Raw genomic sequence first — 121,896 nt, 5'->3', positions numbered from 1 at the left:
CACGAGACATGAAGGTGGAATGATGGGAGTTGGCTCAACGGACCGCTCCTCGGTATCATAGAGGCGGGACAGCGAGTTGGCTTTGGTGTTTTGGGAGACTGGCAGGTATGAGATGGTAAACCGAAACCGGGTGAAAAACATGGCCCATCTAGCTTGACGCGGATTTAGTCTCCTCGCTGCCCGGATATACTCGAGATTACGATGGTCAGTCCCGATGAGAAAATGGTGTTTCGCCCCCTCAAGCCAATGTCTCCACATCTTCAGAGCCATGACTACAGCTAACAACTCCCGGTCTTCCTCGACAAGAAGGCACAAGGGCGGAGCTTGGGTGGCACGCCGGAGCGCTGGGACAGCATGGCCCCGACCCCCGTCTTGGACGTGTCCACCTCCACTATGAACACTAAAGAGGGGTCCGGATGCGCCAACACGGGCGCATTGGTGAACAGCTCCTTCAAACGACTGTAAGTTCTGCCTGCCTCTGCTGACCAACGCAAGCGCACCGGTCCTCCCTTCAGCAGTGAGGTAATGGGAGCAGTCACCTGACCAAAACCCCGGATAAACCCCCGGTAATAATTGGCAATCCCTAAAAACCGCTGCACCTCTTTCACCGTGGTCGGAGTCGGCCAATTACGCACGGCTGTAACCGGTCATCCTCCATCACCACCCGGGAGGTGGAAATACGATAACCCAGGAAGGAAACGGCCTGTTTGAAGAACACACATTTCTCCACCTTGCAATTTTTATTTTATTTTATTTCACCTTTATTTAACCAGGTAGGCTAGTTGAGAACAAGTTCTCATTTGCAACTGCGACCTGGCCAAGATAAAGCATAGCAGTGTGAACAGACAACACAGAGTTACACATGGAGTAAACAATTAACAAGTCAATAACACAGTAGAAAAAAATGGGCAGTCTATATACAATGTGTGCAAAAGGCATGAGGAGGTAGGCGAATAATACAATTTTGCAGATTAACACTGGAGTGATAAATGATCAGATGGTCATGTACAGGTAGAGATATTGGTGTGCAAAAGAGCAGAAAAGTAAATAAATAAAAAACAGTATAAAAACAGTATGGGAATGAGGTAGGTGAAAATGGGTGGGCTATTTACCAATAGACTATGTACAGCTGCAGCGATCGGTTAGCTGCTCGGATAGCTGATGTTTGAAGTTGGTGAGGGAGATAAAAGTCTCCAACTTCAGCGATTTTTGCAGTTCGTTCCAGTCACAGGCAGCAGAGTACTGGAACGAAAGGCGGCCAAATGAGGTGTTGGCTTTAGGGATGATCAGTGAGATACACCTGCTGGAGCGCGTGCTACGGATGGGTGTTGCCATCGTGACCAGTGCACTGAGATAAGGCGGAGCTTTACCTAGCATGGACTTGTAGATGACCTGGAGCCAGTGGGTCTGGCGACGAATATGTAGCGAGGGCCAGCCGACTAGAGCATACAAGTCGCAGTGGTGGGTGGTATAAGGTGCTTTGGTGACAAAATGGATGGCACTGTGATAGACTGCATCCAGTTTGCTGAGTAGAGTGTTGGAAGCCATTTTGTAGATGACATCGCCGAAGTCGAGGATCGGTAGGATAGTCAGTTTTACTAGGGTAAGCTTGGCGGCGTGAGTGAAGGAGGCTTTGTTGCGGAATAGAAAGCTGACTCTTGATTTGATTTTCGATTGGAGATGTTTGATGTGAGTCTGGAAGGAGAGTTTGCAGTCTAGCCAGACACCTAGGTACTTATAGATGTCCACATATTCAAGGTCGGAACCATCCAGGGTGGTGATGCTAGTCGGGCATGCGGGTGCAGGCAGCGATCGGTTGAAAAGCATGCATTTGGTTTTACTCGCGTTTAAGAGCAGTTGGAGGCCACGGAAGGAGTGCTGTATGGCATTGAAGCTCGTTTGGAGGTTAGATAGCACAGTGTCCAATGACGGGCCGAAAGTATATAGGATGGTGTCGTCTGCGTAGAGGTGGATCAGGGAATCGCCCGCAGCAAGAGCAACATCATTGATATATACAGAGAAAAGAGTCGGCCCGAGAATTGAACCCTGTGGCACCCCCATAGAGACTGCCAGAGGACCGGACAGCATGCCCTCCGATTTGACACACTGAACTCTGAACCAGGCAAGGCAGTCATCCGAAAAGCTATTGAGTCTGCCGATAAGAATATGGTGATTGACAGAGTCGAAAGCCTTGGCGAGGTCGATGAAGACGGCTGCACAGTACTGTCTTTTATCGATGGCGGTTATGATATCGTTTAGTACCTTGAGTGTGGCTGAGGTGCACCCGTGACCGGCTCGGAAACCAGATTGCACAGCGGAGAAGGTACGGTGGGATTCGAGATGGTCAGTGACCTGTTTGTTGACTTGGCTTTCGAAGACCTTAGATAGGCAGGGCAGGATGGATATAGGTCTATAGCAGTTTGTGTCCAGGGTGTCTCCCCCTTTGAAGAGGGGGATGACTGCGGCAGCTTTCCAATCCTTGGGGATCTCAGACGATATGAAAGAGAGGTTGAACAGGCTGGTAATAGGGGTTGTGACAATGGCGGCAGATAGTTTCAGAAATAGAGGGTCCAGATTGTCAATACAGGTCATGCTCCAGCAGTCGCGTGTTGCAGAATAGATCAAGATGTCATCGATGTACACTACCACTCCCTGCCCGAGCAGGTCTCGAAGAATCTCATCTACGAAGGATTGGAAGACGGCTGGAGCATTCTTCAACCCATATGGCATGACGCGGTACTCATAATGACCAGATGTAATACTAAATGCGGTTTTCCACTCATCTCCTCCCCGGACACGCACCAGATTATACACACTCTTCAGGTCCAGTTTTGTGAAGAAGCGCGCCCCGTGAATTGATTCCACCGCCGTAGCGATGAGAGGTAGTGGGTAACTAAACCCCACTGTGATGGAATTTAGACCTCGATAATCAATGCACGGACGCAGACCTCCATCCTTCGTCTTCACAAAAAAGAAGCTCGAGGAGACGGGTGATGCGGAGGGCCGAATGTACCCTGTCCCAGCGATTCAGGAACATATGTTTCCATCACTACTGTCTCCTCCTGGGACAATGGATACACGTGATTCCTAGGAAGTGCAGCGTTCTCCAGGAGGTTTATCGCGCAGTCCCCTCGACGTTGGGGTGGTAATTGGGTCGCCCTCTTTTTACTGAAGGCGATAGCCAAATCGTCATATTCAGAGGGAATGCGCACGGTGGAAACCTGGTCTGGACTCTCCACCGTAGTTGCACCAACGGCAACTCCTATACACCTGCCTGAACAATCCTCTGACCACCCTTTAAGAGCCCCCTGTCGCCAGGAAATCACCGGGTTGTGCTGAGCTAGCCAGGGAATTCCCAACACCACTGGAAATGCAGGGGAATCGATAAGGAACAGACTAATCTGCTCCTTATGACTCCCCTGCGTTACCATGTCCAGCGGCACCATGGCCTCCCTAACTACTCCTGACCCTAATGGTCGGCTATCTAAGGAGTGCACGGGGAAAGGTAGGTCTAACACCACAAGGGGAATCCCTAGCCTTAACGCGAGCCACCGATCCATGAAATTCCCAGCTGCGCCTGAATCGACTAGCGCCTTATGCTGTAGAGAGGGAAAAAACCCAGGGAAAGAAGTTAACATATACATATGACCGACAGGAAGATCTGGGTGAGTCTGGTGCTTACTCACCTGGGATGATCGAGTAGTGCTCCGCCTGCCCTCCCGACTCCCAGACGAGTTCCTCCAGCACCGGTCGGCTGTGTGTCCTCGCCGACCACAACTGGTGCAGGAGGACACTCCTCCTCCGGACCCCTCGAAGCCACCCCTCCTAACTCCATAGGGATAGGGGCAGGAGGGCTGGGAAGTGGAAACGACAGGACCTGATCCGAACGCCTGCAGGCAGCCAGCAGGTTGTCGAGACGGATAGCCATGTCAATGAGTTCATCCAGTGTGAGGGTGGTGTCCCGACACGCTAGCTCCCTGCGGACGTCCTCCCTGAGACTGCAATGGAAATGATATATCAGGGCCCTGTCGTTCCACCCTGCTCCTGCGGCCAAGGTCCTGAACTCCAGGGCAAAGTCCTGCGCGCTCCTCGTCTCCTGACGCAGGTGGAACAGCCGTTCACCCGCCGCACGACGCTCTGGTGGATGGTCAAACACAGCTCGGAATTGGCGGGTGAACTCGGGGTAATGATCCCTCGCCGAGTCCGGACCATTCCACACTGCGTTGCCCACTCGAGAGCTCGCCCAGTCAAATAGGAGACGAGGGTGCTCACGCTCTCCTCTCCGGAGGGAGTAGGACGCACGGTAGCCAGGTACAGTTCCAGTTGTAGAAGGAAACCCTGGCACCCCGCCGCCGTTCCATCATACTCCCGTGGGAGCGTCAGCCAAAGAGCCTCGGAGCCAGATGCGGTAGCAGGAACAGGAGGTAATGGAGGAGGGGGTGCTGGAGATGAGGTGGGAAGGCCACTCCTCTCCCATCGATCCATCCTCTCCATCATTTGGTCCATGGACGAACCAATCCTATGGAGAACGCTGGTATGATGGAGGACCCTTTCCTCCATCGATGGGAGAGGAGATGCGGCTGCTCCTGCCGATTCCATCAGTGGTGCGGGATTCTGTCACGCGGGACTAGGTGGGTGCAGGAATCAGACGCAGAGAGTGAGAGTAACTGAGTAAAGTGCTTTACTCTTGCACTCCAAAATAATAAGCCCAACTCAATACAGGGTGCAGGACACTAATACAAGACAACCCAAAAACCACAGGGTGTCAAGTAAAGAAAAGAAAATACACCACTACCTAACATGCACACACATAACATTAAGACAATCCCGCACAAAACAAGGGCGGGTCAAACTACTACATATAGGGAAGCTAATTAAACCAGGTGAAACTAATAAGACAAAACCAACAGACAAACAAAAAGGGATTGGTAGCGGCTAGTAGAACGGCGATGACGGCCGCCGAGCACTGCCTGAACAGGCAGGGGAGCCAACTTCGGCGGAAGTCGTGACAGCCATGACTACAAGATCCGATAGGAATTCAGGGAACTCTGTGAGGAATGCTGTATATGGCCCAGGAGGCCTGTAAACAGTAGCTATAAAAAGGGATTGAGTAGGCTGCATAGATTTCATGACTAGAAGCTCAAAAGACAAAAACGTTGGGGTTTTTTTGTAAATGGAAATTTGCTATCGTAAATGTTAGCAATGCGCGGGGATGCGCAGGGGATATGGTCACTAGTGTAACCAGGAGATGAGGCCTCATTTAATACAGTAGATTCATCAGGCTTAAGCCATGTTTCAGTCAGGCCAATCACACCAAGATTATGATCAGTGATTAGTTCATTGACTATAACTGCCTTGGAAGTGAGGGATTTAACATTAAGTAGCCCTATTTTGAGATGTGAGGTATCACAATCTCTTTCAATAATGGCAGGAATGGAGGAGGTCTTTATTCCAGTGAGATTGCTAAGGCGAACACCGCCATGTTTAATTTTGCCCAACCTAGGACGAGGCACAGACACGGTCTCAATGGGGATAGCTGAGCTGACTTCACTGACTGTGCTAGTGGCAGACTCCGCTAAACTGGCAGGCTGGCTAACAGCCTGCTGCCTGGCCTGTACCCTATCTCATTGTGGAGCTAGGGGAGTTAGAGCCCTGTGTATGCTCGTAGATAAGATGAGAGCACCCCTCCAGCTAGGATGGAGTCAGTCACTCCTCAACAGGCCAGGCTTGGTCCCAGAAAGAGGGCCAATTATCTACAAATTCTATATTTTGGGAGGGGCAGAAAACAGTTTTCAACCAGCGATTGAGTTGTGAGACTCTGCTGTAGAGCTCATCACTCCCACTAACTGAGAGGAGGGCAGAGACAATTACTCAATGCCGACACATCTTTCTAGCTGGTTTAAACACTGAAGCTATGTTGCGCTTGGTGACCTCTGACTGTTTCATCCTAACATCGTTTGTGACGACTCGGATAACAATATCCCTATACTCTCTACACTTGCCAGTTTTAGCTTTAGCCAGCACCATCTTCAGATTAGCCTTAATGTCGGTAGCCCTGCCCCCTGGTAAGCCGTGTATGATCGCTGGATGATTCGTTTTAAGTCTAATACTGCGGATAATGGAGTCGCCAATGACTAGGGCTTTCAATTTGTCAGAGCTAATGGTGGGAGGCTTCGGCGTCTCAGACCCCGTAACGGGTGGAGGAGAGACCATTATCTTGTTACAATATCCCTGTTACACCTAGAGAGTTTGTCATAGTCTTTGATGCTATTTCATCTGGAACTCTCATGTTGTTTAGAGGTGTAACCAGACTTCACCTTCTTGACCTTCCCTCGCTTAGTCCAGTTGACTCTCCAAATGTGTTTCTCCTTGCTCCCTCAGAACAACAGATCTATACATACTTTATTTCAAGGGGACATTGTTTCCATTCCTCATTTCACAACTTACTGGAATACATTCATCAATGATATTTGTTGGAAAATGTCTGGTTATTACCACAAAAATACCTGTTTGTTAACAAGGTCAAATAGGTCTCTTTCAGAATGATCCATAAGTATTACCCTGTGAATCTGAAGAAACTCAAAAAAGACAACATTAACTGTACTTTTTGTGTTGAGCGTCCAGCAACGGTTTTGGAATTGTTTTGGCATTGTCTACATGTAAAGAAAATATGGCAAGATATTCATATTCTTGATTACTTTTCTTTTTTATGGGAGGATGTGCTGCTCGGTTTCCTTAACTATAATAAGGATAAATAAAACATATTTTACATCATAAATCTAATTGTGCTAATGGAAAAATGTAATAGTCATAAATGTGAATCCACTAATTAAAAACCACTCTTCCATGTTTTCTATAAGGAATTTGAGCAATACATTAAGACCATTCTACATTATACTAAAAAGAAAGCTGTTAAAACAATCAATGCGTGTGTATCTTTTAAGGTCTTTGTATAATCTGGAATTAGTTGTACCCCCTAGCATATGTTATCATTGTCTGTTTGTATACTTCTTGTATGTATAGAGATTTAACTGCAAAAATAAAGAAAAATACATTTTTAAAAAAGAACAGGTGTTTACTGCCATCTAATGTTTGATATCAATACAACACTCTTTTATCAGGGTGGGGTGGGAAGACAGCTGAGCTTAAACCGAAAGTACGTTTTGATCTTATTCAGGTTCCATTTTGAGAGGATAGAGAAAAAATCATCTTGAGAGAAGAAAATAATAAAGTAAGTAAATCTCCTTCAAATGTTGATATTTGGTTCCGTTGATAACCAAACACAATTTAACATCACTAAATATCATTATATTTGTATGGTCTATTTTTTTGTTTAATTCTGTGTTTAAGCAATTTAAGCTATTGATGACAATAGCTGCAAATGCTATCTAGGCATAAATAGCATGATTGATGATATACAGCATGAGTGATAAAGTATGGTCACATTAAATTTGCTTTGCTAAACCTACTCTTTGTGGAGTGACTTTGATAGCTACAGTAAATCTTTTCCGTTATTAAATGGAGATCTCTCAACAATCATTCTCACGATATCACATTGGTAATAGTCAGTGACAAGTATCACGGTTAAGCAGGGTTAAAGCTGGATGGGAGACCAAAGGGTAGCTGATGTGGATATAACATTGAAGATCTAACGTTGTTATAAAGTTACAAATTGAACATATTTTATACAAGGTTTGTCTGTGTTGTTAATACCCTCAATATGCCTTAGCTAGTCCTTTTGTTCCACCCCCCACACATGCAGTGACCTCACCTGGCTTAAATGGTGCCTCTAGAGACAAAACCTCTCTCATCGCCACTCAATGCCTAGGTTTTCCTCCACTGTACTCACATCCTACCATACCCTTGTCTGTACATTATGCCTTGAATCTATTCTTTCCACACCCAGAAATCTGCTCCTTTACTCTCTGTTCCGAATGCACTAGATGACCAGTTCTTATAGCCTTTAGCTGTACCCTTATCCTACTCCAACTCTGTTCCTCTGGTGATGTAGAGGTTAACCCAGGCCTTTCCAGAAACAAGTCTCTCACAGTTGCCGCTTGTTATAGACCCCCCTCAGCCCCCAGCTGTGCCCTGGACACCATATGTGAATTAATCGCCCCCACATCTACCTTCAGAGTTCGTACTGTTAGGTGACCTAAACTGGGACATGCTTAACACCCCAGCCGTCCTACAATCTAAGCTTGATGCCCTCAATCTCACACAAATTATCAAGGAACCTACCAGGTACAACCCTAAATCCGTAACCATGGGCACCCTTTTAGATATCATCCTGACCAACTTGCCCTCTAAATACACCTCTGCTGTCTTAAACCAGGATCTCAGCGATCACTGCCTCATTGCCTGCGAGCGTAATGGGTCTGCGGTCAAATGACCACCCCTCATCACTGTCAAACGCTCCCTAAAACACTTCAGTGAGCAGGCCTTTCAAATCGACTTGGCCCGGGTAACCTGGAAGAATATTGACCTCATCCCGTCAGTAGAAGATGCCTGGTTACTCTTCAAAAGGGCTTACCTTTTATATCTCTCGGCAGGAAGCCTAGTGGTAAGAGTGTTAGGCTGTTTATCAAATCCCTGAGCTGACAAGGTAAACATCTGCTGTTCTGCTCCGGAACAATGCAGTTAACCCACCGTTCCTAGGCTGTCATTGTAAATAAGAATTTGTTCTTAACCGACTTGCCTAGCTAAATAAAGGTTAAATCAATAAATGGAGGTTGTTTTGCAAGCCAATGCTAACTAGCATTAGCACAATGACTGGAAGTCTGTGTATCTACTAGCAGAGAGAGAGAATACATGGATGTTGATGTAAGTGCTGCTACTTCAGTTTAGTTACTCAGTCTAACATTTTTTCAAAAAGGAAGTGAATCAGTTGTTCTTGGTTATCAGTAAAATGGCTGATAGTTGAAGAGCGAAAACAAAACAGGATTTCTGTCCATGTTTGTTTTTATTTGATGGGTATTTGTTTGCTCAAGGTAATATGTGTCATTATTTTCTGTTTGGTTCTGATCCAGACATTGTGTCTCTGTAGTCTTTACAGTACGAGTTTTGATCCAGGAAGTGTGTATCACTCTCCATTGTGTGTTTTCTACTGTAGGTCTGATGAGAGATGAGGGGAGTGGGGCACTGACTTTAAAATGAGTCTCTCTGTTGACCGAGAGGAGGGGGGCACTGCCTCTAACATGAATCTCTCTGGGGTACATGACACTAAAGCTACGAGGTAGGATGTGTGTGTGTTTGTGTGTGTGCATGCGTGTGCAATTGAAAGAGTGACAAAACTGTTTCACATTTTCGTTAGGCAAAATATATTAGAGACTGAAAGTATGTCTCTGTTGTGTTAAAGCCTAATCCATCAGGAGAGACCCAACTCCCCTGTATGCAGCTGTGTGTCCATGAAATGTGACCAATCTATGGATCTACCTCTCACGTTTAAAGAGGGAAACCTTTCTACTGAAAAAAGGCTAGAAGCCATTGGACTTGGTCAATGTCAATTTGGCCGAAATGTCAACTTGGTTCATTTGTCTACAACTCTTTAACCCAGAACTCAAGTCTTGTGTAATTAGTCAGATGCTGGATTAAGTTTGGGGTCCATACGTGTTAAGAGAACAGAGAGAACTATAAAAGTGAACTGGAACGAAGAGAGAGAAAATGCAACAAAATACCTCTGTGTTTTTTATATTTATGTTCCATGTTATACATCTGATTGAAGAATGAGGAGTTTTGTGCTTTTGTCAGGATCGAACATCAGAGACCTGCCTCCCCTGTACCCAGCTGTGTGTCCATGAAGAGTGACAAATCTATGAATCCACCTATCATGTTCAGAGAAGTTGACGTTTCCATTGAACAAAGGTGTGTTTAATTAATAGAACATAGAGTAGATAATGAACATGATATTTTCTATTTCATACTGATTGTCCTTTTTCTTGATGTTTCCTGCCAACCAGATGAGTCTCAGTGAGTATACCAAATTGACTGCTTTCTTTGTGCTTTTTGTCAGGATCGAACATCAGAGACCTGCCTCCCCTGTACCCAGCTGTGTGTCCATGAAGAGTGACAAATCTATGGATCCACCTATCATGTTCAGAGAAGGAGAAGTTTCCATTGAACAAATGTGTGTTTTATTAACAGAACATAGAGTAGATAATGAACATGATATTTTCCATGTCATACTGATTGTCCTTTTTCTTGATGTTTCCTGCCAACCAGGTGAGTGTCAGTGAGTACAACAAACTGACTGGTTTTCTTTGTGCTGGTTTTCTTTGTGCTTTTGACAGGATAAAGCAGCAGAGACTAGACTCACCTGTACCCAGCTGCGTGTCCATGAAGAATGACCTGTCTATGGAACCACCTCTCACATTTAAAGAGGAAAACATTTCTACTGTAGAAAGGTAAGAACCAGTATGACTTGGTTGATGTTATTAATTTGGTCAAAATGTCAACTTTGTCACTGTGTTAAAAACACTACTGATGTATTGTTGCTCATTGGAGTATTTTGCTACAGCTACTACTACCAAAGGTGTACTGTATTAAAGTTGCTCTGGTCTCTTAGTATTTTTGTCAGGGTCCAGCAGGAGAGACCAGCCATCACGGCACGCAGCTGTGTGTCTATGAAGAGTGACCAGTCTATGGATCCACCTTTAAGGTTCAGAGATGGAGTTGTTTCCGAACAAATGTGAGATATCATTGTTTTACAGATTCATGTAATGATATGCTGACAGTCCGAGGCTTGGCCACATCACACCGTTGCAATTCATTCATGCATACCCTCTTATGTGTTATTGCTTCTGTGTGCATGCTGAATGTACAGATGTAAGCTCACGTTTTGTCCACAGAGCCCAACAGGAGTTATCAAGACCGTTCAAGACAGTGCTGAGTTCAGATCTCCCTGAAGGCTTTGAGATGAACCAGAAGGAGCTTGCTGACACACTGGAGAAAAGTAAGAGCTGTCTGCCTTCACTGTTGATTGCTCCATTATGGGGGATGTAGAAAAGCTGTACATAGCATTATAACTCAAGTATGTGTTGTGTGCATTTAATTGAACTTGTAAAGAAAACATTCATGCATTTATACAGGCAGTTAAGAAGGGATATGATTACATTTGACTCATTCATAACACAATCCTATGTGGACCTGTCACCTCGATAAGTTGACGTTGGCAGGTGAAAGAGGAGACTCGAGGCCATGCTGGGCCAAAGTAACACATTTCATCCTGGAATTTTTCTGGATGCATGCATTTACATTCGATATGCAAGATACAAGAGCAAGTTACATTTTAGATGCAAGGGCGTAGTAGCAAATGCATAGTACAAAAGGACTATGGACTGTGTTTTACTGACACAGAAAGTTACAGAGTGGGATCTCTGGGATCTGTTTTGTTTTGACCAAAGATATGTATGTTTAACTCCATTCTTCCAATTCTGAATATCCTCTGTGCTTCTTGTTTATTCAGGTGAGCTTGCTTTGATTTGCCAACGGGAACTCAAATCTAATCTAAAGACGAAATATCAAAGTGCATTTGAGGGTATTGCTAAGCAAGGGAACCCAACACTTCTCAATAAGATCTACACAGAACTCTACATCACAAAGGGTGGAAATGGAGAGGTCAATAATGAACATGAGGTAAGACAAATGGAGACAACAACCAGGAAACAAGCAAGACCAGAGACGGCAATCAAATGTAATGACATCTTCAAACCTTTACCTGGACAAGACAGACCTATCAGAACTGTGCTGACAAAGGGAGTCGCCGGCATTGGAAAAACAGTCTCTGTGCAGAAGTTCATTCTGGACTGGGCTGAAGGAAAAGCAAATCAGGATGTCCAATTTGTATTTTCACTTCCTTTTCGGGAGCTAAATTTGATGAAAGGGGAAAAACACAATTTGTTTGAACTTCTCGATCACTTCTCAATGGAAACAAAAAAATCAAGAATCTCCAACTTTGACAAGTACAAAGTTCTGTTCATCTTTGATGGTCTGGATGAGTGCCGACTGCCCCTAGACTTCAAGAGGAACAAGAGCTGTTGTGATGTCACAGAGTCGACCTCAGTGGATATGCTGCTGACAAACCTCATTGAGGGAAATCTGCTGCCCTCTGCTCTTCTCTGGATAACTACTCGACCTGCAGCAGCCAATCAGATCCCTTCAGGATGTGTTGACCAGGTTACAGAGGTGCGAGGGTTTAATGATCCACAAAAAGAGGAATACTTTAGAAAGAGATTTAGTGATAAGAACTTGGCCAGTAGAATCATCTCACACATGAAGTCATCAAGGAGCCTCCACATCATGTGCCACATACCAGTCTTCTGTTGGATCTCTGCCACAGTTTTGGAGAAAATGGGTGAAGAAGGGAGAGAGTTTCCCCAGACTCTAACTGAGATGTGCACACACTTCCTGGTATTTCAGACCAAACAGGCGAATGAAAAGTATCTTGCGAAAGAAGAGACAGGTCCACACTGGAATAAAACAAGCATTCTGTCACTGGGAAAACTGGCTTTTCAACAGCTTGTGAAAGGCAATCTAATTTTCTATGAAGAAGACCTGAAAGAGTGTGGCATTGATGTCAGGGAAGCCTCAGTGTACTCAGGAGTGTGCACACAGATCTTCAGAGAGGAGTGTGGGCTGTACCAGGTCAAGGTGTTCTGCTTTGTGCATCTGAGCATTCAGGAGTTTCTGGCTGCTGTATATGTGTTTCTCAGATTCAGCAATGACAATGAGAATCTAATAGCCAAACCACAGTTAATCTTCAAAACATTTTGGTTCAGAAAAATACCTGCAATTGACTTCCACAAGAGTGCTGTGGATAAAGCCTTGGAGAGTGCGGGTGGACACCTTGATCTTTTCCTCCGCTTCCTTCTGGGCCTCTCACTGGAGTCAAATCATAAGCACTTACGAGGTCTACTGACAACGACAAGAAGCAGCCCACAGAGCCATGAGGAAACAGTCATGTACATCAAGGAGAAGATCAGGGAGAATCCCTCTCCAGAGAGGTGCATCAATCTGTTCCACTGTCTGAACGAACTGAATGACCATTCTCTAGTGAAGGAGATCCAAAGTTACCTGAGCTCGGGAAATGTCTCCAGTGAAAAACTCTCACCGGCACTGTGGTCAGCTCTGGCCTTTGTGTTGCTGACTTCAGAAGAGGACCTGGAGGTGTTTGACCTGAAGAAATACTCCAAATCAGAGGAAGGTCTTCTGAGGCTGCTGCCAGTTGTCAAAGCATCCAGAACTGTTCTGTGAGTACATATTGTAGAATGACATTTAAGTATTAATCATTAGATATTCCATTTAGAAAAAAATATGCACTATTGATCAACATATGGAATAATACATTGATGTTTGCATCAGTATAACAAGATGACCATACAATTCTAGGAGACGGAAGATGAATCTATATGTCGAGAGAATAAACCAAATACCATTCTACTTCTACACTACTGGTGTTAAGTGAACACTGTCTTTGTGAAATCATGATGATCTCTCTGTCAGGCTGTCAGACTGTGGAGTCACAGAGGAAGGTTGTGCTTCTTTGGCCTCAGCTCTGAAGACAAACCCCTCACACCTGAGAGAGCTGGATCTGAGTAACAATGACCTGAAGGATTCAGGAGTGAAGATGCTCTCTGCTGGGCTGCAGGATCCACAATGTAAACTGGAGACTCTGAGGTCCGTATTCCTATTTTTAGTCAACTTGTGATAACTGTTGACTGGATCCACATGTGTTTATCAGGCTTAAATTGTTTAATTTGTCTCTATGCTCCAGCATTTTGGATTTAAGATATTAGGCAACAGTACAGAATAACACTTTTAGGGGAATTTCAAACATATCTATCTTACCATTTAGACATAAAATATCTTTATTATGTATCTCCCCCCCATTAGAAGATGTCATAAGTATTTGGACAAATTCACTTTTGGTATATTAAAGTAGTTCAAAGTGTAGTATTTCATCCCATATTCCTTGCGCTCTGTGATTACATCAAGCTTGTGACTCTGCAAACTTGTTGGATGCATTTGCAGTTTGTTTTGGTTGGGTTTTGGATTATGTTTTGCCGAATAGAAACCGAATGGTGAATAATGTCTGGTGTCACTTTTATTGTGATTAAGAATGTAAGATGTTCTGAACACTTCTACATTCATGTGGATGCTACCATGATTATGGATAAACATGAATGAATAATGATTAATGATGTATGACAAAGTTACAGAGGCACAAATGTCTGAGGTTAGCATGTTTTGTTTTAGCCTCTAACTTCTCACTCATTATTATTCATGATTCCTTCATGATTTTTCTAAATCATGGCATTATTTGAATTCATTTAGTAGTGTTAAGAAACAAATTTACTCCATTCATCATTCAGTTAGGTTAAACATATCCCAAAACACAACCAAAACAAACTGCAAATGCATCCAATGAGTTTGTATAGTCACAAGCTAAACTTGACTACTTTAATACTACATACTACAAGTTAATTTGTCCAATACTTAGTGGCTTGTTTTTCCTATTTTGTTGCCTTACAACCTGGAATTAAAATGGATTTTTGGGGGGTTTGTATCGTTTGATTTACACAACATGCCTACCACTTTGAAGATGATAAACATTTTTTTTATCGTGAAACAGACAAGAAATAATACAAGAAAAACAGAACTTGAATGTGCAGAACCCCCCCCAAAAAAGTCAATACTTTCTAGAGCTACATACCCCAAGTCTCTTGGGGTCTCTATAGGATATATGTCTCTATATAAGCTTGGCACAGCTAGCCACTAGGATTCTTCAAACCAAAACTGCTCCAGCTCCTTCAAGTTGGATGGGTTCCTGCTGGTGTACAGCAATCTTTAAGTCATACCACAGATTCTCAATTGGATTGAGGTCTGGGCTTTGACTAGGCCATTCCAATACATTTAAATGTTTCCCCTTAAACCGCTTGGACTGTTTACTCCAGGGCTGCCCAACCCTCTTCCCGGAGATCTACATTCCTGTGGGTTTTCAGTCCAACCCTAATTTAACACACCTGATTCTACTTATTAGCTGCTCAACAAGACCTTCACTAGCTGAATCAGATACACTAAATTAGGGTTGGACTGACAACTTACAGGACAGTAGATCTCCAGGAATGGGGTTGGGCAGCCCTGGTTTACTCAATACAATCTCAATCTGATACCTCACCTTCTTTCTTTTTGACTGATACTGCTTTTTAAACTAGTCTGGTCAGTCTACTCAAATATTGGTAATATACTTTTTTCTCTCTACAGCAATACTTGAATAATTGTACATTTTTAATAATGATACATCCATATTAATAGATATGGAAGGTTTAGGGACAGTGATACATCTGAAAAGGTTGAAAACAATATAATGCCACTTCACCACCAAAAAATACCAAAGTGATTTTGAAATGATTTAAAACTATTTGCAGCCTGTCAGGCTGTCTGGTCACGGAGGAAGGCTGTGCTTCTCTGGTCTCAGCTCTGAGGTTAAACCCCTCACACCTGAGAGAGCTTGACCTGAGCTACAATCACCCAGGATACTCAGGAGTCAGACTGCTCTCTGCTCGACTGGAGGATCCACACTGCAGACTGGAGAGACTCAAGTATGTAGAGGATTTATGTCAATCCATGTTCATATCAGACATGTTTGAGTTATCAAGCTAGTTATCATCATTTACTGTAAGCCAAAGATTCTTACCACCACTTCGAAGCAGTTGTGTGTGTGTGTGTGTGTGTGTATATGTATGTGCGTGTGCGTGCTTACACATGTATCACTCAATGACTGTCTGTTCTGCTCACCCCTACAGTGTGGATCATGGTGGAGAACACACAATGAAACCTGGGCTTAGAAAATGTGAGTGTTGACCGTTGTGAAGAATATGCCTATAAATAAGTATATATATGTTTTTATCACTTTGGTGCAATTTTCACAAGTATGTGGTACATTTCCACAACTCTCAAACTCTACAAGACTCAAAACAGGTCATCAAGAAGGAAGGTGTTTCAAAACTCTAAGCACTTCAACTGACAACCCAAAATCACATTCCCTTTTACACCAAACGCAATCAGTGTTTCACCTCGAAATACATGTTTCACATTGCAACACACATGTTCATATAAAGTAATTGCCTTTCACAATTAAATGTGCACATTACCTTTAATATGATTCTCTTCTCTTTTGTTCAAATACATTTGACTATTACTTAAACCAACTGCACTTAATTGATGATCACTTAAACGTTTGGTAAACCTATAGATTTGACATGGGCTGTGCAAAGTGTATTGCCTCATGTGAAAACAGTGTAATGTGATGATATGTACAGTACTGAAGCATACGACATTCAAAGGGCAATTTTTAAACATGTATCTTACAGTTTGTTCTATTGGATTAACTGGTTGTTAAAATAGCTCAATTGAGAGGATATCATTATGTTTTGGTGATTAAACCAATGTACTCGTTATATTTCACGGTACATTTATATTTTGGATCAATTGTTGTGTGGTGAAAGATGTCTACAACAAAATGAATGCACATTGAAAGGTGTTGAATGTAAGACTGGCTTTGTTACAAGTGTTACTAGTTTAGTCATTGAGAGTACGTCATTGAGAGTGAGAAAAATGTGTTTGTGTAACGTGTGTGTGTGTTCATGTGTGCAACCATGTTTGAGTGTGTGTAATTACTGGGAATAAGTGTGTTTGACATTACCATATATAACATATGATCATTCAACACGTCTCAAGTTACCTTGACTGTGCCTTTTTTAATACCTAGAAACATCGACTTTAAATGTATGAATAAGTGAAAAGTGAATTAACATTCTAATTGTGAATGATGATCATTTGAAAATATTGTGTCTTGTTCCCATCCCTCAGATGCGTTTGAGCTCAAACTGGACCCAAACACATTACACAGAAACCTCTCTTGGTCTGAGGTGAATAGAAAGCTGACATGTGGGAATGGGAGTCAGTCGTATCCTGATCACCCAGAGAGATTTCAGGACTGTCCACAGGTGCTGTGTAGAGAGGGTCTGTCTGGGCGCTGTTACTGGGAGGTAGAGTGGAGTGGGAAATGGGTTATGATAGGAGTTTCATATAAAGGAATCAGCAGGAGAGGACAACATAATGACTGTGTGCTTGGAGCCAATGACATGTCCTGGTGTCTGTTCTGCTCTGCTAAACATTACAATGCCAGGCACAATAATGAGAGAACTGTCACCTCCTCCGGCTCCCACAGAGTAGGAGTATATCTGGACTGGGTGGCCGGCACGCTGTCCTTCTACATGTATGGTCTCTCCACTGATACACTGATCCACCTGCACACATTCCACACCACATTCACTGAGCCCCTATATCCTGGGTTTGGGGTCAGTTGGTCCAAATCCTCAGTTTCTCTGTGCCAGATAGCCTCCTGAAGTCACACTCCTATTGAAGTCACACTCCTATTGAAACACAACTGGGTGACATGATGGGTTATTCTTCACTCAAAAAAATAAAAAAATAAAGCCTTTTTGTGCAGAAAAAAAGTCATTCTGATTAGCTGGGCCTTGCTCCCCAGTGGGTGGGCCTATGCCCTCCCTCCAGGCCCACTGTTAGCTGTGCCCCTGCCCAGTCATGTGAAATCCATAGATTAGGGTTTATGAATTTATTTCAATTGGCTGATTTCCTTATATCATTGAAATTGTTGCATGTTGTGTTTTGTTTTGCTTTATATATATATAGTATATGTTTTTTGGAATTCGTATGATATGTTATGAATCTAATTCGTACAATATTATGCGAATTTGTGGTGCTTACGATTCCGGACTGCATCTTTAACAGATGATAATTAGATATGTAAATAGATGACAGAATTGTTCTGTTGACCGTAGCATGTTTGTAAAATTGTTGACGCAACAATCCTGCTTCTGTGAACTCAATTGCACTGAATGTAATTGTCACAGTCTAATGAGGTTAATAAAAAAGTGGAAAGAAGAGATGTTTAAAATGTTTCATTTATTTGATAAGAATATGCATTTAAATGAATGGAGTTGTGTAACTACAGTACCAATCAAAAGTTTGGACACACCTACTCATTCAAGGACATTTATTTTTTACTATTTTCTACATTGCAAAATAATAGTGAAGCCATCAAAACTATGAAATAGCATATATGGAATCATGTATTAGCCAAAAAGGTGTTAAACAAATCCAAATATATTTTAGATTCTTCAAAGTAGCCACTCTTTGACTTGATGACAGCTTTGCACAGTCTTGGCATTCTCTCAACCAGCTTCACGAGGAATGCTTTTCCAACTGTCTTGAAGGAGTTCCCACATATGCTGCACACTTGTTAACTGCTTTATCTTCACTCTGCCATCCAACTCATCCCAAACCATCTCAAATGAGTTGATGTCAGGTGACTGTGGAGGCCAAGTCATCTGATGCAGCAGTCCATCACTCCTTGGTCAAATAGCTCTTACACAGCCTGGTGGTGTGTTTTGGGTCATTGTCCAGTTGAAAAACAAATGATAGGACCACTAAGCGCAAACCAGATGGGATGGCATAGCGCTGCAGAATGCTGTGGTAGCCATGTTGGTTAAGTGTGCCTTGAATTCTAAATAAAAAACAGTGTCACCAGAAAAGCACCCCTACACCATCACACCTCCTCCTCCATGCTACACGGTAGGAACTACCCATGCGAAGATCATCCATTCACCTACTCTGTGTCTCACAAGACACGGCGGTTGGGAAAAAAATCTCATATTTGGACTCATCAGACCAAAGGACAGATTTCCACCGGTCAAATGTCATTTGGTCATGTTTCTTGGCTCAAGCAAGTCTTTTCTCCATATTGGTGTCCTTTGGTAGTGGTTTCTTTGCAGCAATTTGACCATGAAGGGTGGATTCACACAGTCTCCTCTGAACAGTTGATGTTGAAATGTGCCTGTTACTTGAACTCTGTGAAGCATTTAACTTTAATTAACTTTCCCTCTGCAACGGAGGTAACTCTGGTCTTCCTTTCTTGTTGTGATCATCATGAGAGCCAGTTTCGTCATGGCTCTTGATGGATTTTGCGATGCACTTGAAGAAACTTTCAAAGTCCTTGAAATGTTCCACTTTGACTGACCTTCATGTCTTTAAGTAATGATGGACTTTCATTTCTCTTTGCTTATTTGAGCTGTTCTTGCCATAATATGGACTTGGTCTTTTACCAAATAGGGCTATCTTCTGTATTCCACCCCTACCTTGTCACAACACAACTGATTGGCTCAAACGCATGAAGAATAAGAGAAATTCCACAACTGAACTTTTAACAGGGCACACCTGTTAATTGAAATGCATTCCAGGTGACTACCTCATGAAGCTGGTTGAGAGAATGCCAAAGTGTGCAAAGCTGTCAAGGCAAAGGGTGGCTATTTTGAAGAATCTCAAAAACAACAAATGTTTTAAATTGTTTAACACTTTATTGGTTACTACATGATTGCATATGTGTTATTTCATAGTTTCGATGTCTTCACTATTATTCTACAATGTAGAAATAGTCAAATTATAGAAAATCCCTGGAATGAGTAGGTTTGCCCAAACCTTTGACTGGTACTGTAGGTGCTGAGGAGTATTTCTGTCTGTAATAAAGCACTTTTTGGGGGGGGAAATTCATTCTGATTGGCTGGGCCTGGCTCTCCAGTAGGTGGGCCTGGCTCCCTATGCTCTCCCAGGCCCACCCATGGCTGCACCCCTGCCCAGTCATGTGAAATCCATAGATTACGGGCCTAATTTATTTATTTCAATTGGTTGGTTTTCTTATATGAACTGTAACTCAGTAAAATCTTAGAATCTGTTGCATGTTGCGTTTATATTTTTGTTCTTACATGTATGTAACATGTGTATCCCAAAATACAGTACCAGTCAAAAGTTTGGACACACCTACTCATTCAAGACATCAAAACTATGAAATAACGCATTTGTAACCAAAAAGTGTTCTACAAATCAAAATATATTTTATATTTGAGATTCTTCAAAGTAGTCACCCTTTGCCTTGATGACAGGTTTGCACACTCTTGGCATTCTCCAGTGTAGAATTGGCCTTGTGTTTAAGGTTCTTGTCCTGCTGAAAGGTGAATTAATCTCCCAGTGTCTGAAAAGCAGATTGGGATTTCCTCTAGGATTTTGACTGTTCGTAAGCGCCATTCAGTTGACTTTTTATCCTGAAAAACATGTCGCAGCCCCCACTATGTTTGAAAATATGGAGAGTGGTATTCAGTAATGTGTTGTATTTGATTTACCCCCAAAAGAACACTTTGTATTCATGACAAAAAAGTGAATTGCTTTGGCACATTTTTTGCAGTATTACTTTAGTGCCCTGTTGCAAACAGGATGCATGTTTTGGAATATTTTTTATTCTGTACAGGGTTCCTTCTTTTCACTCTATCAGTTAGGTTAGTAATTGTGGAGGAACTACAATGTTGTTGAGCCATCCTCAGTTTTCTCCTATCACAGGCATTCAACTATGTAACTGTTTTAAAGTCATCATTGGCCTCATGGTGAAATCCATGAGCGGTTTCCTTCCTCTCCGGCAACTGAGTTAGGAAGGATTCCTGTATCTTTGTAGTGACTGGGTGTATTGATTCAGTGTAATTAATATATTCACCATGCTCAAAGGGATATTCAATGTCTGCTTTTTATATTTTCCCCCCATCTACCAATACTGTAGGTGCCCTTCTTTGCAAGGCATTGAAAAACCTCCCTGATCTTTGTGGTTGAATCTGTTTGAAATTCACTGCTCAACTGAGAGATCTTACAGGTAATTATATGCGTGTGGTACAGAGATGAGACAGTCATAAAAAAATCATGTTAAACACTATTATTGCACTCAAAGTGAGTCCATGCAACACATTAAGTGACTTGTTAAGCAAATGTTTACTCCTGAACTTATTTAGGCTTGTCATAACAAAGGTGTTGAAAACTTGTTGACTCAAGACATTTCAGCTTTTCATTTTTAATTAATTTGTAAAAATGCATAAAAACTTAATATCACTTTGACGTTATGGGAGCCAGTGTTTATGTTTAGGCCAGTGACAAAAATAATATCTATTTAATAAATGTTATATTCAAGCTGTAACACAACAAAATGAGGAAACAGTCAAGGGGTGAGAATAATTTCTGGAGGGCCTGTATGTGTTTGGACATTTAGATCAGATGAGGTTCTTGTGTAATTGTGTTTTTAATTCCAGGAAAGACCTGTGATATAGAGATGCTACAGTCCATGGACGTCCTGACAGACGACGAGAAGGCTTGGGGCCTGGACTTCTTCAAGGAAAGTGCATTTCATCACTCCAAAGACCAATTATGGAACATTTCATCAACCAATTATGACTCTTATTTAGGTTTCACAGTTTGCATTTGGTTGGGATGGTTCTATAGGGGAGGATTAGTGTCACGCTGTACCTCGAAGAGGGTGATACATTTTTCTCATGCTGGAATAGATAAAACATATTTTTAATAAACTCATATCCTTTACTCATTAGTCAACTTTAAAAGTCACACGTTTCCAGACTGAATTAATATAACCGATCCAGGATTTCGTTTTTGATTAGGGGAAAAAGTAATTGTAAAAACTGTTTAGAAATATGTTTACCTGAATGGATCAGTAGTACAATATACTGTAATAAAGATTGAGTAGACATTTTATATTGCAGTAGTTCATGAATAATGAACAGGGACACTAAGACTGCTGGTTCCGAAGATTTCCTTCTGGAAAAATCATGTTTCAATACAGGTGTAGAGGAACATTCATTTTAATTTAAATATATTTCTCCACTCTTGTATTCATCATGTATACAGCTACTCCTGTCTTATGTCAATAGTACTATCATCCAGCTTCACACATGCAATATTTGATGAGACACTATGAATGAATAAATAATATTGTATGGCTTAATGGAATCTGGATGACTCATTCTTTGTTTGTGGCTGCCTGCAGTATGTGTTTGTGTAGTGTAGCTTATCAGCAGTAAAGTTTCCGTTCAATTCGGTAGAGTGATTGGGTCAGGAATTCCATCCATGTGTTATTCTCTTGATGTCTGATTGGGTGGAAGGTATTATAGAATGGAAGCTCGGGCTGATAGTGAGGACTCTTGGAGAATGGGAGTAAGGAGAGGGAGATCAGTACCCCGTGCACAAGTAAATACATTATTGTCTACTACTGAATCTCCCAAGTAGTTTTTAAGGGATTACAGACTGTGATTTTAAAATATGTGAAATTACGGAGATGGCTTTCGCTTCGTTTTTCAGTGGTACAACATTGCTCTTTGTTCGTAAATTCACTCTGGGATTCCAGAGTGCGGTCAGAGTGCGCTCTAGGCGTTTGTAAATTAAGAGCATTGTCATATTGTCCGTTTGTAAATGGTTAGTGTTTAAATATTGGAGAGTTGAGACCAAATCATGGACGCTGGACAGAGTGGAATCAGGTGTATCAAGAAGGCCGTTTATTGGTCAAAGATATCTTGTTCTACATCGTGCACGGATCTAGTTCATATAACCCGATGAGGGGTCAGGTGAAAAAGAGGCCTTTATCCAAAGGTTACATTCATTTTTATACAATAATAAAGTAGGTGGAGTCTTGTCGTTTTGGTCTTCTGACTGGTCACAAAGAGGCGGGCCTTGCTCTAGCCAGAGCGGGCCCCATTGGTGCATAGCAGAGTCTTGTTCTCTGAGCTCCCTTTGACCTGGACTGAGATGTGTGTGTGTTCATGCAAGAAGGTATTTGTGTGTCAGGAAATCTGATACAGGAGAGCAGAGGGGGTCAGTTTTATGGCTGGGTGTATGTGTTCTTGCGATGGAATGTCTTTGTTTCCTGGGGTGGTAAGACAACAGAGCTGAGGGGATAGTGTTAGGGGGTTAGTTTTATTGCAGGGAGAGTGACCTGGTTCCTATTTTAGCAGGGGTACGTGAAATGACTTGAGTCAGGTGGTTTGGCTTGGCGCTGTATAATATATGAACTATGTGTATGAATATTTATATAACAAAATTCAGAGCGTTTCACTCTGAGCGTTCAGAGCGTACACTGGACGCTGTGGCGGAGGAGTAGGGGTTGATCCAAGCGTTCTGACCTGACAACGGCAGTCAAACACCCAAGCTAACTGGTAAAGCTGGCTAGCTACTTCTAAACACAAATGAGAGAACACCTCACTCTGACCACTTTACTCACCATAGAAGAACTGGTTAGGCTGATTTCATGCTTTCTAGAGCATTGATGACTGTCACTGTCCTGCTGGCAATCATGTAATTATGTTTTTTTTTTGCCGACGTTTAATGACACCGATCATATTCAACTGGCGTTGTCCGTTCATAAATTCATCAGTTATTCTGCGCTCTGGCACACTCAGACGAGAGTGCTCTGAAATCGGAGTAGATAGCCAGAGTGAATTTTACGAACGCATCTCTAATAGTGTTGGAGAGCTTATTGACAAGGTTCTGTGTGGACAGAAGGGAGTTTGTTTTTTCTTCCCTCTGTGGGAAAGCTGTTGATATGAAATGGTAGGTGGGTGAAATTCAACAAGAAAATATAAATAAATAATAATATTTTTGCTCTATTTTTGTATTTGGCAAGCATTTGCACATGACTGAATTATCTTCTCCTACCTGTTGATACATATGCTTGCAGACATGGGACACCCAGTTGTTGGATATAGCTTAGATGAAGATCAGAAGTTGACCTACAGTGAAGAAGTGGTCCCAGCTATACCTACTGCCAAGGTTTACAAGGTATGAGGAAGATGATGCTCTTCAGTTGACATTCTAGGGACCAATCTATTTTGATTGTCCCTCTACGTAATCACTTCAAATTGATTATGCCTTCACTGAAAATGTGCCTTTCCTTCACAGAGCTCAGATGGAAAGATATCCTTGTACCAGTGCGACCTATACAAATTCTCCAGCTAAAGATAATTTGAACAGTAACCCATTTCCTAAAAAAAATGTATACCTTTATTTAACTAAGCAAGGCAGTTAAGACCAAATTCTTATTTTCAATGACAGCCTAGGAAGAGTGGGTTAACTGCCTTGTTCAGGGGCAGTATGACAGATTTTTACCTTGTCAGCTCAGGGATTCGATCTTGCAACCTTTTGGTTACTCTAGTCCAACGCTCTAATCACTAGGCTACCTGTTAAAAGAGTAACATTCAAGTTTTCAAAAAAAAAAAATGAATGTTTGCTTTTTAACAGTGTCATTGAGGGTCAGTTTGGAGGGATTTTGGACAGAGGCTCCTTGGTGGCCATCAACCCACGGGACAGAGAAAAGTATAACCACATGAACTGGTCTTCCCTCTGTGATTCAACAAGAAAGCCCAGATTGCTTTGACACATAATAAGTCCTGTCTGTTGTTTCACTGTATGGTACAGGTGTGCAGCACTGATCATGTCGTTAATGGACAAGGACTGCCGATACCACCTGGACACTTTTTTTATACAATCCTGTATTGTTCAAAGGTACGATATTTTCTGAAATAACAGCGGAAATTCTATTTGTCTTCCATTCATTCTAGATTCATGCAAGTGTAACACATTGATTCAAACATACAGTACAGTATGCATGTAATTAATTAACCTTCCATGACCATTCTTTAACACCTCTCTATAGGTTCTCCATTTGATGTGCCCGATGAGGAAGTTAACAGACTTTTCAGAGTTTTATTAACACAATTACATTTGTCATTGATAATACCTTTATTACTCTTACTGCCTTTAGAAAAAGATCTATCATTGAACTGAAATGGATATTTAACACAGAAACCAATTGAATGGAATATAAGAAGATGTTGTACGAGAGAATTGTGGTAAGGTAGTTTAATTGTATTTTCTTTTAATTGTATTCCAGGGAGGAGTTGTGGTACTAAGTTTATACCGTCTTCAAATGCTCTCCCAGAGGTTAAGGATAAGGAATGGGGCTTGGATGTCTTCATAGAGAGAGTTCATCGCCTCACACCAAAGGCCTCATAAACATGATTTAATGGGCTTCTCTGAGACTACAGGGAGAGATAATCTGAGAGAGATAGTGCATTGAAAATGATTGTCAGGATATTTGGTGTTCTGTTATTATATTTGATGTATTGTTATTTGCTTTGTTGACAGTTTGGAAATTACCTAATGTCGAAATAGGCCAAGTCAATTCTTTCATATGGATAATGAACTGAATTTCCAGTGTTTTTGAAACGTCTGCCATTTTAATATAAAATTGCAGATATATTGTCTTTCCTTTTTATTGTTAGTTGGTATCATAGATGTTTTGTCTTATTGAAAACATTTCTCTATAGTGAAGGCAAGGAACTTTTAGATACTCTAGATACATTAGATACTCCATAGTAATTGTTATGATGATTCTGAACTGTCTTGAAATGCATAGGCCACCTCATTGCAAACACCCGATTAGCCACACCAAGGTACTGCATTGGATTCTGCGCTTCTCTCTTTTCAAGTGCTGCCACATAGACCCGATTGGCTGTTGCCTAGATACTAGACCTACATTTTTAGTAAACACATCGAGGGTAGCAGGGAGGAAGATGAGCTTTATCTTATAAAGGAGAAATGCCGAAACCACAAAAGGAAACGGTACGTTTGTTAAATGTGACAAGGTTGGCCCAATGTGGCGGTTGAGTTTTAGCGCATGTCACAATGTAGCAGTTGTACGGTGTGCTACAAGTAGAACGACAAAAAAAGATGCAGGTGTAGCAGCTGCCTGAGAGAGATCGAGGTCAAATTTTTAACAAGTGTACACCTGTTGCTGCAATAGTGACGCTCGATCGTGAACGTGTCAATGATTCATTTTTGAAGTAATGACAATGGTTACTTCATATGACAGATCAGCATACCTCCACCTGGGCGATGGAACTGGAATGATGAAACCCAAGCCCTCGAGTTCACCAGGTAACGTTAATGGGCAGCTATAGCAGTAGCAAATGTTACAATACTTTCTGGACCTATTTCTGTGCAAACGTTTTCTCACTATTATTTGCGGGTGTATATGGATGTATTTGATTATCTAATGAACTTATCGTTGAGTATGCACCTGTTGATAAGTATTGAACTATTTTCTCATCCTTTTATTTTCAGTTTTAGTACATCTGTGGAGGTAAAAGAAAAGAGAAAAAAGACTAAACCTGTCCATTTTCAAGATCTTGCCAGCAAGCGTCCAGAGAGGTAGCTAGCCAACAGCACTTTTCCTATCCATACTGTTCAACTAGCAATGATATTAATAGATAGAGCATTCATTATATTACAAGTGATATGTATCCTTGATTGACACATAATTAAGGGCACTACTGTGTCCTGAACTCTTTCAACAAATACTTTTCTGTCTATTATTTGTAGGCAAACGCAGTCATCGGCCAAGAGGGGGGGACAAATCAGCAGGAAGATTGTGGGTCCTGCTCAACTCAATGCCTACAAGTCCTCAGTAAAACGGGGTCAGAGGGACTATGTGACCATCGAGGATGTGAAACGTAGGTGTTGGTCGGTCATACACATAATACACACATCATTTCTGACTGCTGCATCAGACGGATCTATGTTATGGAACACATCCTTTACAGCAGATTAGTTGAATATATGGTCTTTCTCTGTCTGTCTGTTTGTATGTACAGTATGTACAGTGCCTTCAGAAAGTATTCATAGTCCTTGACTTCACATTTTGTTGTGTTACAGCCTGAATTCAAAATGGATTAAATCCGTTTTTTCTCCCACCCATCTACACACAATACTCTACAATGACAAGGTGAAAACATGTTTTTATAAATGTTTGCACATTTATTGAAAATGAAATACAGAAATATCTCATTTACATTCACACCCCTGATTCAATATATGTTAGCATCACCTTTGGCAGTGATTACATCTGTGAGTCTTTCTGAGTAAGTCTCTAAGAGCTTTGCACACCTGAATTGTACACTATTTGCACATTATTCTTTTTTAAATTCTTCAAGGTCTGCCAAGTTGGTTGTTGATCAATGCTAGACAACCATTTTTTAAGTCGTAACTGTAACTAGGCCACTCAGAAACATTCAACGTCGTCTTGGTTAGCAACTCCAGTGTATATTTGGCCTTGTGTTTTTGTTATTGTCCTGCTGAAAGGTGAATTTGTCCCCCAGTATCTGAACCAGGTTATCCTCTAGGATTTTGCCATCAAAGTATTCACACCTCTTGACTTTTTCCACATTTTTTTGTCACTGGTTTACACAAATACCCCATAATATCAAAGTAGAAATATGTTTTTCTAATTTTTTTAAAAAGAAGGAAGCCTGTACAGAATAAAAATATTTCATAACATGCATCTTCTTTTGCAACAAGGCACTAAAGTAATACTGCAAAAAATGTGACAAAGCAATTCACTTTTTGTCCTGAATAGAAAGTGGTATGTTTGGGGCAAATCCATTACAACACATTACTACTACTACTTTCCATATTTTCTAGCATAGTGTTGGCTGCATCATGTTATGGGTATACTTATAATCGTTAATAAGGACTGGGATGTTTTTTAGGATAAGAATGGTGCTAAGCACCGGCAAAATCCTAGACAAAAACCTGGTTCAGTTTGCTTTCCACCAGACACTGGGAGATTAATTCACCTTTCAGCAAGACAATAACCTAAAACATAAGGCCATATCTACAGCTGTAATCGCGGCCAAAGGCGATTCTATAAAGTATTGACTCGGGGGTGTAAATACTGTGAAATAGGTATTTCTGTATTTCATTTTCAATAAATTTGCAGACATTTCTAAAATTATGTTTTCACTTTGTCATTATGGAATAAGTCAAGGGTTCTGAATAGTTTCTGAAGGCACTGTATGTATGTCTGTCTGTGTTGCAGAGGTGGCACTCAGTTTGCTGCAGGAGAATGATGGACTCCCCATTCCACTTTGCTTCCTGTCTGTGTTGAAGTAAGGAAGCACCCACTGCACAGTATATCTGCCTTCTCTCTCCCTCTTTTGTCTGTCCATCTGTCTTGTCTCTCTCTCTCAATCCCTCTCACACACAAACCTTTCTTTATGGCTATGTTTTCAATCCATGCTACATCCATTTACGTACACTACCATTCAAAAGTTTGGGGTCACTTAGAAATGTCCTTGTTTTTGAAAGAAAAGCACTTTTTTTTTTGTCTATTAAAACAACATCAAATTGATCAGAAATACAGTGTGTAGACATGGTTAATGTTGTAAATGACTATTGTAGCTGGAAACGGCAGATTTTTTAAATGGAATATCTACATAGGCGTACAGAGGCCCATTATCAGCAACCATCACTCCTGTGTTCCAATGGCACGTTGTGTTAGCTTATCCAAGTTTATCATTTTAAAAGACTAATTGATCATTAGAAAATCATTTTGAGACTGTTGTATTGCGGGTACTATTTAATGAAGCTGGCAGTTGAGGACTTGTGAGGCATCTGTTTCTCAAACTAGACACTAATGTACTTGTTCTCTTGCTCAGTTGTGCACCGGGGCCTCCCAGCCAGTTTGCGCTGTTCTGTGAAGGGAGTAATACACAGCGTTGTACGAGATCTTCAGTTTCTTGGCAATTTCTTGCATGGAATAGCCTTCATTTCTCAGAACAAGAATAGACCGAGGAGTTTCAGAAGAAAATAATTTGTTTCTGGCCATTTTGAGCCTGTAATCGAACCCACAAATGATGATGTTCCAGATTCTCAACTAGTCTAAAGAAGGCCAGTTTTATTGCTTCTTTAATCAGGACAACAGTTTTCAGCTGTGCTAACATAATTGAAAAAGGGGTTTCTAATGATCAATTAGCCTTTTAAAATGATAAACTTGGATTAGCGAACACAACGTGCCATTTGAACACAGTGATGGTTGCTGATAATGGGCCTCTGCGACTATGTAGATATTTCATTAAAAAATCCAGCTACAAAAATCCTGTTTCCAGCTACAATAGTAATTTACAACATTAACAAACAATGTCTGCACTGTATTTCTGATCAATTTGATGTTATTTTAATGGATAATTGTTTTGCTTTTCTTTCCAAAACAAGGATATTTCTAAGTGACCCCAAACTTTTGAACGGTAGTGTATATTGCTTAGGCTTTATGATTGCTCTTAGACATTGCCCTGTGTGTGTGTGTTTAGGAGCAGAGAGCTGGATGAGTTCCTGGCTGCCCTCCTGCTCTACCTGTCCTGTTACTTTGAGAGGAAGTCTCTGGAGAAGAAGCCCAAGCCTCTCATGGCGTCAGTACCATACTCATTGTGCCGTGTGTGTTTGTGTGTACGTATGTGTGTGTTTACATTAATTACCATTTTATATAGACTTGAGACTCTTCATTCGCTTGTATTGATGTTTCTCATGACTTTGCCTCTCTATAATGTATTGATTTGTGTCAGTGAGCAGAGTATCACAGAGAAGCAGGTGATGGCGGAGACCCTTGCTAAGGTGGAGCTGGCCCAGAAGCAGCTGGCCTTCTGCTACTCCAGCCTGGTCCTGGGCCTGGGCCTATCCCAGCAGCACCACATGGCCTGTGGCAGGTCAGTCACCTCGCCGCCATTTTGGCTCTGCAGGGGCAAGGGGGGGAAGTGACGAGTCAAGGGAATAGATACTCATTTGGTTATTAAGCAGATACCTTAGATCCAACGCGATTGACAGTTAAAGCCTATATTCAGAATAATCTACGTAGATTATACACAACATCTAATACATCCAGAAATTGTTAGTAGCGGCCTAACCTCCATGCACAAAACATTTCACTTGCTGCGTTAAACTATCACTTTAAGTGCTTTGTTTCTACAGGAGCCGTGTGTCATTGACCTACAAAGACAGGCAGTTGTATGAGGTTAGTACCAAACCCCACAGAACTGTGATTTGACCTTTGCGACTGTGTATTCCAGAGGAGATGTTGACTCAGTACTGTTTAACCAGAGGTGGTGGTATAGTGTAACAGAGTTATTTTAGGGTAACTCAGCACCCTGTGTGTCTGCATCTAGTGCCAGAATAGCTTTTTTGACATTTGTAAATGTATTTTGGAAAAAAAGAATGATGATGTGACACAGACCCAGATGCAGCTTTAGCACCTTGAATTAATTACTGGCTGGCTGACTGGCTGGATGAATGATTAAATGAATGAACAGGCCTAAACATTATTATTATTATTATTATTATCTCCAGAGGATGGAGCCATCAGCATTAGATATTAACAAAGGACGTATATCAAATGCAACTGTAGCATCTCATCTCTGTAATCTGTCCTATCTACACCAGTGTCTGTACAGCTTCTTCTGCTACGTGGCGTGGGTGACGTTCAGTAGGAAGGACCTGAGGGGCATCCAGGAGGAGGTGGGGCGCCTGCTGCGTTCTGACACCTTCAACCCCGCCCTCAGGACCAGGATAGATGCCACAGAGGACAGCCTGGCCCAGGACTCCTCCACCAAAGAGGGACAGACTGAGCCCAAAGTGCACACACAGAGCCACAATGCCCCAGAGCAAAGGTGTGTGGGGAGTGGTGGAAGGCTGGGGTGGTGTACGCGTGGCTATCTTCTCAGCTCCCATTTTGAGTCATTTTTTACTATGTTTTTCCAGACAATAGTTTCTACTAGCCTAAGTGACTGACTGACATGATATGTTGCAGTAAAGAACACAATGGTTTAGGCTGCAAAGCCATCTCTGCTTGAATGCTGTCTATCTACCTCCCAGACCATAGGATTGACTGAGACAGATTCATGACTTGTCAGATAAAATGGCCTGTCACTCTTATGTCAGCTCCCAACATCTGACAGATGACTGACAGTTCTGTAAGCGGTTTCAGGTCTCTTGCTCTTATGCTGTCAAGTCCAGGCCAAGTTGGTCTTGAAGTCTGTACTCCATAAGTAGAACCAAATTAATCAAATGTGGAGAATTTATTTTGTTGATATCTTCACAGCTGTTGTCTACATATTTGATGATTAATAGTACAGCTGTATATATTTTAGAATATTTGGTATTAGAATGACATCCGCTGGCATTTTAATTTCATGAATTTTTTTCCCTGCTTAAGGAAATTCTACAGTTTGACTTGTGAGATTTTGTCCTCCCGCTGTAGGATTTCCCCAAATGACTCTTCACTCTAATGCCCACATCTAAATCAATTAATATCTAGTGCCTAGGCCCTAGGGAATAGGCGCCAGTTTGGAATTGGTTCTCAGTCTTCTGCTTCTCGTCCTTTGAACTTTAACCCCAGGAAGTCCCAGCGTCGTCCGGCCTTGAGTAAGATGGTGACCCAGCGCTCCCCGGTCATGGTGTCCCTGCTGCCATATCCGCGGGAGGAGGCTCCTCATCTGTTCTGCCGCTACAGACCCAGGAAGCAGAGCCAGGCCAAGCTGTGTAACCCAGAGACCCTGATGGAGGAGCTCAAAGAGCAGCTGGCCTCTGTCAGGTAGCTAACCGTCACAGCACAGGGAGGGAATAGCCCCATCCCAGATCTGTATGTGCTGTCTTGCCAACTCCTATGGTCATTGTCACACCAACTGTTGGCAAGGTCTGGGACCAGGCTCGGGAAGGAATCTGTTTGCTATATAAATTTTTAGTCATTTAGCAGACGCTCTTATCCAGAGCGACTTACAGTTAGTGCATTCTTAAGAGAGCGAGGTGGGACAACCACATATCACAGGCATAGTAAGTACACTCTGCTGTCCTAGCTTTAGGGGAAGGTGCCAGGATAGAGAATGACTTGGACTGGGCTGAGCGGGAGCTGCCCTCCCGGAGGGTGGGTGAACCAAGAGACCAGAGGTGGCAGAACGGAGTGCCCAGGTTGGGGTGTAGGGTTTGAGCCTAGCCTGATGGTGTGTGTGTGGGAGGGGGGGGGGGGGGGGGCAGTTCCTCTTGCTGCTCTGTAGGCAAGTAGCATGGTCTTGAAGTGGATGCGAGTTTCAACTGGAAGCCAGTGGAGTGTGCAGAGGAGCGGGGGGACGTGGACGAACTTGGGAAGGTTGAAAACCAGGCGGGCTGCAGTGTTCTGGATAAATTGCAGGGATTTGATGGCACAAGCGGGGAGCCCAGCCAACAGCGTGTTGCAGTATTCCAGACGGGAGATGACAAGTGCCTGGATTAGAACCTGCACCGATTCCTGTGTGAGGTAGGGTCGTTCTCTACAGATGTTTCAGAGCATGAACCTGCATCACTGCTTTGATGTTTGCAGAGAACAACAGGATGTTGTCCCGGGTCACGCCAAGGTTCTTTGCACTCTGGGAGGGCGACACTGTGGAGTTGTCAACCGTGATGAGAGGTCTTTGAGCAGGCAGGCCTTTCCCGGGAGGAAGAGCAGCTCCGTCTTGTCAAGGTTGAGCTTGAGGTGGTGCGCCGACATCCAAGCTGAGATATCTGCCAGGCACGCAGAGATGCGTGTCACCACCTGAATGTCGAAGGGGGGGAGGCGAAAAGTAGTTTTGTGTCATCTGCATAGCAATGATAGGAGAGTACACGTGAGGCTATGACGGAGCCGAGTGACTTGGTGTTTAGAGGGAAGAGAAGAGGGCCAAGAACCGAAGAGGATTAAGGAGGGAGGAGAAGGTGGAAAAGAGCTTCATAGGGTTAGAGGCAGAAGCATGACATTTTGAGTGATAGAAAGTATGTCAGAAGGTTGAATGAAAATAACAAACTATATGTGTAAGAGATTGATAATATAACACTACAAACATTCTATTGAACTTTAATTGTCCCTCAAAAATGGATGAATATCTCTTGTACATGAAGTTAACATTCCACAGCACTGTATTTCCACACCCCTGAACTTATGTCTGCAACACTCTTAGAAATAATGGCTGTCACCATAACTCTTTTGGGTTCCATGTAGAACCCTGTGTGTAAAGGCTTCTACATGGAACCAAAAAGGGTTCTTCAACGGGTTCTCCTTTTAGATTCTAGATAGCACCTTTTTTTTCTAAGAGTGTATGTTTGAACTTTGAAATATGTTTTTCTAGCTTTGGGATTCTGGGGAAGCCTCTGAGCCAGTTCAGCTGCACCACCCTTATGCCCCAGGGAGCCAACAACGAAGACGAGGAGGAGGAGGAAGATGACGAGGAGGATGACGATGATGAAGACTCCGGCGTCCATGTTCGAAGCAGTAAGAACACCTTTGTGGCTCAGAGACCTGTCGCATCAGCAGTGGACCAACGCGGCAGCCTCAGCCGCGCCAATACAGTCATCTCACGGGCCACCACAGAGGGAGTGTCCTCAGACACAGAGTGAGAGTATGTGCGCGTCCCCCCAAAATTTGACCAATAAAAAAAAGAACAAAAACATATAAAATGATGTATTTTTAGTCACCGTGTTTCATAATTGGCCTTCAATTCGCATGTGGCTGAATGTATCTCACCAGAGAAAGCATCCGATCGAGCGAAACGGCACCCCTCTGTCTCAGTATATGTAGCCCATCTATCTGATGCTGTCTGACCAAAAAGAGTATGCCATTGTTGCTGCCCGTAGCATTGAATTTAATAGCAAGGGAAGCTAGCAATAATTTTTCCTCCCTTGATAATGTTTAAATAAAAAAATAACCAATCAGCATTGAGCTAAACTGTGTGAGCTCAATTGTGAATGGTCCTGGTGCACCAAAAAAAGTGTCAATGGAAGCTAGTTTGGATGTGACTTCACACCAATCACATTGCATCAAAACCATTGACGAAAAAAGGTGCATTTTTGCATCTCGTTGTGTCGTTGTCCTCCGGTGGCTAAAATCGACCCGTTTATAAATGAGCTTGGATGAAGAAAAGGAAAAATTAGATGGAGATAAGGATTTGGACTTGTGGACTTACTGTACCGGCCAGCGATTATAACGGTGATTCAGAGCCAACCATAAATTCATACATTGTGCTCCTGGCCTGAGAGGGTGGAAGTTCAATATGTAGCTAGATGTTGTAGGCTAACGTTAACTAGCTGGCTCATCATTGCCCTTTAAATTAAGTTAGGCTAGCTGGCAAGCCTTTTAGCCATGTAGCCTAATCGAGGACAACAAAAACTAAAAGTGTGTAGGCTACTGTATGACAGAGAGGAGGATTGCATTGGCGTTCCTCTACAAGTAAGGTAAATCATTGTTTTTCTACTTGCGCACACACACACCACACACAATCAGGACCATGGACAGCCACATGTTATTTAGCTTATGTTGATTGGACTAAATTGTTTTTGGTCCTGATCTTTAAGTTGTTACTCTGTTAGACTAAGCATTGGTGATTTGATGATTTGGAAGTTGAAATGATGGTGGATTTACTTTAGCAGAGGACTCTCCTGTTTTTTTTGCCACTTGTGATAACTCTGTGGTTCTCAATCAATAATTGTTTAGTAGTCAGACATTTTGCAAGCAAAACATCAAGTTTTACATTTCATTTCCTGCAGTTGTACAAATTTGACCATGGGGCGTAGAATTTTAAAAAACATTTTTAAAGCAAGTTTGCTCCAATTATACACATTTTGCTATGGGCCAAAGAGAAGATTTACCAATTTCAGGCAATTCTTCACATTTTCCCATGGGGTGTAGAGAAGATTTTGCAGTTTTACATCACATTTTCTGCAATTCTACACATTTTGCCATAGGTTGGAGAGTAATGTTTGCAGTTAATATTGAATATTTTTTTTGTGTGAGAGTGACTAATTAAATCAATGGGGGCACCCCAGTTGGTAATTCGACCATGATTACTACAAGTTTAGAAAGCTGGACATTAGACTAACAAAAAATGTTAGCTGACATGGACTTATTGAGTGACTGTCAGTGACTGACATAATAAGAGAGAAACTGCTGAGGCACAACTACATTTTCAAAATGGCACCCTGTATATTCTACTATTCTAACCTCAATTGACTTCTTAATGATTTATTTGTATTGATCCACGGGCCGCCAGTTGCACATCCCTGCTGTAGGTCATCTACCTGTTTGTTACATGCAATATGCTTTGTGGACTTCACCAGACAAATACGGCTCTCTGGTTTTGTGATGAAACAAATGTGTGGTTGAATTGATTCTGCCCAGTGGTGTAAGGTACTTTAGTAAAACTACTTTAATGTACTACTTAGTTGTTTATTGGTGTATCTGTACTGCACTTTACCATTTATATTTTTGACAACTTTTACTTTACTACATTCCTAAAGAAAATAATGTACTTTTTACTCCATGTATTTTCCCTGACACACAAAAGCACTCGTTACATTTTGAATGTTTACCAGGACAGGAAAATGGTCCAATTCACACACTTATCAAGAGAGCAACCCTGCTCACCCCTACTGTCTCTGATCTGGCAGACTTGGTTTGCTTAGTTTGTACATTATGTCTAAGTATTGGCGTGTTGGAGTGTGCCCCTGGCTAGCAATAAAACAAACAAGACAATTGTGCTGTCTGGTTTGCCTAATATAAGGAATTAGACATTATTTATACTTTTCCTTTTAATACTTAAGTATATTTTTGCAATTACATTTACTTTTGATACGTATATTTAAAACCAAATACTTTTAGAGTTTTACTCAAATAGATTTGACTGGGTGACTTTCACTTTTACTTGAGTCATTTTCTATTAAGCTATCTGCTTTTACTCAAGTATGACAATTGGGTACTTTTTTCCACCACTGATTCTGCCCACTGTGTGACTATTGTCTTCTTGTTGTCTCTGCCTTTTACACTGAGTGTACATAACATTCACCCCTCATTCACAGCCTCAATGCATGGACTCTACAAGCTGTTGAAAGCATTCCACAGGGATGCTGGCCCATGTTGACTACAATTGAATGGCACACATACACAATCCATGTCTCTATGATCTCAAGGCTTAAAAAAATGTTTCTTAAACCTGTCTCCTCCGCTTCATCTACACTGAAGTGGATTTAACAGGTGACATCAATAAGGGATCATAGACTGACCAGGTGAGTCCAGGTGAAAGCTATGTCATGGAAATAGAATGGAAGAAGGTGTTCCTAATGTTTTGTTCACAATGTATATCACGGTGGGGTTTGAACTAAAATGATTTATAGAGAAAAAAACGCAATTATCACAACACAGGTTGTAATATGACTTTTTTCCTGAATTGGCTTCCCCAGTGATTTTACCCACACACATCATCTGTCTGTCTGTCTGTCTGTCTGACATCTCTGGGATATAATTTGAAACATCATTTTGATATCCTGTGTTTTCAGTGTCCCCCAGTAGACTGTCTAAAAATGTGTTTGGAACTATTATTATGTGTCACCAGGTGGCGCTGTTGTCTGAGATATAATGAAATTGGATTTCCTCATACAGACGGTACAATCAATCCATTATTGTATACAGTTCAGATTCAACTCAATGCTTGGGAAAATATACAAGGATCACAAAATACCATTGTATGTATTCAATGCATCACTATCGTTCACGACATTTGCAACTACTAAGTAAATATGCTTCGTCATCTGTCACATTGACATAGACAGTACATCCTCTTTGACGTAAGACCCCTTCCAGCACTCTTCCCCCAGGGTGACTTGCAAGCCTTCCAGTCAATGCTGCCTGCATCCTAACCTCCCATAGCAAAGGGCCATAGCTACTAAGCATGCTGCAGCAGCACCAGCCGCTGTGGCAGAAGGGGCTTTACCTTCACCCTAATTGGCTGGGTAATCTGGGATGCCAGAGCGAGAGCTAAGCCTGCTCAGGAGACTGGGGGATGGGGCACAGGGGACAGGGATAGAGGGGGACGCTGGAGAGAGGCTGGAGCGTGATTCCTCCATGGCTCCTCCTTTATAAGGGCTGGATCTGACCAGAAAGGCAGGATGGCAGGAGTCAAATCCCCCTACAGATTTCATTCCACCAGCCTTGGCAGGGGCCAGGTTACGCCGAGCACCAGACTCCGAAGTCAGAAGATCCCCTTAATAAGAAGTAAGCATGGGAAAGGAGATTGGCACAGTTGGCAAAGTGACAGAGGGTCACACTTTATATTAAGTTACACAGATACTGTGGGAACGGGGACCTTTTATTTTTTACAATTCAGTCATTGTTTCAAGCCCTTCTGCAGATACCACGTGTAGCTAAGTGATGACATAGTGGTTATCAAAGATTCCGAGTTTTATTGAGATAATAGTAAAGAGAAAATGACACACGGTATAGGTAATAAGTATAGAGAGTAGCTCTTCAATATGTAGGCCAAAAAGTTGCATTGCTGTATGCAAAGCTATCAAAAAAAAAGAGAAACCTAAGTTGGTAAATTCTGGTAAACATGAGTTCAGTATACTAACTCAGAGTTGTTGCTGCTGCTATGGGTTAACATTTCATCTTAGAAAATCTTTGTCCTGAACCAATACATCATCTTAGTTTTGCTAGAGAAAAAAGCAAAATCACATTCAAGAACAGCACCACCAACTTGATCTATTCTCATTAAATGTTTCTGACTCATAGTTCAATAAATTCCCTCAAAGCCTCAAGTCTCCTCTATTCTCCATGCATTAGGGCCCCTGCCCTGCTCTTTAGAATGTTGCGGTCATAACGTCTATGCCCTCTGAAATAGTTTGCAGTTGAAGCATGTCACCTCTTGTAAAGGACTAGCCATGCCTGTAATTACAATCCATATTTAACAATGACAGGCGATGTCAAGGGATTTCTATTTGAGGCAGACAACCAATAGCAGAGCACCCTGCTTGTGATGATAGGAAAGAGGCTAGGCAAACTGTGTTTCATAAAGCTAAAGGTTATACAGTGCTGCCTGTTGAAGGGTATAGAACTATCGCACTCCTAATGTAAAGAGTGTTATGTAAAACTCAGAAGTTTTACCAGAGTCCTTTCTCAGCTGATAGTGAGACCGAGGTAAGAGAAAATTCTGAAAGCAAGGTGACAAGGCGTCTGTTGTCCCAGTCGTTAATCCCAACATGTTTCAAGCTGACCACCATGGTCACTGTTCCCAAGAGCTCCAAGGTAACCTGACTAAATGACTATCGCCCTGTAGCACTCACATCTGTATTTATTAAAGTGCTTTGAAAGGCTGGTCATGACACACATTAACACCATCATCCCAGACACCCTGGACTCACTCCAATTTGCATCCCGCCCCAACAGATCCACAGATGACGCAATCTCAATTCATCTTCACACTGCCCTCTCCCACCTGGACATTAGGGGAAATAACTACGTGCAGTTGAAGTCAGAAGTTTACATACATCTTAGCCAAATACATTTAAACTCAGTTTTTCATTATTCCTGACATTTAATCCGAGTAAAAATTCCCCATTTTAGGTCAGTTAGGATCACCACTTTATTTTAAGAATGTGAAATTGCAGAATAAAAGTAGAGAGAATGATTTATTTCAGCTTTTATTTCTTTCATCACATTCCCAGTGGGTCAGATGTTTACATACACTCAATTAGTATTTGGTAGTGTTGCCTTTAAAATGTTTAACTTGGGTCAAACATTTCGAGTAGCCTTCCACAAGCTTCCCACAATAAGTGGGGTGAATTTTGGCCAATTCCTCCTGACAGAGCTGGTGTAACTGAGTTAGGTTTGTAGGTCTCCTTGCTCTCGCACGCTTTCTTTTTCAGTTCTGCCCACAAATGTTCTGTAGGATTGAGGTCAGGGCTTTGTGATGTCTACTCCAATACCTTGACTTTGTTGTCCTTAAGCCATTTTGCCACAATGTTGGAAGTATGCTTGGGGTCATTGTCCATTTGGAAGACACATTTGCGACCAAGCTGTAACTGATGTCTTGAGATGTTCCTTCAATATATCCACAATTTTCTTTCTTTGTGACGCCATCTATTTTGTGAAGTGCACCCGTCCCTCCTGCAGCAAAGCACCCCCAAAACATAATGCTGCCACCCCCGTGCTTCACGGTTGGAATTGTGTTCTTTGGCTTGCAAGCCTCTCCCTTTTTCCTCCAAACATAACGATGGTCATTATGACCCCCCAAAAATAGTTTAATCAGAACAGAGGACATTCCTCCAAAAAGTACGATCTTTACCCCCATGTGCAGTTGCAAATCGTAGTCTGCCTTTTTATGCCGGCTTTGGAGCAGTGAATTCTTCTTTGCTGAGCGGCCATTCAGGTTATGTCGATATAGGACTCATTTTATTGTGGATATAGATACTTTTGTGCCTGTTTCCTCCAGCATCTTCACAAGGTCCTTTGCCGTTGTTCTGGGATAGATTTTCACTTTTCACACCAAAGTACGTTCATCTCTAGGAGACAGAACGGGTCTCATTCCTGAGCCGCATGACAGCTGCGTGGTCCAATGGTGTTTATACTTGCATACTATTGTTTGTACAGATGAACATGGTACCTTCAGGTGTTTGGAAATTGCTCCCAATGATGAACCAGACTTGTGGAGGTCTACAATGTTCTTTTGAGGTCTTGGCTGATTTCTTTTGATTTCCCCATGATGTCAAGCAAAGAGGCACTGAGTTTGAAGGTAGGCCTTGAAATACATCCACAGGTACACCTCCAATTGACTCAAATTATGTCAATTAGCCTATCAGAAGCTTCTAAAGCCATGACATCATTTTCTGGAATTTTAAAGGCACAGTCAACTTAGTGTATGTAAACTTCTGACTCACTGGAATTGTGATACAGTGAATTATAAGTGAAATAATCTGTCTGTAAACAATTGTTGGAAAAATTACTTGTGTCATGCTCAAAGTAGAAGTCCTAACCAACTTGCCAAAACTATAGTTTGTTAACAAGAAATTTGTGGTTGAGTGGTTGCAAATTAGTTTTAATGACTCCAACCTAAGTGTATGTAAACTTCCGACTTCAACTGTATGTGAGAAGGCTGTTCATAGACTACAGCTCAGCGTTCCGGTGTATGTGACAATATTTATTTTTCTTCAAGCTCATCACCGAGCTCGGGACCCTGGGACTGAACACCTCCCTCTGCAATTGGATCCTGGCCGGCCCCAGCTGGTGAGGGTAAGCAACAACACCTCTGTCACACTGACCCCTCTACATGGGGTCCCCTCGGGATGTGTGCTTAGTCACCTCCCTGTTCAACCACGACTGAGTGGCCACGCACGATTCCAACACCATCATCAGGTTTGCTGACAACATGACGGTGGTAGGCCTGACTACCGATGGCGATTAGACAGCCTACAGAGAGGAGGTCAGAAATGTCCACATCAGTAAGGACTTAACATATTCCACAGACAGACACACGTTCGTGAACAGGGCATGACAGTGCCGCTTCACCTCAGGAGGCTGCAAAGAGATCTTGACTGGCTGCATCACCACTTGGTATGGCGATGCATCATTCTCGACCGCAAAGCACTACAGCGGGTGGTTCGGACAGCCCAGTAAATCACCAAGGCCCAGCTCCCTGCCATCCAGGACATCTATATCAGGCAGCAAGGAAGGCCTGAAAAATTGCCAAAGACTTCAGCCACCCAAGCCACAGACTGTTCACTCTGCTACGGTCCGGGCAAACGGTACCGGAGCATTGGCTCTCGGACCAACAGACTCCGAGATAGCTTCTACCCCCAAGCCATAAGACTGCTAAATAGCCATAAAACTGCTAAGTAGTTCATTAATTAGTCAAACAGACTATCTGCATTGATCCTGTCTTGCACTGGCTCTATGCACACTAACAATACTTTATACAGTGCTTTCTGAAAGAATTCACACCGTTTTTCCACGTTTTGTTGTGTTACAAAGTGCGATTAAAATGTAATTAAATGTCATTTTTTATGTTAAAGATCTACACAAAGTACTTGAATGTCAAAGTGAAAGATCAAGATGAGAAATAAAACACTTATCTTGATTCGATAAGTGTTTAACCCGTTGACTGAATACATGTTAGAATCACCTTTGGCAGTGATTCCAACTGTGAGTGTTTCTGGGTAAGTCTCTAAGAGCTTTGCACACCTGGATTGTACAATATTGGTCTATTCTTCTTTTGACAATTCCTCAAGCTCTGATAAATTGGTTGTTGATCATTACTAGACAACCACTGGGTGTATTGATACACCATCCAAAGTGTAATTAATAACTTCACCATGCTCAAAGGGATATTCAATGTCTGCTTTTTGATTTGTACCCATCCACCAATAGGTGCCCTACTCTGCCAGGCATTGGAAAACCTTTGTGTCTTTGTGGTTGAATCTGTGTTTGAAATTCACTGCTCGACTGAGGGACCTTACAGATAATTGTATGTGTGGGGAACAGAGATGAGGTAGTCATTCAAAAAATAATGTTAAACATTATTGCACACATACATAGTGAGTCCATTATACATTACATTTACATTTTACATTTAAGTCATTTAGCAGACGCTCTTATCCAGAGCGACTTACAAATTGGTGCTTTCACCTTATGACATCCAGTGGAACAGCCACTTTACAATAGTGCATCTAGGTCTTTTAAGGGGGGAGGGGAGAAGGATTACTTTATCCTATCCTAGGTATTCCTTAAAGAGGTGGGGTTTCAGGTGTCTCCGGAAGGTGGTGATTGACTCCGCTGTCCTGGAGTCAATCACCACCTTCCGGAGACACCTGAAACCCCACCTCTTTAAGGAATACCTAGGATAGGATAAAGTAATCCTTCTCACCCTCCCCCTTAAAAGACCTAGACTGTAACACAACAAAATGTGGAAAAAGGGGGTGTGAATAATTCCAGAAGGCATCTCAAATACCTCTTACCCCTGCACATTGATCTGGTGCTTGTACTCCCTGTATAAACCTGAATTGTTTTGTATTTTATTCATTTTGTGTTGCTGTTTTTATACATTTTTGGAAAACTGCATTGTTGCGAAGGGCTCGTAACAACCGTTTCACGGTAGTCTACACCCATTGTATTTGGCGGCTGGTGAGAAATGAAATGTAATTTGATTTGAGCGAGGATGGCAAATATACAGGCATATAACCTGATACAAAGATTGAATGCATGGTTACTTGTACGGTATAAACAATGTCTGCCATTCACAGCATGAGAATGTAACACAATTTAAACATAGTGCTCATTTATTAAGATTCAAACGGTAATTTACTGACATTCTATGCGTGATGTGATTCTAGGATTCATAAAGTAGGCCTACTAACACTGGACCCCATATAATATCACTCTACCGTTTAGGAGTGAATTATACCAGTAGGGGGAGACTTTGCATCGAAATGAACCATAGAAATGGACTGACCAGAAAATTCCTTGAAATGATCCTCTGCTATAGGGTTTCCCAAACTCGGTCCATGCCCTAGCACGACACAGCTGATTCAAATAACCAACTCATCATCAAGCTTTAATTATTTGAATCAGCTGTGTGGGGCTCGGGCAACAAAAAAAATATCTGTGCACCCAGGTGCCCCAGGACCGAGTTCAAGAAGACCTGCTTTATTGGACTATAGGGGCCCTCAGGAAAAACAGTTGGTAGCACAATTACAATGTCAAGCTGTCACAGTCATTTCAGTAAAGTAATACTTTGTTACAGGGAAATAATAGCTGATGATATGTCTGCAGTGATTTAATGGTTGTTTTTGCCTCTCCATTGGACAGAAGATGCAGATATTTGTAACCCACAAATTAAGATGATACATGTTATCGTTGACTAATGGCAACTGGACTTTTCTGGAAGATTTATGTAGGCTATTAAAAGGTATATCACGTCAAAGTGTATTACTTCAAATAAATGTAGATGCAAGCAACAGGACAGTTGATTTGATGGCAGTCCGTTGATACTGTATGATGTACAGAGAGGCGAAGCTCTTGGCTTGAACAATGCTCCCATATGGTCGGAGTTACTGTCAATCATTGGACGAGCTCTCCCTCATATGACCTGTCTTTTCTTGCCGACTCTCTCTGCATACAGCAATGCGGTTGAGTTTGTGTAACGTGTGACATGGCCGAATCTTAGCGCGTTATAGCGGAACATCTGACTTGCGTTTCTACTATACTCAAGTGAATACGGGGTATAATTAAGTCCGGATTCAACTGTGAAACATCCAAGTCAAGTGTCCTACGCAGCAATTTGACTCGAACTACATTTTTTTTGTACGAAAAAGTGCGTGGAGGAATAACAAAACGCAACACGTATCCGGTGGGATTCCATTCTAGAGTAGAGAAACGCGAGGGTGCAAAGGGGAGAGGGGGTTAGTCACAAACAGAAAAGGAAAGGGAGAGAAGGAGAAAGATTTTGTATGTTTTTGCCGTATCGACACATTTTATTGAAGGAATAATGAGGAACATTTGGATAATTTTGACCCTCGGCATAACAGCCTTTCTCTCGGGGGAAAAGGTAAGTTTTAAAAGCGAACCATGTCGATTTGTTTGAGGGGGTAGCTGGGAAAGCGAACAACTTCGAATCTTTGACGACTCTTTCTTGATTGTTGCATTGTAACGTTAGAGTACTCGGAGCAATTGTAAATGTAGCCTATTCTTGTCCTGAATTTGACACGTTGTAGCCTATCATATTATAACTTAAGAGCAATGTCAATTCAGTTTCGGCCAGAGGTATTTTTTTTAAACTATAGTCAATATTATTTTTAATTTGTTTTTTTGGTCTGGGAACCATAACGTTACTGTACTTTCACGTCAAGTTTGTCGATGTTGACAATGTTTCAGCGTTCAGAGTTTGCTTTGAACAGATACACATTGTTTTTAGAGTTTTAGATTAATGTCAGTACTTAGTATTTTATCTCCTAAACTATCATTTCGATGTACGTGGCAGGTTGCTGGTCAAAAATAGAGGAACCCTTTCTGTATGGAAATGTCAACTAGCATAGTTTTACAAATCAGTGCTTATAAGCTATCTGTTATCATTTGGTCTTTGGTGGGTAATAAAACCCACACTGGTTCCATTTATGCGGCTTTTGTCGTTAACCTACGAATTGGCCATTAATTGTATCTTATTGTGAAATGCAAATAAACACTTTTGCTGCATGTAGCCTATCCAAATTGCCTAGCCTATTCATAGCCATGGGAAGTAGGGGTGCGGATGGTTCTGCAGCACCCCCTGAAAATAAGATGTGTGTGTGTGTGTGTGTATATATATATATATATATATATACAGTACCATTCAAAAGTTTGGATACAACAACTCCTTGCAAGGTTCTTCTTTATTTGTACTATTTTCTACAGAATAATAACACATGGAATCATTTAGTAACCAGAAAAGTGTTAAAAAAATCCAAATACATTGTTTGAGATTCTTCAAAGTACCCTCCCTTTGCCTTGACAGCTTTGCACTCTTGGCATTCTCTCAACCAGCTTCATGAGGTAGTCAATTAATAGGTGTTAAAAGTTAATTTGTGGAATTTGTGTTGTGACAAGGTAGGGGTGGTATACAGAAGATAGCCCTATTTGGTAAAAGACAAAGTCCATATTATGAACAGAACAGCTCAAATAAGCAAAGAGAAACAACAGTCCATCGTTACTTTAAGACATGGTCAGTCAACACAGAACATTTCAAGAACATGGAAAATTTCTTCAAGTGCAGTTGCAAAATCCATCAAGCACTATGATGAAACTGGCTCTCATGAGGACCTCCACTGGAAAGGAAGACTCAGTTACCTCTGCTGCAGAGGATAAGTTCCTTAGAGTTACCAGCCTCAGAAATCGCAGCCCAAATAAATGCTTCACAGAATTCAAGTAACCGACACATTTCAACATCAACTGTTCAGAGGAGACTGTGAATCAAGCCTTCATGGTGAAATTGCTGCAAAGAAACCACTACTAAAGGACACCAATAAAAAAGAAGAGACTTGCTTGGGTCAAGAAACACAAGCAATGGACATTAGACTGGTGAAAATCTGTCCTTTGGTCTGATGAATTTGAGATATTTGGTTCCAACCGCCATGTCTTTGTGAGATGCAGAGTAGGTGAACGGATGATCTCTGCATGTGTGGTTCCCACCATGAAGCATGGAGGAGGAGGTGTGATGGGGGGGGTGCTTTGCTGGTGACAATGTCAATGATTTATTTAGAATTCAAGGCACACAAGCATGGCTACCACAGCATTCTACAGCGATACACCATCACATCTGGTTTGCGCTTAGTGGGACTATCATTTGTTTTTCAACAGGGCAATGACCCAACACACCTCCAGGCTTTGTAAGGGCTATTTGACCAATAAGGAGAGTGTTGGAGTGCCGCATCAGATGACTTTGCTTCCACAATCACACAATCTCAACCCAATTGAAATGGTTTGGGGTGAGCTGGACCGTAGAGTGAAGGAAAAGCAGCCAAAAAGTGCTCAGCATATGTGGGAACTCCTTCAAGACTGTTGGAAAAGAATTCCATGTGAAGCTGGTTGAGAGAATGCCAAGAGTGTGCAAAGCTGTCATCAAGGCAAAGGGTGGTTACATTGAAGAATCTTTAAATATGTAGATTTCATAGATTGGAGTTCTTCACTCTTTTTCTGCAATTTAGAAAATAGTGAAAGTAAAGAAAAACCTTTGAATCAGTAGGTGTGTCCAAACTTTTGACTGGTACTATATATATATATACATACAAATGGGGGGGGGTAATTTTTTCATGAAAGTATTGGAAAGTAGTGCACCTTTTCTGTCACTTTTAGAAAGCAGAGGGCAGAGAGAGTGACATTTGCTTTGCCTGTCAGCTGTTTAGGCATTGCACTGATTGCTTTGAATTTGGTTTTGGCATTTGAACTTGGCCTTGTAAGCCCTGTTGTAATCTTATAGCCAGGGGTTGATTTACTTGGGAGGTGGGGAGCCCTCCTTTTTGGTGACCATTCGAAAGCAAAAGCTGTTTTATTTCTATTACAATACAGGATGTGATAGCTGTAAGCCTAATTGTTATTTTTTATTTAGTCTCCCAGTAGACTAGTGCAATTTTGGTTTAGTGTAGGTCTATTGGTATGAAAATAAACAACTGAACAATTTTCTATTTAGAGCATTTCCCCAAAATACATGTCATGTTTTTGGCATCAAAGACAATAACAATTGTAGGCTATAACACATTTGCATTGTCATGCATTGACAGAATGATAATTGAGATAACCTTAATGATTACCTAGTTGGGCTAACTTTTTAACTTCTTGCTGTATGCCAACATTATCATCATCCTCTTCCTGCATCCAAACCTGCATCCCTTCCTGTAGCCTACCTGCATCCCTACCTGTAGCCTACCTGTAGTCCACCTGCATCCCTACCTGTAGTCCACCTGCATCCCTACCTGTAGTCCACCTGCATCCCTACCTGTAACCTACCTGCATCCCTACCTGTAGCCTACCTGCAGCCCTACCTGTAGCCAACCTGCATCCCTACCTGTAGTCCACCTGCATCCCTACCTGTAGCCTACCTGCATCCCTACCTGTAGCCTACCTGCATCCCTACCTGTAACCTACCTGCATCCCTACCTGTAGCCTACCTGCATCCCTACCTGCAGCCCTACCTGTAGTCCACCTGCATCCCTACCTGTAACCTACCTGCATCCCTACCTGTAGCCTACCTGCATCACTACCTGTAGCCAACCTGCATCCCTACCTGTAGTCCACCTGCATCCCTACCTGTAGTCCACCTGCATCCCTACCTGTAGTCAACCTGCATCCCTACCTGTAGTCCACCTGCATCCCTACCTGTAGCCAAACTGCATCCCTACCTGTAGCCAAACTGCATCCCTACCTGTAGTCCACCTGCATCCCTACCTGTAGTCCACCTGCATCCCTACCTGTAGCCAAACTGCATCCCTACCTGTAGTCCACCTGCATCCCTACCTGTAGTCCACCTGCATCCCTACCTGTAGCCAACCTGCATCCCTACCTGTAGTCCACCTGCATCCCTACCTGTAGCCAAACTGCATCCCTACCTGTAGCCTACCTGCAGCCCTACCTGCAGCCCTACCTGTAGCCAACCTGCATCCCTACCTGTAGTCCACCTGCATCCCTACCTGTAGCCAAACTGCATCCCTACCTGTAATCTACCTGTTTCTGGTGTAATACATTTCTACCTCACACTATATCAGTCTTCCTTGTCCATCTTCCTGAATTAAAACATGTGATATTCTAACAAATCAATCTTGTTGGCAAATCATAAAATATTACAAAGTTATTTAGATATAGTGTGGATGTAGGGCTGTTTTTTGTGTGTGTATATAATGAGCACCCAGATGCTGCGTAGGAAAACACAATATCAGACAGAGACAAGCTGGCCCGATGAAACATTTCCAATGTTGGCTACTAGGTTGCTCAAAAATGTTTCAATATTCTCAGTGCAGCCTCATTCGTTGATGCAATGCTTCAATATTCGCAGGATGTTTCCCTTACCTGGTGAATAATGCAGACAGGCAAATACAAAAAATGAGCTGGGTGCACACATAAGGAACACTTTTGGTGGGTAGCGCACGAAACAATGACATTGTCATAGTACACTGCATGCACCGTTCCACGAGGGTGACTTCATATAGCCTATAGCACGGGGTCTGCATCCTTTTTCATAGGAGTGGCAATTTACAATTGATCCTACAATTTCTAAAGGTCTGCGTGCCAGTTATGATTTTCAGATAAGCATTGTAGGCTACTCAACTGTGCCCAGAAAATGTCTAATTGCCCACAAACTGAATAGCCTAATTCCAGCTGCCTACTAGACAGAGGCGCTGTTCATTCAGCGACACTCCACGGAGCTCCACTACGCCTGCCTGTACCGAGGCGTTGTCGATTCAGCGTTGCTGAATCACGGGTGCGTCCTTAATGTGTCGATTCCTTGGTCGAGTTTCTTTGTCTTTATGCGTCCTGGTCTATTGAAAGCCTAAGTAATACCTTCGACGTATATGCCTTTTTATTTCAATGCATCTGGCATAGTTTTCATTTTGCCGTCAGCTGTTTTTCGCTCTGGTTACCTTCACATTGATGTCGGCATTTGAAGTGGGCCTTGCCAGTGTGTGTTATGCATCTGTTTCATGTTGCACGGTATATGTATGCACTGTTCCATAAGTAGGCTAAATGAGTAAATGTAGCCTGTGTATGACGAGGTTGAGTCGTACATTGTAGACAACATTCCACAGACCCTTTAAACCTAATATAAACATAATATTGTGGTGAAAATGACCGGGGGGCGTTTTTGTTTTTGTTTTTGCTGTTCTCCAAATAGGATTTTTTAGTGTTTTAAAAATGTATAGAAGTACAGTAAATGAGCTTCAACTGGTGGGTGTATTTCGACACACCCAACCTTGCCATACAATAGGCTAAGCTGAACTGCCCACCGCCCACCCCCAAAACTACTGACCCGCGGCTATGGACCTTGTTCATAAACTTAACCGGGAAAGTAACCTAGCTATAGTCCTATCCCTATGCTATGTTGCGTTGCTCCGCTCGGTTTACTGCTTGGTTATCAGAGTCAGACATAACTCCAGGCAACAAGATACTGTGATGTTTACATTCACTTTAGTGAGGGCTGAATACGTTGTTTGACTTATTTCCATTACAGGATGTACCCCCCCAGTGTTTCCTAAAAGGCTCAGACGTTTCTGTCTCCATCTACACGGGCCTCACCCGAGTCACTATGCTATTGGCTCTGGTGGACCTCTCACTAAGGGGCCAAACGCCAGGCCACTGGTACTTTTCAGCTTTCGTTTACATAACAATGGCTAATTGTGAACTTTAACACTTTCAGAAAGCAACTGTTTTGATTATGCAGAGGTTGATTCTGCTCTTCACAGGTCCTCACTGTCACCATTAGCTATGAAAACAATTTCCCTACATAAAGGTGTATACACTCGTGTAACACTGGTGTTAGTCGAAAAGCAGCATTATTGTCCAACCTATTAGAAATATGTATAGTATATGCTTTATCATTTAAAGTCCAAACTTACTATTATGCGATTATGTTGTTTCTATATCATCATGTTTAGTCATTCAATTGGGGCACACTGTTTATCCCATACATTGGCTAAAATGCCAGCATGGATATCAGTGAGCATTTGTGTCTTTCATGTAGTTGGTGCTGTAACTGAACTCTTATTCCAAGTGTCCCGCTGTTTTCTCTGTGGCTTTACAGACTTGTCACTGGGTTCCGCTCCTCTATGAATGGTTGTCCAATTAGCTGATTCAGACATCAGTGTTTTTAATGAGTCACAGTTTGGCATGAGGTCACTTCCAGACTGCACGTTCTTTAATAGACGAGCCTTAACCTGAAGCCCTTATGTCTGCTTGACTCAAAGGTGTCACTCCCTTGGATGTGATTGGGGAGAAGTCTCACTCTATTGGAAATGATTGGGGAGAAGCTCAAAGCTCACAAAAAAATACAAGTGGTCATGTTACTGTGCATTTTTGTTGTTTCAAACAATGTTGTGATCGGGCAATTGTGAAAGGAGCCTCCCAACTTGTCATTTTCTTTGACCTTTTGGGTTGCATGTAGCCTACCCAGTTATGATCCATGGTTGTGTGGGCATGACAACTACAGGCCCAACCTCTCACACTGTAATGAACATGAGGGGAGACAGAGAGCTGGTTTCAAGCGCAGGGCGCAGCAGGTGTTTATCGCAAAGGACCACATGAGGAGACATGTCGCTGGATCCAGGAGGGGCAGGCTGAAGGTCATACACAGGGGTCCAAAATGGCAACAGCACAGGCAGGGAACAGGCTAGTAACGTAGTCCGGGAGATCAGACAATAGGTAGATAGGCTAAAGTACAGGCAGGGAATCGGCAAAAGGCGTCGTTAGTTTTTGCCTGCCTCACTATCATAAACGGGAGGAGTAAATTACGGGAAAACACAGAGCTCCGAAAGACGTGTGTCACAAAACAAACAATAACTCCGTGATGGGGTGCAAAGAACTGAACTAAATAGTGTGTGATAATGACATACAGGTGTGTGAACAGGTGATTAGAATTCAGGTGATTGGGATCTGGAGAGTGAGCTGCGTTCAGGGGGATCTAGGTGTTTGAGGGTGTGAGTTGGAAGCAGACGTTACACACACATTAATTTCTATAGAACCATGTATGGTTGACTATCATAACCCCCCTCCCCTATCAATCTATCACTTCTCTCTCTATCTGTATTTCCCTTCTTGCAGTGAGGGGCGTAGATATCCGCCTCAATGAAACTCGTCAAGTGGCATTGATTCTCAATGTTGACATGGCAATCAAGTGGTTTGGCTGATAACCACCAGAAAAATCTATGTGTTAATTAGAAGGTTGACGTTTATTATCATGAATCTTGCCCTGGACGTAGAACTTAGAGATTTCCGCTAGATGTGCCGGCTGGCTATAAGTGACCGACCGGCTTGCTACAGTCTTATGTAGTAAAATTTGAAATGCTATTTCTGAAAAAACTAGAGACTCAGAGGTAGAAAATGTTATATCATACCTTAGGTAAGTAATTCTACTTTGAATGTTGATTAACTTGTAACCCCACTTTTGAGAAAATGGCCCTTGAATGTTTTGTTACACCTACTAGAGAGCTCTTTGTCTACATCCATTCAGCATCGTTGACACCCTCTTAAGCCTTGGCCCCACCCCATCTCTTTAAGGATTCACATGTGAGGCCATGTGCTAAACAGAATGAGTACAGTAGTGTACTAAACAATCAAATATTTCAAGACTAAAGGCTTGTTTATGGTACGTCTATTGACATGTCTCTAGACAGTTGTCACACTGACATCATGAATATTCAATTGTTTTATATATATATTTTTTAAATTACTTTTTACCCCAATTTCGTGCTATCCAATTGGTAGCTACAGTCTTGTCCCGTCGGTGCAACCAAAGCACGACCCTGCCAAGCTGCACTGCTACTTGATACACTGTTTGCTTAACCCCGAAGCCAGCCGCGCCAATGTGTCGGAGGAAACATCATCCAAATGGCGACCGTGTCAGCTTGCATGCACCCGACCCGCCACAGCAGTCGCTAGAGCGCAATGGGACAAGGCCATCTCGGCTGGCCAAACCCTCCCCTAATCCAGACTACGCTGGGCCAATTGTGCACTGCCTAATGGGTCACCCGGTCGGGGACGGCTGTGACACAGCCCGGGATAGAGCCCGGATCTGTAGTGACGCCTCGAGCACTGCGATGATGTTCCTTAGACCTCTGCGCCACTCGGGAGGCCCTTTGAACATTCTATTCTCGTCCGACATCAAACTTGTTGTCATTATGAAAAAGTATTAACACAAAAAAATGTATTTAGTATATGTCAAAAACATGCACAGGTGTAAAAGGTACAGTGAAATGGTTACTTGTATAGTGGCTAGCTAGCTAAACAATTAACCAAAATTCCAACTCATAATGCATGAATCTCCAGGTAGCTAAATCTAACCAACTAGGTTCAAGCTATAACTAAGCAATGCAAATGGCTCTGCTATACGAATAATATTTCTACACAGATCATACACATAACGTTAGCTAACGAGCCAGCCAGCTAATATTAGCTAGCTAGCTAACAGTACTCTTTAACTTGCAATGAAAACTACTTTTTGACAAATTGTAGTGAGCTAGACTCTCTTACCTGTATACATGGATGAACACTTTTCCCTCTCTGTCACGGATGCCATAGTTGCCCTTAGTTTGAAGATGTAATCCGAAGACAGGTGTTTTATACAACATCCTTCTGTGTGTTCTCTTATGACTCCCTCCACATAATTGCAGTCAAATGCCACAATTTTCTCCTTAGCGATCAAACTCTGCTTCCACCGGACATTCCGCTGATTTCAAAACTCGGTCCTCCAGAAAGTGGAGAGGATTAGTAACACTTTTGCAGTTCTTCGTGATCTCTTTCAGAAAAGCTGCGTTAGAAAGGATTACCTACACATACTGAGCAGCTCATGTTATATGGCAGACCAATCCAAACTCATCTCTCGGCATGTCCAGCCCATCAATTATCTCAGCCAATCATGGTTAACGGGAAGGTTCCTGTATTTTTTCCGTAGCTAAACCAACTAGGCTCATAATTTGACAATTGAGATCGTATTTACAAATGGCATACACGTTTGTTATTAAAGCACATGAACGTTCACATGTTCCAGAAGGCATTTCTTCCAAAAAACATATTTAGATAAACTATTTACTTTCAAATGGCTCTCCTGTGAAGTAGTGACATACACCTAGTTTCTTGAAACGAGTCAGATATCGTAAAAAAAATCATGAAAACCAAAATGAGCTTTTTGGTCTAAATGTAAGGTTAGTGTTAGGCTTTAGGGTTAGCAGTGTGGTTAAGGTTTAGGGTTAGGTTTCAAATAAGGTTTTATGACTTTATGACTGTGCCAGCTAGTGGCCACTCTGGAGAGCTGCCTCCAGGGCAAGATTCCCTTCCCACCACCCTTTTCAGTGTATTGCGCACTACTTTTTAGTTACACTGAAATGTATGATCCAACAATCGATTGCATGCTATTATCTCATGTTGATGTTTTGAAATGTATTTAGACTTTATTCACTCCATATCGCGGATGTTCAGCATTGCAGCGTGATAGAAATTTAAAGGCAATGTTCCCGCGTTAGCGGTAAACGCTGCATGTGTCGGCTCAATCAGAAATGACCTTTTACATTTCTATCTTTCAATCTGCAACGCTTCAGCGATACAGATTAAGTAGAGCCCTTAGTGTCATGCAATGCAGGACCTCAAAGGAATAACTCCGAAATGGCCTTGGCATCTTGGGACACTCACGGACAATGAGTGGGGAACCACTGAAATTCCATTCTATACACTTAGAGGGACTTTGCTTCCAACAAAATAGGTGATTGTTTACAAACTGTATATCATGAAGCATTACACATCTATAAGCACACCATAAATGCATGAATACTTATATTAAGTTGTAATAATGCTATGTAGCTGTAAAGAAATGCTTATGAATGTGTATTGTGTGCTTTATTATCCCGTGCCCTTAAATAACACGAAATCAAGGGGGTCAGGGGAGATGTACTACACAGCACATCAGAGCTTCATTTGTTGGGCGTTTTTTTTTTTTTTTTGTTCACTGATTTAAGTAATGTTGTGCCTGAGTAGCACAAGCTGCTAGCTGACCGCTGCATCACCCCACACCCCTGACAGCTCATCACCTGAGGCTCTTTGGCTTCGGCATAAAGAAGAGGGTAACAACATCGATACACAAACTGCATTCGCTAGCAGGCTCAGACCCACAGATGCCAGGCCTTTTTTTATTTCCTAGTTATACACATTTTGAACAACTTTATCGATATTCCTGTAGATTCTTGCGACTTAAAAAAAAAAATGTTAACCGGAATATTTGTACACCCTGCTATTGTGCAATTTTAGAACCAGGCTCTTTTAAGGTGAGTAGAGGAGGGCTTTATCCATCCTTTTTATAAAAGTAAGCTATTTAAGAAGAGCATCATCTCTAATTTAAGGCATGATAAATAAATAAAATGTGTGTCTGCAGTGGACAAATATTCACTTTCCTTAGCCTCCCATCCCATCTTGAACATTCTAGTCTTTATCTGGGAGCAAGCCTTTTAGGTACATACAGCCACATAGAAACCAGGGCTAAGTTTGTGGACTGTGTTTTTATAAACCTACCACAAATCAAATCAACGTTTATTGGTCGCGTACACAGTTTAGCAGATGTTGTAGCGGGTGCAGCTAAATGCTTATGTTACTAGCTCCTAACAAGGCAGTAAAATGTCAACAAGTACACAAATAATAATAATAATTTTTTTTACAAGAAATATTGAAATATCGGAACGAATTTTATTCACCTAAATAGCACTAACTGTAATACTATACTAACTGTAATATTGGAATACTAGATTGCATATCTTTACATATATACACCATATCAATTTACACAATATATACTAAGAATGATATGTACAGCAGTAGATACAGTATTTTCGAAGAATCCAGGAAATAAATCAATATGTGGTGTGTGTAAGCAGTGTAACTAAAATGCAATATACTGTAGTAATAATAGAATACAGTATTTAATTACACACTACAAAACCCCATGGCAAAATGGATAGAATTGCAGGAATTTAGCTTCCAGACCAGAGGCTGGAATATACATATGTATGTGAATGGTGTGTATGGACTGTATGTGAATAGAAAAGGTGTGTACAGCAGTGGTTATATAAGATGAGCCATGACTAGAATATACTATATACATGTGAAGTGGGTAAAAAAGTATGTCAACATTATTAAAGTGACCAGTGGGAATAGTCATGTCTTGCTGTGTGCAGAATCTACTTCATGCCCCTTCCGGGGGTGTATTCATTTGCTCCCTATCTGACAAACATTATGTAATCTCTAATGGATTCTACAGGCCGAGGCTCCTTGGGCCTCTGAAGGAAGGCGTCCATCCCTTGTGCTCTTGCTTCGTCATCAGCCACGCAGCCCTGATTTGTCGACAGAACCCCGAAGCTAAGATTCTGCTTGTCATTACCGCTGTCTATTTGAGTTCCGCTGAGAACCAGTTGCATGAATATTCCCTTTAAGACAGCTGAAAAGAATGAAGAAGAACAGAGCGATGCAGCAACACACTCTGCTTTGTGGACACTCAAGAAGCGAGTGTTTTGTGTCAGCGTCGCGAACATCTGCAGGACGTATGTGTGTTTGTTTGAAAGGAACAGCGTCTCCCCCTCACGCCTCTTGACTGGTTGGAAGGGATTCTTTCATGAGGCTGAGGTTGTGTGTTTCCAAAAGACAGTCAGTCCAGCCTTCTAGGAATGGGGAAAACACATTGGGGAGAGGCAGCACACGGACAGTGGTTTCACTTTGGCGCCTTCCACCATGCATATGTGGCAGGGGCAGTAAGGAGCCACAATTTGACAAACTAGTGACCCCTCATCTTTCTCAACATGGATGTCAAGTTTTTGTTGAAAACAGTAACTCATAGCAGCTTTTGTTTATAAAGCAGTCTCTCCGCGCTCTCTTGATTAGCATAGCAAATGGAACGTTCCTTCAGCGGATTGCGGTGGAGGTTCTGTGGTTGCGACGAAGAATTTACTACCCTGCATGCAGCCTGGTGACACTCTTTCATGGAAGAGAACAGTGTGAATTTGGTTTCCCTTTTGGCAAACAAATCTCCCTCTATCTGGTGCTTTACTGCGGGGGAACGCGTGAGTCCGTCTGACTTGGGGGGGGGGGGGGGCGGCACTGGATTGGGCTAGTTAGGACAGTAATGAGAGTTAAGTGTTTGGCTTAAGCACAGCATCACAGATCTGCCTGATACTATCCCCAAAGAAATCTGGGTTGCCAAGAGTAATAACGGCAATATTGTGTAAAAAAAAAGCTATTTAGACCCAGGGCTTTATTCACTCCATATCGCGGATGTTCAGCATTGCAGCGTGATTGCCTTTAAATTTAAATGTTCCCGCGTTAGCGGTAAACGCTGCATGTGTCGGCTCAATCAGAAATGACCTTTTACATTTCTATCTTTCAATCTGCAACGCTTCAGCAATACAGATTAAATAGAGCCCTTACTGTCATCCAATGCACTAGATACTTCACTGCAAGTAGTGAAATCTGAGCAAGCCTTAAGGTCCTCTTAAGGCCTTAAGGCTTGAGAGGATCTGCAGGGAACTCCCCAAATACAAATTTGCCAAGCTTGTAGCGTCATACCCAAGAAGACTCAAGGCTTCCAAAGGTGTTTCAACAAAGTACTGAGTAAAGGGTCTGAATACTTATGGCAATAAGATATTTCAGTTTATTTTTAATGTGCAAACATTTCTAAAACATTTTTTTGCTTTGTCATTATGGGGTATTGTGTGTGTAGATTTAGTTTTTTTTTTTTCCCATCCATTTTTGAATAAGGCCATAAAGTAACAAAATGTGTGAAAAGTCGAGGGGTCCGAATACTTAACAAATGCACTCTGTGATTGTGTAAAATTGTGTTTTTACTGTTGCCACATTTAAAGGAAGGACATCTCCTTGGTTTTCCAGGTTCAGTAAAGAGGAATACATCTGGGTGGACATTCTTTAATCTGGACCTCCTTTCACACTCAAATCATATTTTAGGTGCCACGGAATTACTCTCAAGTGAATTCAGTCACAACTGAAACTATGAACAACACTCTCCAACTCCTTGCTCAGACTTGGGCACATGCAAGCCACACCAGAATTCAGAATTTACAGAGATCTTTGTTGGTTCACAGTTTCATAGTTTGTGGTCAAGCTTGTTGGTCTGCCGTTTGTATATCTCCTGCCTGCTAAATCAAACGTTGCTTGGAGGCCTCTCCTTGTCCCTTTTTGGCTCTGTTCTGCTGTATAGACAAGGATCTGAGTGGGAATGTGCTCCATCTGTGGGGTGTTATCCAAAGAATGGGGGATATATGAAGGCATGACGTCAGTTTAACTTTTTCCATCTCTCTCCCAAGATTGCTCTGGAAAACGACACGGTGCATTTAACACATCTGTGCTCACTCATATTTACGAGCCCGTTTTATCAGTTCTTAAAAGCTCCTAATTGAAACCTGTACTGTGCTCCACGAAGCAGAAGAATGTACTTTAATGTCTGGTGTTTCCATTATTTTTCCATGGCTTGATTCTATGCAACACTGAATCAGCTGCCGGGTGTACATCTTGCACTCTAATCAGGGTGTGTTAGGGACCACAAATTATACCTTATAATCTCGTAATGTTTTCATGAGAAATCTCCCAGATTCCAGAGGCATTTGAGGATCTTCCGTAATGAAATGGATAGAAATTTGTTAGGGGCTTTCAAAATAACACCTCTCATTTGAATGCTGTGGTCATGTGTAAAACCTTTCTCTTTTATTCAATGGTACTGCATTTAAAGTCCCTGATGGCGCACTCATGAATATTCAGCAGAGTAGTGGTTGTCATAAGAACAGTTTTATAAAAACAGGAAGTACTTTAGTTCTCTGTCGAGTTACACCGTACCGTAGGGAAATCCTTTTCAAACCAATAATTGCTCTCTAAGGCACAGCTATTTAAAAAAAAAAACTATTTTGCTCTCCTTCTAGCATGTAGGGAAATTGCCTCCAATTCAGATTCGGTTCACTTGTACAAAGACATTTTCACCTTTTGTGTTTTGTAAAATAGCTACATTATTATCCTTAATCCTAGCCGTGTTTAGAATACAGCTTCCTGCGTCTTCTAATTTGGATCCAGAAGACAACCATGATGTCATGATTGAGAGGAACTAGAAGCACAAGCCTTTCGCTACACTCGCATTAACATCTGCTAACCATGTGTATGTGACAAATAACGATTTGATTTGAAGACTCTTTTAATAAATATTCTATAGTTTGGTTCTCCAGGGCAGCGGTGGCAGGCACACTGTCCAAAGCCCTAAACCCTGACAACACATCATCAAACAAAGACCGACAACGCGTCATCCAGCAAAGGGCAAACCAACAGTCATCAATGGCATGGGATAAACATAGTACAGGTCAGATGTAAAGCCTGGCCAGACGAGACCGAAAGAGATTCGGTGGATCTTTTAATTAGCGCAGGTCAAAATGGACCTCGACCAAGTCTTTGGCGTGCTCACACGCATTAATGCACCGGTCCTGCGAGCCCGTTAATCTTTACTAATGCATTCTGTTAACACCCATATATGTGCTAAACACCAACTGTAAACCTGGCGCCGCCAGATAGCCATGTCCAGTGTCCCGTAGCGCTCCCATAACAGAGAGAAACAACGAGGGCACTCTTATTCAACAGGGGAGGAGGCTTTAGAGAACCGTGTCGGATGGAATCCATTTTGATTTGAAATGCAAATGCCACTGACACGCTCATTTCTCGCTGTCCTTTTGAGGCGACTGCACAGTCCTAATGGGAGGAACATTTCAAGGAGAGCCTCCAAACAAACAAGAGTCGAATGGGTGGCGTTCCACAGTCGGGTGAATTTTGCCCCCCCATGACGTCATGTGAAAGTGCTTTTCCAAATCTGTCACCTTTTGATAGTGTGTGTATATCATATCTCTGATATCTGCTCCCCGTTTTCTTTTCCTATCCCTGATTTCGGTGAGACTGGGCCAAGGTCATTGCTATTTGAATCTGGGCATTTTCATGCTATGCGTAAACTTGTTAGCCTGGCGTAACGGAGGAGGGAGGCTTGATGACTTTGATGATGATAATTTGTTTAAATCAAGTGATTCAGTGGCTGGCTGGAATGAGGGCCGACTGCCCTGACTCCAGACCCAGGATGTCCTGCAGAGACAGTTGAAGCATCATGGCTGTCTCCAATAATTAATCCTCAGTGCCAAAGCTTGGTAAAATACCAGACCTGATCTACCATACCAGCCAGTGCCTGGACTTAGATATTAGGTACAAAGTTTTCAGAACTTGTGTGGGGTATAGTAGCATCTCCCCTTTTAGTGAGGTGTACCACCACAATCTCTGCTGTCCAGCTTTAAGGCGCTATACGTCTCTTCTGTTCCTGCTTAGAGGTCCGCCCTTCATAGAGTTCCCGGGTACCTGCTACTGAGACCTATTCAAAGGCTCTGAAGTTGCGTCTTGAAGTTTCCGGTAACCAATGAAAACACTGGCTAGGTGTTCTCTGGGACCAATCGGAATGCTTCTTCTACCTGATCCTAAGCATCTTCTGCCCATCCATATGGAGGCAGTGAGACAGATGGTGGAGCACAGGCTGGGCTTGTGTTGTTTCAGGAACTCGGGGAAAGCTAGGCGGCAGATTTCATAACTGCACATTCTTCAGGAATTACAGCAGAGGGATAGAATTGGGCTGCGTAGATTTGGCAGATACGTTAAAGCTGTTTTTAGCTTCACAGTTTTGTCAGCGATCACAATTGCTCGTTCCTGACGGAGGACAAAACGGTACATTTAGGAGATTCTGGCCGTGTGTGTGTGCCTCTTGGTCGAAAGTGTGTTTTCTGTGTTGATAAAGTTGGCTTCTCCAAGGGTCCAGAGGGGGGAAGATGCTCCTTCTGCCACACAATCATTAATGATGGAGAAAGCAGCCAAGACGTGGTACTGGTAAAGGACCTATTTCTGTTTCCACGGAATGGAATATGAATTGCCTCCTCTTTCTCAAATATGAGCTCAGGGCTAGAGCGCTGCTTGGAACAGTCAGACAAAAGCTCCATAGAAACCAAGCAAACCCGCTTTTTGTAAAAGCCCTGATATTTATATTCAGAGGGTAGCTTATATGCCTATGGGTTTTGTGACTTCATAACTTTATTGCGCGGAATACAGAAAACAGAGACCGGACAATCCTGGTCTGTTACAGCTGTTTTACAAAAGTTGTCTACATAATGTGCTGGAGATGATATTGTCCAGAACCGTGTGAGTTGTTTACCCTTGCTTTGTGAGCTAACTGTGGCTACATTTGTTTTTCTGTTAATTAGCTAGGAATGCAATCCCAGCAGCTGGCATGCATAAAACATGGAGTGGAAAATGATTTCCCCTTTGTTGTGGAGTGGTTTGTTTCAACAAACATGGAAACCAAATCGGATGGAGCGGTGGGATTCTGTCAAGCATCACACACACACACACACACACACACAAACAAACTCAACTGGCTTCCTCTCTGTAGAGTAGTGTTTGATCTCTTCCTGTGTACGAGGCCTGAATCGCTCCCCGAACGCCGGCTATAGCAGCTAATCTTCAGCATATGTCACTTCCTAAACTGATAATCCTCCCAGTAATTGTGTGACTGTGTGAAAGGTTAGTATGTACTGTAAGTGTGTCCCCCTCCCCCGCACCTTGTTAACAAAACAGGAAGAGGCCACATTTAAAGTTGTGGCATCATTCAGAGCAGCTTTGTTCTATGAGAGTCTGAGGTTAAGGTCAATGTTTCAATATGTCTTCATGATGCACTGTTGAATAGTATGTGACTGTGCAAACCTATAAGGTAACTAGCCCAGCTCCCAGGGCCTTGTCTCATTAATTGGCTATGAGATGACTCTTGGCTTCCCACTCTTCATATGTTGCCACTTGGCTTGAGCATGCCTTTAGGGCTGTTATTGTTTCGATCTTACCTCCGTAGTGCGGACAGTGTATGTAGCTTGCGGTGAGGGCTAAGTGCCCCAGTGTGAAACTTTAGACCCGTCTCTGAATCAGTGTTTGAACGAAGCGACGGGGCATGGCTACCCCCCCCACAAAAAAAATGGCTAACCCTCCTAGTCCTGGATCACAGTGCCTGCAGGTTGTGCTGAGACCCGGGTTGGTGCTCCAGTCATTTTATTTTATTTTATCCTAGCGTTGGTTTTGTGCTCTGCTGGATTAGCTTTTGATAATGGGATCAGGGATCACCACCTGCTTCTCTCTTCCTCCCCCTGCCGGTACTGGCTGTGTGTCGGTCCTTCATCAACCTCTCAACATTCATTTTCCTCTTCATTGTCAGCATCATCGTCATGCCCTCAGGTCCACTAACAGATGAACAGGTCCACACTGCTCTCAGAGGATCAAATCATCACCGCTATGGCAACTCCATCTCCACTACCTCTCTCCCTCATCGTTATTTCTTTCATCTGGGCCAATCTCACTCCCCCCCGTCCCTATCTCTCACAGTCCACCCTCTTCCTACTGTCGCCCCCACCACCCCACCACCAGAGTGTAGTGCCCGCCTGACTCCCGTGAACACACATCCTCTTAAGGGAAGGGTTGGATGGGAATTCAATTGCTGCACTGCTAAGACTGAAGCAGATCAGCCAGTGAAGCGGTGAAATCACCCCCCCCCCCATACACATGGCCCATATCTATCCAGATAAGGATAGATTTGCAGCAGTGGGGCAGTGAGAGATGAACTGAGCTTTGGAGGAATTTGGCAGGTCATGTTTTTTTCTGCACAAATAGATAAGTGGGTGGGGAAAAGGCCATATGTATAAATGAGCTTGAGTGTGGGTGGAAGAGCATGAACATTTTGGCATCCCACCGGTCCGTTCTTAAAGTTTTCTTCCTGTAAATGAAAGGAATAAGATTGCAAACTCTAAATACTATGATCTAACACATTTGGAAAATAATCTTGTTACGACAACTCAACTTGCCTGTCCATGCCTGTAGAATTGGATAAGTTATCAAATAAAATGACAACAAATCCTCAACAGGCACATTGCGCCTTGGCTATGAAGAGACAACGAAAGCCCCTCCCAACGAGCCACTTTTCTGCTTTATGTTGTGAGAAAGACAACATGACATTGTGATCGGGTCACCTTTGACCCCCCACTCCTAGGAGCTCTTTCATGTCACAGCCCTTCCTGGCTGCATGGGGTTAATGAGCTGGCTCTGAAATACTCATGAGTTTCCTGTTAAGAAAAGGGTTAAAAGCCTGGATGGAAGCCGGACAAAGGCTCACCACACAACAACTTTTTTCACCACTCTAGCCGAGGCTTAGAATCTGGATTAAATTAAACTTTGAACCAGAAGCTAATTTATCCATCACGCCCCCCCTCCCTGGATGCCATAGCTCTTTTAGGGGCCCGGGGAACCAAACACAAAGGCTTTGAGCGATGCTGATTGAAGCCATGCCTTTATCCTGACACGCTGAAGGGGATAGCAGACTGTTTGAAGTGTGAATGAGAAGTGCCTTGTGACACAATGGCAACAGTGGCATGGATCAGAGGTATTGCTAGTTAGCATAGTGGTTTAGTATAGCTGGCTTAGGCTGAAGCACATGGGTTGAGGTGACTGGTGACTTCTTTGGTCGCCTTTGTGCCTGAAATTCTTTCCAAGCATGTTGAAAAGGCTCCGAACGGGGATACAGCCCCACAATACAAATAGGTCAGCCTTCAGAAGGCATTAGATTCATCTACAGTTTTGAAATGTTTTGTAGGCCTTTTGGAGTGGGAGAGGCAATGAAAAGAAATGTAAAAATCTGTATTACTGTGTGGGCAGTATGGGGGGGGACACGCATCAAAATACATATTGCCCACGCTTTGTTTACAAAGTGCAGTCAGCAGTGCAGAACATGGGTCCGGGTGATACCATATGGTCCCCTTGACTGCTTATATATGCCGTAGCAGAGGGATGAACCCCCCCTCCCCCAATTTACTCATCCAGGGGGTAGCTAGCTAGCAGCACCTGTGTTTGTAGAGGAATGGTGGAGATGGCAGACAGGCTGTGGACTGAAAGGATGCATTCATCTCCTGCTGTTGAGCCCTGCAGAGCACCTGAAACACCCCGACTAATAGAGGGGTCAGAGGGGGGTCGTGGGGGGGGTGGGCTGGGACATGCGAGGGAGCATGTTTCCCTGTGTCTGTGTGCATGTGTGAGAACACATGCCGCTTCATTGGTTTGTGCCTCTCTGCATGCCTCTAGGTTTGTGTGACAAGGCAGTGTAGGTCTGCCGGGCAGCTTCCCCCGTGAACCGGGTGTTTGTTGCTGTTTTTACGGAACTTCTTTTCATTGCGAAAACCTTGAATCGAGTCCTTGGAATACGAAACTGAATACTGTAAGGAGGATTTGGTTCACTCATTGTCCATGTCAAAGTCAACTTGTACATTGCTCTTCTTATTCAAACAATGCAGTAATCGGGAGGTAGATCTTTGGTGAAGAGTCTCCACCCTCCTCCATTCCCTCCCTCTGGCTCGTATTAAGATATAAGGAAAAAGGCCTGTTTTCTCTCTCCAAGAAGAGGACTTGGCAGATCCTCTCAGCATTCCTCCTCCTCCGATAGCTTTTCATCAGGCAGGAATGCCTTTCAGTCACTGACAGCTCCCGGCGGAACGGTACGAATCTGGACCACACGCTGTAATCCAGCCCTGTGTTCAGGAAGAATCCAATCGTACCCGAGTGTTGCATATCAAACCAAAGAGATGAGCGCTTTGAACAGAACCCAAGGCCTGTTTCCTGCAATATCCATCCTTCATACTCTCCCTAATGTGCACAGGCCCCATCGAGAATAGTCAAGCATACTGGGAGCAAAAAGTATTAATTTCCTTTTTCTAGAAAAAGCCGGCCTCTCTTCCACCTGTAGGCTAAAAATCTAAGAGATTATTAATATGCTGCAGGTGAAGTCAGAAAGGTGGAATCTAACTCTTTGAGGCCATAAGGACATTTAAACATTTTCCTCCACACGGCCACCAGGGATTTTACTACAGGAATGGAAATCCGGTCTGTGTTATATTAAGATCAATGAGTCACGGTAGAGTTACTCGGACTTGGAGAATGAGCTCTTGGGAAAGTGTTAATTTTCTTCAGCGTGATTGTATGGAGCCGACCGCGGGGTAGGGCCTGCTCATTTTCCCCATGACTGAAATGGCCTCATCTTGCTTTAATGTGCCTCTAGCCAAAAGTGCTTCAGTAGAGGTTACCGTGTGAGCCAGTTTTGGTCCGGCTATTAATTAAAGGTGAAACTGATGACGCCGTTGGAATTGTGTGTGTGTGTGCGCGCGTGCGTGTGTGTGTGTTGGCTGCAGTAATTGCTCTTACCTGAGGCTTTCAAATGCCCCCTCGTGCTTTCTCTTTTGTGCGCTCTCCTTTTTTAACGTTCTCTCACTTTCCCCCTCCCCTCATCAACCTCTCTTTTAGGTGATATGAGCCATGATTTATAAGGCCTATGATTAACTGGCTGGAGGAGAAATTCAGTGCCTATAACCTGAATAGATTACATTTTGTCAACCGCTATTCCACTATCATCCTCATAGTAATTTTGCTGCATGATATGTGGCCTTGGAAAAGGTCTGTTCCAGACCTTTAGTGAAAAGTTTCTTTGTGATGAAGTGCGTGTTGGTGAGTTAGTCAGGGATGTGTGAAATGAACGCTAAGCAGGTACAAAGGCAGGGCGAAAGAACAGAGTGTCTCCAACGACATTCAGACAAGTCAGAACCGGTCAAAATGGTGAATTTGCGAACATGGCGTGGTACTTTTCCACTTCAGACGATGTCAATTAGGGGGTCAGTGGTTTGCTGAGGATTGAGACTTTTCTAAGCCCCTTCCCCTCTCTCCCCACTCATGTTGAACAAGCAACATCCCTCCTCTCACAGATCTGCCCTCTGAAGAGACCTACCATTCATGTTTACACGGGCACCATTTTGACTGGGTTAGTGTTATTTGTGTGGATAGTGGACTTTATATATGGTAGTCAAGTAAGAACGTTGCTCCTGGATGTGGGAATTCTAGATTACTGATGCTTCTGAACTCAATTAGTTTTTTTGTTATAGCAAAGAGATTTTCGGGTTATAGAACATTAGACCTGTTTTTATACAGGCCTAAGCACTTAAAACCACCCTGTGCTCGTTTCTGTTCAGCCTTGCCTCTGTTACAGCTTCCTATTTCCACTGTGACTTGAGGGAAGAAACCTGCCGTGCTGCGGCAAATCTTTCAGTTTCCCTCCTCACAAAAATGACTCGCAGGTGAAGCCCATTTCCCAGCATATTGGGTTTCCGAGCTGACAAAGAATCTAGGGTTTCCTGTGCGTATCAAAAGATGTTTAACGGGGCCGAGGAATTTCCCAATTCCCAACCCCGGGGGGGCAGTATTCCAAATGGTAGACTTGGTGTTCCAGAGAGGGCTGTGTGCAGAAAGAACTCTGTCACTTTCTACGGGCTTAGATGCAATAGAGCTGAGGTCTTCACTAAAAACTTGACATGTTGAAACCTCGTGAGCCACCTTTTGCTTCTTATTGTTTCACTCAAGGTTTACATTTAACTTTACATTAGGTTCATCAGGTACCTCAGCGAATGAGTCAAGCAGACAGGCTTTAATTGGTATGCGAGTAAAATGTTTAGTGGTCCGAGGTGAAGTTAATTAGCCGTAATGTGTTGCAGCGTGTGTGAGCGTTCACACACATTGACACACCGATACCAGAGTGAAATTGGCACATATGTCGCATGTTATGTTATATTGCAACATTGCAAAAATGATTGTGTCTCATGAATCGTGTTATGGCTTGTTATGATTCATGGTCTCATTTAGGTTTACATTCAGACCATTAGAATACACATTTCTTGCCTTATTTTATCTTGTAGGATTGTACAGGCAGGTAGGTTTACTCTATTGTCCCACAGCCAGGCTATCAGTGAGCGTCTGTTTTCATTGGAAACCTTGAAATTGACTTTCTTCCTCCCAGGATGTTGTCTCTTATTGGGCATCTATAGGAAAAACATTGGCACAGGCGCAAAATAAAAGTATTTTGACAAAATACTTTTTTATTTTGCACAGTCTATCAGGTTCTTTATGATTCTTGCCTCGTGTTATATTTATGCAGTCTGAGGTAGATTAACCGTCAGTGTATGTGAGGACAGAATTAGTCAAGCCCTCTGTTCTCTTTTGTGAGACATTTTTTTGCGAAAACTCCTGAGCCTGGTCTTATTTTGGTCAAACTGTAACAAAGGTTCCCCCAGCCAGCTTATGCAGCTTGTGTTTGTTCACATATGGATGTAGTTTAAGGTACTTTGAGCTGCTTGACCGAACTCTGACACTGTGTTTGTTTGGAGGACTAGAGCAAAGCTTTATGCATCAGAACTTGATGGCCTTTTTGGGGGTATAGAATGTCCTAGCATTGTGGAAGAACTAAAGAAACCGATCTGTCAAACGGTTCTCAAAGTACTGAGCATATTTACCCAGCAGTATGTGGTGAGCTGATCCAGTTCCATAGATCAGCAAGGTCTGCTGGTTTTAATTCTAGCACAGTCCCAGACAGTTTACTCAATCTTTATGGGGACATAAAGATCAGCTAATGCACCCGTAAATGACTACTCTCCTCCGCCATTAATTTGATGACGGAGTCCAAACTGCGCCCCGGAATGAAAAGGTAACAAATCCACCTATAAGCTCTCCGCGTCAACCCAAGCGTGGCACTGCTTTGAAACGGGAAGGAGCCATAGCATCTAGATTACTTCCTGAACTTTCCAAAGGAGCACTTCATCTGGGTTCATTTCAGTGTTCATCATTCAGTTTATTACGAGTGGTGACCGTTTTGTAATCTCAGATCAACCACCGATCAATTGTTCAAAAGCTAGTCCTAGATATACTGTCAACGCTCGTCTGTAGCTCTTCTTAACTGTGTCTTTGTATTCCAATTAGGATTATAAAGGCTTTATATACTTTTTAAAAAATTAACCAGAAAGCCCTGTTGTGGATGCATTATTTATGCTGTTATGCTTGTTGAAAAAGGAACATGTGGCAAAGTGAGCTACTAGCAACAGAGCCAGATGAACAGATTCTGTTTCCTGGATTTTGTGGTAAATGTCAACACTCACCAAGCTACAAAGCTGTCCCCCGCACTCCGGGAATAGCTCCAGGGCACACAGTCTGGTTTTAGGGAGAGTTTGATTTGTGTCAACTTCCTGCAGTAACAGCCCCTCCCCTCCAGTGTCTCAAAGACCATCAATTTGTTTCTTATTATGATCCCAGGAGGGCAATAAAAGTTGAAGGTTCTGAAGAGCGCGAAGAGACATCCGTCCACCCTACTCCCCCTCCTTTCCTTTACCACCACAACCATTTGCTTAGCTTGTGGGGTCAGTGTTTGAACTCCCACTTCATTGCTGTAGACTTGTAACCTTTATGAACTAATTTCTCAAACCCAATTACATTCGACAAACAAATCCTCACCAACAAACATCAATTATGAAGCCAGCTTGCTCCTTCCGGTTGTTTGTTTAGCATTAGCATGTGCTAGCGTTAGCCTACAAAATGGCCACCAACAGGTGCCAACCTAGCAGTCCATTTTCTGTTGTCATTATCTCTTAAGACAAAAAGTGACACACTAAACACCACACAGAACCGATAATAAGAGTAAAATCTTCACTATTGAAACACTGCATCTCGAATCCAGCCATTCTAGCCCACTCAAGCCACTTGCTCTCACCCAGTCACCTCCAATCCTTTCCTCCCAGCCAGGTCCGGCGCCGGGAAAAGCCGTAGCCATCCATCCGTTCAGGGCCAATAAAAGCCACCTTGTAAATGTGCCTGTGGGAGAGAGATGGGAAGGAGGCCAGGCCAGAGTGGTGGCAGTATTGATCACCGTATGGATCCGTGGCTCGCTGAGTTTACAGATAAACTCACATCTACCTGCACTACTTTGTTGTTTAACAAAGAGACACTCTGGCTTTTTTTCCTTCAGAGAAATCATTAACTTTCAGGGTTCACGTTTGTTTTCCCCAATCCTGGGGAGAGGAGACCGATTTCTTTTGATTGTACAGTGGTACCCAATGGTCTTACAGAAGCGGACTGTAAGACCAGTGAAGACTTAACTGTACTGTGAGGTACAATGACTGGCATCCGTGAATATCCTTAAGAAAGATGAAATGACAGCATAGCAAGTCAAGTGCTTTATGTTGTATTGGTTCTCTCTCGCCCTCGTAGTTAACTTGAGGTTCTCTCAGGTTAACTCAAGTTTTTGAGCGGGAGCAGAGCAACAGACGGACAAGGAATGTCTGAGGCACTGTCTGCCCTCTGTCTCTTGCTTTCCACTCCTGTCAATGATGTAAGCCGTACTGTGTGTACGAGCCCATGCGTGTGTGAGCTTTTTTGTGTGTCTTTTTTTTTCTCTCCCCTGTCTCCCCTGTTTTGGGGTGGGATAATATTGACCGTGTAAGAAGTGAATGCAATGTGTCTACACGGATTAGAGACGGGGCAAGATGGCTCACCCAAGTTACCCTACACTACCCCCATGACCCATAGCCACCCACCCTACTCTAACTACCTCCTCTCACGATAGCGCTAGCTTACTGCTAACTGCACACGCCATAAAGAGAGCCTCTTTGACTTTCGGACACCGCCAGCCATGGGCTTGGCGGTTTAACAAGCTTTTTAGCAAAGCAACCTGCAGGCCACAGATTGTCTACTGCAGCGCATAATCTCCCTCTCTCTCTCGCCCTCCTACCAGTCTCTCTCTCCTCTTTCTATGTCACTCTCCCTCCTTGTCACTCTCGCTCGTTTCTGCCTCTCTTCTTCCTCCTCTTGTGTATTATAATTCTTTCCCTATGGACGTTCTCCATGGAGACTGACTGCATTCACCACCAAGCCTCCTGCTGGTCACTAGTTGTTCATTAGGTGCAGACAGACCGTAGCTCTGTTCTAATAAATGCCACAGTGCTGCTTGTTATCGCAGTCTCGCTGTCAGTCAGGCGCTAGGCTAGGTGCTGCTTGTTAGGGTCTCGGGTAAGGATTAGGCAGCTACGGCTCTGACTGGCTGGATTCTTCATGGGCTTATTTCCCCCATTCAAACCAGTGAAGAGGTATTTTTTTGTATCTGCCAGCTCTGTGTTAGTTAGGGTCATACCTGGAAGTGGACAATGACCCCCGGACGTAGTCATTAACACTTTGGGGGGGGGGTATATTTACAAGCACAACGTTTGTGTGTGTATGTGTGTGCGTTTGAGGCATTAACAGATGTCTGTCCGCACTCTAGAGCCCTCGTCTTTCTAAAGGAAGGAGTTATTTAAATAGCCCGCTCGGAAGAAACCCTTTATCTCTTGAGTTCAAATAATGCCAGTGCGTAGTAGTCAAAGCATGTGTAGATTAGGCTTTGTTTGGGAAGAGAACCCGGAGGGTGATTTTTATGGAGTCCCACTACACGATTACCACATCTTGAACGTCAGTTGCTATAATAGGCTAATTGCCATTTACACAAGTGGCGTTGACCAGCTGAAAGAGAACCCGACGCTCTGTCTGGCCTCTCACTTTCTGTGGAAGGAAAGTAAACAGATAGCATGGACTGGAAGGAGAAGAGGGTTTTTCATGCACGAGAGAATGGCCATAGAAATGGAATTACTAGTAGCGTAATTCTAGAAATTATATTTCTATGAGGAGGGTGCTCCTTTGTTATGGGGTTCCAGGCTTGAACTCCCAGCTTGTGATAAGGATTCAAAGGCAAGTCCTCCTGGAAGGTTAAACGTGTCAATAGTGATAAGAGGCAGGAGTTTACGGACCATTTCCGCTCCAGAATGAACATCTGATTTGATTCGCTCCTTGTCTTGCTCTTTGTGCCATGCACGCTACAGTTGTTTAGTTTCACTTTCTTTAGATTTGGGCTGTGTTGAATAATGTGGGTACACGTGTGGCCTCAATTGCCTCTATCTCATTAGGCTCTGTTTTTGTGGCTTGATTTGTGGGCTCCACCCTTTGGTTCGTTAATTGTATTATTACTGATGTGTAGGCCCAGCTAGTGAACTGAACTGGGGGGGGGGTTGGTGAAACAGAATAGGCAGCGAGGTTAAAATAAAGTTGCTTTGATCAAATCCAGCCTTTGATCAGCCAGCTCTGGCCTGAATGCCTTTCTGTTGGAAAGTCATTGTTCCTTTTTGGAGGGGAGGCAGATATCGTTCTGTTTTATCATCCCCTGCCTTTTCACCAACCGCTCACCGCCGCAGACCTGCCCCTTTGTGACGGCGGAGAGTGTCAGGCAGACAGACCTTCAAAACACACACTTTACCCCCACACCCCGAGGCATTTAGGGGCTATGTTCACTCATTCCCATAGGCTCAGTTTGCAGTTTTATACACTCAGTTGTACACCTATTGCAGTCAAAGTAAAACAGGCAACCAGGCATAGATACAGACACACATATGCGAACGCACACACACACACACACACGCGTGAACACATACAGGTTTTGTTCTTCTATCCTGGTGAGGACCGAAACAAAAATTCCATTCAAAACCCTAATTCTAACCTTAAAATAGCCTTTGTCCTCATGCGGATGTGGGAAATGGTCCCTCACATGGTTAGAACACACACACACAACAACACAAACCTACTTATCACAGCTTCCTTCTGAGAAATGTGTCATCCCTTATGTTATGTCCTCACTCTCTTTCTTTGCCTTTTCTGCAAAAGCAACGAGTGTAAAACTGATCCCAGGTCATTCATTTCCAGGTATATAAGCTGAGCAGCACAAGAGCAGGTTTGGAACGTGACAAAAACATTGGTGCACCAAACCAACGAGCACCACCGCTACCACACAAGCACCAGCAAAGCAGGGATGATTTATTGGCCCTCTTTTGTGGCCCTTTTTCTAAAGCAGCATCAGTATGGAGGGGACATCACACTCGGACTCAGACTGAGGTTGAATGGAGGTTGCCATGGGTCCTACCTAGCTATTCCACTTAATGCACACACGCACGAAGGTGCGCACTCACACACACACGACAATGATGGCAGTGTTTTGCCCATTGTGCAGTAATTTCACTGAGTTTTTATGAAGTTGTTGTATTGCAGATGGATGACATTTTTATTTACTAGCATTCTATAGTCTTGAGGGGGTTGATGTCTTTGCAAGTCACACGAACAGCGTTGTTCAATTTCAGCTTTTCTATTGGCCAGTCCGTTAAGCTGTAAAGACAAACACACACACGCACGCACGCACACGCTTCTATGAACTTTTACCCCGGCAACGATGGTGGGAGGAGCTAGACGTTTAGAGAGGGGTTGTTTGACTCTGACACAGTGATATAGTCCGGTGTGGTTTGTTGAGACAAGTGCCCTCTGTGGTACATGGACTACGATGTTCAAGCACGTAACGATGGGTCTACCTGGCAGAACATACTGGAGTGCTGTAACGACTAACTGTCTTTGGGTCGACTATGGCTTTGAGTCAAGTGATAAGCCCTTTTGGTGTTCACTTTTCATTGAAACTCGGTGCTTCCTGCCAAACAATCAGACCGTGGTATCCGGAAACGTGTTCACTGCTAGAAGTATTTCAAAGACAAAGGTGGTGACTATAAGAAAGTTATGTTGGACTTGCGCATTGAAAAGTGGCCTCGGGAACAGTCTAAATGCCCAGTACTTTGTCTAGATTTCTGTTGTTCTCCGTTTCAGATAGCGGACGCGGCCAAGTCGTCCTCCGAAGTGGATGAACTTTTCATTGACGACACAGGGTCCGGGGGTTACTACCCTGAGGATGACGACGACTTTAACTCGGGGTCAGGATCAGGTAAGAGTCTGGTCAAAGTAGCCTTCGACTGGGTCGGCAGGCAGGCTGGCTTTTCAACCAGAGTGGGCATGTCTGTAGAACTGAGGTCTTACTTAGGTATTGAAGCCCTTTTTACAAAACTTTTAACAACATGCAGATGGCCAAAGCAAAGCAGGCTGTAAGAAAGAGCTTTGATAACTGTGGCGAACACTGTTCCCAGTAAAAATGAAACCAGACTCACTTTACCTTCACCTGATCCCATTCTAGAATATCAGGAGGTGGCCTTGTCTGTTGTGATTGAATTATGAATGTGAATGTGAGGTACTTATGAAAAGCCTGATTTCTCTTAGGTACAGACTCAAACATAGACTGACAAGCAACTGAAAGTAATTGAGTGCTGGTGAAGTAGTACAAACAGTGCTATCTCCTCATCTTGCTCTGCAGGCACTGCTGAGGAGGTGATCGAGGAGGCGGTGACCGTGAGCACGCTGTACATTGCGCCCAAAGCAGAACCCACCCAGGACTCCACCAAAGACTTCACTCCCAGAGTGGAGACAGACACGCCCAGAGAAGACCTGCCTGGGGAAACGCCCTGGAAGCCAGTCAGAACTGAGGTGAGGGAACATAACCTTTTAGACCGGCCCACTAAGCTAACGATGGACCGGCCCACTGGGCATTTGCCCAAACTGCCCTAGGACCAGTCCCTTTCTTCCCCCGTATGGTAGATATTGAAAGATTGGAAATTGTGTGGTAGTCTGTGGGAGCCTTTCCCCTCCCAAAATAACAGTTGCATTGACCCCGATGCTGGAATGCTATACATAAAAGTAGTCATTGGTAATAGAGCCCTAATAACGCACTAATATTATAGCATTTTGCTAGACAGTGATCTATGCTCTTTGACCTCACCACAGATGAAGAGTATAAACCATCAGCCATAAGTCTTAACTCGTTGACATAGAATGTCATCAAATCCCTCTAATGCAGTGATGATAATACCCTCCAAGAGGTTCCTCTGGGGATAAGGATCAAGCGGTCATCTAGGCTCCTGATGTTGCTCTGGTTTTGTTGTACATTATGCTGGATTACTGAATCAAACAGTCATAATCTCCCGTTTTAGAACACTACAGAATCCGCTCTTGTTGGGTGATGGCCTAGATTCTTTCTGGCCTGGTTCCATTGTGGTCCCTTTCTCCTTCCCCTAATCCCTTACCGTTCAATATTTACACATGAAGACACTAGGGAGGTGACAGCAATACAGTGACGACTCCACCAACCCCTCCAATAGTTTTAGTGTGGCTTCTGCCATGTTGCTTTCACCTATCCAGTCTTTTCAGATCTGTTAACACGGAAGGTGTAGGGCAGGTGATTTTACTTGGCCCTGGTTTCGGAGCTAGAGACCCAAATATGGACCCAGGCATCTATGTTTGTACATAAACTATATCCCTTCACCTCTAGCTTCCATTCTCCTGGCCTTTTTGTTTGTAAAAAAAAAAAATTAAAAAACGGTATACCACCATCGTATCCTTCCATTCTCTCCTCCCAGCCCCCAGTACCCGTCACTGATGTACGCAAGAACCAGATCACCAGCACCCCCAGCTCCCCCCTGGAGCCCATCGATGTTCGCTCGGAAAACCTCTTCCAGAGGACGGAGGTGCTGGCAGGTATGTACGGCAACAGCAGCACAGGGGTTCACCATTTTCCACACTCGTCGCAGGCAACAGTGTGCAGTCTTTACACCTATGTCTACCCATCTAAATGTTGATTATGGGTTGTTGAGCTATTGAATGGGACATTCTGTCACATCAGGTAATTACACTGCCATGTTATTTCTGAATGTCTTGATTACAACGCTGATTATGAAGGTGGCGGGTCTGGAGCGACGCTAAAGTGTGTCTGCTGCCCAGATTGATGACAAGAAAATCTGCATTTGGATGTCTGGCGAGTTTTGTTGGTTGGATCTTTGCTGCATCTTTAGCATATGTAGCAACTTCATATATCCTCTGCCATATAACACCTAATAATCTGTAATATAATTGCTATAACATTGCTGTTATACACTGAGTGTAAAAAACAACATTAGGAACATCTTCCTAATATTGAGTTGCACCACCTTTTGCCCTCAGAATAGCCTCAATTCGTCGGGGCATGGACTCTACAAGGTGCCGAAACCGTTCCACAGGGATGCTGGCTCATGTTGACTCCAATGGTTCCCACAGTTGTGTCAAGTTGGCTGGATGTCCTTTGGGTGGTGGGACCATTCTTGATACACACGGGAAACTGTTGAGCGTGAAAAACCCAGCAGCGTTGCAGTTCTTGACACAAACCAGTGCGCCTGGCACCTACTACCATACCCCGTTCAAAATACACTTAAAGCTTTTGTCTTGCCCATTCACCCTTTGAATGGCACACATACACAATCCATGTCTCAATTGTCTCTTCAACTTGTCTCCTCCCCTTCATCTGCAGTGATTTGAAGTGGATTTAACAGGTGACATCAATAGCGGATCATAGCTTTCACCTGGTCGGTATGTCATGGAGAGAGCAGGTGTTCCTAGTGTTTTATACACTCAGTGTACATTGTGTTTATTTCCTGATCAGATCCACATTCCTTAATCATGATGTTCTGCCCACGTCTCTCATGCTCTCTACAGCTTCTGAAAATAATGTATAAAATACATTTCTACCCGTCAATGGGACCTTCCAGAGTTCATAGCGCACTTTGCTCAAATTTAGTGTTAATTCACTTCTACTGAAATCCAAACTAGGAAAATGATCTGACTGGCAATCGCACTCTCTGATGCTGTTTTCCTTTGTGTCGGCGATAAACATGTGTTACAAATGGACTGGCACTTCAGTTCCCCTTTGTTCTGACATATGTCTGATAGTTACTGTGAAAAAGTGACATGAATGAGGACAAGTAGGGGACGTCAATACAGTCATGCTGGAAATATATCCCACAAATATCCAACCAGTTAGCCACCTTTGCTCGTTTGGATTTTGTTGTTTATTCCAAAGTTTGCAACGTAGAAAACATGATCTAACTATTGTATTTCAAAATTGCCCTGACTTTTCGAACTGTCTGCTAGCTAGACTACTTTTTTCCATTTTCAATTATAGTCATGTTGGCCACATCCACTAAAACCCTGGCCTTGACAGGGCTGTATATACTGTGGATTAGAGTAATGAAAAACTCTTGGGTTCAGGAGGCCCAGGCCCACTGTGTAGAAACAGATCTGGCTAGCTAACCTCCTCCTGTCCTCTCTACCCTCCTACCTTTCCTCATCCTGTCCCCTATGGCTCCCACAAACTCAAATGGTCTGTAATCTAATTGACATTTATCCGCTCCACACCGAGGAGCCACACAGTTTATGGCTGTAAGCGTGCCAGATATCTTTTTACCCATGGGGCCGAGGCGCCAGTTCAACATGTGGAAATAGAACTGGACCAGAGGGGAGATTGTTTCGCCACAAGAGCCCTAAAACAGATTAAGGGATGTAAAGAAATCTTATACAAGTATAATTTGAAGAATGATGAAATCCTATGTAAATAATTAGCATGCAGGAAACAAGGGCATGTCCTGGGAGTAATCTTGAGTAGCTTGATAGGGGGATTGTGTAAGAAAGGGCACAGTGCATTCAAGGTTCCCTCTCTAGATGCTATAAGCTTTAATGTCCTCTGAATAGCCTCTGACCTCACCCTCTCTCTGTCCACAGCTGTCATTGCGGGTGGAGTTATTGGCTTCCTCTTCGCCATCTTCCTCATCCTCCTCTTGGTTTACCGCATGAGGAAGAAGGACGAGGGCAGCTACGACCTGGGAGAGAGGAAACCCTCTGGGGCAGCCTATCAGAAGGCCCCAACCAAGGAGTTTTATGCATAAATCCCCGCCCCCTCATGAGAAGATTGACAAATCGGAGTGACAGTTTATAGCAGTCCATGACAACAAGAAAAAACCTGTTCAAATATACTGTAACAACAAAAAAATAAAAAGTTAATTGAGGAAAAATTACATAAAGGAAAGCTTTTGCATAGAGTATTGTAATTAAGACATTTTCTTCTTTTTTTAATGAAAAGCCAAGCATTGCTTATTTTATGGCATATCTCAGTGTATTTAAACATTTTGTGTATTATTTGAAAAGGCAAAAAAATATAAAAACATTTTTAAAAATCTGTTACGGTGAGAAAAAGCTATTGCATCTGTCTTCTGTCAAAGGAGCTGTTTTTAGTCGCTGACTACTATTTAACTGTAGCAGTATGTATTTGTAAAGAAATGTTTTAAAAGTGGAAATAATTGAATATAATTATTCTGTATCAATCCTATAAAAAAATATTGTCCTAGCATGTCTGGCATTGATCTTTAAAAGGTGTATTTCATTCATTTATATTTTTTTTCTCAGATATAAATATATATATATATGCCTTTTGTAGTTTTCATGAAGCTTTTTCATCTTCATATTAACGCTGATAACTGTCAATGTAAATGTTCTCCCTTCAGGTTACAATGTCAATCAATCTAGTTGAACTTGAGCGTTTCATTTATTTTTTTGTTCGTCTTGTTTGTTTTCTTTCAATGTTTGTTTTGGTCAAAACCATTTCTTATACAGCATACATGTTAAAACACAGTAATCGGTCTTAAAAAGCTAAGATGTGTCAGGGGCTCAAGAAAAACACAAGACTTACTTTACAGTATGTCTTGTGGATGTTTTTTTTTAACATTTAATTTAATTGCATACAACTTCTCATATTGCACATTCACCTCATTGCTTCTTTGCTGGTCTCGTTCAGCTCTGAGTGTTTACGATGTTTGGGGGTTAAATTTGGCTCTGGGGCAATGTTTTCCCCTAGTTTACTCTGCCTGTCCCATCATCCTTTGCTCCTTCCTCTCATCCTCAGCATTCTCTCCATCTCCTCCATGTAAGCCGTCGGTCCCTCCCCTTTTTCTCACTCCACTGTGTTGCCAGTGTTTTTGTCTCCCCTGTGTCGATGGTTTAGCCCGGAGATCCTCGATTCTCAGAGAGCGTGAAGTTGGTTACCAGGAGCAAGACAGAGAAATACACCATGGGATTGACCTGTTGTTGCCATCCTCTCTCATTGAAACAGTCACCTCTGCGTGAAAGGTACAACAGGTTGTGAAGTTGCCTTTTGAGCTGTACACAAATGTGAAGTTGACGTCATCTGAACTCCCAACCACCCACATGAGGCCATCCTCCCTGTACCCCCCCCCCCCCTCCCTCATTCCCTCCTCCTTTCTGCTATACCCTCCAGCTTCTGCCTGCAATCTCTTTCTCTCTCTCTCTCATATTATCATCATAGAAAAGATAGGTACTAAACTGCAAACCAAAACCCAAAGACACAGTATTCTCACCATTGCTTGAACTTATTCCCATTATGGCCACGTTACTCTCTCATTTTCTTTTCCTTCATTTTTTATTTGATTTTTTATAGCTTTTTATTTTATTAGAGACTTGACCATTGAGTCCAATTGCTTATTAGTATACAAAAAGATATATATTATATATATAAATGCATATTCACAAATGTTTTAAACCTTCAAAGTGCCTACCATTTGGAAATGTACTTGCTCTCTCGGAGAGCATAAGGAGATGCATACGTTACACCAGGAGGATGATGATAATGACTGGCATTCTGTGAGCACAGATGACTGTAATGGTCACCACTTTTTTTTTTTTTTAAGTCTTACAAAAGCAGACAGTATTGTACCTTTACGTTGAAACAACACTACTGAATAAACATTGTGGCCTAATATTGATCTTGTGTGGGCTTTATTGATCCCTGTGTCTTTTTCTCTTCACGGTTTCTTCTCCCTCAGGCCACAACCAATGACTGAGGAATACTGTATACTGGTCTCCCAAAATGCCATTTTACAGATGCTTATATCTCGGTAATGATTAACATGAACTATATACCATAAAAGCATCAATTACTTATCTATTAGCACACACTGTATATCACCACCCGATAACCATTAAATAAGCTTTGGGCTTTGATTGTCGGTGTTGATGAGTGATGGATGAAGCAGTATCATTTTACTGAACTAATCTGATGGGTTGAGATTAGTATAATGGGACTGTAAAGTGCTAACTGGGAGATTATCCTGCCTCTTGTTTCCATATCTGTCACAGAGATTTATTTTTTACCTTTATTTAACTAGGCAAGTCAGTTAAGAACAAATTTTTATTTTCAATGACGGCTTAGGAACAGTGGATTAACTGCCTTGTTCAGGGGCAGAACGACAGATTTGTACCTTGCCAGCTCGGGGATATGAACTTGCAACCTATTGGTTATTAGCCCAACACTCTAACCACTAGGCTACCCTGCCGCCCCAAATGTACAGTAGTGCCATAGTGTTCCTGAGGCATCCAAATCTCTTATAGATGGTGAGATTAAGAGCAAGTAAAATCTTGGCGAGAGCGCCAGCACACTACAGCTACTGTAGCATGTGAGCAAGGTTTGTTCATTCAGAATGGGGTTATTAAGGCCTTAGTTGAGCAATGGTCGTGAAGACCCCGACGCTTCAAAGTGTTGAAATGGAAGACACCATATTTTGGTGTTTTCTTGGAAGAAATGGTAGGAAAGGGTGGATGTGTGTGCACATTAGTGGGTAGCGTGGGCTTGTTTGTGTGTGTCTTTGCTCGCTTGATCAATGGGTTAACAGACCCATGCTATCACTAGTTAAGGCACGTGTTGTTTCGCTGTACGAATACGCTTTTCTATACAGAACGAGGTCAGTACGTGTAAGTATGTGATATTTGCCCAAGAACGATATATGTACGACACATCCCAAAGAGAGGCATCTCAATAGGATAAAGCAATGAACCAATAGGATAAAGCAGAGCCAATAAGAGAATGTCTCTCCAACTCTTGCTCAGCAACACTGATCGATCCATTCCCTGCACATCCATCCAGTTTCCCCACTGTTTGTGTGCCTATGTGTCTGGGTGTGACCACAATTTATAGCCCCCTGAATGGTTGACTCTGTTGATGTTTGTGTTGGGGTTAGGGTCCGTGTGTGTCTATGTCAGAGTGTAGAACATAAATGCATTACCCTTTCAATAGGAGAGAGACTAGGGAAAGGGGTTTGGGTGGATGTTTTTAGGGGACAAAAACCACTACGTCTCTCTCTCCCTCTCTCTCATGCTCTGAGACAGAACTAATTCAATAAAGAGGCCGGCCATCAACTGTTAGTGAGCGCCAAACCATGCAGAAACTTCTAGGAAATGGAGTCCAAAGTAAACACGCTGTCAAGCCTCATAAAGACTCATGGCTGGAGGCTAAGCCGTGGCCGGCGTGGAGACGTAGCACCTCAGTGACCCAAACACAGCCGACCGACACTCCACTGGGCCACTGCAATGCACTGTAGTACTATATGGCCACAAACTGGGTCAGACATTACAGGATTGGATGTGTGTCTATACCAAACACCACAGGAACCTTACCGGACAACACCTATCATTGCCAAACGTCTGTGCCAAGAAGAGGTGGATAGAATGAATGGATACTAGGCATCAGTGGAGTTCAGTTCGAAGCTGTTCTGTGCCAAGTTGCAAGGTACCTAAATGACTGCATCACTGGACTGATACTTCAACCGAAAAGACCACACCGTTCTAATACCAAAGTCAGCTGAAAATGTGGCAGGAAGGTGTGTGACTGCACCACAGCCGCTCTCTGAAGCACACTGAGCAAACTGAGGCCTCTACCATTGAAGTACATAATAGTACTTCTTGTTTTTGCTGCCACGTCCCCCATGCTGTCTGAACACTTCTCTCGATTGCCCACGTTTCTTTATTCTCAGGATTGCGAGGAATTAGTTGAAAGAGCTGTTGATTTGTTGGAGGCACTTTATTGGACTCGGGTTTTGACAGGCGAGGAAGTGAAAAGGAGAAGGGGAAAAAAGCAAGTCTTCCCCCGCAAAATGTTCCCTGTAGGGAGGTGAACTACTGTTTCCTCCCGGTTGATTGTACCAATGAGACACAAGACATTTATGGATAAGGTGAATGATGTCATCTAAGGTTGCGCAACTATTCCTATAGCACATATATCATGCACTGTCTTTCTCCGGGCAAGACTTTCATCATCATTTGAACAGTTAGCTACTTGAAGCTACGTTTAGTGTCAGAACCCTGTGAATAACACAGTTGGTGATCTCTGAAATCTTTAATGGCTTTCTTATTCAGATTAACCTACGGTAATGACAATATTATGCTTACAGATTTTGCTTGATACACAAGGGTTTAGAATATTTCTGATGCTCAGAAGATGTGTAAATGTATCACACACCTGGCTATAACTCCTTTACTCATTGAACCATCTAAAGCACTGGGGAATAAATCTTTCAAACAGAAATATTGTATTTTCAACTGAAAGTAAAAGACGCAAAAACTAAATTTACCGTTAGCATAGTGCACATAAAACAGATCGACCATTTCTTAGACTTACTGTACTTTTAATGAGAATGACAGATCTATAACTCCCATTTCTATGTGAATTTGGTCGGGTCGCCTAAAAAGTTACATATTGCAGCTTTTAATCTGGCAATCCAATTTGGTTCAAATGTCAAACAGAAGTGTTAAAGAAACAAGTCTTTAGTCTCGTAAAAATAACAGAATTAAAACCTTACTCATAGAACTGCTGTGAGATGGAAACGAATAATAACCCTTGCTCACACACACACAACAAACTCAATTTCGAGAAATGACAAGCTCCTCAATTTGCTACTTAATCACTCCAGCTCTTGATTAAACACTGACTGATAATGAATGCCAATGTGCCACCTTGGTTCCCTCTGATAGGATTTAGAAATCATCATCCGCCCAACACGCTCGGCAGCATTCTCATCTTCCCCCTACCAAGAAACACGATAGTGCGCTTCCTTTTAATACTACTAGATCATTGGAGGCCTATTTTGAAAAATGAAAGTTTTGTTTTGATTAAGGCCTTTCTGATGGGACCGTTTATAATCATTATATTCTAATTAAGTCGTAGGCTCAGGAGAGAGAGAGAGAGAGAGAGAGAGAGAGAGAGAGAGAGAGTGAGTCATGGATTTGAGCTTAGAGCCCATGGGAATTTGTTGTATAAGTCACACTTGAAACTTGGTAATTTTGTAATCAGGGTTTAGTAAAGTTACAGGCCTCTAGTTCTAGTATCTGAAGCGGTGTTGGAACTACACTGTACCATAGAGAAGTGTTCTTCAATTCTGGTCATGGGGAATTTCAGCGACTGGCATCATAGTCTAGACGTAACATAGCAAATGTACATCCAAAACACTCAAATTAGTATGATATGTTATTTTTGATATGGCTCATTTGAGGAAGGGGATGACCATCCTCAGTGAATTTCAGATGTGATTTTGTGAAACCTTAAAAAAGTTAGACTTTTTAGATAAAACTATAATAAATATATTCAAATGTCACAAAATAATTGATTAAAACACACTGTTTTGCAATGAAGGTCTACAGTAGCCTCAACAGCACTCTGTAAGAAAGCACCATGGTGTAGCTGGAGGAGAGCTAGTTGCCGTTCTCCTCTGGGTATATTGACTTCATTACAAAACCTAGGAGGCTTGTGGTTTTCACCCCCTTCCATAGACTCCCGCAGTAATTATGGCAACTTCCGGAGGACATCCTCCAACCTATCAGAGCTCTTGCAATATGAACTGACATGGCTATGGCTATCCAACACTGGAACTATTCCAAGTCAAGGCAAGATTTTGGATTTATTAATTTATTGCTACGGGTCCTGCCGGTGTAACTGCTAAACTGCTCGATGCTGACTATAAACTGTACAGCATGATTGTAGCCGGTTTACTAGCACATTAGTTCTAGTAGCTATATTGACTATGAAATTAATATGGTGACAATGATGTAGGCTGTGTGTAGCAGTTAGTGGTTATGATATGAAGGTTTGGCTTGGAAAGGTTTTTTCACCTAGTCACAGAAAGCTGATGTGTTGTCCAGAAGCAAAGGGAAAAGGTGAGAGGAGAGCGCGTAGATGCAAGAATGAATTATACAACGATTAAAAGGATCATGCTGTTTGTATGTGGCTGCTATGAAAGTAAACTGTGTTTGAGTGTGATCAGGGGTGTATTCATTCTGCTGATTCTGTTGAAAAACGTTTCTTAAACGGAAGCAAACGGAACGAAACAGGGATAATTATACCTGAATTTGTCCAATAGAAACTCATGCTTGCAACTGTTGGACTAATAATTACACCCTAGATCAGATAGATGCAGGCAAGTGTGTGCAAGGCAGTATTGAATGTGTCACTGTCTGTCACCTTGATTACTCCATTTTGTCTCTTGACCTATGTTGTATACTTTCATTCATAGGCTAGGTTAAAGTAACATCATGATGGGTATAGTCAACATTTGAGTATCATGTAGTAGCCTAAACGTATCAATGTTACATTGAGCTGGGTGAATGGAATATGAATGATAGTTATCCAATATGCTGTAATAGAAATAAAGCCATGCTGATCATTTTTTGGGGGACCCGTTTCAAGAAGCTAGGCATGTTAATGTTTTTTGGCAGAAATGCCTTCTGGAACATGTGAACTTTAATGTGCCTTAATAACAAATGTGTATGCCATCTGTAAATAAATACATAAAACAAATAAATTGTTAAATTATGAACCTAGTTGGTATAGCCATGGAAAAAACGAGGAACCTTCCCGCTAGCAATGATTGGCTGAGATAATGGCTGGGCTGGACATGCCGAGAGATGAGTTCGGATGGTGAGCATGGTCTGCCATGTAGCATGATTCTGTCTGTAACATGAGCTGCTTAGTATCTGTAGAGAATCCTTGCCACCCGAGCTTTTTTGAAAGATATAACATTAGCCATGGAGAACTGAAAAAGTTTTGCTACTGCTCTCAACAACATTGCTGCCCAGAAATTAGCAGGCGCTATCGACAAGGATCAGTGGGGAAAAGTTGTGATGGACTACTTTCTGCACACGGTCAGTGTGAACCGGAGTGACTTCACACAACAACAGACCAAACAAGCTGCAGCTAGCTGCAAACCAAAATGAAAAGACACACTGCCCTGAAGCATTCATCCATGTACAGTAGCAGTCAAAAGATTGGACACACCTACTCATTCAAGGGTTTTTCTTTATTTTTACTATTTTCTACATTGTAGAATAATAGTCAAGCCATCAAAACTATGAAGTAGCACATATGGAATCATCAAATCAAATCACATTTACAGTATTTATATAGCCCTTCTTACATCAGCTGATATCTCAAAGTGCTCTACAGAAACCCAGCCTAAAACCCCAAACCGCAAGCAATGCAGGTGTGGAAGCACGGTGGCTAGGAAAAACTCAATAGAAAGGCCAAAACCTAGGAAGAAACCTAGCGAGGAACCAGGCTATGAGGGGTGGCCAGTCCTCTTCTGGCTGTGCCGGGTGGAGATTATAACAGAACATGGCCAAGATTTTCAAATGTTCATAAATGACCAGCATGGTCAAATAATAATAATCACAGTAGTTGTCGAGGGTGCAACAAGTCAGCACCTCCGGAGTAAATGTCAGTTGGCTTTTCATGGCCGAGCATTCAGAGTATCTCTACCGCTCCTGCTGTCTCTAGAGAGTTGAAAACAGCAGGTCTGGTACAGGTAGCACGTCCGGTGAACAGGTCAGGGTTCCATAGCCGCAGGCAGAACAGTTGAAATGGAGCAGCAGCACGGCCAGGTGGACTGGGGACAGCAAGGAGTCATCACGCCAGTCCTAAGGCATGGTCTTAGGGCTCAGGTCCTCCGAAAGAGAAAGAGAAAGAAAGAAAGAGATAATTAGAAAGAGCATACGTAAATTCACACAGGACACCGGAAAAGACAGGAGAAGTACTCCAGATATAACAGACTGACCCTAGCCCCCCGACACAAACTACTGCAGCATAAATACTGGAGGCTGAGGCAGGAGGGGTCAGGAGACAATGATACCCCCGGACAGGGCCAAACAGGCAGGATATAACCCCACCCACTAGAGGGATATCTTCAACCACCAACTTACCATCCTGAGACAAAGCCGAGTATATCCCACAAAGATCTCCGCCACGGCACAACCCAAGGGGGAATCGTGTAGTAACCCAAAAAGTGTAAACCTTTTCATGCGTGAGTTCCGAATATCTCTAACGGTCGCCCCAGCGTGAGTTTTTTTATGAACGTGATGTCAGAACGTTCTCTCCATTCCAGAATGTGATTGTTTTGCAACAGTACATTTAGTCCGCGCTGCCCTCAAACCAAGGCACGCAGCCTGTTTTTATTTATAGGCTGTTTCCAAGTTTTTATTTTCTAAGAACAGTTTGCATTGAGGTGTGTTCCGCCTCCTCATTTAGTCATTTTTACTTTTGAGGACAATTTTTTTTGAGGACAACCCATTTTGAGGTTATAGTCAAGCACGCAGTCTGGTTTGATCTTTCTCTTTCGTCAGGAGGTCCACCTTCCCTGTGGCCGATATGGTTGCTGTATGGACAGTGGAGAGGACATGGACATCTTGTTTGTCATGCCACTTTACTGCCAGTTGTTGACTGTTCTCCTTGAACTCCACCTCCCCTCTCTGCATCTTCCTCCATCCGAATGCTGGCATCCCCTTCCTGTTCGACCTGACTGTGCCACAGGCTCCTGTGCTGTTGGAAGAGCAGAAGCTGGAAGAGTGTGGGACTGCTGTAACAATTGTCCCCATACAAAGTGTGTCCCTTGCAGAGATGAGGAGCCAGCATGGTCCATCACCGTGGACCTGGGCACCCCAAGCCCCTCATAATGTTGGATGTCAGTGGTGGACCCTGGGTAAACTATAACGTCCTGGACAAATCCTGTCTTCACGCCGGACATGACAAAGAACTTGACCCCAAACCTGTAACTTTCCTTAACATCAGGTACTCATTAATGCATAGGTCCTTGTATGGCACAAAGACCATACCAAATGCTGATGTCAGGCTGGTAAGAACATTTCATATTTTGTATAATGGGTCATTTAGGATGGCAGTAGCATTGTTGACGAAATGCAGGCATCGCAGCAGAACTAGGAAGCGATCTTTGGAAAAGAGGGTGGCAAAGAAGAGAGTTGCAAACATAGGATCTGTGCTCCAGTATTCTCTTAGGGAATTCTTCTTTACTATCCCCATGATAATTACTGTCACCAGGAAGGTATACATTTCACTAATTGTGGTTGCCACCCATTTAGTGAGTTTCCCCCTCACTCCTGGCTCTCAATTCTCTTGTAGCTCCAAGGCATAGCGATTGGTCTCCTCTACTATGTCTCCCACCAGCTCCTCTGTCAGAAACAACTTGAAGCACTCTGCCTCAGAGGGAAATGGCAAGGGGGGTTGCACTCCAGACTGGGACTCATCAAAGCAAACAGCAGGGCCAGGAGGGGTGAAATGCCTGGCGGCCTTCCAGCTACCACAAACCTCCTGTACTTCATCCACTATTGGTCTGCCTCCATCACCATCAGCATTTTCAAAGGGACCTGGGACTTCGTCAGTAGACAAGGAGTCCTCAGATTCAGGGTTCTCAATGGCTACAAGGTTGGGGGGCAGCTCCTCACTGTCAGAATCTGATTCCTGACTTTCAGACTCATTGTCAGAATTGATTAAAATCTCCAGAATTTCAGCATTTGTGAGTTATCTCCTTTTGAAAGACATTGCTCATGCCACAGCTTAGCTACATACATAAACAACAACACTGAATAGCTCAGAGTGGGAGTCAGAGGTTATGTGATTGACTGCCGGCACGCGCCACTAGTATCAATAAATCACTATCATAAAGTGTTTTGTGTGGTAATTATTTATATATTTACTGTTTTATTCACGTTTTCAATTACCGGTGACAAATCATGCATTCCGATTCTTGCATAGATTGTAAAGGGCACATATTATGTGTGTAAAATGTTTTTTTAAAGGTTGTACTGATTATGATGAGTTTAGCTAATTCTAGCTATGTGTGGGGCCATGTTTGTTGACATACAATGCATTCTGGGTTCCACGTAATCGTCTGTTAGACCAAAGATGTTATAACAAAATGAGGTGAGTGAGGGTTCACACATTTTTTGAGAACTTCCGGAAATTAATGGTGGAATGATGTGTACAATGATAGACGACACACCCCCTTCAACATGCATACTATAAACAGACCAAACTCATCTTGTCTTCTCTTATTATCTTTGGTTCCTGTGAGGAAAAAAAACATGACAGAGAGCAGAAACTACCCATCGTCGGATTACTGATGATGTGATTAATAATAAATAGCCATTTCTATTAGCTAATTCATTTTGTAGTTTATGTCAGCTGAGAGTTGTCTAAATATGACCGCTTGTGTTACATAAATCTTTCCTCAGTTAGCTAGGACAAAATGTAGCCTACATTTTTCCGGTTTGGATGATTGTGTTATGCTATAGATACTTCTGTGAATGTCTGAATAATGCATCCAAAAATAAACTGCTCACATTTGGACATAACTTTGTAAGGACTGTGTTTTTGAAAAATGTTTCTGAATAAAAAACAGTGTGGCCAGCTCAAATGCTGATTGACTGTTGCATCATTCGAAACTGTCCGTTCTAAATAAGCGCTCTAAATAAATGTTCTAATCACACCGGTGTGATCGTATGCTACAGGGACCACTGTAGAATGGGTTAAACAAATCAAAATATATTTATATTTGAGATTCTTCAAAGTAGCCACCATTTGCCTTGATGACAGCTTTGCACACACATTTTCTCAACCAGCTTCATGAGCTAGTCACCTGCAATGCATTTCAATTAACAAGTGTTAAAAGTTCATTTGTGGAATTTCTTTCCTTCTTAATGTGTTTCAGCAAATCAGTTGTGTTGTGACAAGGTAGAGGTGGTATACAGAAGACCAAGTCCATATTAGGGCAAGAACAGCTCAAATAATCAAAGACAAATGACAGTCCATCATTACTTTAAGTTTCTTCATGTGCAGTTGCAAAAATCATCAAGCACTCTCATAAAGACCGCCACAGGAAAGGAAGACCCAGAGTTACATGTGCTGCAGAGGATAAGTTCATTAGAGTAACCAGCCTCAGAAATTGAAGCCCAAATAAATGCATCACAGAATTCAAGTAACAGACACATTTCAACATCAACTGTTCAATGGAGATTGTGTTAATCAGGCCTTCATGGTCGAGTTGCTGTAAAGAAACCACTACTTATAGACACCAATAATAAGAAGAGACTTCCTTGGACCAAGAGACACGAGCAATGGACATTAGTCCAAATGTGCTATTTTTGGTTCCAACCGCCTTGTCTTTGTGAGACGCAGAGTAGGTGAAGGGATGATCTCTGCATGTGTGTGTCATACCTCAGGATGAGACCCAGGTGTAGACAGTTCAAAATAACAAATGTTTATTTATGAAACAGGGGGCAGGCAAACGACAGGTCAAGGGCAGGCAGAGGCTCAGGAGACCGAAAAGATTTGGCATTGGTCCCTAGATCCTCAAAAAGTTCTACAGCTGCATCATCGAGAGCATCATTACTTTACCGCCTGGTGTGGCAACTGCTCGGCATCTGACCGCAAGGCGCTACAGAGGGTAATGCGTATGGCCCAATACATCACTGGTGCCAAGATTCCTGCCATCCAGGACCTACAGTATATTATCCTTGTTATTGTTATTTTATTGTGTTACTTTTTATTTTATTTTTTACTTGAGTTTATTTCGTAAATATTTTCTTAACTCTATTTCTTGAACTGCCTTGTTGGATAAGGGCTTGTAAATGAAGCATTTCACGGTAAGGTCTGTACCAATTCAATTTGATTGATGAGAGGAATAAAAATATATATATTCATTTTAGAACAAGGCTGTAACGTAACAAAATGTAGAAAAAGTCAAAGGGTCTGAATACTTTCCAAAGGCACTGTATATGACATAGACAAGCTACAGTAGGCTCAGACCATCCTTAACCGTTGGCAGGGATCCGATTTAAATTCTTCACTCAAGCTCATGCACACCTATTGTTCTTTCTGTAACCCAACCATAGAGCATAACAAAAGACGATGAGAAAGGATTCAGAGGCGTACATGAGCAACCACAAGAGAAAACAGTTCCTAAGAAAATACATTATCCACTCCGAAGACCCCTTTCGTTGCCTGACTGATCTCTCTCCTCTTTTATCTCCCTCTTTCTCTCCTCTTTTTCCCTCCGTCCTTCACTCCCTCTTTACCTTCTGTCACTGTAGAGAGAGGGGAGAAAGAGGGAGAGAGAAGAATAGAGGGAGAGGGGGTTTCTGGTTCCCAGGCGAGGTTTTGATGAAGGCTTTTGAAGTACGCCATGATTGTCCATGAAAGGGCCCTACGTCTCGCCCAAGATGCTATGCTCTCCATCGCCTTCTCTCCTTCTCCCGTCGCCTCTTTCCCTCTCGCTATCTCCATGATCAGGATATGGATCATGTGTTAACCTTAACTAAGCACGCAGGACCCATCTAATTACCTACAGGACTTTGGTGCATACATGTGTGGATAAAGGGTTGAGTCGTTGGGACACAGAGGGAAGCAGAAATGAGAGATGGAACCCCCGTAGGATTCTGGGAAAGTGCTGCCGATTGTCCGTCGACTCCGGTGACAGCGCTGCGGCAGTGGCACTTTGTTATCTCGACAAAGTGGCGTCCAGGGGCTATTTTACAGTACTCCCTCCTCTCTCCATCTCTCCCCTCCTCCTCCTCCTCCTCTTCCTCCTCCTCCTCTCCATCACTCCCCTGCTCCTCCTCCTGCTCCGCCTCCTCCTCTCTATCTCTCTTTTTCTGTGTACTGTCCAATTACCCCTCCCCATACTTTGAACTACAATTCATTCCTATCCTAAGGCGCATATTAACATCATGTTATCGAGAATATTTTTTTATACTATATACTATACACAATTTTATTTTCATTTGAACTGAGGTAAATATGTGTTATCAATGAGAGGCAACTATATAATCCATCTCTATGGAAATATACAGTAAATTCAATGAATAATTGATTCTGCAATCTTTTTTTCTCCATTTAGGCTCCACGTATCATCATGTGATGTTGTGTTTAACCGGCTGGGGATGGCATGTGTAAATGTAACACTTGGTTGCATGCTGTGGAAGGGAGACTGGGGAGGGTCTGAGCCAGTGTGTAGAATGAGAGGGGTCTAGAATGTTGTGTGATTTTGTAGGGCGCCCATTGAGAGATGAACGTCTTGAAAGAAAACATTTGTGCAGCAGCATGGTTTAGTCTCACCTCTTTATACAGTATATCTCTCTCTCTCTCTGCATTCTCTCTCTCCCTCTCTCTGTCTGTATGAGTGCCTGTACAGAAGGTTTAGGCACTCGGTTGGAACACCTCACGCCTCCTTGGCTATCCAGGAACACTGAACAAACAACCTGACCTAACGTCCAGCCAGAGAGGGGAGAATGTGAGAATGTTCCAAAGATAACTAAATAAGGAAGAGATATCAACCATACTGTGTTATATGATGATCATCATGGCGATGATAACTGTGATGGAAGTAAAGTATGCATTCATAACGATCTTGCGATATTTCATCCATAGACAGTATGAGAATATATAGAAGTATAACAATCACATTCAACATGCAGTCTCACACAGTGTAAGGCGACAGCATCTTGATACTCACTTTAGCGATATTGTCCCTAGATAAGACTATTATTCCCATATTGCCTCTGCCCAACTGCTACGACTAGCGCTTTTTCATTTTCAACAACCCTATTCTGTGACTCTAGACTTTTTCAAAGTAGTTTTACTCACATTGCTTGTAACACACTATAAAGCTGTTCTTTGGGAGCAGTATAATTTGGGTGAATGATCTGCTGCACCTATTTAACTCAGGCAATAGCTATAGGAGGTGGCTGGGTGGGTCAATAATGACTGAGATCAACACTTATTCCAAATAGGCAGTGTGGAGAGAGAGAGAAAAGCTGTTCCAAAGTGTTTTCAGACTGAATGTAGCGGAATTTCCCGTAGTGACTTATTTCCCCCTTTTATTGCTCCTCTCATTGAGCAGCTTGCCAAAGCAATTTCAAAGGGTTTTAAGTCCTGTGGAGCTGCCTTATGCTTTGCGAACAAGCAATTTTTAAACGACGTATTCATCAAATAAGCAGTTCGGCAGGCATTTATATTCAAGTTGGCATAAAATTGGTAAAACACCAATGTGATTTAACTATGGGTGTTTGAAATATACATTCAATGGGTTTGCCTTGGTGGATTTCGAAAGACAAGCACTTAACTTAACAAAAAAAAATCTGTCTTTTGAGATGTAAATTAACTAAAAATAAAACACTTGACTGTCTATAAAATGTGGGTCCTTAGTCACTTGAATCACTGGTCATTAATAAAAAGCAGTTAAGTTTTAAAACTGTGTTGATAACCCCTGAGGGTACATATGTTTTATGGAAACTTTCCCATAAGTAACTTTCGGCCAATTAGAAGTCACTCTGCCCAAGAGAGGAAAGGGGTTTGATTAATCTCGCCCGGGCGCCTGTGGAGCAGTGTTTTGCATCGGCTGAAAGTTGATTGCATTCGATTTGGATCCGGACTGCCACCGGGCATGAGCCAGGTGCCCCGTTCAAAGCCCATGGCGAAGTTGTCTCAAAACAAAAGTGACGTAATTAAGTATGCATAGAAAGGATTAGAATCCCGTGTTTTCCCATGCAAAAGTGATTGCTTTTGATAAGAAGGCTTTACCTGCCTTCCGAATGAAATCTAGTTAGAACATTTTAACACGTATTTTTATGGAAAATGTGTGTTGTATGTTTCTGGAAGATGCACCTTGCTGCCTTGTCGACCAAATTAAAGAGCGACAAGGTTATAGCGCTCCTCCCTCCCCGCTTTTACCCGATGACGTGATGTGCCTTTGCCTGGTGCCCCGCGGCTCAGCATAATGGAATCCGTCCATTAATATCCAGTAAACTGCATAGGATGAAAGTTCAAAGGTCCATTTCTAAAGGACCAGGAAGTAAGTCTGATCAACAATATTGGCAGTTAAACTCAAAGGATTGATTTTAGTTCAGGGTATAATAACATTGACAGGAAGGATTTCAGGAAATGTTCGTAAAATACTGTAGCAATGTACAAAAGGTAAGAATAAATCAAAGGTAAGGACTGCAGCTCTGAAACTTTGTGTTTACTGTCGTTCATGATGATTACAGGTCCTTGCAATGAATGGTTTATACATTTATTTATATGCATGTATGTTGATAAACATGAACAAATCATGATTGTAAATGGTTTAGAAACTGTTCAATAATGCTTTAAATAACCATTTATTTCTTCAAATGAATATGAAAGCCAGCATCTTATAACTTTTTGTGTTATATTCCCTCCCTGCGAAGCCAGACAAAGGTCACTTGTATTTCACAGTAACTATGAACATCAAAGAAGGGTGTGTGTTTGTGCAAAAAGTCCCATGTTGATTGAGCTTGCACTGACATGTATAGACTTGCATGTAAATGTGCAGGAAAAACAGTCACATTAGCCACTCAAGTCAAAAGAATGTATGAAATAGAGGCAATCGGGAGTGCATTGTGAAGTTATGCATAACCTTTGTCAAAGAGAAGTGTTAAAAGCTAACATGAAAGGGGTAAATCTGCATTCTTCTTCATACCATACTCGGTGTGTGATTTTCAGGAGTTGCTCCTTTTGGGAAATCACCTAGACAGAGACTCTATGTTCAATGAGAGCGAGAATAATGTTCTACTCTAGCCCAATAATGGACTAAAGGAGCCTAATGTTACTCTTTATAGTCCAAGACCTTACATGTTTAGAGGCAAATTGGCTCTGGCAGCCAAAAAAACCAAATACTCCATCTAAACGGGAATTGCGGTATGGTTCTAGCAACATTAAGCCCTCTACTTTCATACCCTCTACTTTCATACTTTCATTTCACAAATGCAGTATAAACAATTACTACACTTCCAGTGGAAGCTCCTCAGAGGAGGAATGGGAGGACCATCCTCCTCAGTGAATTTCAGAAAAACGTCAATTCTGAAACTTCCGGAGTTTCCACACAATCAACGGATCAGAGAATGACTCTAGTACTGAAAGCATAAGCTACTGCTAGCTGACTTAAAATTATACAAAAATGAAGAAGAAGCAATATTTTCTTTCACTTTCTTAGCCTACTCAAACACCCAGCTCAAACAGAGAGGGATGCTATATTAGCTAGCTGTATATGGCTATGGCTATCCAAAACTGGAACTCTTCCAAGTCAAGGTAAGCTTTTGGTTCTATTAATTTATTGCCACCAGGACATTTACATTTACATTTAAGTCATTTAGCAGACGCTCTTATCCAGAGGACCCGCTGGTGTAAATGCTAAACTGCTTCCTGACTGTACACTGTACTACATGACTGTAGCTAACGCTACTAATGCGTTAGTTAAAGTAACTATGTTGACTATGACATTAGCTAATGTGGTGGCAACAATGAAGCAGTTATGATATGAAGGTTCTGTCACGCCCTGATCTGTTTCACCTGTCCCTGGGATTGTCTCCACCCCCTCCAGGTGTCACTTATTTTCCCCAGTGTATTTCTCCCTGTGTTTTCTGTTTCTCTGTGCCAGTTCGTCTTGGATGTTTTCCAAGTAAACCAGAGTTTATCCCGTTCTCCTGGTTTTTGCTATTCTCCTTTATCTAGTCCTCCCCATTTTGACCCTTGCCTGTTTCTGGACTCTGTGCCAGCCTGCCTGACATTTCTGCCTGCCTTGACCACGAGCCTGTCTGCCACTCTGTACCTCCTGGACTCTGATCTGGTTTTTGACCTTTTGCCTGTCCACGACCATTCTCTTGCCTACTCCTTTTGAATTAATAAACATTGTAAGACTAACCCTCTGCCTCCTGTGTCTGCATCTAGGTCTCGCCTTGTGTTATGATAGGTTTGGCTTAGAAAGTTTTTTTGCCTGGTTATAACAGCTGATTTGTTGTGCACTGAAGTCCACAAGCGAAGGGAAAAGGTGAGAGAAGGAGAGCGCGTAGATGCGAAAAGGAATTATATAACGCACAAAGTGATCACGCTGCTTGTATGTGACTGTTATGAAAGTAAACTGTGTTTGTGTGTGATCAGAGGTGTGTTCATTCCTCCGATTCTGTTGATAAACTTTTCTTAAACGGAAGCAAACTGAACGAAACGGGGATAAACAAACCTGAATTTGTCCAATGGAAACTCTCGTTTGTCACTGCTGGAATAATGATTACACCCTAGATCAGCTAGATGCAAGCAAGGTGGTATTGAATGTGTCACTGTCTGTCACCTTGATAACTCGAATAATTCTCTCGACCTGTGCACCTACGTTGTAAACTTTCATCCATAGGCTAGGTTGTAGCAACACTTATTATGGATAAAGGAAAAATGTGAGTATCATGTAGTGGCCTAGACCCATATACCTGTCTGTTACACTGAGCTGGGTGAATGGAATATGAATGATGGTCATCCAAGATGCTGTAATGTAATACTATAATACCCATAAAACCTAGTTGTCAAACAGGGAAATGGTTCCAATCGTTTTCCACCACTCTTTTTTTCCCATAGGGTTTATTAGAAACACTTCAAATAAAGGCTGTGTTTTGTGTCGGATTATCCTGATGTGACGTTTTGATAACCGTGCAAATCTCTCTTGGACAAGGTGACTTTTATCACACACACACACAGACAGACAGACAGACAGAGAGAGAAACAATGTGCCAAGTTGGTTACTGTTTTGACTTATTTCTCTGGGTTGTCATTGGATTTGTTTATTATGCTCGAGTGTTTATAATGTCATTACGTTTGATTGTAGTGAGACAACATTTACATTTTTACATTTAAGTCATTTAGCAGACGCTCTTATCCAGAGCGACTTACAAATTGGTGCTTTCACCTTATGACATCCAGTGGAACAGCCACTTTACAATAGTGCATCTAGGTCTTTTAAGGGGGGTGAGAAGGATTACTTTATCCTATCCTAGGTATTCCTTAAAGAGGTGGGGTTTCAGGTGTCTCCGGAAGGTGGTGATTGACTCCGCTGTCCTGGCGTCGTGAGGGAGTTTGTTCCACCATTGGGGGGCCAGAGCAGCGAACAGTTTTGACTGGGCTGAGCGGGAACTGTACTTCCTCAGTGGTAGGGAGGCGAGCAGGCCAGAGGTGGATGAACGCAGTGCCCTTGTTTGGGTGTAGGGCCTGATCAGAGCCTGGAGGTACTGAGGTGCCGTTCCCCTCACAGCTCCGTAGGCAAGCACCATGGTCTTGTAGCGGATGCGAGCTTCAACTGGAAGCCAGTGGAGAGAGCGGAGGAGCGGGGTGACGTGAGAGAACTTGGGAAGGTTGAACACCAGACGGGCTGCGGCGTTCTGGATGAGTTAGACAACAGTTGTTTGGCTATTCTGCCAGTTATAATTCTCATATTGTTGGAAAGTTTCAATAGGAAGTGTTCCGTTGCAGTGGTGTATCTCTGGCCTTGGGTCCTGACTTTAGTACTCTGACCCACTTGATGATGATAATGCATTTCATAGCTCTCATTCTCTGTAATGCAAAGCCAGTAAGTAATTGCCAACTTTTCATTTCGTTTGAGTGTGGGAGGGAGTGGGAGTAAAAGTGAACACTCTGCTATTTGTCCCATTGCACTATAATGTCGCCTAATCATCCAATGTTCTCTTTCCCGACAGAAATCACAACAGTATTTACAATACCTTCATAAAGTATTCATACCCCTTGACTTATTCCACATTTGGTTGTGTTGGATTGGTTACATCTTTTTCTCAGACACCGACACACAATACCTCATAATGACAAAGTGAAAACTTAATTTTAATATTTTTGGAAGTTTTTGAAAATGAAATACAGACATATGTCATTTACAGAAGTATTCACTCGCCTTTGCAATGACACTCAAAATTGAGCTCAGGCCCATTCAATTTCCTTTGATCATCCTTGAGCTATCACTACAACTTGGAGTCCACCTGTGGCCAATTAAATAGTTTGGACATGATTTAGAAAGAAACACACCTGTCTATATATAAGGTCCTACAGTTGACTGCATGTCAGAGCCTAAACTATACCATGAAGTCCAAGGAACTGTCCGTAGATCTTTGAGATATAATTGTGATGAGAAGGGTAGGGTATCAAATCGTTTCTAGAGTGTTGAACGTTTCCAAGAGCACAGACGTCTCCATCATTGGGAAATTGAAAAATATTTAACTACCCTGCCTCTGCCTAGACCTGGCCGTCTGGCCAAACTGAGCAATCGGGCAGAAGGACATTGGTCAGGGAGGTGACCAAGAACCCAATGACCAGAATTACAGAGTTCCTTGGCTGAGATGGGAGAACCTGCCAGAACGACAACAGTCTCTAAAGCACTTCACCAATCTGGGCTTCATGGGAGATTGGCCAGACAGAAGCTACTCCTGAGAAAAAGGCACATGACAGCACGCCTGGAGTTTGCAAAAAGGCAAGGGAAAGACTAAGATCATAAGGCGAAAATATTCTATGGTCGAATGAGACAAAAATGTTACTCTTTGGCCTGAATGCAAAGTGCTATGTCTAGAGAAAACCAGGCACAGCTCACCACCCGTCTAACACCATCTCTACCGTGAAGCATGGTGGTGGCAGCATTCATGCTATGGGGATGCTTTTCAAAGAAGGGAGACTGGTAAGGACAGAGGGAACAATGATTAGAGACAAATACAGGCACATCCTTGATGGAAACCTGATTCAGAGTGCAAACAACCTAAGACTGGTGCTCAGATTTACATTCCAACAGGACATCGACCCAAAGCAAAGCGCTGGAATGGCTTCAGAACAAGAATCTGAAAGTCCTTTAGTGGCCCAGCCAAAGCCCAGACTTGAATCACATAGAAAATCTGTGGAAAGACTTGAAGATTGCTGATCAGCGCCGCTCCCCATCTAACTTAAGAAAATCTGCAAGGAAGAATGGGAGAAAAAAAAAAAATCCCAAGTTGACTCACAGCTGTAATTCCAAAGGTGCTTCTACAAATGATTGACTCCGGGGTGTAAATACTTATGTTACTGATATAATTGTGTATTTCAATTTCATAAAATGTCACACTTTTTTTTTTAAATCATGGTTTCACTTTGTATTTATAGGGTATTGTGTGTAGAGGGGTGAGAGAGAAATATATTTAATGCATTTGAATTCAGGCTGTAAAACAACAAAATGTGTAATAAATCAAGGGGTATGAATCCTTTCTGAAGGCACTGTAGGGGAATGTATGTATATAGCAATCCATACTTTCAATCCCATTTCTGTTCATCATGATGTATAGCAGAACTATATTACTACAGTCAATAGGAGATGTTAGACACTTCTCAAAATAGATGAGTATCTACTTTTTCTTGACTGGTGTGGCTCTAATCTAAAGATTAGTGTACACGCATCAGCACATATCCAATTGTTCCTTTGGAAAAAACACCCTTGAAATCCTTAATTATTTTCTAGCAAATTTATAGGGAGAATGTTTGAGAGTGTAATTCATATTTGATTCACTGGTGGTGTCAGGGAAGGTAATGTAATAGTGGATGAGCAAAGTGATCTTGTTGCATAAGTCACTTTTATCCCTGCTGTCAGCACTATATCTATCATAGGGCTTTAGTGTCTGGTTCATAAGAAAATGGAGACTGTCAAATTATAGACCAGGGAATAGTATGTTGCATAACAACTGCCTTTAACGTTTTAAAAAACCCATTGTAAAGTAGTATGCTGCCTTTGCGTTATGGGTTAACGCAACACTCCAAGGGCATAAAATCCTTTTTTATATTTGTTTGTCGTTTATGACAACCTGTCATGAAGCAAAGTTTTGGTCCTTGAACCCAGGGTCACACCAATTTCACTCACTTTTCACTCAATGAGAAAATTGGACTGTATGCGAAGGTATTTTTAAAAAAACCGCCATGGAATGTTCTAGCGGCTGAATACGACAGCTTATAAAAACAGAACGTCACCCATTAGCACCAAATTATGCTTTTATGGATTGTTATGGAGCCGCCCCGCTAGTTACTCCAAGCTGTCTGAGGCGAAGGAAATGGAGGTGAGGGCAGAGGGTGGCTGGCCACTTTCCTTTCTCTTTCATTCTCTTTCTCATTTTCTCTTTTATTTTCTCTGCCCTCTCTCTTTCTTCCTCTGTCTCCTTCACTTTACAGAGCTCTCTCCCCCGCTCTCCTCGCCTTTCTCCTTATCTCCTAACTCTATCCCCCTCCTTTCTCTCTTTAATTTCTCCCCACTCTCTCACCATTGGTTAGTAACCTCTAGATGACACCCCTAAGTCCTTAAGACAGAGTCTGTCTGTTGCTAGGTTACCCTTGCTGCCCTCACCGTACTACTTTCATAACACTCTATTTCAAGGAAATTGAGAAAGGATGGGAAAACGGTTGGTCAGCTGGCAAAGATCCATGATGTCATCTGGGTTAACCAAGATCCCTGGTAACATCTGACAAGTCAAAATGGACCTTAAGACACCAGTACGTCTCTGTATTTGAGGCTTATACAGAGAACAGATTGCTGCTTCTCCATAGCTTCAAGAGAAAGTACATTGTATGAAATAACATCACACATCATTGCCGCTTGGTCCCCATGATACAACTTTACCTTTTCCACAGTCAGTGGGGATAAACCAGCAGAGAGTACCATTGTAGAGTTCACGTCTCTAAAATGTCTGCCAACTTCTGAGTCTCATAGGTGAACTGGTGGTATGAGTCTATTGTTGGAGGGAGTGAATGGAACCTTTGTTTGCAGTAGGGTGCGCCACCATGACTTGAAACACTCGTCCTTGTCAGGTTTTGTTTGAGCTCAACGTACAGTTGAAGTCGAAAGTTTACATACACTTAGGTTGAAGTCATTAAAACTGGTTTTTCAACCACTCCACAAATTTCTTGTAAACAAACTATAGTTTTGGCAAGTCGGTTAGGACATCTACTTTGTGCATGACACAAGTAATTTTTCCAACAACTGTTTACAGACAGATTATTTCACTTATAATTAAATGTATCACAATTCTAGTGGGTCAGAAGTTTACATACACTAAGTTGACTATGCCTTTAAACAGCTTGGAAAATTCCAGAATATTATGTCATGGCTTTAGAAGCTTCTGATGATTCACATCATTTGAGTCACTTGGAGGTGTACCTGTGGATGTATTTCAAGGCCTACCTTCAAACTCTTTGCTTGACATCATGGGAAAATCAAAAGAAATCAGCCAAGACCTCAGAAAAAAAGGAAGACCTCCACAAGTCTGGTTCAGCCTTGGGAGCAATTTCCAAACGACTGATGGTACCACGTTCATCTGTACAAACAATAGTACGCAAGTATAAACACCATGGGACCACGCAGCCGTCATACCGCTAAGAAAGGAGACGCGTTCTGTCTCCTAGAGATGAACATACTTTGGTTTTTAAAAGTGCAAATCAATCCCAGAACAACAGCAAAGGACCTTGTGAAGATGCTGGAGGAAACAGGTACAAAAGTATCCATATCCACAGTAAAATGAATCGTATATCGACATTACCTGAATGGCCTCTCAGCAAGGAAGAAGCCACTGCTCCAAAACTGCCTTAAAAAGTTAGACTATGGTTTGCAATTGCACATGGGGACAAAGATTGTACCTGTTGGAGAAATGTCCTCTGGTCTGATGAAACAAAAATAGAACTGTTTGGTCATAATGACCATCGTTATGTTTGGAGGAAAAAGGGAGAGGCTTGCAAGCCAAAGAACACCATCCCAACCGTGAAGCACGGGGGTGGCAGCATCATGTTGTGGGGGTGCTTTGCTGCAGGAGGGACTGGTGCACTTCACAAAATAGATGGCAGCATGATGAAAGAAAATGATGTGGATATATTGAAGCAACATCTCAAGACATCAGTCAGGATGTTAAAGCTTGGTCGCAAATGGGTCTTCCAAATGAACAATGACCCAAGCATACTTCCAAAGTTGTGGCAAAATGGCTTAAGGACAACAAAGTCAAGGTATTGGAGTGGTCCTCACAAAGCCCTGACCTCAATCCTATAGAAAATTTGTGGGCAGAACTGAAAAAGCGTGTGCGAGCAAGGAGGCCTTCAAAACTGACTCAGTTACACCAGCTCTGTCAGGAGGAATGGGCCAAAATTCACCCAACTTATTGTGGGAAGCTTGTGGAAGGCTACCCGAAACGTTTGCCAAATTAAAGGCAATGCTACCAAATACTAATTGAGTGTATGTAAACTTCTGACCCACTGGGAATGTGATGAAAGAAATCATTCTTTCTACTATTATTCTGACATTTCACATTCTTAAAATGAAGTGGTGATCCTAACTGACCTAAGACAGGGAATTTTTACAAGGATTAAATGTCAGGAATTGTCAAAAACTGAGTATAAATGCATTTCGCTAAGGTGTATGTAAACTTCCGACTTGAACTGTACAATAAGGGCGTACTTCAGACACACTTACACAAGGGGGACCAAGGATGAGTCTGCGGTTCTGTCTCCGATCTTCCTAGCTTTTCATGTGGATGAGGATTACAGTTGTTTAAAGTAGAGGTTGCCCGTAACGACAAATGTAGGATCAGTTTACAGAACATATGTAGATACTCAGACCATCTGGAAGAAAGCATAAATGATCTTAGATCAGGCCTCAGTGGCAGCTTCATCCTACAGTTCACCATGATAAGGATGTACTGTTGTAGCTCACCTTGCTATATTTCGAAAAATATGTTCGTTTTTTTCATGTCAACTCACAAGGACAGAGCACACATGTACTTTAATTATGCTGGGGAATGAGCGTGTGTGAGAGAGAGAATTTCTGTTATACTCACACACACACACACACACTCTCTCCAGCTCTCGGGACACAAATCCCATTCCCATCTCAGCCTTTTTTAATCATTGCTGTGTTGGGGGGAGGAAGAGGAGATTTGTGACGTGTTATGTCACTCGGAGATGCTTTCTAATGAAGAGGGATGGGAGGAAAAGCACTTTGGGTAAATGGAAAAGTGCCGGACTAATGAAGCCTGTCATGAATGAGCTGAGCCAGGGACATTTCAGAGTGGACGCTCTGTGTTACAAACAGTAGGTTGATGTGTCACAATGTACACCTCGCCTCCGCTTTTGGTTTACTGGAGTTCACATATGTTGTGCCTGTTTGAGAGTGGGCTGTTTCTGGTCTGAATTGTATGTATTGTATGATAGGATGACCATGTGCCGTGACCATGTGTAGGAACAAGAAATGCTGGAGATGATGATCATAAAAATCATGAGATTCACATCCATGGCATAATAAGAACCCAGTGTTCCACTCAACATTTGAAACCTAAAAGAGTTCAAAATAACCCTCACTCTTAGAAGTGTTTGTCCAGCTATTCCAATGGACTTCACTGGTCTCAAGTTAGCATCCTGTTAGCATCATATAATACCCAGCTGTTGTTCGGTCTTTGCAGTGATGCTACATTCCCCACTGTACAGTGGGCTCCCGAGTGGCGCAGCAGTCTAAGGCACTGCATCTTAGTGCTACCGACACTCTGGTTCAATTCCAGGCTGTATCACACCTGGACGTGATTGGGAGGCCCATAGAGTGGCGCACAATTGGCCCAGCATCTTCCTGGTTTGGACAGTGTAGACCGTCATTGTGAATAAGAATTTGATCTTAACTGACGTGCTTAGTTAAATATATATATTTTTTAAATAAAATAATAATAAGAAAGTATTCATACTATTGCGCATTTTGTTATGTTGCAGCCTGAGTTCCAAATTGATTAAATATATGTTTTTCTCAACATGACAAAGTGAAATAATCTTTTTAGAAATGTTTGCACATTTATTGAAAATTAAATACAGAAATATCTAAAGAAAAGTATTCACACCCCTGAGTAAATACTTTGTAGAATAACTTTTGGCAGTAATTAGAGCTTTCTGTATAAGTCTCTAAGAGCATTCCACGCCTGGATTGTGCAACATTTGCCCAATATTCTTTTCAAAATTCAAAACGTTTTTTATTGATCATTGCCAGACAACCATTTTTAGGTCTTGGGATAGATTTTCAAGTAGATTTTAAGTCAAAACTGTAACTCAACCATTCAGGAACATTCACTCTCTTCTTGGTAAGGACCTGTAGATTTGGTATTGTATTTTAGGCTATTGTCCTGCTGAAAGGTGAATTCCTCTCATCTCATCTTCCTTCCTCTCCAGCCACTGAGTTAGGAAGGATGCCTGTATCTTTGTAGTGACTGGGTGTATTAATACACCATCCAAAGTGTAATTAATCCTTAAGAGTCTATTGACGCACCCGTGCATCAATCTAAGTGAGGAAATAAAACAAATCCCCATCAAAATCCATACATTTAAACCAGTTAAATGTAACTAAATGTAATCATTAATGTAATCTACATCATCTCAAAAAGATATTATTTAGCATGAGGGCCATAAAAAACAACTAAACTCAGCAAAAAACAGAAATGTCCTCTCACTGTCAACTGCATTTATTTTCAGCAAACTTAACATGTGTAAATATTTATATGAACATAACAAGATTAAACAACTGAGACATAAACTGAATAAATTCCACAGACATGTGACTAACAGAAATGGAATAATGTGTCCCTGAACAAAGGTGGGGGGGTCAAAATCAAAGGTAACAGTCAGTATCTGGTGTGGCCACCAGCTGTATTGAGTACTGCAGTGCATCTCCTCCTCGTGGACTGCACCAGGTTTGCCAGTTTTTGCTGAATGATGTTACCCCACTCTTCCACCAAGGCACCTGCAAGTTCCCAGACATTTTTGGGGGGAATGGCCCTAGCCCTCACCTTCCGATCCAACAGGTCCCAGATGTGCTCAATGGATTTGAGATCCGGGCTCTTCGCTGGCCATGGCAGAACAATGACATTCCTGTCTTGCAGGAAATCACTCACAGAACGAGCAGTATGGCTGGTGGCATTGTCATGCTGGAGGGTCATGTCAGGATGAGCCGGCAGGAAGAGTATCACATGAGGGAGGAGGATGTCTTCCCTGTAACGCACAGCGTTGAGATTGCCTGCAAAATAACAACAAGCTCAGTCCGATGATGCTGTGACACACCGCTCCAGACCATGACGGATCCTCCACCTCCAAATCGATCCCGCTCCAGAGTACAGGCCTCGGTGTAACGTTCATTCCTTCGTCGATAAACGTGAATCCGACCATTACTCCTGGTTGGACAAAACCGCGACTCGTCAGTGAAGAGCACTTTTTGCCAGTCCTGTCTGGTCCAGGGACGGTGGATTTGTGCCCATAGGCGACATTGTTGCCAGTTATGTCTAGTGAGGACCTGCCTTAAAACAGGCCTACAAGCCCTCAGTCCAGCCTCTCTCAGCCTATTGCGAACAGTCTGAGCACCGATGGAGGGATTGTGCGTTCCTGGTGTAACTCGGGCAGTTGTTGTTGTCATCCTGTAACTGTCCCGCAGGTGTGATGTTCAGATGTACCGATCCTGTGCAGGATCCTTGTTACACGTGGTCTAACACTGCGAGGACGATCAGCTGTCCGTCCTGTCTCCCTGTAGCACTGTCTTAGGCGTCTCACAGTACGGACATGGCAATTTATTGCCCTGGCCACATCTGCAGTACTCATACTTCCTTGCAGCATGCCTAAGGCACATTCACGCAAATGAGCAGGGACCCTGGGCATCTTTCTTTTCGGGTTTTTCAGAGTCAGTAGAAAGGCCCCTTTAGTGTCCTAAGTTTTCATAACTGTGACCTTAATTGCCTACCGTCTGTTAGCTGTTAGTCTCTTAACGACTGTTCCACGGGTGCATGTTCATTAATTGTTTATGGTTCATTGAAAAAGCATGGGAAACAGTGTTTAAACCCTTTACAATGAAGATCTGTGAAGATGTTTAAATTTTTACAAATTATCTTTGAAAGACAGAGTCCTGAAAGTTTCTTTTTCTTGCTGAGTTTAGTAATGCTGCGTACTCCAAGAAAGGTTCAAATCTCACCTTTCTGGTTAAAATTGTTATAAATTGCTGAGGTCAATTTTGAGGACGAATGCTCAATTACACAGTACAAATATGATACAAATATGAAATATTTTGTATGATGTATTTCCTATTCAACAAAACTGTATGAATGAGACTTGAAATTACTTATATGCTTTCTAAATATAGTATAAACAAATTATAAAATGACTAACTGTAAGTTTTCACCTTCCTTGTAACTGTAAAATACATCATTGTATATAAATGTTAATGTTTTCTAAATGTCTCTCTTGATCAAAATGTCGGCTCCCCATCCCTGTGAACGTCTCATAGAGCTCTAGCTCAGCTTCCTGAACTCGTTCGGAACTAGCCTTTCATCTCACATGAATCTTGTCAGTCAATGACAAACAGAACGGGTTTTTTGTTTGTCAATTCATTATTTTAGATTCATGGATATAAATCAATCTCTGAATGTGCTATAGTTATCAGGAATCAAGGTAATACCCAAGTGCAGACTGTGTAGAAGTAACAATGTTTATTGTAACAACAGGGGCAGGCAAACGACAGGTCAAGGCAAGCAGGGGTCGAAAATCCAGAGTAGTGGAGCGAAGGTACCGGACGGCAGGCAGGCTCAAGGTCAGGGACAGGCAGAGTGGTCAGGCGGACGGTACAGGTTCACGACAGGCAACGGTCAAAAACCAGGAGGATGAGGTAAAGATAGACTGTGGGAAATAGGAGATGAGACAAAACACTGGCTGACTTGAACAAACAAGATGAACTGGCACAGACAGACAGAAAACACAGGTATAAATACCCAGGGGATAAGTGGGGAAGATGGGCGACACCTGGAGGGGGTGGAGACAAGCACAAGGACAGATGAAACCGATCAGGGCGTGGCAATAGTGATATAACCACTCCACTGCTAACGCTACGGTTTAAGGATTGCAAGCATGTGCTTTGTAAGTTGTTGTGACGTAGGGTCCGTGGGAACCAGGGCTATTGCTTATTGCAAGCCATTTCGATCTATGGATCCATTTATAAGTGAAAATGTTGGTCGGTACTGGTACCAGAACCACACAGGTCTCCTAAACAGGGGACTTTACATATTTAAGCTAGAGATATCTGTTTTTTTTTGCATGGGCTGCGTCTCAATCCACCGCATCCTCCTATGTCGGCCTTCCGCATCTGCTGTGAAAAGTTGCCATTTCTGAATGTGTTATTCAATATGTTTCTATGGGCTATAGTAGTAAAGGCCAAATTCAACCTTAACCCTTAATAATACTGTAACTTCACCATGCTCAAAGGGATATTCAATGTCTACTTTTTAGTTCTTTTTTGTTGTTGTCTAGAAATAGGTGCCCTTCTTGGCGAGGCATTGGAAAACCTCCCTGGTCTTTTTGGTTGAATCTGTGTTTGAAATTCACTGCTCAACTGAGGGACCATACAGATACTTGTATCTGTGGGGTACAGAGATCAGTCAAAAATCCAGTCAAACACTATTATTGAACACAGAGTTGACACAACTTATTATGTGAATTGTTAAGCACATTTTTACTCCTGTACTTATTTTGGGTTGCCATAACAAAGGGTTTGAATACATATTGACTCAAGACATTTCAGCTTTTCATTTTTTAAATTAATTTGTAAAACAAAATGAAAAACAAAATTTGACATGACAGGGTTTTGTGTGTAGGCCAGTGACCACAAAATCGAAATTGAATCCATTTTAAATTCAGGCTGTAGCACAACAAAATGTGGAATAAGTCAAGGGGTGCGAATACTTTCTGAAGACACTGTACATTGAGTCATTGAACACTGGTCACTTTAATATATACTGTATTCTAGTCCAGCCAGGTCACCCGTGATACAAATCAGTATTCGACGTCCATCCATGTGTGAGGACATGGGAGATGACGTGGGAACTGGCCACTAAAGGCAATAGTGAGACGCTGTTGCCTTCAAGTAGGTTTCGGGTTTTGTTAGAGCATTGTGGACGGGGATGGCGGATGGGCGTTAGCATCTGCCTCTGTTTTTGCATGAAATCCAGCAATAGAAGTTGTTTTTGTGATTTGTTTTAAGCCTATCCCAAACCTTAACACTTACCTTAACCATTCAGAGTTAATGCCTAACCTAAAGATTTCCGAGTTAATGCCTAAACTTAACCCTAAGCTTAAAATGCGGAGATAATACCTCAATTTAACCTTAAACACTTTGAAATTTGGAACAACTTTGAACAACTTTGAAATTTGGAGTTTGAGAAACCTGGATGAACGTCTAATTCTGACGTGAAACTGTGAGAGCTTGTTGTTCTAGTCATGGCTCATCCTATATATTAAAAAAAAACCTTTGGGGGGGGGGATTATGTGTCATGATGGAAATGGTTATGTTTGTGCTTTTCTAACAACCAATTCCTGTGTGTTTGGGTTCGAGATAAGTTTCCTGTGGAACAATAGATATTAACTGAACTCATACAGGCTGTAATGGACAGAGGTATGAATAATTGAATAAGAGATGTTTTTGACCATTTCCAATTATTATTACTCAATTCTATACTTTGGGGAGCACCAGTGATTTAAGTAAGAAGACAACGTAATCTAAAATAATAATCCGTTCCGATTACGTGGAACTGTGTCCAAAATTGAAGTGAATCCAAGTACAGTGCCTTCGGAAAGTATTCAGACCCCTTGAAATTTACACATTTTGTTACGTTACAGCCTTATTCTAAATTGGATTTTAAAAAATACACTCAATAGCCCATAATGACAAAGCAAAAACAGGTTCAGATGTTTGGGGCAAATGTGTAAATACTAAAAAACAGAAATACCTTACATAAGTATTCAGATCCTTTGCTGTGAGACTCAAAATTGAGCTCAGATGCATCCTGTTTCCACGGATCATTCTTGAGATGTTTCTAGAATTTGATTGGAGTCCACCTGTGGTAAATTCATTTGATTGGATGTGATTTGGAAAGGCACACACCTGTCTATATAAGGTCCCACAGTTGACAGTACATGTCAGAGCAAAACCCAAGCCATGAGGTCAAAGGAATTGTCATGAGAGCTCAGAGACAGGATTGTTTCAAGGCACATATCTGGGGAAGGGTACCAAAACATTTCTGCAGCGTTGAAGGTCTCTAAGAACACAGCAGCCTCCATCATTCTTACATGTAAGAAGTTTGGAACCACCAAGACTCTTCCTAGAGCTGGCTGTCCGGCCAAACTGAGCAATCGGGGGAGAAGGGTCTTGGTCAGGGAGGTGACCAAGAACCCGATGGTCACTCTGACAGCACTCTACAGATCCTCTGTGGAGATGGGAGAACCTTCCAAAAGGACAACCATCTCTGCAGCCCTCCACCAATCAGGCCTTTATGGTAGAGTGGCCAGATGTAAGTCACCCCTCAGTAAAAGAGACATGACAGCCCATGGGGAGTTTGCCAAAAGGCATCTAAAGACTGAGACAAGATTCTCTGGTCTGATGAAACCATGATTGAACTCTTTGGCCTGAATGCCAAGTGTCACATCTGGAGGAAGCCTGGCACCATCCCCACGGTGAATCATGGTGGTGGCAGCATCATGCTGTGGGGATGTTATTCAGAGGCTGGGACTGGGAGACTAGTCAGGAGTGAGGGGAAGATAAGCAGAGCAAAGTACAGAGAAATTCTTGATGAAAACCTGCTCCAGAGCGCTCAGGACCACAGACTGGGGTGAAGGTTTACCTTCCAACAGGACAACAACCCTAAGTACACAGCCAAGACAACGCAGGCTTCGGGACAAGTCTCTGAATGTCCTTGAATAGCCCAGCCAAAGCCCGGACTTCAACCCGATCGAACATCTCTGGAGAGACCTGAAAATAGCTGTGTAGCGATGCTCCCCATCCAACCTGACAGAGCTTGAGAGGATCCACAGAGAAGGATGGGAGAAACTCCCCAAATACATGTGTGCAACGCTTGTAACGTCATACCCAAGAAGACACACACACACACACACACACACACACACACACACACACAGGGTCCCTTCTCAGCCACAGCCACGGATGTGCTTGCTTGCTTACTCCAGTGTACATTTCATTCCAGCAGCAGGGAGTTAGTTGAGGTATCAGTTGTTCAGCCCTCTAAATGAAAGGCCCTCAGAAGCACATTACGTAAGTGCAGGTCCCATGCCTAAGCTGATTATGTGGCAGACTCATTCATTTCCATGTCTTTTTAAGAGCATAGTGGTGGCTTAGTGACCCTCACTCACTGAGGGCCTCATACATTCATCCACTCCCAACACACGTGTGCCCCCTGACCTCATAGGGTGATGGCTAAAACAGCATTAGTCGTAGTTTACAGGGACATGACTGTCTGTCATTGATGTACAGGATAGAAATACAGTACCTCACATGATGCCAGACCAGGTAGAGGACACATGTTATGGAGCAGGACAGGTGGGGCTGCTATGCCTTTGTTTGGTGATGTAAGTATGTGGTGTGTGTATGTGTGTGTGTGTCTATGCAAGCACGTGTGTGCCTTAATGTTTGTGTGTGTATGGATTGGTTAGAGGGGACAGTCCTTACACCACATGGGAGATTTGACCCGCTGTTGTTTGGGTTGGTGCCAGCTAAGTTCAAGGTGTCATGCGCTCTATTTCTATCATATAGAATAGCAATGTGACTAGAGGATGATTGGAACAGGATGGAGGTTCAGGTCGTGACTGAGAGTGAACAGGGGCAGGTGGTAGAAAAAAAGAACTCTCTGTTCTTTACATTATGATAGAAAAGGCAGGAAGTGGATGACGTGTGTCTATGTGTGCTTGTGTGTGTGTGTGTGTGTGTGCACACCCAACTAAGGGTCTGTTATTGTACAGCTAATCCCCTCCAGAGGCCACCATAATGTATTATGAGAACCACTGAAAGACTGGTTTAAAGTCACAGGGGCCAGAGTATACATCATTCCACAAATAATAAAAACATCCAGCCAAATATAGACTCTGCATTGTGTTTACACAAAATAAGAAGGGTCAGAAGTTTTTCCTGACCATGTGATCCTACCAGGAAAAATGTATTTTAGCCTTTCGTGTAGTTAAAACATCCTTTCGAATACAGTGCCTTTGGAAAGTATTCAGACCCCTTGACTTTTTCCACATTTTGTTACGTTACAGCCTTATTCTAAAATTGAATAAATCGATGTTTTTCCTCAGCAATCTACACACAATACCCCATAATGACAAAGTGAAAACAAGTTTAGACATTTTAGCAAATGTATTAAAAATGAAAAACAGAAACAACATTATTTGCACAAGTATTCAGACCCTTTGCAATGAGACTCGAAATTGAGCTCAGGTGCATCCTGTTTCCATTGATCATCCTTGAGATGTTTCTAAAACTTGATTGGAGTCCACCTGTGGTAAATTAAATTGATTGGACATGATTTGGAAAGACACACACGATCCCATAGTTGACAGTGCATATCAGAGCAAAAACCAAGCCATGAGCACAAAGCAATTGTCATTAGAGTTCCAAGACAGGATTGTGTTGAGGCACAGATCTTGGGAAGGGTACTAAAGCATTTATGTAGTACTGAAGGTTCCCAAGAACACAGTGGCCTCAATAATTCTCAAATGGAAGAAGTTTGGAAACACCAAGACTCTTCCTAGAGCTAGCCGCCCGGCCGAAATGAGCAATCAGGGGAGAAAGGCCTTGGTCAGGGAGGTGACCAAGCACCCAATGGTCACTCTGACAGAGCTCTAGAGTTCCTCTGTGGAGATGGGAGAACCTTCCAGAAGGACAACCATCTCTGCAGCATTCCATCAATCAGGCCTTTATGGTAGAGTGGCCAGATGGAAACCACCCCTCAGTAAAAGGCACATGATAGCCAGCTTGGAGTTTGCCAAAATGCACCTAAAGACTCCAGACCATGAGAATCAAGAATCTCTGGTCTGATGAAACCAAGATTGAACTCTTTGGTCTGAATGCCAAGTTTCACATCTGGAGGAAACCTGACACCATCCCTAAGGTGAAGCATGGTGGTGGCAACATCATGCTGTGGGGATGTTTTTCAGCGCCTGGGATTGGGAGACTAGTCAGGATTGAGGAAAATATGAACAGAGCAAAGTACAGAGAGATCCTTGATGAAAACCTGTTCCAGAGCGCTCAGGACATCAGACTGGGGTGAAGGTTCACCTTCCAACAGGACAATGACCCTAAGCACACAGCCAAGGCAAAGCAGGAGTGGCTTCGGGACAAGTCTCTGAATGTCCTTGAGTGGCCCAGCCAGAGCCCGGACTTCAACCCGATATAACATCTCTGGAGAGACCTGAAAATAGCTATGCATCAAAGCTCCCCATCCAACCTGAGAGTTTAAGAGGATCTGCAGAGAGGAATTGGAGAAACTCCCCAAGTACAGGTATGCCAAGCTTGTAGCGTCAAGCCCAAGAAGACTCAACGTTGTAATCGCTGCCAAAGGTGCTTCAAGAAAGTATTGAGTGAATGGTCTGAATAGTTATGTAAATGAAATGTTTTAGTTTAGTTTTTCTACAATCCTGTTTTTGCTTTGTCATTATGGGGTATTGTGTGTAGATGTCAAGGGGTGTGAATACTTTCTGTATGCACTGTACATATACACTGAGTGCACAAAAAAAAGAATGAAGAACAAATGCTCTTTCCATGACATAGCTTTCACCTGGATTGACCTGGTCAGCCTTTGTTCCCTTATTGATGTCACTAAATCCACTTCAATCAGTGTAGATGAAGGGGAGGAAACAGGTTAAAGAAGCATTCTTAAGCCTTGGGACAAGTCTGACATGGATTGTGTATGTGTGCCATTCAGAGGGTGAATGGGCAAGACAAAAGTGCAACTTAATATTACGCATGTGTTCTTAATGTTTTGTACACTCAGTGTATATTCTTACAGTTCAATGACAAGACATAACACTGTGATTAGTACAAATGTGAACATATGCAGTACTTACTTTGCTTTGACATACACTATATGGCCAAAAGTATGTGAATTCAGCTATTTCAGCCACACCCGTTGCTGACAAGTGTATAAAATCGAGCACACAGCCATGCAATCTCCATAGACAAACATTGCTGCCACCTTTCCAACAAGTCAGCTCATCAAAAATCTGCCCTGCTATAGCTGCCCTGGTCAACTGTATGTGTTGTTATTGTGAGGTAAAATGATTTTGGAGCAACAACGGCTCAGTCGCGAAGTGGTAGGCCACACATGCTCACAGAATGGGGCCAATGAGTGCAGATGCGTTCTCTGGAGTGATGAATCGCGCTTCACCATCAGGCAGTCCAACAGACAAATCTGGGTTTGGTGGATGCCAAGAGAAGACTACCTAACCCAATGCATAGTGCCAACTGTAAAGTTTGGTGGAAGAGGACTAATGGTCTGGGCTGTTTCTCATGGTTCGGGCTTGGCCCCTTAGTTCCAGTGAAGGGAAATCTTAATGCTACAGCATACAATGACATTCTAGATGATTCTGTCCTTCAAACTTTATGGCAAGAGTTTCAGGAAGAAACGTTCCTGTTTCAACATGATAATGCCCCTGTTCACAAAGCGAGGTCCATACAGGAATGGTTTGTCGAGATTGGTTTGGAAGAACTTGACTGGCCTGCATAGAGCCCTGACCTCAACCCCATCGAACACCTTTGGGATGAATTGGAGCACCAACTGCAAATCAGGCCTAATCGCCCAATGTTAGTGCAAGACCTCACTAATGCTCTTGTGGCTGAATGGAAGCAAGTCCCCGCAGCAATGTTCCAACGTATAGTGTAAAGCCTTCCCAGAAGAGTGGAGGCTGTTATAGCAGCAAACTCCATATTAATGCCCATGATTTTGTAATGAGATTTTCGACGAGCCGGTGGCCATATACTTTTGTGTAGTGTACTTTGAAACACTTCAAATTGACATAATATTACACATGCAAATGTTTCCAATTATCCAAAGAGTGAATACAAGCCTGTCATATATAGCCTTGTTTCTTCAGAGCTGCTCAAACAGATAGGGCCTGTCATTGGTACTTAGTTCAGGTTAAAGCAGAGGACTGACCGGGATGTCATGGCCTTCTGGTTCTGATGACACACATGGATGTGTGTCCCAAATGTCACCCTATTCCCTAAATGTGCCCTGGTCAAAAGTAGTCCATTAGTCCATGCCATCTGTGTACACAGCCTGGGACACAGTAAGTCACTTATTATGTGATAGAGGGGATACAGTCTGAGTCTGCAGGTGGTTTACCATTTTTGTTCCTCCTTTGTCTGTTAAACACAGGTTAGGGGTTAAAGGTTATAGGTGTCAGTGGAAAGATTTTGGGGGATTTGATGCTCATCCCAGCAGTGCTGATATACAGCACATCTGGGCAATGGGGAAAGTTAATGTTAGTGTGTGTGTGTGTGTGTGTGTGGGGGGGTCTGTGTGTGTGCGTGTATACGTGTGCATAGTTGTGCGTGCAGTGGGAGTGTGTGGGGGGCATTTTTGGATCTGCAAGGAACTTTTGTCCCGTGCTTTGTTTGTTCCAACCGCATCAAGGCTATGTTTCACACATGACAAATGACTCCAATGACTTTATGTGGGACAGATGGGGGGGATGAGGGAGGTAGGGTAGAGAGATGTTGGTTGGTAGCAGCAGCTGCGGGTGGAGATTTAGAGATAGCTTTGCAGAATGTGACGTTCCTTCCTTCCTTCCCCCCTGTCGTCTTTTGAAGCACATCTGTGAGCAGGCAGGCATCCCAACAATGGGGGACAGTCAGGCGCTCCAATGAACCCTACCCCCCGCTGCGACCTCTAGCTAGCTAGCTCACCCCATGGACCATGAAGGCATCATCTCCAGACCTGGCATGTCACTACGCTCCTCTTTCACAACCACCACAAAGAACACCGTGACTTTCTCCCCACAAACATATTCTCTCTCTCTCTGTTTCTCTCTCTCTCTGTCTCTTTCTCTGTCTCTCTCCCATCTCCCTATCTCATTATCTAATTCTCTCCTATTTCTATTTCTCCATAAGTATTTTTCTCCACAATGGGAAATGTGTTGACAGTGTGAGAGAGAGTGAGCACATGTAGTTTTATGAACCCCGTCTTCTCTTTTAATGTATTTGATTTGATATATCATAATGTGGACTTGGATATTGAATGTGAGTTGCCACGCGGTACCCTATTGCGTCTCTATTGCTACTGTGGCTGTGGCGTTCTGTCATTAGTAATTCAAAACAAGCAATCAAAATAGTTATGACTTCATTAGTGGAATCCTGGATTAGACACAGCCACGGTAACGAACTGAATCCTCTATTAAATGACATCATTAATCTAGTTTCCCGGCAATCATATAAATCGGCAGCAAACATAATCCCTCTACCTATTGGAAATACTCTTTAAACCTAAACAATGGACGGAAATCTATCTGTTTTACCCTTTTCCGTCTTAATCCTAATCATTTGATGAAAATACCCCGTTGACCCCGTTTTTTATTTTTATGACGTGGTTAGTCATACAAGTGCAACACAGACAGCAAAACTGAGAGTACTAAGAGAAGAGCACTAAGATTGATTTCATTTGCCTAAATTGGCTAACAAAGCGCACGAGGGACAACGTTAACTGTTATCATCGTTACCTCTTCGGGGCCCGTAACTGTGGTCTCGTTGTGAACGAGTGACCTGCGCTATTAAATTACTGTGACAAAACGTAGAGCTATGTACAGGCAGGTCAACAGAGACCAATAGACAAACAGTGAAGCTTGACTCACAAAAGGGATTAATGACCTGAAGGCTAAGTGAATGCCAACTGGATGAACGTGAAGTAGTTCAGTACATCATGCAATGTTATGAAGACCATACGAGGTGATTGATACAGTATGCTTCATTACTTTTACTTCCTCTGCTTACAGAGCAGTGAGGTCTCGCATGCGCAACTTCAATTTACGTAGAGCCAAAGGTTATGATTCCACCCACAGTACATATGGAAATATCATGGATTCCTATCCAAAAGTGTCATCCCTTACTTTCCCCTTGTGTGCTCAACTTTTCCTTTATCCTAAACCAAAAGAACAATGACCCGTAACTTACGGTATACCAGTATGTGAATATATCGTCCATAAATGACTGCAAATTAAAGTAATTGAGTGTGTTTTACAATTCTCCATACATCAACCAATGGATTATACAGCTCTTAGCTATGACACACATTTTCCAGGAATTGAACTCATAGGAAAACTCCTGCATACATGATACTCAAAGTTCATGACAAGCTCAAGGTTCTTCACGTTATACACTGCGGCTCAAAGTGCCCTTGTCCTGGCTATCGAGCTGCGTGAGGCCTACGCTGTTCTGTTGGTGCAACCCAGAGTGATCCAAGCTGGCCTGCTCAGGAAATGACAGCAGGGCGATTCCACACCAGGAAGGCCCAGAAACATTTTTGGTATCTCAGATTGTTGTGACTAATCTCACATAAACATTTAATTGGGAGGGAATGTGTTTAATATGCTCTTGACATTTGTATTACAAACCATTTGTGAGACGTTCATGATGGAGGTGTCCATTTTAGGCCCTTTTTAGACCTGTACAAACCGCACATGATACAGACAACATTTGTGTCAATGTAGGCTACTCTATATAGGGTACTCGCCCACCAGCCTCTTTAACTAGCCCTTAGATCTATCCTCCATCCCATGGATCGGCAGAATGAAAGAGGGAACCTAAGAAGGCTGGAAATTGGGACGACATCTATCAAGAACTATTCACTCCGCAACGATTCCTCGGGATGGGGCCAGTGATGAATGAGCATGCCCTTAGGATGATGTGACACCTTTATTCTTCACCCTCTCTATCTCTGTTTTCCTCTATTGGTTCACGGTGTGCTTGTTGAAGAACTGAGAGAAAATGGCGGTCTCAAATGTATTCAGATGCCTAGAACTCCACTCCTCGGCAGGCGTCAACATAGTTACCAAAACCATGGATTTCTTCGCTCTGAGAGGAAACAGAATATTGTTAGCTAGGTGTTAAAGGAAAAATCCACCCAAAACTACTCGCTCCTTTAATTTACAGTGTTAAATACATAACTCATATGTGAGAACAATATTTTTAGTGAACAAATGTTTAATGATGGCATTATAATAAGGTTGGTAGCAATGGAAAATTTAGCATGGAACATTTTTGTGGAAATCTGTTGCGGCTGAAGTCGACTACAAAATCCACAATACATTGCTCTCTTTACGGATTTCGCCAAAAAGAAGTACAACATTGCAAATCTTTTCTGAGATGTGAGATAATTAACTTGCTGTCTGTAATATTGTATCGTTTTGGAATCATTAAATAATGTACTTTATAGGAAAATAGGCACATTTCTCAACATATACACTGACTTTGAGAAGGTATTGCGTGAAGATGATCTTATCAACCATGTGACACAGCATGACAATGTGAACGCGATTGGTCTACAGTCTGCTTTGTGGGGCATTATACGTTCCTTCATTCATTGGATTTCCTATCTCCTTTCTATTATATCTCTGGAAATGGCACCATGCAATTCACCATGGACTAAAGAGGCAGACAAATAGGAAAAATGTTGTAAACCCTCCATTAAATTACACATTTCTCGAGGTAGGAATATGATCAATGGCTCATTCGAGAGAAGACATCCTCCCGAGTTATGATAGCGGTCGGTATTGAAGTGTACGATAGACGTTTTCGCCATCTAAAAGTTGTATTCCTATTTAACTTCCAGTGTAGTGACAGCGACTTTATCACAGTGCTACATCATACCGTCCGGATATCTGCCTGCTTGATCGCCAATAACTCAAATACACATGAAAACACGAAATAACCCAAGGAATCGATAGAACATCACTCAGAGATGCACAAAACCAATATAATGTAACAACCCTGGGTTTATAAGCGCAGAAATCGACTGCCGTTCGAGCATGCTTTTGCGGCACAGCCGATAGCACGCCAGACCTCGGGCTAGAAGGTCAAGGGTTCGAGACCTGCTCCCTGCTGTTTCATTACAATAACATAAAAAATGGGTGAACCTTTCCTTTAATGAAGGCCTCCATATAGGCAAACTAAGAGGTCTGTCTATTAGTCTATTAGTCATACATGGTATTATCACCATGTGTCAACTGAGAACACCTGGACAATGTATGTTTTCACTAAGCCCTGGTGCACATGGTGGTGATGGTGGCATGATTATACATCATTGGCTTTAAATGGATACACATTTAAATGTATGAATATTTTACTTTAGCTTCAGCAGAACATAGTCTATTTAAATTAGGCGTTTCATCAAGTCCGGTACACACTGATCCGCACTTTCAGTAAGGATAGGGTCCACCTATAAGGTACACAGCATACGGTACAGCCTACAGTGCTTACACACTACCCTGCATTCTCCTCCTCCCTCACTCTCAAACCAAGAGGTCACTGTAAAAGCAATGGGCTTCCATTGACCTTGAGAGATTTTTTACAGTTGTGTTAAATTGCCTCACTTTGTCTCATCATCCTCTCCCAGACACCCATCTCTCCTCCCACACTTAGGAGCTTTATGTCACAGAGGATATCACCAGCTCAAACAAGAAACTTCAGTGTCTCTCTCAAATAGCAGGGAGCAACTCAAAGATGAAAGGCGTGACTTTTTCCACCACAAAAATTGTCAGAGTTTATCTTGAGCTCCTCCTGTCAAAGCTCTCTGTAATTGCATCCACCCCTGTGTGTGTGTGTGTGTGTGTGTGTGTGTGTGTGTGTGTGTGTGTGTTGCGGTGACAGGGTGATGTGTTTTGTATGCTGCTGCTACATCACAGCTCTCTCAACCCACGGGCGCTCCGTTTTGTCAAACGATCCCAACAAATAGCGCCACAGTGGCAGTCTCTGCACTTACGCTCGAAATACAAACTTCTCCTGAACTGAGGTGAACTGGCCGTTCCATGTCATTTTAGCAAGCCATGACACCCATCTCGAATTTTTCTGAAATTCTTTCTGTAGTTAGAAACAGATTAGCATTCCTGAAACATTATTTTGTTGAAATGTAATTTTATCTCTGAGAAATTAAGCTTATTGATTGCACCAAAAATTGGGCATTTTACTGTATGGGATTCAGGTAATATTCAGTAAATATCCATTTGGGTGCAATCAATTAGTTTAATTTCAAAATAATATTTCCGCAAAATAATGTTTCAGGAATGCTAATCGTGTCTGTTACTAACTACAGAAATGATTTCAGAACAAATCGGAAGTCCTGTGTATTGTGCTTTTTGAGGTGGAACCACCCTGGGAGAAGGGAAGGAGGGAGGAACGAGGGAGGAGAGTAGAAGAGAGGGGCTTTGAATATCTCCACCTGGAAAACAACACTCGGTAAAGAATTGTATTACATATTTTCCTTTTGCAGTGCTTTTGTGAGACACCCGGATTTAAATAGCCTTGGCATGTTTTTTATGTTTCTGGGTCAGTGTCCAGGTTTTCAGGGCAGTGTATTTTTGAATGCCTGTATTTGTGTGTGAGTGCGTGTGTGTGTGTGTGCACATAGACCTACAGTATATGTGCCGTATCTGGGAGTAGCCGTAAGCAGGCACATTGTGGAAAGAGCTGGCCCGTGTATGTTTGGTTATAGGAGCCTGGGTGTACGTGTTTTCGGAGGGAGCTAGCATATGGTTATGGGATCATTCACAGCTGAGAATGGCATCATGGCTGAAACCCTAGCTCTCTCCCAGTCACCACACCCAGAGTGCAATGAGCACAGGTCCCTGCCAGAGACCACAGTTAATGAGGCTAGCTGGGACTACTGCCCGGAGACTACCCAGGCCCACTATATACACACATGCTCACATAGCCGACACACTCCCACCCATCGACAATCCCACCCATGTCTAAATAGATGGGTTGGTTGTTAAGCAACAAAATGACGCGTCCGCAACAATGGGGCAAAACAGACAGGGTTGGCTTAGATTGTTCACAACATGGAAATTAGATTTAGTCTCCAATGTTTGCGGAAAAAAAACATTAATACATTTGGACAATGAGCACTTGGTGTCTCTCAATTGCATCGTTACAGTTGTTGGTTAGCTGGCTAGCGAATTTGAGCATAGACGTGACATCAGTCGGAAACACCTCAACTCAGGACATGGTGTCAAGAACAAGATAAAACGAGCTGAAATGAGTCCCCTACAACTCCCCACATGGCAGCTTCTTGTCATTGCTGTTGCTAGCTTTCTGCCCCGTTGAAGCGTGTGCATAGTTTAGGTGACATTGGCAGCTACACTATAAAGTGTCATCCTATATATGTGTAGAAGTATAGGGTATTTAGCACAATACATACAGCATCAGCATGCACGTACGCATGTATGGACACACACTCATGCATACAGTATTGTGAACAAAACCCAAGTGCAAAGCATGTACTTAGCTAGCCATGCTAGGCGTACAGATACACACATGCAGGCATCCATACACCCATAGCATATGCTAGTGTGTGTATTCAATCCCAAGAGAGGACTGTGGTTACATGGGCAGCAACAGCTGGTACCACGCTCATTGGTCATTGTGTGAGTGTGTACAGTCGTGAAGCCATTGGCCCCTGTAACATGTCTGCGGTCAACATGCATAGGGGTTTCAACATTTGTGAGCTTTCGCTTTTGACAACAAGTCACAAATATTGCTGCTGTGATGGCACACTGTGGTTTTTCACCCAATAGATATGGGAGATTATCAAAATTGGATTTGTTTTCAAATTCATTTACATTACATTTAAGTCATTTAGCAGACGCTCTTATCCAGAGCGACTTACAAATTGGTGCGTTCACCTTATGACATCCAGTGGAACAGCCACTTTACAATAGTGCATCTAAATCTTTTAAGGGGGGTGAGAAGGATTACTTTATCCTATCCTAGGTATTCCTTAAAGAGGTGGGGTTTCAGGTGTCTCCGGAAGGTGGTGATTGACTCCGCTGTTTAATGGCACAGGCAGGGAGCCCAGCCAACAGCGAGTTGCAGTAATCCAGACGGGAGATGACAAGTGCCTGGATTAGGACCTGCGCCGCTTCCTGTGTGAGGCAGGGTCGTACTCTGCGGATGTTGTAGAGCATGAACCTACAAGAATGGGCCACCGCCTTGATGTTAGTTTAGAACGACAGGGTGTTGTCCAGGATCATGCCAAGGTTCTTAGCGCTCTGGGAGGAGGACACAATGGAGTTGTCAACCGTGATGGCGAGATCATGGAACGGGCAGTCCTTCCCCGGGAGGAAGAGCAGCTCCGTCTTGCCGAGGTTCAGCTTGAGGTGGTGATCCGTCATCCACACTGATATGTCTGCCAGACATGCAGAGATGCGATTCGCCACCTGGTCATCAGAAGGGGGAAAGGAGAAGATTAATTGTGTGTCGTCTGCATAGCAATGATAGGAGAGACCATGTGAGGTTATGACAGAGCCATGTGACTTGGTGTATAGCGAGAATAGGAGAGGGCCTAGAACAGAGCCCTGGGGGACGCCAGTGGTGAGAGCGCGTGGTGAGGAGACAGATTCTCGCCACGCCACCTGGTAGGAGCGACCTGTCAAATTCTTTGTGGGTCTGTGTAATCTAAGGGAAATACAGTACTAGTCAAACGTTTGGACACACCTACTCATTCAAGGGTTTATCTGTATTTTTTACATTGTAGAATAATAGTGAAGACATCAAAACAACGAAATAACACATATGGAATCATGTAGTAACCAAAAAAGTAGTAACCAAAAACAAATCAAAATATATTTTAGATTTTAGATTCTTCAAAGCAGCCACACTTTGCCTTGATGGCAGCTTTGCACACTCTTGGCATTCTCTCAACCAGCTTCACCCGGAATGCTTTTCCAACAGTCTTGACGGAGTTCCCATCAATGCTGACCACTTTTTGGCTGCTTTTCCTTCACTCTGTGGTCCAACTCATCCCAAACCATCTCTATTGGGTTGAGTTCGGGTGATTGTGGAGACCAGGACATCTGATGCAGCACTCCATCACTCTCCTTCTTGGTCAAATAGCCCTCACATAGCCTGGAGGTGTGTTGGCTCATTGTCCTGTTGAAAAACAAATGATAGTCCCACTAAGCCCAAACCAGATGTGATGGCGTATCGCTGCAGAATGCTGTGGTAGCCATGCTAGTTAACCTGTTGCGACGAGCAATCCCGTATCCGGGAGCGTAATTATAGCCTCAAGCTCATTACCATAACACAACGTTAACTATTCATGAAAATCGCAAATAAAATTAAATAAATATATTGGCTCACAAGCTTAGCCTTTTGTTAACAACACTGTCATCTCAGATTTTAAAAAAATGCTTTTCAACCATAGCTACACAAGCATTTGTGTAAGAGTATTGATAGCTAGCATAGAATTAAGCCTAGCATTCAGCAGGCAACATTTTCACAAAAACAAGAAAAGCATTCAAATAAAATCATTTACCTTTTGAAGAACTTCGGATGTTTTCAATGAGGAGACTCTCAGTTAGATAGCAAATATTCAGTTTTTCCAAAAATATTATTTGTGTAAGAGAAATCGCTCCGTTTTGTTCATCACGTTTGGCTAAGAAAACACCCCGAAAATTCAGTCATTACAACGCAAACTTTTTTCCAAATTAACTCCATAATATCGACAGAAACATGGCAAACGTTGTTTAGAATCAATCCTCAAGGTGTTTTTCACATATCTATTCGATGATAAATCACTCGTGGCAGTTTGGTTTCTCCTCTGTTCAAAATGGAAAAATGCACGCACCTGGAGATTACGCAATAGTTTCGACGGAGGACACCGAGCAGACACCTGGTAAATGTAGTCTCTTATGGTCAATTTTCCAATGATATGCCTACAAATACGTCACAATGCTGCAAACACCTTGGGGAAACGACAGAAAGTGTAGTCTCATTTATTGTGCATTCACAGCCATATAAGGAGACATTGGAACACAGCGTATTCAAAATCTGGCTCACTTCCTGTATGAAATTTCATCTTGGTTTCGCCTGTAGCATTACTTCTGTGGCACTCACAGACAATATCTTTGCAGTTTTGGAAACGTCAGTGTTTTCTTTCCAAAGCTGTCAATTATATGCATAGTCGAGCATCTTTTCGTGACAATATATCTTGTTTAAAACGGGAACGTTTTTCATCCAAAAATGAAATACTGCCCCCAGAGGTTCAAGAGGTTAAGTATGCCCTAAATTCTAAATAAATCATAGACAGTGTCACCAGAAAAGCACCCCTACACCATCACACCTGCCCCTCCATGCTTCACATTAGGAAACCACACATGCGAAGATCATCCGTTCACCTACTCTGCGTTTCACAAAGACACAGCGGTTGGAACCAAAAATCAATAATTTGGACTCATCAGACCAAAGGACAGATTTATACCGGCCTAATGTCCTTTGCGCGTGTTTCCTGGCCCAAGCAAGTTTCTTATTATTATTTGTGTCCTTTATTAGTGGTTTCTTGGCAGGAATTCGACCATGAAGGCCTGATTCACGCAGTCTCCTCTGAACAGTTGATGTTGAGATGTGTCTGTTACTTGAACTCTGTGAAGCATTTATTTGGGATGCAATTTCTGAGGCTGGTAACTAACTAAACTAGCGGAACTAATCCTCTGCAGCAGAGGTAACTCTGGGTCTTCCTTTCCTGTGGCGGTCCTCATGAGAGCCAGTTTCATCATAGCGCTTGATGGTTTTTGCGACTGCACTTGAAGAAACTTTCAAAGTTCTTGTCTTAAAGTAATGATGGACTGTTGTTTCACTTTGCTTATTTGAGCTGTTCTTGCCATAATATGGTCTTGGTCTTTTACCAAATAGAGCTATCTTCTGTTGATGAATCTCAAATATATTTTGATTTGTTTAACAATCATGTTACTACATGATTTCATGTGTTATTTCATAGTTTTCTGTCTTCACTCCTATTATACAATGTAGAAAATAGTAAAAATAAAGAAAAACCCTTGAATGAGAAGGTGTGTCCAAAACTTTTGACTGATACTGTAGTTTTTTGTGAACTCTAGGGCAACGGTGTCTAGATGGAATTTGTGATCCTGGCAATTGGACCTTTTTTGGAACACCATTATTTTTGTCTTACTAAGATTTACTGTTAGGGCCCACGTCTGACAGAATCTGTGCAGACAATCTAGCTTCTGCTGTAGGCCCTCCTTGGTTGGGGACAGAAGCAACAGATCATCAGCAAACAGTAGACATTTGACTTCAGATTCATAGTAGGGTTCTGCAGACTGTTCTAGTGCCCTCATCAATTCATTGATATGTAAATGTAATATGTTAATTTTATATTTTTAATACATTCACAAAAAATTCTAAACACTGTTTTTTGCTTTGTCATTATGGGCTATTGTGTGTAGATTGATGAGGGAAAAAACGATTTACTCAATTTTAGAATAAGGCAGTAACGTAACAAAATGTGGAAAAAGTCAAGGGGTCTGAATCCTTTCCTAATGCACTGTATATGTTGAAGAGGGTGGGGCTCAAGCTTGCATCCCTGTCTCACCCCACAGCCCTGTGTGTATTTTTTACCCCACACTTGTTGTTTGTGTACATAGATTTTATAATGTTGTATTTCTTCCCCCCCCAACACTACTTTCCATCTATTTGCATAGCAGACCCTCACATCAAAATTATTCAAAAGCTTTTTTGAAATCAACAAAGAATGAGAAGAGTTTGCCTTCATTTTGGTTGGTTTGTTTGTCATTTTCAATATATATATTTTTTATTTTAAATGTAACCTTATTTAACTAGGCAAGTCTGTTAAATAACATATTCTTATCTAGGATACTGTCAACACCACAGGCCTTTTTGGGTGGGAGGGTTTGTATTTTGTCCTGTACCTCAATGTAATTGAAGAATACTGTGGGTTCTGGAAGTCTTTATTAGATTATTTTAAGATCTGTATTCGATTTACTGTTTGTTCCTTGTTATAGAGCCAAAAAGATTGGAGAAGTGGTTTACAATACCTCTCTGTTTTTGATAGATAACTCTTCGTGTTAGATAACTCTCTCTCCCTTTCCCGTGCACCCAATACCAATTTCCTCTCTCTTTCACTCTCTATTTCACTCTCTCACCTAATTATAGTTCTATCTATTTACCCCCCTTTCTCTTGCTTTATCTTTGATTCTAAATCCAAGCCCCTGAAGCCATTCAGAGGTGGGCAGAGAGCCAGAAAAGTAAACAGTGTGTAAATCTCTCTATTGTCCTCTAAGGAAGCTGTCTGGATCTGCCCTATAGGCAGAACTACTGAATCAGGAAGTGTATTGTATATCTTCAGCATACTCATTACTCACTGGCTTCTTTTGTTTTGTGTCTGCATATTCGTATGTAAATCTGACTGGAGGATGAAATATCTCACCAGGCAAAAATAGAAGTACAGCTTTTAAGTATTAGTTTAAAATGCATGCAAGGAAGGAACCATTTAGCTGCGCTTCAGGTAGCAAAAGATAACACCTCAGCTACTGAATTAAGCCTTAAAAGGCCACAAAGAAACCCTTCATTTATAATAAAAGACCGTTTCTCTGCATGTGGCTAATATATAATGTGTTACTTATTTATAGAAAGGGCGTGCAAAAATCGGAGTTAAAGACAGCCTGGCCTTAGGGAAATGCAGCTTGTTTTTTAAGACAGTAAATGAATGCCATGATAACATTTCTGTCTAAACAGTTTCCCCTCCTGCAAGATTTGATGAGCAGGGGGCTTGGAAAAGCTATACTCCTAATCCATAAATCTGCTTCTGGCCCCTGGGTAAGTTTAGCAGTGGGATGACTGCACTGATTTGTTCCAATAAGTCTTAGGTCAGACATTCGTTCTGCTGGGTATCCAGTGTCCTCCTCTTCTTCTCTTCCTCCATATTTTAATGTGGTTGGTTTGAGTTCTCCCGCTTCTCCCAGGGACTTTATCAGCCTGGTATTGTGGTTGATAAATGGTGTCTCCTGATGTTTGTCATGTGGCTCTATTCATTGCCCTGATGAATGAGCACTAGGGATGAATGGCGGGAACCCGGTTACCGAGATTTACCGGGATTTAGTACCCAAAATCACTCCCCTTTCCCAGGATAAATAAACCGGTAAATTATAATAAATTATTTATATGAACAGCATGGCGTGAAAAGGAACTGTTAAATTACACTGAACCAAAATATAAACCCAACATGTAAAGTGTTGGTCTCATGTTTCATGAGCTGAAATAAAAGATCCCAGAAATGTTCCATATGCACAAAAAGCTTATTTCTCTCAAATTTTATGCACACATTTGTTTACATCCCTGTTAGTGAGCATTTCTCCTTTGCCCAGATATTCCATCCACCTGTCAGGTATGGCATATCAAGAAGCTGATTCAACAGCATGATCATTACACAGCACACATAGAACAGATCTACTGCTTCATAGACTTGTTTTCAATGAGAATGAAAGATCTATAATTCGCATTTCTGTGAATTTTGTGTTGAATACTTTTCTT

The 121,896-nt window shown here is 42.5% G+C and overlaps 3 protein-coding genes and 2 long non-coding RNA genes across 9 annotated transcripts; all 5 read left to right on the top strand.

Moving 5' to 3' along the window:
• The first annotated feature begins 7,156 nt into the window (after positions 1-7,156).
• Positions 7,157-9,444, top strand: LOC135571436 (uncharacterized). Its single transcript, XR_010463813.1, has 3 exons — positions 7,157-7,231; positions 9,113-9,235; positions 9,359-9,444. It is a non-coding gene; the product is annotated as an uncharacterized LOC135571436 (long non-coding RNA).
• A 307-nt stretch (positions 9,445-9,751) lies between these two features.
• Positions 9,752-17,967, top strand: LOC115128298 (NLR family CARD domain-containing protein 3-like). Its single transcript, XM_029658018.2, has 10 exons — positions 9,752-9,864; positions 10,013-10,126; positions 10,290-10,403; positions 10,565-10,687; positions 10,848-10,951; positions 11,465-13,247; positions 13,501-13,674; positions 15,426-15,599; positions 15,804-15,850; positions 16,870-17,967. The coding sequence occupies exons 1-10, from the start codon at positions 9,797-9,799 to the stop codon at positions 17,406-17,408; spliced, it is 3,240 nt and encodes a 1,079-aa protein (XP_029513878.2). The 5' UTR covers positions 9,752-9,796; the 3' UTR covers positions 17,409-17,967.
• Positions 17,968-20,117: 2,150 nt separating this feature from the next.
• Positions 20,118-21,913, top strand: LOC115128989 (uncharacterized). Its single transcript, XR_003863584.2, has 2 exons — positions 20,118-20,776; positions 21,207-21,913. It is a non-coding gene; the product is annotated as an uncharacterized LOC115128989 (long non-coding RNA).
• Positions 21,914-22,704: 791 nt separating this feature from the next.
• Positions 22,705-70,541, top strand: LOC115128296 (protein phosphatase 1 regulatory subunit 36). 5 transcript variants are annotated; one of them, XM_065017687.1, is made up of 14 exons: positions 22,705-23,117; positions 23,639-23,739; positions 24,376-24,462; positions 25,832-25,896; positions 26,083-26,169; positions 26,341-26,471; positions 27,836-27,905; positions 29,106-29,204; positions 29,358-29,498; positions 29,761-29,803; positions 30,229-30,455; positions 31,184-31,378; positions 32,922-34,023; positions 70,454-70,541. In XM_065017687.1, exons 2-13 carry the CDS (start codon positions 23,641-23,643, stop codon positions 33,187-33,189), a joined length of 1,512 nt encoding a protein of 503 aa, XP_064873759.1. In that variant the 5' UTR covers positions 22,705-23,117; positions 23,639-23,640; the 3' UTR covers positions 33,190-34,023; positions 70,454-70,541. The 5 variants fall into 5 exon arrangements, with proteins under 5 accessions (XP_064873759.1, XP_029513875.1, XP_029513876.1 ...); XM_029658015.2 differs by having other exon boundaries at positions 22,705-23,511; XM_029658016.2 differs by lacking the exon at positions 70,454-70,541 and adding an exon at positions 39,771-41,282 and having other exon boundaries at positions 22,705-23,511.
• Positions 70,158-74,424, top strand: LOC115128765 (syndecan-2-A-like). Its single transcript, XM_065018119.1, has 5 exons — positions 70,158-70,190; positions 70,454-70,568; positions 70,992-71,161; positions 72,091-72,208; positions 74,261-74,424. The coding sequence occupies exons 1-5, from the start codon at positions 70,158-70,160 to the stop codon at positions 74,422-74,424; spliced, it is 600 nt and encodes a 199-aa protein (XP_064874191.1).
• Positions 74,425-121,896: the final 47,472 nt, after the last annotated feature.

Source organism: Oncorhynchus nerka, linkage group LG4, assembly GCF_034236695.1.
Source record: "Oncorhynchus nerka isolate Pitt River linkage group LG4, Oner_Uvic_2.0, whole genome shotgun sequence".
NCBI lineage: Eukaryota > Metazoa > Chordata > Actinopteri > Salmoniformes > Salmonidae > Oncorhynchus > Oncorhynchus nerka.
Note: the sequence above shows the minus strand (reverse complement) of the source record. Positions and strands in the feature narration are given on the sequence as shown.

What these genes read in the sequence shown, in the direction of transcription:
- LOC115128298 (XM_029658018.2), top strand. Translation starts at nt 9,797, where the DNA reads ATGAAGAGTGACAAATCTATGAATCCACCTATCATGTTCAGAGAAGTT. An exon ending in TGTAAACTGGAGACTCTGAG is followed by an intron (nt 13,675 to 15,425) that starts GTCCGTATTCCT and finishes AACTATTTGCAG; the next exon opens with CCTGTCAGGCTGTCTGGTCA. An exon ending in GAAACCTGGGCTTAGAAAAT is followed by an intron (nt 15,851 to 16,869) that starts GTGAGTGTTGAC and finishes CCCATCCCTCAG; the next exon opens with ATGCGTTTGAGCTCAAACTG.
- LOC115128296 (XM_065017687.1), top strand. Translation starts at nt 23,641, where the DNA reads ATGGGACACCCAGTTGTTGGATATAGCTTAGATGAAGATCAGAAGTTG. An exon ending in CAATCCTGTATTGTTCAAAG is followed by an intron (nt 24,463 to 25,831) that starts GTACGATATTTT and finishes TTCATATGACAG; the next exon opens with ATCAGCATACCTCCACCTGG. An exon ending in CACCACATGGCCTGTGGCAG is followed by an intron (nt 29,499 to 29,760) that starts GTCAGTCACCTC and finishes TTGTTTCTACAG; the next exon opens with GAGCCGTGTGTCATTGACCT.
- LOC115128765 (XM_065018119.1), top strand. Translation starts at nt 70,158, where the DNA reads ATGGGTCTACCTGGCAGAACATACTGGAGTGCT. An exon ending in TAACTCGGGGTCAGGATCAG is followed by an intron (nt 70,569 to 70,991) that starts GTAAGAGTCTGG and finishes CTTGCTCTGCAG; the next exon opens with GCACTGCTGAGGAGGTGATC. An exon ending in GAGGACGGAGGTGCTGGCAG is followed by an intron (nt 72,209 to 74,260) that starts GTATGTACGGCA and finishes CTCTGTCCACAG; the next exon opens with CTGTCATTGCGGGTGGAGTT.